Raw genomic sequence first — 144,179 nt, 5'->3', positions numbered from 1 at the left:
AATTAAAATTATTAAATTAACATTACTCCGTTAGCGACGGTCTACATCACATCTCACTATGACTTAGAAATAGGGTTGTGTATCTAATCCTAAATCTACAAAAAAATCTAATTAAAATGAAGTTAATCAGTGCATTTCAGAACTATAAAAAGTATTAAAAAATTCCTTAATCTTTTAATTAGCTTACTGTCAATTAAAATAGATAGAAATACATTGTATTGGCATATTTTTTAAATGAAGTTTTGGAATTCAAGCTGAATAATAAGCAAAATATAGGTATATAAACATTCAAGTTATTAACTTATAGCATATAAAATTGTTGTTTAATTTTTAAATAAGGTTGACCTTCATCTTACAAATATTCACTCATACTCATCACACACATTCATTCATATAATTTTGTTTTATTTTTAATTATATTAATGTACGCCAGCCCTACATGCGAATCTCAGTATCGGCTTCCAAGTGCATCAGTGCGTGAACAACTGCGCTTATCCGCTCTGCCGGCTGTCACGTGGAATTCGCGCCAAATATGGTAGCATTAGTAAATTGGTAACAAGGCAGGATTCTGATCCATGCCTCGGTTACTATTGTTGAGAAGGCCATGTGAACAAGCGTAACCCATATATCAGTCTCCGCATCGATATGATACTTTTATTTAACTTCCTACTCAACTAATGATCCACAACTTTATTCAGTACGTATATTATATTATTTAAGTCAATCAGTAGATAGGATTTTGTAATAAAAGGTTTTATATGTTTTAACAAAATACATATCTAAAGAAAAATCTCGCTAGAGAATTATAATCTATGTGTACTGGACACATAAAGTATAATATCTGCACCGATGGTATAGACATATTTTCTTTAAATATTATATTTAAATTTTACATTTTCGTTTATACTTTAAAATCTGGAGTAAGTATTTATTTCGAAGGTTCATATTGATTTTATTAATTTAAAATTACATATTTATTTCGGCTTTTTTGTGAAATTCACCCACAGTTCTTTGTAATTTTTATAAGCGAAGTTTTAGCAGTAATGGACTTCCAAAAAGTCGACTGACGATTCATGTTGATGTTGAAATTTTAACGCCTGAATACCACGCAGAAGACAATGTCGCGGATTAAACTAGCTCTCAATCAAAATCTTTGGCCGATAAACTAAAATTTTCGTCACAGTCGTTAATTGACTTGTCGGAGCCTATAGCAAGTACAATCGGAATATAACGCTAAATAAAAAATAATTCTTTTTTATTTTACCGAAATAATTAAACTTTTATAAATTTAACGCCTTTATATGTTAATTTATTATCACTAAGCCAGTGTTAATTGCAAATTTTAGAAATTTGAACATTTTTTCAGTTTCCGCGTCGTGATCACGACTGCCATCAAGAGTTCCCTAGAATATGGAAGCTGCTTTCGTGTTCTCAGTCTCAATGTATACTTTCTCTATTCATACATATTACTTTCACGTGCGAGTCTGTTGAGAACAGAGATTGTTCACAATATGGATGAATTATTTTGACGTTACATTGTTACAAAAAACAAGTCGGAAAATAGCCGACATAGATTCTAGGTTTACAAGATTGCTTAGAGAAAACATATGTCTACTTGCTTGACGATCTTTACGTTTTGACAATACCAGACGACACTTCTATATTCGAACTCTTAACATTGCATTACGAAATAAAAAGAAAGTTTTTATATACATTTTAGAAACCTATAGTTGAAGTGAATAAGGATATCCGATATTTGAACATTAATAATTTTTACAACCATTATTCGAAAAGTAAATAATATTAACTGATATGTTCTATCGATGAGAAAAGTATTCGGACAACAGCTTGCCGGATATAAATGTTAAAACATGACAACTAAAAACCGATTATACCGACTACGTAGTTTACATTTACACATTTGAAAATCGTGACTTTTGATTTAAAACGGCAAGATATCGACTCTTAATTGAATATACTATTCAAAAAATATTGGAATGATATAGAAGATTCCATATTAGTGTTGTACGAACTAACGATAATTAAATTAAATTAAATAATATTTTCTAATAATAATATTAAATAATTAACGATAATTATTCATTATTCAATTCAAAGAAATAATAAACGTAATAATAAAAATACTATAAAATCGGTCACGGTGTCAGTAATACTGCTTAATTACGGACACGCGACTTTAATTCGTCAATAATTCTTACAGTTATGTAGGTATGTACTGAAAAATAGTCTATAACATTATTAAACGCAATATATGTTGACCGGCCTGATGCCTAACTAGTTGAGACTTTCATACGTCATAATATTAGCGTACATTGTAAGCGCGCAATTTGCATATTCGCTTCACTACCTCTAAGAACTATTATAATATGCGAATTGCGCACCTACTCTTGACTAATTTCTGACTGGCCAAATGGAATCGCGCGCCTATCTACTAAACTTTCGTATTGTGCAGCTAGCTGTATTTTTAACTTTTAATTAAACAGAAAAGCAATGTAGTATGAATGTTTAGAATTTTTTGCGTATTCTATTAAAATATATTCAACATAGTATTATTTGACAGTCACTTAAAATGAAATGAACATATTTGACATAGTTTTAAATTATAAATTTGATTTAATTAACATAACCGTGCCGAGTTCAAGATGAAGTTTGGTATTTCGTGTTCAGAACGTAAAATATGAATACAGTGAAAGCGAGATATTTTCATTTCAATATATTTAAAACAAAATTCATAATGAGCAAATTTAAATAGAAACTGTATAATAAATCCAATATGAAGAACTGGTTTCAAAATATATTTTTTTTACCGGTACTTTATTCAAATAATTATTATTTTCTAATACACGCCAGAATGTCGAAAGTATACCTACATAAAAATCATCTTTGACACAGCGTGTTTTTCTCTTCCATTCATGTCTGTCACTATCTCTACTAATATTCCCAATAACGTACTCTTCTTGCACATATCCTTCTCTATACAGGCTGGAGCCTACGGAGCTAAAATTGTATAAAGGTTCAGTTTCGATGAAAATGCATTTAATGGTACCTGATCCTGTTTTTAAAGCTTGTTTCTAACAAAACTAAAACCCAAAACTCGTGTAATATTGCAATTATCGCTCCGGATTAAATGAACATACCATGATAATGTGTTACAGACACATCATTAGCGACTTTCAAACTTCCTCTTATTTTTTTTTACATTCGTATCTACTTTCATCAACAAATACATTCATCTCAAGAGTCTTTAGATATCTAAGATGAATGTATTTTTTTTTCATCCACCACAGTGGTCCAATCTAAAAGTTAATATAAAGTCTTATAGTCATTTTAAAGTCAAATAATTAGATAAATAAAAATATTCTGTATTTTTTTTAAATAACTCGAACGTACCAAGATACGTACGTTGCCTATACAATGATGTAACAAATGACGTGCAAAGGAATAAATTAACGCATAAAATTTGAACCTAACGACTTTCAGCGAAGGTCAACGCGACGACGACTCAGGAATTTTAAGACGTGATATTATATATTTACTTTAACATCACGTCATCTTTTATATTACTTAAATGACTTCACATACGTATGTATGATATTAAAAATTGATAACAGCTTGGTCTAATTATAGCTTGAAATAAAAGCGTGAAAATATTTTTTAGTAGTCTTGAAATTCCAACGTATTTCCATTAAAAATCATATATTTTTATTTTATGGCATAATATTTTATTCAACTAGGTAAAAAAATTCAAAATTCATGTTGATATAGACAATCAAATTATTTTACATGTAAGGATATTATATATTTTATATGAAAATAATTTAGAATTGTAATGGCCTTTTCTCTATAATGTTCAAAATGTTGTTTTTATATTGCGAATAAGTTATTTTCTTATGATTAATTATGTATGATTTGCTTATTTAGGATTATAGTTACTAATTGAAATAGTGACAAATAAGTTACTAGGAAATTAATGAACAGAGTTTAATAAGTTTTGCGAAAATACAACATGAGTATATCTAACATGTGGCAATATCCGCTAGCCAAATCAAAACCGTTGTGAGTTGAATTCAAATTAGTAACGGATATGAACTCGAGGCCAAAGACTCCGCGCCATTTTATAATATCAGACATCCTATGGCTAATCGTTTGGCACGCTCGCGACGATCTAAGCGATCGATAAATTTCTTATTATCTTGTCGTTATTTGAATCATCAAAGATTTTGACGTTGTTATTTTTTAAAAATAAAAGAGGAAAAGAGACATGTTATTCTGACAGAGAACTTGAAAGTAAATTTAGTTCGCAGTCAATGTTGAAACCGGTTTTGTAAAAGCTTTTGCTAAATTAGATGACCCAAGTCTTAAAGAATTCATACGGGCGGCGTGGGAGCATCAGCATACAATCATAATATTGTTAAAATTGAGTCAAGGACTAATATTATAATGTAAAGAAATGTTTATTTTATATATGTAACTGATAGTTTTTTTTTATTCAGAGTAAAAAAAAACGGGAAAGGTTAACAGCGCACAAATTATGATATGAAACAGAATTGAACAGAAAATATTGCATGATGTTAGATGAGGCCTGTGTCTAAATATACATTGAACCCAGATTTGATTTAGTGGCATTTCAAACAGCCATATAAGTTTATTTTTCTCATTAAACAAGTGATGTACACATGTATGTACGCAAGCCCACGTAACTCCAAATTAAAACATTTCAATTCAACTTAATTCTGAGTTTGTTTACATAAACGTTTAGTTGTAAGTTGCGAAATATCTAAGTGGGCAGTACACATTGTTTCTTTAAGTAGAATATTTTTTTAAGTATACTTTATTTTAAATCTGCTTAAAAACTGTGTTTGATCTTTTTCAAATTGTAAATGAAAATATTAAAATTAAAGTTAAGTTTATAAAACGTAGTAAATTGTAAAATATTAATTTATTTCTATCGTAACCTCATTTCAAGGCAAACGATAAAACCATGCACTTATAAGGATGTTTTCGCCAGCTCTTACGAGGATCGCCTTGACATTAATAGCGATAACGTTTCCTTCCTTCCGCCAGATGCATGCACCCTCGAACATATTTTGTTTATGCCCCAAAACAGTTGCGGAATTTTTTTAAAATTATAAAGACATTCAAAAAAAATATTGTCATTTTTTTATTTGATGTTGTAAGACAGACAAGTAACACCTGGTGGTAGGTATCTGTTCCTTCGCTTATGGACAATAGCACAATAATCATTCCTTATATGGTCTATACACCATCAACCAAGAACTCTCAGATATTCCCTCATTTTCTATAGTAGACTGGCCAATCATACCAAAAACCGGAATAGAACAATAATTTAAATATATGGTAGCAGATGACTTACGAGGAGATACTTAGTACTTCTTGAACTATTTGTGCAAATAAAATATTACCTTCATTTTAAATAACGTATGTTTAGTTTTATTATTATCCACCGCCGCATAACTATTTCAAAATATAAGAGGCATTGTTCAGAGAACTGAGGTACGATTTCTTATTTTATCTTCGACGATTAAATCAATTTGGCTGTTTAATTTGGTTATCTTTCCTTCAAAGATACACCAATCCCAAAGATCGATTAATGTAAAAACATTCAAAGCTATATATTTTATTCGTAATGTAAATAGCATATTTTGTTGTTAGCCGAATAACAGATAGAAAAACTTTAAAATGATCAAATAAACTAGCTTCAGCGTGTCTATTAAAAGAGGGCGGGTTATGAAATCAATGTGCAGATGTATTCTGATAATAACTATCGGCATTTCTCTTAATTGCGCTGTGGGAATGTAGGTTACCATTAACAAGGTGCGCCTTATATGGTGTTATTGAGAACATTCAACGCAATTGTTCTATTACGATTTCGCCTTAGAAAAGTCTTATTAAGGCTTAACGTGCTATCTGGATACAGGCAGACCAAGGTTTCTGTTATGTCTCCAAAAATGGCGGTGTGGCGATTCGACGCGCATGCGCGCTCGGTAGGCCTTTTAAGGTTTCTCGAGAGCCTTTTAGAGGGCTAGCTGCTACAAACCGACTCAGCGAAGGCAAACTTGAAATAGGGCGACGAATGATACATTTTACATTTTACTTTGTAATGGTAGTTGGTAGAACGAATGTCTAATGAACGTTATTTGAATATTAAATTATATAGCGGAAGAGTTACTCTTTGTATGCAAAACGTCTTAACATCGAGATGACGATAATATTTCTTCATTATTCGTTCTAGGCACAAGCGGCAATAAAACGAAAAAAAATGTATCACTATGTATATCATTTAGAATAAATCTTTGAGTAGGTGGTCTTCGATAACTCCATTATGAAGACAACTTTATGGTATTTCAATAAAGCCTAGGCTGCCACCATATTCGTGCAAGAAAACTTTGCCATCGGCTACCGTGAATTTGCATTTCCACATTACAACGCCTTATAGTGTATGGCGAAGGATAATGGGTAATAAAGTCTAAAATGTTATTTATTGCATTCGGTGTCCCGTTGAAGCACGGCCACGCAAACGAAGCTCATCGTGATGAAACCCGTTAATGTGAATGTTAATATGTGTCAAAAATGTGTGTAGCTCAATTAACATTGTATATTTTTATAAAATACTAAGTGTAGCCCGCGGCTTTGCTCGCGTTTTAGGGTTCCAGTCATAGAAAAATAGTAAATGTTCTTTCTTGGCGTTCAAGCTTGCTTCATTCCAAATTTCATCAAATTCGTTTCAGTGGCTTGGCCCTGAAAGTATCTGTAATAATTTTATTATTAATATTAATAAGATAAAATTAGAAAAAATAGGAAATAAATATATTATACAAAACCAAGGGTAATTTTCCTTTTTACGTTAAATATTTAGCTTTAAATTGTTATATTTTATTAGTTGACATATAGAAGAATCAAACCGTGAAATTAGCTCCAAATATTACCACAATTGCATAATTACAAACTTAGATTGCGTGAAACTGAACATAATAATAATAATAATATACATAACCTCAGTCCCGTACACGCGATGAAATTCAACAAACAAAAAATATACTGCATAGTAAGGCCTACCTACCGCCTACCATTTACTCTATACTGTAAATAGTATTTGGTTTGTTGTTATGGTTTATTTATTAAACATTATTCTCTGATAACTCTGATAATTTCGGATATACTTAATAATAAAAATGAAAATACAAGAACGCGTCATATTAAGAGGCGTTCTTTTTGTATAAGCCTTTTGTATCTAAACTAGCATTTAATTCAATTTAAATATTGACAGCTTTATCGACAGAATTGTATTCGCTTTTTCGTCTCTTGCAATCGCTTCTCATATTAAAAAAAATAAATAAAAATAGAAAGTAAATATTCAAATGGAAACATTTGCACGAATGCTTGCAATAGACACTAATATGTATCGTATAGAACGTAAATGATCAATGAACTTGCACGGGGATCGACGCAAGCGCGTGTCAAACTCGAGCAGTTGCCAGTTTGTCTTAACCTTGCGTGAGCGATATTAGTCATCCAATAATAACTGATACATATTGCGTTGTTTCAAATTTTGACGGACGAATTTCGTTCAAAACAAACAAATTTAAAACATAATGTAACTTTAACTACGTATTTCGATTTTTTTATATGGAAACAAAACACCAATACTTACTGTTAGTGTTCAGTTTTGTCCATTGGTCTATAAGTATTGATTGGTATTGTGAGAAGGCTTTCCTAACATTGCAATGTACCCTGTATTATTCCATTCAATGTGATCTACATTCTTATATACTTGCGTGATGTTTTGTAATAACAATCTCTAATACTATTGTGTAGAGAAAGAAGACATAGCCATGGTCAAATTATCATTTTCAATAGTGCTATGAACAAATCTGCAGCCGACCTTTGAGTGACAATTACTTACTCAGATTAAAAACAATGAGCCAAGTGCCGAACGTCAACGGGAAAATTACCGAAGGTGTAAAGAATCATGTAGGTCACTATAACCGGATACAATTTACTAAAAATGTGTCATAAGCGAACTGTCACTATAAGGAAAGTCATTATATCCGACTTTTTTACAAAGAATTTTATATGAGACCCAAACTTCATCGGGTAATTACGTCATTATAAATGGTTGGTCAATATAGGCGGAGTCATAATAAACGGATTCTACTGTATAATAGGTACTTCCAAAAAATTAGAGCGAAAAATGACTAAATTTTTCATCAAATTATTTGGCAGCCCCACGATTAATTCAAACAAACTAACTAGATAGGTACGATAGATATCATCTTTAATTTAAGCTTTAATTTCAGCGATTTTGTGAATACTAAACTTTACGGATTACACAAAATATTACTCAAATACAAAAGCATTTGCGCGATCTTGCAATTCCAAAGAAATATTTGTTAACCGTTAAATTTCGACACATGTTAATTTAAGTTACACATTTCAGAACCCTGGGGGGTCGCTGGCCTTTTACATGAGCTGGGTATCGACTGTCGTAATACATTCTGGAATCTGCCCGAGTTTATTGAACTTAGGTGATACGCTTAATCATCTCCTTCATTCAATAGTTCTGGCAATAGTAGTAGTCTAGACTAGAAATCAAACGCAAATAACCATAAACGAAAGTATCTTTTACTAGATAAGAATAAAGAATACCTGACAAGAAAGCAATAACTCCCTTTTAATGAAGTAGTAAGCAGATGTCTATAATGTATTTATTATATTAAACAATGTTTATGGTGCATTAATATGATTAATAAATACGACATTATAAAGTAAAGTCATAATAAAGTCGACATTTATATTTCGAAGTCGAAACATTTATTTAGGGAAATTAATATAAATTATTAATAATTGTATCATAATTATTAGTGGTCATGATAATAATTACATGAAATTCAGTTCTTCAAAATTACGCGTTTGTCCCGATAAATTAGATGTTTTTTTTTTAATTTCCCTCAAATATTTGAAAAGCACATTTTATTATTTATTAAAAATGTAATATATAACTCGCACTATTTAAATTCCGATAGGAAAACGATAATTTACATTAAATATATCTCGGTATTAAGCAATCCGTAAGCGCACACCACACCAACATTGATCATTATTATACTTTGGAGAATTACTTAGAATTAAGTACATATATCAAATAAAATCCTGAACATTATTTTTAGCAACTCATACATTCCTGAGAATCTTATCTTTAATCAATAAATATTTAAAGACTGACGTAACGATATAATTCTAATAACATATATGTAATATGAAGATAAAAGTTATGTTCGTTTGTTTTCCCAAAATTAACTAACTTTTTTAACTGTCTTTGTAACGGGCAACACAGATGCCACAAGACCGAGATCATGAGACAAATGGTTGAATAGGTTCAAATATTTTTTACAAAATCGTGAGCAAGGCCCGTTGAGGCGTGGACAGAAATCAATGTCAGCAACGACGCGAGGCTGCACCCGAAGGATGGTAAATCGCTAACAGAGAGAATATTTACCTGTAGCGAAGATTTTTAGAAATTGAATAAATTTAAGATTATACTTATCGTTATTCTTATTACAGTGAAAAATCATAAAAATCGTCAGTGTAGTTTTTAAAAAAATGCACCCTTCACTTCGTTGTTTGAAGTAAGATTAATCGACTCTATAGTATAAGTACATATTTTGTTTTTGATTAGATATGCTACGTCATTAAACCTTAATATTTATTATATAACATGTTAAATAAACAATTAAATACGTTTATCAAAAAGTTTCGAGTCCATGAGGTCATTTTGTGTTGACTTTAGCCTTTACTTTTCCTGTTTAAAACATAGTTTTAGTGTGTTGTGTTATTTTGAATGCGGATAGAATAACAATGTACCTACTTATTAAATATATTTTATAAAATCTCGAATGTACAAAACGACGGAATAACCAAATTCCTTCATTAAATCAACCAATCAACAAAACTGAAAATTAAATCTTACCACCATATTTCTCATATGAATGGAATCGATCAATTCGTGTAAGAATGTAAAAACTTCTAACGTCTGAATAAGTAATATACAGATATCTCAATTGCCACGCCTTGATAAAATGTATTGGCTCAGTTGTGATAACATTCCAGAATTATCGATGACATCTATGTACTAAATCACCAGTAACAGGTAATTGCGTATAATTAGTAAATTATAATTGATATCGTCTCATTACCTAATTGTGTAGTATGCTAAAAACACTCAAAAATGGATGCAATTTTTTAAATCATAGAATTCCAACTAATAATTTATTTATTATATATCATATATCAATGGCACGAAAACAACACAACATATTCCATAATTAGTATTGTTTTATTTAATTAGCCAGTGAATTAAACCAATTTTATTGGTCAATAAGTAATTACATTCTAAAGAGGTTGGTGATTATTATAAAACACGATTCTTATCTTATACATTTAAATCGTTTAATATTTAAAAAAAATATATATATTTAATTATAATAGAAAAGCCAATCAATGGAGAGTACATAGGTACTATATTAGCGTAGCAATTGGAAAACGAACTGTTTATTCATCGATTAGCTTTCTTTAAATAATACAATCATCATTATTCAACATAATTCACTGATTAATATAGAAGCTAATTTTAATAACAATTTAGATACCTACCTAAAGTATAGAGCCAACAAAGAATAAAAAAAAATTTAAACACTATACAACATGTTGTTTTGAATTTCATTTTATAAATGATTTTCTCTTTCTAATCTATTTTGAAATGTCATCAGACCAAAAAAAGATTCTAAAATTACATTATAAAATCTAGTTGCATTTTCCTTACTTTTTTTTATTTATTTAATTTGCTACGGTGGTGACGAGATGCTGTATTATCATCAGTACACAGTATAAAACAAAGTCGCTTACCACTGTCTATCCCTTTGTATGCTTAGATCTTTAAAATTTCAGAACAGGATTTTGATGCGTTTTTTTTTTTAATAGATAGATTGATTCAAGAGGAAGGTTTATATGTATAATACTTAATACATGCATATTATAATAGAGAAACACTGATCATTTTAAAAGTTTACACACATTATTTGCGCTTACGCTTGCGCAAACGCTGACTGAACACTACGAAAGATCAAAATAATGTATTACAGTATTGTACATCTTTAAAAGGTCTTCAAAAAAGTCCGCGATGATATATGTCTATCTTTTAGGGATAGCCCACAATAACCATTTTTTATCCTTTACTTTTACGAGAAATAATGGCTTATTTTCGATGCGATTTTAAGCAATACAGCATTTATCCTTATCCAATTAAGTATCATAAATACACTGTGAATTGAATATAGATCAATATGGCCCTTTGTATTACATACATACAGCATGTGATTTAAATGAATATTTTCGAAGATATTACAGATTTAAAACGCCGAGACATAGCGGTTTGTATTTTCTAATGACTGAAAAACTGTGAACGTAAGACATTCTTTAGCATAATTATTTAGTTTTACCATTGCACCTGTGCGAAGCCGGGGCGGGTCGCTAGTATACTGCAAAATACTATTTCTCCTAAATATTCTTGTCAAAACTAGGTCACCATAGTCGAGACCATCCGACTTTTTATTTTACCGAGTTATAATGATTGCTAGATGTTCTGATATTATACAGTAAGAAATGTTTCGTCTGTTTATTTCAATGTTAAGTTTTATATCATTATGGGCATAACATCTTGGTTTCAAGGTTGACAACACTTAACAATGTCATGTCATAGTCTTGGCAAATGCCCCTGGCACGCTGGCATACATTGTCTTTAGGCATATAGACTGAGTGGTTGCACTTAGTAAAGTGTTTTTCTTCCTGTTGTCATTTAAAGTTACATTTTTCTTTTTAATGTTGCTTAGATTTTTGCTTAGACTGACCTACATCGTACATATACCATTATTATTTAACTTAAATACTTTAAACTTTCTGGAAACGTTTACCAACATTATAAGGCAGGAAGGTATATCTTTAAAAATGTTATTCAAGGAAATACAGCTTTATGAATTCTCTTTATTTTAATGTTAACACAGATATCAGTGACGTGATTGGTACAACTCGAATCAAATTCAATCAATTGATTTTCGCCACAAGACCGAGTAGTGATTCACGCTTGTCAGAACACAAGTGACTCAACCTCTGGAAACAAAAAAAAATGTTTTTTAAATAAGTTTACCTTATGTTCCACGACTTAATATTATAAAAAAAGTATACATTAATTTCATAATGTAATGGAACCTAATTTTGCGATCTGTTTCGGGAAATATAATTAATAAATAAAGGATTAATTAATTAATTTATAGTCTGATAACTTTTATTTAAAGGTAACTTAAATGTTCAAATCTTACTGTATATACATATAAATCAATTAACAATTTGATCCAAATTAAACATGCTTTTCGGTTTATTATGTACATGGTAAATATCAATAATTATAATATCTGCAGCAGACTATCTGACAATTTACGAAGTAGCTTCGTTATAGTTGAAATTTAACTAATTTATTTTTAGCAATATTTGGGCAATTTTTAAATATATTTTTATATCCAGAAAAATGTACTTAAATTTTTAATTTATTTATAATTATTTATATAGTTATTGTATAATCTGCTAGTATAACACTATTAATATAGAACAATAAAGCCTTTCATTATGTCTGTAAATGGTTCAGATTTCAGCCTCACTATTTGAGATGGCTGGGATTCCGTAGGCGTTCGCTGGCAGCCAATATACATGAAGCGGTGCTGCTAGATTCAACTAGAATAGTCCGCCGTGCCGATTTCTCAACATGTCGCCCTGACCCCCAGCCGTCTGGTCTCTCCTGCCGGGGCGTAATCCTACGCCCCCTACAAATATTCATTTGTGTAGAATAACTATGTACTTTTTGTCTATTTAAGCAGGTTTATAACATTAAGTTCTTACTTTAATATGTATTAATTTTGTACCTGTAAAATTAAATCGTATACTTACCTATGCTGGTACTAGCAAATAAAGGTACAAACATATTATAAAGAACCAATCACTTACCGTACTAACATAACATGTGCACATTAAGACATTTTAATAATAATTTATCATTGCATATAAAATTTATAAACAATTAATTGCTCCAAACAACAAATATTTTCTATCCTAAAACCACAGTGTTAACAATAATCTTATACAAATAAATTACTCGTACATATTCAACGAGGAAAATAAAACGAAGTTATTCTTTAAATATATCAGAACTAAGCTATAAATAATGTTATATGCATATTATGTTTCATACTTATCGTTTCTATGAATTTCCGGAGGTAAAGGGATTATACATAAATGCGACGTCCACATTTATAGACTATTTGATGAATAAGTCTGATAATTTCCATTAAATTTATATTTTTAATCATTTATTAGTTATTTAGCTATAATCAAAATCAATAGTCTCTTTATTTAATTAAAATTTACATATTTTTTTCAAATCTAATAATTTCTCATGTCTCTTCTTTAGTTTTTAATATAGGTCGTGTCAGTATTTAAAAACCTAGTTTTTTATTATTAATAAAATATTACATGTATTATCTGTATTAAGTTAGGGACTGGGATGAGTCAGCTGAACGCGTGACGCACCGCTCGACTGCACGCTTGCACAGGGGTGCATGGGATCGATAGTCGCAGACGAGTGTTAACTATATGTATACTTTAATATAACATACCTAAACTATAACGTTATATAGCAATCGTGGGGTGGTTGTATTGATTTTGATTGCAGTCTCTCACTTGGTATTAAACATTAGGTACGTTGTTCGGTATTCCAGCTCGTATTCAATATACGCGCTTGTTTTTATACCTCCTTCTTACCTACAAGTACCAAATCATTAAGTTTATAAATAAAATTATTATTTTTTTGCAGTCAGACATAAGGTATTTTATTAGTATAGGAGTCAAACACTGCATTCTAGACTTAATAAACTACTAGTATGGTATCCTATATTTAACTTATATAAAGAGAAATAAAACTTATATAAAGACTGTTAGTATTATAAGTTTAGCCGTTCATTTCTATTATCTATCTATGCGAATTCGCTTTTATGGCTTCATGATAATCGACTTTAATTTAGTATCTATATAGTCGTCAAGTTACAAATAAAATAATAATAATAGATAAATGGCTATCAGTAAGTCATAATTATAATAGACTCTGTTTAAGGTTCAAAAACAGGAGGACATTATTATAAGCGTACTTCATTATTTTTCCTGGACTAACTCGCGACGATGCGCTTAAAGTATTTAAATAGTATTGAAGAATTTTAATGATGCGTAAAGCATACGTAAAAAAAATTATTAGTATACATTATTGTCTTGTATTTATAAAAACCCAATCATGTTTAAGAAATAAACTACAGTTCAGAGCAGAGAAAACATGTGAAGAATATTGATTGAAAGTTTTAAGTACTTAGCTAATAATTTTATTTAATTGATCAATTAATTAGGTTCAGTAACTTTAGATCGTATTTACTTAGGTAAAGTCTCATGGGGCTGGGCTCACCCCTTTCCCTGCTAGCTACGCCCATGCAGTAGTCTCGCTCATTCGAACACATTCTAACAAATTCGATATTAATATTCTTTCAATAAAAATACCACAAACTAAAATTTTAATTTAGAGTTTCAATTAATTTGATTCGATGAGTAATTATATACACTTTCACTTTTAATCACAAAGATATTTCGGGTTAACTCAATCAAGTTTGAAGATTGAAAACTGAAGTCCACGTAAAGTTTATTTAGTATTGAAAATTAAATAAACTGATGTAAGCTGTGTTTTTTATTCATAACAACAAATGAATTATTTTTTTAGTAGGTGTTAGTTCGTGGATATAAAGATTACTCGATCAGTGTATGCATTAAATATCCAATTCGATCACAGAAGAATTATGCTTATTATGAATTTGGTAATTATTTGGACGAAACTACTTTAAGCATGAGTAATACTTTAACTATTATCCTATTGTTAATGTCGTTAACAAAACAAATAACACTGGGCTTGTATCAGCTGTTAGTTTCATGACTCATCGTTTATTCCGCCTTGGGAAGGGGAAAATAAAATTCGTCGAACAAATATTTGTCATATTGATATTATAAACATGTCAAATTGTTCGTTTATTTTTCACGAATAATAATAAGTTTTAAATAACAAGCAAGTAAATAATAATGAAGTACCTATATGTAATGTACGTATCTCTAATCTAAGTAACTTCGTTGATCCAGTTGTTGAAGGAAATCTTCATAGTAGGATTAATATTAATTACTTTTAACTTAGAGCTAGAAGTTCCCTCGATGATTTCTCTAAGAAATTTTAATATTATAATACTTGTATCTCAGTACAATATTACAATATTATTTATATTTTCTTGTAGTAATATTTATTACAAAAAAAGTGTAACCAAAATAAAATCCAGAATAAAATTAAGCATTTTCTGTATATAAAAATAAAAATATACAGACTGCGCTGGTGAGGTCATTACATGTAATAAGATGAGTATAAATTCTAAGAACACCCGTACCTAAGACAGGTAATAGATAATAATGTCAATTCATAAATCAAATTTGAACTCCTTCAATTCATTCTGTTGATAAAAATTGGACAAAGAAAACTTCAAGACATATTCCAGCAAACGATATTTTGAGTTAATAAATTTTTAACTGTTAAAATATAATATTGAATGGGATCATTATCACGATTGCTATCCTCGGAATAATCTTGATACGAAATTTCACGTAATTTAAGTATACCAGAAGAAAGCGCGCATTCAATTATAATGTAATTTATCAGCCTCAAACCCGCTGATCAACTTTTTTTATGTAAATACTGCGTTTTAAGTTAACGAACAGATGAAACTTTCGAAAATTAAATAAATAAATATGAAAATATTTCAAAAACTGTGAGACTAAAATGAATAACAAGTGACTAATACAAATCTACAATAAAATATAGGTTAATATGCGTTGTCTGTAATTATATAAAAACGCCGACTCATAGAGAAAGTGCAGAGTTTCCGAGATCACGGTGAAATGCTTGAAACACCAATTAGTCTAAAGAACACGGTCATACATCACCTTTGCGGGTCTTGGACGTCGACTTGCATTATTTTTAAATACTTTGAATAGACTATCTAACTTTTTTTACATCGTCACCTCTATTTAGTCTTTACTAAATAGAGGTGACGATGTAAAAAAAGTTAGATAGTCTATTCAAAGTTACTAGATAAGATACTTTTATCAATGTACTCCAATAGCGACCACCGTGAACAGAGATGTATGACACTGTATGTGTTACTAAAAAAAATGGAATACATGGATAAACATATGGAAATACACTAGAATGCATGCTTACAAAAATTAAACACATTGTGAATGAATATTACGAGCACATGTCTAAACATGCACGAGTATCTAAAACGAAAAAAAGATTTTGTGTCATATACCAGTCTGGCCGGTATTGGCTGGGAAATCCTTTTATATTGGCAGGAAATATTATCCTACTATATACTATATATTTTTATATATTAACTGCATTATGACTAATGGTATATGGTATATGACCTTTTACATTATTATTATAATAATATAATAAATATAAATATTGTCGTGTTGTAGACAAGAAATACTTTTGTAAAATTATACAGATATTGAATATATACATAACAATAAATACACGATGCGACTTGGCCAAATACTTTATAAAATGCATACCTTAAACGAAGTTGCCTTAAAAATGAAATATTCCAAGAATTCATTGCAATATTTATTCTGTTTTCGTTTTTTAATAAAAAAATATTAAGTGCAAAAACGTATTATTAAAAGTATAGCACCTCGTCTCATTGCCTATAATGGTGACAGGAGGGCTGGTAAATTTGACGCTCCGAACTAAAATTGCTATTCGAAAGGGAACTGCTGCCAGTGTTTTACGATTCGATTATGATTTTATCTGTAACTAGGTTATATTTTTTATTTGTATATACTTAATGTAAAAAAATCTTATGTTACCAAAATAAAGTAAATCGATAAAAATGGTATTTAATAATAACGATTGTTTTATTTGGATAGGGCACTGGCATTCCTATTTCCTCCTCTTAGGGTTGCGCCCTATTTTTTCTATACCTAATTACGCCCATAGTAGGTAGCATCATCATATGGTACAAAAATACCAAGTAAAAAATTACTCAAATAATACCTTTCGACGAGTTATTATCTTAAAATTTACTTAACAATTTCATTCTAACTTTATCAGATAGTAATTCTACTATCAATATTAATCATAAATATGACCGTCGTAAACATTATACTTATAATAATATTTTATAGGTGTTAAATTTGTAAATAGATTTCAATAAGGATTTTGAAATAACGAGATTATTAAGAATATTTATACGAATGTTTGGTCTAATATTTTTTAATATAGCTTTATTAAATATATATATATTTATATAAGTACCTAGAATATATTATATATATAGTAGAATCTTAAAAATAATTTATAATAATAATTTTGACTAAAGACTTAAAAGTATATACAGCCAAAGATATAACGGCAAATTTGTTTAATTCTTAATTCATGTAAACGTTCAAAAATTTTGCTTCCAAATTACAAAAAAAGAGTTGAACGTAACCTAAGGTCATTCACTTCTATTGTTATGAGAAATAAGTTTATATAACAAATATTTTAGAGCATTTATTTTCTTAAAACTGTCATTTGCTAACTTGTGTAATGTTATGTTCTTGAAAACTACATCATTTTGCCGCTTGAACGATTGTAGTGCGGACATATTGTACGTGGAGTGGCTCTTGCGAGTTGCAAATATTATCAGCTTATCAGTGATAGTGTTATTACCATCACTTATCGCACTTTATCACATGTGGATTCACGTTACCATATAAGGTAACAAAAATTGTGATTGGTGGGTTATTATGCTACCGATAGCGTATGAACTCTGATAAGACGGTTTTATATAGTTAATGCTCTCAGCAACTGGCTTCATTTTTGTGAAGCAAGCTGGACGTAGCGGCTGTCGCATTTACTTATCCTCTGTACTTAATTTAAAAGTAAGTTTTATTATAATTTTCTTAAATTAATATTATTTAAATCTCGAATCTCGAGTGTTTTGTTATTTAAGGTGTGTTTTTAGTAAGAAAAAAATATGACGTGAAGTGTCGTTATTACTTACATAATTCTATTGCATAATTACGTAATCAACAAGTGAAGTGATAAATCTTAATAATTGGAAAAGTTAATAAACTGTGAACCGCTGTGAATATTTTTGATATATTTGCTTTGGACACTTAATTGAAGTATTTAATTTAGTATAATAATTATTAAATTCTAAATTTAATATATGTACAAAATGTACGTAGGTACAACAATTGTCAAAATAACAATGAAAGTATTACACATTGAATGTAGAACTAAATAGTGAAACTTAAATTTTTTTTTTTAAATAATTCGTTGACAAATTAAAAAAGTTTTATTTTTGTTTTCCAGACTAATTCACAATGTGCGACGAGGAAGTTGCCGCGCTGGTAGTGGACAATGGCTCCGGTATGTGCAAGGCCGGTTTCGCGGGAGACGATGCACCCCGTGCCGTCTTTCCCTCAATCGTGGGCCGCCCACGTCATCAAGGCGTGATGGTCGGTATGGGTCAGAAGGACTCGTACGTGGGTGACGAGGCCCAGAGCAAGAGAGGTATCCTCACACTCAAGTACCCCATCGAGCACGGTATCGTCACCAACTGGGACGATATGGAGAAGATCTGGCACCACACCTTCTACAATGAACTGCGTGTGGCGCCCGAGGAGCACCCAGTGCTGCTCACCGAAGCACCCCTCAACCCTAAGGCTAACAGGTGTGTTTCATCGTCGTCGAAATCATGTGTTATTTTTTTTCGAAATCACAGTCTTGTCACGTCACGTCGCCGGTCGCCATCGACGCCATGCTAATGCTCGCTCCTCTTTTGTTACAGAGAAAAGATGACACAGATCATGTTCGAGACCTTCAACACGCCCGCCATGTACGTCGCCATCCAGGCCGTGCTATCTCTGTACGCGTCCGGTCGTACCACCGGTATCGTGCTTGATTCTGGTGACGGTGTCTCGCACACGGTTCCCATCTACGAAGGATACGCGCTGCCGCACGCCATCCTGCGTCTGGACTTGGCCGGTAGGGATCTCACTGACTACCTCATGAAGATCCTCACCGAGCGTGGTTACTCTTTCACCACCACCGCTGAACGTGAAATCGTGCGTGACATCAAGGAGAAGCTCTGCTACGTCGCGCTCGACTTCGAGCAGGAGATGGCCACCGCTGCCTCCAGCAGCTCGCTTGAGAAGTCTTACGAACTTCCCGACGGTCAAGTCATCACCATCGGTAACGAAAGATTCCGTTGCCCAGAGGCTCTCTTCCAACCCTCATTCTTGGGTATGGAAGCTAATGGCATTCATGAAACTACATACAACTCGATCATGAAGTGCGATGTTGACATTCGTAAGGACTTGTACGCCAACACAGTATTGTCCGGAGGTACCACAATGTACCCTGGTATCGCCGACCGTATGCAGAAGGAAATCACCGCTCTTGCCCCATCCACGATGAAGATTAAAATCATCGCTCCCCCAGAAAGGAAATACTCCGTATGGATCGGTGGTTCCATCCTCGCGTCTCTGTCGACCTTCCAACAGATGTGGATCTCCAAACAGGAGTACGACGAATCCGGCCCCTCAATTGTGCACAGGAAGTGCTTCTAAGCGCCAATTAAGACTATTGCTAATACAATATGATGCCCTACACCGAGACCCCGAACGGACGGCTCAAATTACGCTTGTGATGTATGTTTTAAGTGCAGTATTTAAATAGGTTGTAAGGTGTCGTAATATGCATATTACGTAATTTTTTGACAAAGATTTTTAATTTATTTATTAAAAGTCACTAACATTTTTAAAAAAATAATAATTTATACCGGTATAAAAGTGCAGTTTTCTTTCTAATATTATCTATACCAAACGAGAAACCGTTGAAAATGATGATTTGACATAGATATTCAAAACGGTGTTTTAGTCTGGTCAGGCTATCAATTGTTTTAACATTAGTATGAAACCCATCCCTAACATAAAATTGCTTAACTGAATTAATGAGAAATATATATTAAAATAAAATTGAATAATTTCAAAATGCTAAAGAACCCATTTAGCTGTGTCAATAACCTTATAATATAACGGTCTGAATTTTATTTAGCTTATCTCAACAATATAGAACTGTAAAACTAAATTAGTAATTCATAATGCCTTAATCCGCTAATTATTTATAGGGAAGGAAAATAAACATACCGACTTTTCCTGGATTGTGGTTGTATCAAGCAAGATACATATTTATATAATAACAACTAATTAGGTTTGTTTGCGACGCATAAGTTTTCCCTATGGAAGAACTATTTTTGCTACATTGCGTGAATAAGGACGACTGACATATAAATGTTGTAATTCTATATTAGTAGTCTGAACAAATGCCTATTTTCTGTCAATAACATAAATTTATTAAAAAACTCAACACGTAGTTAATGTCCTATTGCTGAGTAAAAGGAAAGAGTTTGAAGCTTCCTCTACCATGCTACATCTATGGGGGAAAGAGGAAATCAAAGGGTCAGATTTAAAAAAAAAAATTAAATAATTTCATGGTTAACGTGAGTAAGGGTTCACTATTGAAATACGTATCGATAATAGAATAGTTATTACTCTGAGAATTCGACGTCCTCCGCGATATTTTGGTAGACTATTTTTAACTGACCTATAGATTACGGTGTGATCTATAATTATCCCGACACACGCCGTCTACGTTTCGTCTGTTCGTGTGACGTCATAGGTGCATTACCGTTATGACGATGTAGAATACTGGTCTTTAAGAAAGAAAGAACCATAGCTCTATATGTTTTTCTTTGGAACTAAATACGTTTAAAAAATAATCTTATTTTATATAAAATGCAAACGTGTCTGTGTAGTTATTGGTTATTATAATAGGTTGTAAGGTTGAACTGTGTTATATTTTATTGTTCCGCAACGGTGTTCTTTGTTAATGAATAACAGTATGCATTATTGTTTTCTGTGAAAATAAATGTTAACATTGTAGCTATCAACCTTATTTTTTTAATAAAGTTAAAAAGGTATATAGGTATGTATATAAGGTAAGTCTAATTTCCATACTAACTTTCACCACACATTTATCGCCTTTAGAGATATTTTATTAAAAACCCTTCCTTAGTGCTCACCAAATAAGGAACCATAAGAAATTCCTGTGCAATTTCACCCTGTTAGCTATCAACTGTTAGACCCAACGGCTTAGGGTGTGCCAGTCAGTGTTTATATTAAACATATTAAGTCTAATTAAAATATTTTTATAAATATTTATTTTATGAAGTAACATTATTGATGATTCCAATGATTGAAATTTAAAATGATTCATAAATATTTTTCGTAGGAACGTAAGTCACAACAAAGACCTCAATTTTTTTTACCTTTTTGTATTTCCGAATAGGTACGTTGCAAAGCGTATCTGCATGTAGATGCAAAATGGTAAATGATAACTCAATCACACGTTTTGACTCAAAGTATAAGAATTAAGAGTGTTCTTGAAATAACTAAAATAAGATAGTCACATGTTACATGCATGTTGTACGGAGTCGGCCGCTGCAGGCAAGGGTCAAGGGCGGCGCCTCGGATCGATGCGCCCCTAGTCTCGCGTCTGTCGCTTCGCCAGACGCCTGAGGAGGCTAGACAACGTTCGTTTAATAAACGAGATGTTGTTTCGCGTCTTTATACTTCATGAATTTAATAAATAATCCTATTATTCTCAAAAGCAACTGGAATATGTAAATAAGTATTCAATACACTTCTACAATTTAACTGTGTTATATGTACGTAGGTAGGTTCGAAATCGTAAAAATAAGTTACAGATAACTTTAAAATAATAATATAATATAATAATATAATAGGCAACTATCTAATGTTTGCACTTACAAACTTTGTTTAAAATGTACTAACCACAAATAGTAATTAAGTAATCAGTTACTAAGTAGGTAATTCTAATTATCTACTTAATTTGTAAGCATATTGAAACGGTTCCATTAAACCTATCAAAAAAAAATATTTGTACATCAATTAAACAGTAAATCAGTCTGTATGATCCTTTATCATGTTCATACATTTGACAAAAATCACATAAGTACTTAGTTCAGGTGGATAGAAAAATATTAATTTTAAACAATATTAATACTTTATTTTTACGTCAGTTAACATTGCTAAAATATAAAATCTGAGACTACATAGAGAGTAACATAAAAAAGGTCTGGAAAGTTTTTAAATCAGTATTCGTTGAGCATCGTATCCTGTGCAGGTTAATAAAAATGTATATTCATCTCATCGTGGGTTTGACAGATTATACAAAGAGAATGTCATATGAATGTTAAAACTAATCTGTTAACTCAGAACATCGATAAAAAGAACTTTTTTACAACTATTTCAATAGTAAATGTAATAATCAATCTTATTTGTATAGTTTTATGACATAATATTGTAGGAAAGGACCGTTGCATACAAGGTAAGGGTTTGTTATATTTTTAGAATGAAGGACAACTTGTGTGTCCGTGAACAAACGATGCGTTCATGGAAAAACATTGTGTTGATATCGATTTATTTCAAACTCCTTTCTAAAAACCTTACTTTTCGTCGATATATTATAAATAAGAAAATACCATAATAAGCACATTAGGTAGGTAATTGTATAAATCGAAAATTTTAATAGGTACCTAGTTAAATTGTCATAGGAATAATTCACCAACATAATTATTGTTGGTGATAATTTGCTTACAAGGAGGTACTTTTAATAAACAAGATATTTGAAATATCAAATATAGAAAAAAAAAAATCAAATATCTGTTTCAATTTATTGCATGTTGAAAAAAAGATGAATTCTGGGTAAGTTTCTTAGACAATGTATTTTATATGCGGTGGAAATAATTCGTCACAGTCTCAAAGCATGGAGAACACTATACACATTGCATATACATGATAATGAATCATTTCAATACAACACTATGTATTCCCTCCGAATAGTAAATACTTACAATACAATAGTATTCGTAATTTGTTATTCTTCTACCTTAACGCATATCCTTCGATGACTCATGTCAGTCATGAGATCCGTAAAACGATATAAATATTTACCTCAAGATTTCAAGTTATTCTTTGAAAATGACGATATATTCTTTAGTAAGAAGTGAATCACAAGCAATTAAAAGTACCCATGTAATTTTATCGTCTTTTTCAATAAGTAAGTAGACCTATATGAGTTGGGGCTAGAAAATTAATAATATTAAAAAAAACCTTTGTCATTTTTTTTTATTTTAATAAACTTTCATCATCACCAAAATATTGTCTGCAATTTGTCAAGTATCTACTTTCTGTGGAATTTATAATTAGTTCTTTAATGTAATCTTAGTAACATGTAAATTCGCAAAAAATCTTGTGGATATAATCTATAAATTTTACGGCGAAAGTCAAAAGAGAAAATAATTTTAGAGGGCAAAAATCCATGGCCTTGACCGTGCAGTTAGTACCCTCGGCTTAGGAAATGACTTCTGATAGCACCGAGGGCTGACTCAGCGTTATAGTACGCATGCGCAAATCAGCACGATTCTGACTCATCGACATAGTATATAATATATGTAGATAATTATAGTTTACCTACTAAAGGCTACTAAGATCAGAGGTTAGAAAATATGAATAACATCGTAGTTTATGTACCTACCATATATTATGTAGTCATTATCATCTGGGCAAAATACTGTCTACCAGTGACGTCATCCAAAAAGCTATATTTTTTAGATAATGTCTTTCAAATAAATTCCATTGTTTCATCTTAATTATTATTTAATTCCGTTTTATTTTTTATGTTCATACAATATTAAACTAACAATTATACTGTTAAGTATGTATATGTATACAGAAATTACTATTTTAATTGAGACTTTTAAATTTTTAATAATCACCAGTTCGTCAGTAATAATATAGTCACGTAGCGTTATTTACCACGGTTATTCTGAGATAAGTAATGAAATTAAAAAAATATTGCTAGAGAAATTATGAAAATGCAACAAATCTAAGAATTGAAAGATAATTTATGTCCAGTGGGATGCCTCCTATATGCACATGAACATTATACTCAACATCGAAGACTTATACTATATATTATATTCAATTCTCATACAATAGTCAAATTAAAATAAAAAACCAATAAAAAACCAATAAAAAACAAGCAAGCTTGTCATAAATAAATTACATACCTTTATTGAGAGTAACGGTTTTATTTTTAAACAAAATGGTAACCTACGTGTTTATTACATATTTATTGTCCTAGCTACTTACGGCTTATGCAGACTATATGATTGATAAATTTGTGTTACATTTGATCTTCACTCACGACGATATTAAATTGTTCATGCATATCATCTATCGACTATCTCATCATTATATTGTAATTGTGCAGCATCGGGTCTCAGGTATGCGGGAATAGTCACGTCACGTGATTACAATCAATGACAGATAAGGCATGCGTCGAGACGGATAAACCGACTCAAACAAATAAAACCTACAAATTTATCCTCGACTATACTCTAAACGTTCTTCATTATTTTGTCGGTTTACTTTGTCAGTAAACCAACGACGATATTCGTATTGAATGAATCGCTCTGTTACTAGACACAAACACTTTCAAAAATATTTATATGTGTGTGTGGAGCCCGCTGTGTACATACAGTGACCGTTGCGAGCGTTCACCAATCAGAATCCCATGCCCATATATGGTAAAACCGTCGGTTTGCTGCGAGAACTGAGGAGGTCGACAAGTGTATGTTTGCAGAAAAAGAATAATTCTAATTTTAATTTATGAATATCCACTTGACATCAGTAAGACAAACTGTCAGTAATTGATTTTTACTAGTTATTTTGTTAGCTGTCGAAATTGCAAATATAATTTTTTATTATAGTCTGTTCAGCAGTTTTTGTTTTATCGTCAAAAAACGCATATATTGTTACTTGTTTGTGAAGCAAATTAGCCTCCGCCAACATTAAGCCAGAGCCACCGACAGAAGTGATAGTTATTTCTCATAGATCGACGATTGTTATATTATTAATTCTACCACTATAATTTTACCACGGTAAGCGGTAAGTTCATAAAAGACTCAATGAATTATTCTTATAGATTTAATTTTTACCTAAAATTACTATCCAGTAATAATAACAGTAGTTAAAATGAGTTTCAAATTCAAAATTCCCATGCCATTTCTTTTTGTATATGGTACTAGGCGTACAGAACCCTGAATCATCGCGAAAGCGTTTATGTACAACATCTGTGCGTGTTGGATCGATGCCAATATTGATTATTATTATTTTTTTACTTTCGCTACTGCATTCGATGTAAGTACGCAGAATATGTATGTATGGAGTTAATCTAATTAGATATACTCGGGTCGTCTTATATTAAAGAATTCAAAGGCCAGTGTGAGAACCGTGAGATGTCGTTATCAAGTAGCTCGCTATCAACGCCGGTTCCGCGGCGTCGGACTGAGGGGCAGGGGGGACGCGCAGGCTCCCTGCAGCGCAATACCATATATGGTAACGAAAACTCAGGATTTCTGCGATTGGTGGAGAGCTAGCCGCGGTCGCGGGCTCGCGGGTAGGGGCGCCCCGATAACCGGCCTCATTTATATACTGCGGGTCCCTCGTCCGCCAACATTCCACGAAGTTTGCTCGAGTTGAGGTGTTGTGCAGCATAACCGAGGCTGTGCAATAGCGATATTAATTTATTTATTTAATAGGACTATTTAAATTAAAGTAAGTTCATCAGACGTGCATTAAAATTGTGTTTCGTGTGCATTATTAGTGTTTAGTGATAAATTTGTGCAATAATAGTGCGTGCGGTCACTGACACGGAGTCGGGCCGGTCGTATGACGCCGCCGATCGGTCGGGATACCGGGAACGCCGGTTGTGGTAGGGCGTGGTCAAAGCTTTGAAACGAAATTGTATTTAAAATACATTTATTTCAACATTAAAGAAATCTATTAAAGTTTTAATCCAACGCTCTACTTTTACCGACCCGTAAACGCCCGTCTCCGTGTCTCACCGCGTGAGTCGCCACGTCCCCGTAGCGTAGCTTCTCATTAGACAGTTCCTTATAAGGCGTCTTCGACTTCATCGCCCACTGTAGCGTGGGTGATTTCAACGGAATGCCATTTATGGAATTCAATAATAGCTATCGATTTTACCGCGTGTACTTATTACAATTCCAAGTCTACCTTATATTATTAAATCAATATTATGCAGTTTAGTTATAATTATGATTTTATTTTTCCAGACTAATTCACAATGTGCGACGAGGAAGTTGCCGCGCTGGTAGTGGACAATGGCTCCGGTATGTGCAAGGCCGGTTTCGCGGGAGACGATGCACCCCGTGCCGTCTTTCCCTCAATCGTGGGCCGCCCACGTCATCAAGGCGTGATGGTCGGTATGGGTCAGAAGGACTCGTACGTGGGTGACGAGGCCCAGAGCAAGAGAGGTATCCTCACACTCAAGTACCCCATCGAGCACGGTATCGTCACCAACTGGGACGATATGGAGAAGATCTGGCACCACACCTTCTACAATGAACTGCGTGTGGCGCCCGAGGAGCACCCAGTGCTGCTCACCGAAGCACCCCTCAACCCCAAGGCTAACAGGTGTGTTTCATCGTCGTCGAAATCATGTGTTATTTTTTTTCGAAATCACAGTCTTGTCACGTCACGTCGCCGGTCGCCATCGACGCCATGCTAATGCTCGCTCTTCTTTTGTTACAGAGAAAAGATGACACAGATCATGTTCGAGACCTTCAACACGCCCGCCATGTACGTCGCCATCCAGGCCGTGCTATCTCTGTACGCGTCCGGTCGTACCACCGGTATCGTGCTTGATTCTGGTGACGGTGTCTCGCACACGGTTCCCATCTACGAAGGATACGCGCTGCCGCACGCCATCCTGCGTCTGGACTTGGCCGGTAGGGATCTCACTGACTACCTCATGAAGATCCTCACCGAGCGTGGTTACTCTTTCACCACCACCGCTGAACGTGAAATCGTGCGTGACATCAAGGAGAAGCTCTGCTACGTCGCGCTCGACTTCGAGCAGGAGATGGCCACCGCCGCCTCCAGCAGCTCGCTCGAGAAGTCTTACGAACTTCCCGACGGTCAAGTCATCACCATCGGTAACGAAAGATTCCGTTGCCCAGAGGCTCTCTTCCAACCCTCATTCTTGGGTATGGAAGCATGTGGTATTCACGAGACCACGTACAACTCGATCATGAAGTGCGATGTTGACATCCGTAAGGACTTGTACGCCAACACAGTATTGTCCGGAGGTACCACAATGTACCCTGGTATCGCCGACCGTATGCAGAAGGAAATAACAGCATTAGCTCCCTCTACGATGAAAATCAAAATTATCGCTCCCCCGGAGAGGAAGTACTCCGTATGGATCGGTGGTTCCATTCTCGCGTCTCTATCGACCTTCCAACAGATGTGGATCTCGAAGCAGGAGTACGACGAGTCTGGTCCCTCGATCGTCCACAGGAAGTGCTTCTAAGCGCGCAATCGATGCGCAAAGCTGCCACCAGAAGCGGCCCGCGGCCCGGCCGGTCCCGCGGCCGGCTGCTCAACTCAGGCTTATAATCTCCGTTAATTTAATTGTACGTAAGATATTATATGTAATTAAATCGTAATAGTGACGGCAGGACGGAGCGCGGCGCCGCGGGCGCGCCTCGACCGCCGGCCTCGGTACTGCACTCGCCAAAGGATCTTTTGTAATCTCATGAATGATGATTGTATGTGCTGAAACGGATAAGACTACTTTCTTACTAGGTCATTTATAAATTATAAAATAACAAAAATACAAGAAAAAAATCTGAAAAATTAACTTGTCTTTCTTTTCATCTGTCCTTGACACGCTTTACACCAAAACAAACTTACAATCTGAGAGCAACGCTCGACATTGACTCTGTACGAAAATAGACATTGATCTCCCGCATAGTAAATAACGCATTCTAAAATAAAGAGCTAACGCAACTCCTGAGTTAAAATTAGACTTGCCAACGTAGCTATGTATATTAATGAAATTTTGTTATATTACTGTCGTACGAGTATCATGAAATAGTTTTGCCTACGGTACAAAGATTTTTGATTCAATTTTATACAAATAAATTTGCTAATGCGCACATTAATATTATATATAGGTTAATTACTTATTTTACCCAAGGTAACGTGCAGAGATCAAATGTATAACCTGGATGGAAAAAAACAGTAATTCTTATTAACTTAAGTAGAAAAAGTCTTTCCTGCGACCGTAGCCTACTCATGACAATTGTTTACGCTAAGGAAAATGATTGGGCCAATTAATTGAAATGATTTTGTACTGTATAATTTTTTCCGACACCATGCCCTTTTCCAATAAATCAATTTTCATTACAATTTATTTTAACGCAGCTTTTAACCATTGACTTGTGATATAAAATTCCAGCGTTGCTTTGTCAATTTTAGTTCTAATTTTTAAGTCGAAGGTTTGATATATTTTTATTGTCTTCATACAACACGCGATCCACGTTGAACCAATGCAGCTAGCCTTGCAACTTGCAAGCATTCCCGTCTCCCGGACATACGCATCCCGTGCTTGACACGATATGCTGTGGAGTCCTGAAATATAAACCGTTTGTATAAAACATGGTCTTAAATTTTAAGGTATTATTTATCTATAGGTTCTTCGTTTTTATCTATTAATATTAATATAACAATTCAAATCTTAAACGGATATGTCATCAGTTACAAACATAGAATTTCTAACTTGATTTTCTTTAGGCAGCGACCATTGAAAACTTTATATGCGTCATCCTATCTTTATAGTACACAATGCTTATTGAAAATGCTTCTTAAATGCCAGATATAAAGAGGCCTTATTTTATAGGTATGGAAGACTGCCTAAGGCAACCAAGAATTGTTTATAAATATAATAAATTGTATATAAGATTTGTAAATTTTTGAATGATTGTCGTTCATTCTGTTTTGTTAAAACTGATGTTAGTTAAAATATAGATAATTTTGTGTATAAAAATCGACATTACGTTTATAATTAACTTTAATATGACGACTATTTTCTATAAGGTTTTCTTTTTTTCAATGGACACAACGATATAGTATTCAGTGTAATTTAATTGATAGCATGTAACGACATTCACTTTATTTTAAATAATCGATACTTCGGAACTAACGCAACCGCAGCAAAAAAAAAACTACGAATGCGTTAATATCGGTTATATTTTATTTTAAACATAAATAAATAAATAAAACCTAACCTAACGCACATTTGCAGATTATTTTTTGGTGCGGTGGCGTTAATACCTATGTATCCATTTTTCTAACATTTTTTGCTCTGTATTTTGATTTCCAGTAGCATAGCATAGCATTAATTAAATTATTTGGATGAAGGCTGGATGAAAGTATAACAACAAAAAGTTTTTTTTTATTTTATTTCGAACATCACAAATATTTCGATATAATTAAAAGTAGTGTTACAGTTAAAATTCATGAATCATCAGTGTAAAATACAGTAAAGTTTAAAAGTAACAAGTAACATTGATCAATATGTTTTAGAAAAATATTGTGTATATAAATAAAACGATAAAATGTGTTGAGTTTAAACATTTACAATTTATAATTTAGTTTTAAATTGACACATATTTGAAGACATCAAGTTATCATTATGTAATCCATGAGCGCCGATATCAATGTGGTAAATAATATATAAATAAATAATTCAGGTTAAAACCAATCGTGATGAATACGAAGCTTCAAAAAAGAGTTAAAATTACTTTTTTAAACTCTTTAGAAATCCAATGATACAGAAAATATTAAAAAGTTAGTGGTAACTGATTAGTTAAAAAGAAATTCTACCCTAATAACTAAATGTAAATATATATATAAATAAGGTATATTCGTCGGTTAAAACATGATATTATATTAGTTTTTACTTGAGAAAGATTAGGACTAAGAATGTTAAAGATGCAATGGATTGGTATTCAATTTGCTAAAACAAACAGATATTTTAATCAAAAATTACAGGAATGTGAATAAGCGATTAGAAATGAGAAAAATGGCAACAGATTTGTGCAAAAGCAAGTCGGAACTAAATACTAAAAAAAAAAACAACTATATTTATATTCAAGATTTTCAAGTCAGCACTGACGTTGGGCTCATTTTTAAACTATGTTAGTTTGAGACAAACCGTTAAAAATTAAGTTGGCATAAAATTTACTAACGTCTAACTGGACTAGCTCCTTCATTACGACTAATTTAAATAATCCAAGGACCGACAAGCCTAACATACATAGTGACTAAAAATTATTTTGAATATATTTCAACAACAGTACTGTCAACAGTACATTTATTTAGTAAATTCATTAGTGATGTAAGTAAAAACTATTTCAAGCTAATATTCGGTGGAAACAGATAATTTAGCACATTTTTAAATCAGTCTATCTAAAAATAGTACAGACTTTTTAAATGTGTAAAAAAAATAGAAAGACATACTTGTAAATTGTGATGACTATGCAACTCGTATAATAGACTTATAGATCCTCGTAAAATGTTAAAACATTAAAAATATTACTTTTAAAAACCTAATTAAATCAATACTTAAAATATTAAAAACTACATACAAATATCAAATAAAGTACTCAGAACAACTAAGCGTATTTTATCGAGCGTTGTGCGGTGTTTAAACAGATTCAGAGATATAATCTAACAAGTTCTTGAGGTTTGTGCATCTGAAACGATCACAAATAAAAACATACAATGATATACACAACATACATTACCTACATTAAGCTTAAAATGTTCTCAGATCTTTATGATTCAATAGTTATCATTATAGAATTTAAAAACTGATTTGTATTCCCCGAATGATAAATCAAAATTAATCTTGATTTATCATTCCTTATGTATATTAAAGATTTATTTTAAAACTAAGTCTTTAATTACATAATAAATAGTTTATTTGATCAAAGTTAATAGCCGCCTTATATTTATAGTTATGAATGGCGTTTCATTGCACAAATCTCAACTTAATTTACTATTACATAAATATTATTATTATACGACAACACATTTGTACTTTAGACTTCTAATATTAACTGTTGTTTAAGGCCACGGTTATTAAACCTACGGAATATTATTTCGTTTCTGGACTTTTCATTATTCACGCACACTTAACACACAAGCACACTGGACTGTCACTATAAGTTTTCGCTAAGATTCACTATCTCTTATACTATCTTCTGTCGCTCTCCTTATATCGCTGAGTGGATTGCCGTGAACCCTGAATCTATAGACGCAGGTGTAGGTCGGGTTTCCGTGGTTGCTCTCGACCCGCAGTTCAATGATGTCGTAAGCTACGGGGTATTCGACTCCACCTATGTTCGTCGTCTTGGGATATTTTACTGGGAAGTACTGTATAGATGTGCCATTTGCATCGTACATATATTCCCCGAAAAGATGCGGGTCTGTGTCCATTTCTCCGTGCAGGCCCTGAAATATTTCCTACTTATTAGCCATACAATGTATTAGCATTTTGTAACAATGGAAATAATGTAATCAAGGAGACTCATCAGTCATTTTACAAAACTTTTAACTTACTATAATTAAATAGCATTGTATTCATTATCTTGTATAAAAATTTACAAACACTTTCCAGATAATTTTTCACAAGTTAAAAAATACAGACAATCCAATTACAAATACTTACGTATACGGAGAAATTTTTGGGCGCTGATTCGATTTTCCCTTCGACGGCTAGAAGTCTCGACATGTGCTCCAGCGAGAAACCGGTCACTTCAATGATTGCGTACGTCCGTATTACTAAAATAAATTTGGTAAATTGTAATTAGAGATATGTTTATTCAAATGCAGAAAATTACAAAAATATGTAATAATTTACAAATAACTATATATAATAAATATTAGGGGAGAATAAACTTGAAATGATATAGAAAAGAAGCGCGTGACCGACCCAGGTACCCGGGGAAGCCCTGGAAGGCCCAGCACTCGGCGGGCATGGCGCCGGGCGACAGCGCGTACCGCGGCGACGTGTACACCCACCACACCGGCAGGCCCAGGATCGAGTACTGCTTCGTCTTGATCTGGTACAGCTCCGTGCACTTCGTCGAGATCACTTGACCGCCTGGAAGGTTTCCGCATGCATTTAATCTACTCCGATCGTTCTCGTACACGGGAGATATCTTTGACCAGTATTAGAACCACTCGGATTTACAGTAGGCTATACCACAAACTGCCCGACCAGGCGTGCTTAAAGATTATGCAATTGCACACAATTGTGATACGCTACTACTTTAGTGACCATGAGTCGAGATGGCCCAGTGGTTAGAACGCGTGCATCTTAACCGATGATTTCGGGTTCAAACCCAGGCAGGCACCACTGAAATTTCATGTGCTTAATTTGTGTTTATAATTCATCTCGTGCTCGGCGGTGAAGGAAAACATCGTGAGGAAACCTGCATGTGTCTAATTTCAAACGAAATTCTGCCACATGTGTATTCCGCCAACCCGCATTGGAGCAGCGTGGTGGAATATGCTCGAAACCTTCTCCTCAAAGGAGAGGAGGCCTTTATCCCAGCAGTGGGACATTTACGGGCTGCTAATGCTACTACTTTAGTTTGTGTTCGTTTATATACCGTTATGAGCTCTATATACACTTCTAGGGTAGTAGTAGTATGTAAAATTATTGGAGGAATTGCCTGATATCGGTAAGTAATTTTGTTTGTAAATTGTTAAAATAATTTTATGATGTTCAAATATGGCTGTGGTGACGTCATCGTAGGTATAAAAAAGATGACACGCCTTGTACATACTTAATGGACATACGGTATTTAGCCTACTCTAAATCTGTGATTGGACATACATATTTATTAGTGATCACTTACCGGCAGATTCCAAAGCATAGTCAACTAATCCTGTCTTATCAGCGTCATAAACATCTAACATTCCAATAACCATTTTTTTTATTGCCTCGAAATCTACCTCAGTCTTAATCTCGACGGGATGTGACTGAACTTCCCTCACATATTCCTTGACCTTCTCCACGATAAGCTCCATTTGCCGGCGCTCGATAGACAGCAGATACTCTTGGACTATTCCACGTATATTGTCCTCATTAATTTCAGGTTTCCAAGAATTAATGAGTCGCTCGTGTATCTCTTGACTCATCGATTGCAACTGCTCGTTCGTGACATAGTTTTCATCGAAGTGTTGTTTGAGTTTGGCGGCGATCGCGTCGCTGTTGTCGCTACTACTTAGTATTGTAATGAGGTTTTGCTGCAAATGTCTAAATGAATATTGCTCGATCTGAGCTTCGAGGTTGTCCAACTTCGAAAGTTTTTGGTCGAAGAATTTCAGACGCGTGTCGACGTTGAGCGCCCAGTTCTCCAAGGCCGCCACGCGTTTCGTTAAATCCACATCTTGCTTTATCTCTGGAGGTTTGTAGGTGTCGGCGACGGCATTTTCTCTTGAGAAAATTTCAAAGTCAATCTTTCGGAAATTATCTTGGTAATTGTAATCTGAAAATAGAAAACATATTTAAACTTTTGTGCAGTGTTTCCCTGTCCTTCCCACATAATTAGGTACTGAGGGTTACAGATAAAAAATATTAAACAGGGAAGGACAGAGAATTAGTCTTAAACAAAAATAATATTCATAAAACTCACCTAAAAGTGTTGCGTCCTAATGCGAGCACTTTCAATAGGTGACGTTTAATTCTATCCTTCCCTGAATTTATTATAAATATTTATCTGCAGGGAAGAATTATGTGGGATCGGGTAAGGAAAAGACATAGTGCATACAAAAAATATATTGTAATCAAAAATATCCCAGTAATTATGTTACAATTACTATATTATAAATTAATTAATCTTAGAATTAATGTTATATTGTTTATTTCACCAAACCATTATTAATTTAAATTCTTAATACTAATTATAAATCGTGATGGATTTCTTGTGACTATATAAATTATACTGTCTATTGAATGTGAACTAGCAATGAATGTAGGAAATAAATTGAAAACTTTTAAGTAATAAAATATGTTTTTAATAAAGTCTGTGGTTAAATGTTCAAAATTAAAAAAATATAATTACTATTGTAACGACGATTTCGTTAAAAAAAAATCTGTTGTGTATTAAATAAGTTGCCAGTTCACAATCAAGTTATACTGAATTAAATATATTATTATATCCTAGAATATGATAAAAAAAATAACACATTATCCTTTTAAACTATAGAATGTTTGAATAAATAAATATTATTTGAGAATAAATTAAAATATTTTTTTAATTTTTCTTTAGTATGATTATTAAGCCTCAATATATGATCTGATCATAAGGTATTATTACACACTGAAAAAAGGTAAGACTAGCATTTTAGTTATAAATAATTTGAATATAAAATAAAGCAATAAAATTTCAATATATGGCAACACAATGTTTCTATTAGGTACATAATAACACTTAAAGCTTTTATAAAATGTAACTCATGTTTTTTTTTTAATTTATTTCTGTTTGAACAAAATATTTTTTCACATTTGTAACGCAAAATAAAAAAGGAGATAAAGGCGGTTTGTTTAAATAAAAAAATGAAGTAAGCTGAACATAAAACATTAAAGATCGTATTAACGTACTATTAAATAGAATTATAATTATTTGTACTTTAAATTATCATTGAAATGAATAACACATTAATTTCAAAAGTAATCAACTTAAAACTATAATTTAAGTACGCACGTCATAAAATATTAGAACGAAAGTTGTTCTCGTTTAAAAAATAGCTACTTCAGTTTTATAATCTCTAGGGGAATTAAAGCTTATTCAAATGTATAATTTCGTATACATTTCGCATGTCACTGGCCAAAACATTTCTAAACTATTTAAAAAAACCGCGATATTGTATCTGTGACGATAATTTCGACAATTCTTTTCTAACGTCTCCATTTTCTAAACGTGAACACTCATTGCAACCATGATAACATGACATGATAAAAAAAAATAATGTTCTTTTTTTAACCAAATTTGCAAGTAAAAAATTCGTATTTAGAACAAAAGCAAACTTTTTTTAAAATTTTGTATTAAATATATGATGTGTTTATGCAAATGACTTAAAAATAGTTTAGACAAGAGACTATCATTTGAATCATAGTAGTCGTAAGTAGGTACACTTATCTAACCCTATTAAAATTTAAAAATAAATCTCATTAAAGGAGATTTATCTTAAACCAAAATGCTATTAATTAATAAGATAATCTTATCTTTAAATTTAGACTGACAACTCAGAGATACCAGTTTAAGTCCGTCCGAATATCTTGTACTATTTGCAAATTTAGAAAACTGGATACACTGATAACAAATTTAAAACCGTGGACTCAAATCTTTTGTTTTAAAATTGACATCGTAGATCAATTAAATTAAAAAAAAGTGTCAAATCAGTAATTACTTGTATGGTAGGATTTGCAATATTATAGCGTGGGACTACATTTAATAATAGAACAATAAGCCGCGCTCACCAGCGCGAGGTCACGTGGTTAAGTGTTGACGTCATCAAGGGAGTAGCTCTCGCTTGTAATGTCATACAAAAAAGTTTTATACCTCTAATACATTTTTCATTTTCAAATTAACAATTTCTACTGTACATTTTTAGTCGAGGTCACAACATGTGCATAGGGTCAGCATTATCATGGCTACGTTAAATTATAAATAAAAAATCACTATCCAATAATTCCACGCCAGAAACGTCGCATCTCTTCCCAGCAGCTGTCAGCTACTACTACTATATAATCAGAAGCATCTGTCATTCTATTTTGTACAACAGCTTTGTATTCCCTGTACGTCTTCGTTACCACTGGCAGATTGCGGCTTACGTCTGGCAATGTTATATTTATGTCTGGGAACGTTATATTGAGACGTGGCAGCACTGACATATTCGGTAATGAAGGGAGGGTAATGTTCGTTAATTTAGCTGAGAACTCGGATAAATCTAAGTGGAAATCGGTAAAATTTGGTAATGCGAGATGATCGTAGTTTTCGTACGTGTAGTGCACTGAAAGAAATTTGAATTTAAAGTTTTTTTTTTCATTTTATTACCTAATAAATTATAAACAACATTCTTGTATATAATTTCAGCTTGTAATATTTAATAAAACTTACACTGTGGAGACCTAATATTAATATATAGAAACATTGACTCAGAATTTATATAATAGGTTGACATTCAGTTGAAATTTAAGGATATGTTTAGTTAATTTATTATACTTACAGCCATATCCGAATGTGGGCAGTATCAGTAACATCAGCCAGGGCCACCAGCGCCGCTTGGCGACAGCCTTCTCTCCATACCGCCCCTCAATCTTCACATTAGCAGAAGCTTGGTCTGACGATATCTTAGTAAGAAAAAAAGAGTTATATAAAATACATTGTGTATGAAAATTTCTTAACTTATCATTTAATTTTAGTGTCCGAACCTTCGGCTTCGGCAACTTTCGGCTTGGGCCAAAATTGGCCGGAAATCGACCTTCGATTGAACACTACTCAATTAACATAAATTACTTATTATGTTTTTTTTTTTTTTTATATTAAATTTAATTACATAATAATGTATGTCATACATGAGGTAAGTTTATTTTTACCTAATTAAAATTATATATAGAAGGTCATAAATAAAATGCAACATAGTATCAGTTTGTATGTAAGTCTATCTTGCACCACCTAACCAATTTCTGCTATAGTGTGCCTTTCAATTGGGTTGTCAGTAAGTAATGGCTAAATAGCTATAAAACTGCCTTTTTACTACACACTTATCAATGAAGTATAAAAAATCAAATATTTCTTTATTAAAAGTAACAATTAAAATAAATAAGGCGTTACTTTTACTTACAGTTTCAGTGATTGTAGTGACGGTAGTTGTAATAATGGTTGTGATTATTGTGTACATCCAAAGGAACGGTGCTGTGGCAACAGATGCTGCTCGTGATACAATACCACCTAAAAATTTTAATAATAAAATATGAATAATTTTTTTAATGATAATGTATATAATTGTAATCAACACTTTAAAATTCAATAATTAAAAAAATATGTGGTCGCTGCAGTTTTCCACACACATTCCACACTTTATTTTCAAAACATCGAGAGATTTATCAAAATTGGAATCATTAATAATTTTACTCTTTATTTATCTCCCTGGTAGAAACTGTTTAGTTTTCTTCAAGTAGTTGACAGACACGACGATATATTGTCAGTCTGTGAAGCCATTACTCGGAAAACCAATTTGAAACTTTAAATTGAAATATTAGTTGCTCCATCAGGCTTCAATAGTAGGTTCCTAGGTTCTTACTAAATTTTAAGGACCGCGCGTAAATTTTCTTAGCACAAAGATTTTATATAAACAAAACTTACTTCTCGCCGGCCTTCTCTCAGTATAGGGGTATCTGTGCGAGGGCCCCGCCACTTTCCGATATGCTTTGCTGGTGGCGGTGGTGACGGCGGTGACGACGGCGGCCAGCACGCGAGTGATCCACCACCGCTCGTCTGACTTCGTGTAGGCGCCATTGCGGAGGTATGACTCGTCGTCTGAACTGTCTACATTCTGGAAGGAAGAGATTTATATTTAAATAAATAAATCGACAGTTGGAAATGACTTTAATAATTATTAATATCTACTCATAAGCTTTATGTGATTAATATAGTTTCAACTATTTCATTTGTTTTACTCTTTCGGAATATCTTAACTTGGTGGTAGGGTTTTATGCCAACCAATCTGGGTTGGTACCACCCATTCAAAATATATTTTACCACCAAGCAGCAATACTTAGTATTATTGTGTTCCTGTTTGAAGGGTCATTGAATCAGTGTAACTATAGCTACAAGGGACATAAAATCTTAGCTCCCAAGGTTAGGTTAATATTTCTTACAGTGCTAATGTCTATGGGCGGTGGTGATCAGTTACCACCATATGGCCCATTTGCCCGTCCGCCAACCTTTTACATAAAAAAAAACCTTTATGTAAGCATCGACCAGCTATACCTTCACATAAACAATACCATTATTAACAATACAAAAAGTTCAGTAAGTATTACAAATTATAATTTATTATTGATATTAAATGTCGCATGACGATGCCTAAGGTAGGCGAAGTTACTTTTGATTAGTAATAATATGAAAATAATGTATTCGTAAATAAATTACTTACAGTGAACCTCTTTCGAAGTGTACTGGTCTTCCAAACTGAGGTGGCCGGTATGTCCGGCTCATCGACGGTGTTCGGTCCCTGTATGCGGAACTGCGACAGCGACCGCCTCGACATGTTCGGCACCGCGACCTGACCCGGAGCCAGCTCCACTCGGTCGCGGGACAGCGGCGAATATGTGTAGTCCGTTTTAGGGTATTTGCTGGAAAAGAGATTACAAAATCACTATCTCGTTTTAAACTGCTACACTATTATACATTTTATTCGATTTTTATATTAACATAGTTTAACATGATTAACTATGAGTAATAGATAGATTTAAAAAAATCACCATTGTCTTTCTTCCCCATTATTATGAATTACAGAATTGTAGTAATAATAGTAGTAGTAATAGCATACACATGTGATTCAAAAAAATAAAAAAACTACTGAAAATATACTATTTGGCCGTCCCTATATGTACCTAGGCGGATGTTCAAACAAGCTACCTGATGGTAAGTGGTTATGCCCATAAACATTGGCGCCATAAGAAATTTTAAACCATCTCGGATTCCCAAATGCGCCACTACTCTTTAAAACTTAGATGTTACCGACCATTCAAACCGGAATACAACATTACTAATATTGCTGTTTAGAGATTATATCTGATTTTGTGATTGGTACCTAACCAGGAGGATGGTCATTTATTCAAAAAAATTAAGTTTGCTGACTATTTTACTTCCTTGGAAAATGTCTCACTACTGGGCAAAGGGCTCTCCCTATTGGGAAGGTTTGCGGATTAATGAAGTCATATAGCATAGCAATTTATTGCGTTAAAAAACAAATGAAACACGTGAAAATTCCGCGGTGCTTGAATTTGAATCTGAAATTTCGGTTGCGATTAACGTGTTCTAAGATTTGGCATATCTTGATTCTACCTCTTTTTCTATTTATTTAAAATATACAAAAATGTGCAGTGTTCTGTTTTAACTCGTGTATTTAACAGACAGATGCCCCATTCTTGCACATCTCATTTTTGATCTTCTCTTGCCTTATGACTATCCGCGTCTATAGTTAGAACTTTTCTTGTAACATGACATTTATAATGTAGCCAGCATTACATACTAACTACTTACATTAAAAAATATTTATAAAATAAAATGGGTTTTCTCCTTAAATATATAACTTGTCTTAAAAATTATATCTTAACAATATACTAATAAAAACCACAGGATTTGCGAAAGTTTTGAAAATAATCTTAATATTTTTGGTAAATATGGATTATGTCTTGCTTTGATTTTATATAATGTACTGTATATTATTTTTGATTAAGTTTTACTTAAAATTTAAATGTACTGTATTTAAAACCAAACCCACCTCACTTTAGTAAAAAAAGAAACACATTGACAAAAATAATTCTGATCAAAGAAGTATCAACGAAGTACCTGATGATCGTATTCATGATTAACGCAACACCACGCTTAAAATAAACACAACAATATTAAGTAAAGAATATCATCTTTATACAAACTTGAAATCAAACTCCGAAACTGAAATGCAACAATCGTTTGACATTTGCTGCGCAAACGCAAATATAGAACTGAACTTATTTCCAACGCTGTACGTTTGGGCTACGTTTTGGTGCTTTCGTTTTAATTTCAACCAATTGGAACTTAGCGGTTAGAACACTTTAGTGAATAGTCATTGTTTATATTTATTGATTTCGTTTAAGTTGACATTGAAATGATTCATTAAATGCTGCACAATTTATACATTTAATTTATCTATTACTAGCGATACGCCCCGGCTTCGCATGGCAAAGAAAATGAGATTAGCACGAAAATATTAAGTAGGTGCATATTCTTTATATCGTTTATATATTTATCAGTAGAAATAGGAAATATTCAATATTTTATTCGTGAAACAAAGATCAAAATTTATCCAAAAAGATATAGATTTGGATAATTTAACTGTCACGGTCGACAATTTATTGCTACAGACTACAGTCACTTCTTTTCAGCGACATCATTTTGACACGGTTATATCTCCTAAAGTATTCATGCGTGTGTTATCGTGTAGACAGTTTTAATGTATATTAAATGCTCAAGGTAACTAACATATTTACCCGAATAAGAATTAATAATGCATTGCTGAAAATGCCTTATATATAAAATAATTTAGATTTTTTTACTGATATGTAGATAGATATATCGGACTTTTCCGTAGATATTTTCAAGACCTACAATTCATGTACATATCTAAGGTAAACTTAATAATAGTACCTAAGGTTTCGGCAGCGCCAGCCATGTAAGAGTACAAGATTTTTTTTGTATAAAACGCTCGTTTATCGCTTTTCCAATTAGTGAAAACCACATCAAAATCCGTTGAATGGTTTAGAATAAGTTAGCGCAAATACAGACTGAAACCGAAAGTGACTCAGTCTTAAAATGTTTATTTAAAAAATAGATACATAGGCAAAATACCTTACTAACTTCACTGTCTCGTCCTCTTCTGTTCTAGACAGATGAAAAAAGCTAGCAATAAAAACATTTGGAAGAAACGTACGAAAACAAAATTTATATTTCCATATCCATATAGCCTTAACGCAAATTTTCAATAACAATTATGGAACATAATATCATCTCACTTGACGAATACTATCGTACAAAACAGAAATCGAGCTACAATTATCCGATTGTTCGAAAACTTACCCTAAAACAAAAACCTCTTCGATCGTTTCAACATTTACGACTTTGATTACATTATCCATAATTAAAAATAAATAAAATACTATAGAAATTAAAACAGTATAACGTCAAACGGCATATTATTTGTTAATTAATTATTGTGGAAATAACTACAATTGACGTGTCGGAATTAAGTTTACTATATTATTCGAATACCCTCACTAATATTTACTTGAAATTTAACATAAAAATTTAAGTAGTATTTTAGTATTTTTTTTTAATTTTATTTAATAATATGTTATAAATATTAAATAGTACATGTATCCTTTTTTTGTTTTGAAATTTGTTCCAAAAAAAGTATACCTTTTTTTGGTTGAACGAATGTTTTGTGTTATCGCCAGGATAAAGTGAAAATAAAAAATAAAAACCTTTAAATTTAGAATATTACAAAGAATAATAATTTATATTATATTTTAGTTGTGATTATTTAGAATTAAATATTCTTAGTAGATTAATATTTAAGACGGTTTTATTATCTGTATGCAGTTTAAATGTCACGCGTAAAAATGGCATAATAATCAACACGGACCGTGACCAGAATTATTATAATTATTAATACAGACTACAGTTAAGTTTATTGAACTTGGGTTCCCATTCGTCCGTGTTTTCTCAGACTTTTCCTAGTTTCGTCCGGGCGGAATTATATATCACGCAGGTGTTTTTGGACCTATATTAGACTATAAAATTCATTGTGCATCTGCTCTTATACAGAATAAATATACATACTTAGTTGTGAAATTCATAAAAAACTAATTAAAACATTTTAAAATATAAGATAAGACAAATCGGTAACTAATTGGACATTAACTCTATAAATAAAAAAATCACCTTCAAAAAACACCCAGTAGCTAAAAATAATTGGTTACATTTACTTACGATTCGTACAATAAATCTAAATTATTTTACAATTCCAATTCCGATACCGATTCTATGTTACATACGATCAACTAATTATAATAAATTATATTTCAAGACATTATGGATTTAGAGTTTGTATGTTGCATATATTGTTGCTTTTTATAACATTGGACGGCCAACGGGCGACGTGTTGGTAAGTGGTCAACACTGTCCAAAGACATTGGCGCCTCTTTAGATATTTCAACCAACTCTTACATCGCCAATGCACCACCAACTATAGGAACTAAGATGTTTTGCCATTAGTGCCTGTAGTTACAGTGTTCTATAAAAATCCCTCTCCTTTTTCTCGTGGAAGTATAACAGACACCTACATTTTATATTTGCATTATTTCAAACGTGGGAGAGATAAACAGACCTCAGACTTACATATTCCATGTGATTTGCTAATAGATGTGCTATGCACTACAAACAGTTCCATAACGTTATTTATAATACAAATATACAACAGTTTTTACTTCTGCCTAGAATAAAATGCGACATAAATATATATATTAATTATACATAAATATATACGACGATAAATTAAAAAAAAATACATTACCGTTAAAGGTTTAGTAGAATTGACCCCCAGGGTATAATAATCTAAATGTTTATAAAACCCTGCAAGATCAGGGCGGCTCGTATCTATTCTCAGTACAAGCCATATATCGTGAGCGTCTTAATTAAATTCACTTTCATTCTTTATGTTTTTATGTCGCACGACACTGACATATCATTACTTAAATAAGCTAAAGGCCGTTTACGCATCATTGAGATAACATCAGAAATTCTGAACTAAAACGTCTTAAGATAAATAAAAACCGCAAAATATTTCTTTAATTTATTTTTTGTTTTAAATTTAAATTTGGAACAGTCATTTCGAAAACTCACAGAAGGAACTAATTGATTGGAATAATTATTTTGAATTTGGAACAAGTATTTTTTTATTACAAGTACGAATCGAACTTTACCTTAGAATTGTTGTTATTTAATGAAACATGTATGGCAGATGTTTAATTATAATTGGTGCGCTTGCATCTGCAAAAACTAGTTGTGCAGTCTTGCAATTTTTTATGTCTCAAAGTCATCCATCCAGGAGGAAAACTAAGGCCGACAGGCGACCTCGTAAACGGTTCATATGTTCGATGTACAAGGTCAACATTAAATGCACTACAATAGGGCAATACAAATTATCTCTATAAGCCTATCACTAAAGTATGGACTCACTATAAATAGAAAACCAACTTTTTAAGTAAAAAGTTGTTTTTTAATAATCAAATTTTCGTTTAATATGTAAATATATCGGTAAAATAAGTCGTTAGGCAGCCAGAATATTTTTTATATGTAGGTATTATATAATATATATTATCTGAATATGGATGTAAACTGAAATATAAAATCGAATCGATCTGTTGTCTTGCTCTATTGATTTATGCAAGGCATACAAATTCGAATGTTGAGGTTTTAAGGAATGAAATGGTTTGCTGCGTATCGATATTTAACGCTAATTTAGTGCCAATATTTAAGTATAGGTGTGGAATTAAATGAAAATGAATCTGGTAATTTCTGCGTCAATTAACAATGGAGATGGCGCCGAGCGTACTAAATTAAGTTAAAAAACCTTCATCTCAAAGCATTGACTCTTCTACACCTTGTACTAATTTACACGCTTACACGCTCATTGGTATAAAAAAGCAGTTGCAAAGAAAAAAATAAGTATTATAAATTACCTTCCAATACTTAGAACCATGGTATGTATGCGTTTGTGTGTGTAATGTATACAAATACACCAAACTAATGTGTGACTGGATTTTATATTTATCACTGTTAATTTTACTAATTAAATAAATTAAATATCATTTCAACTCACTTCCAATACTCCCCGGCCATCTTATAAAGTCGGTAGGGCAGATGTTCGGTGGTTGGCTCGCGGTCCAGGAGCGCGCTCGTGTCGGCCAGGGCTTGTTCCGCGAACGAGCTGTCCGTGGAACACGCGCTGTACGCTGGACTGCTGAAGCGAGTCGACCTACGAAATAATCAGACATATTCTTAAGTAAGTAAGTTGTTAATTGAATTGTAATATAGTTTGCAACCTGGACAAGGAATATGCAAAGATAATAGATAATTACAGTTACCCATCGTGCGATGACGAGTGTTACTTGTTAAATGCGCCTTAAGTCTTTTCCTGTACCCCTGACATCATGGATACAAAATTTCAAAATCAATTGACTAGTTAAGACGTGAAAGCGTAACAAAGAAACTCACTTTCTCATACTAATATTAAGTCTTCATGATAAGGTATGTTTGTTTCGATGTTGGTCATCGAATCACGCCAGATTAGATTAATAAACACCTGAACTGCAGAAACGGTTACTTTGATAAACTCGGTAAAGCAATCTATTGATTTTTTACTTGAATGAACAAGGCATCGTTAAAAATATTTCGAAATCAAGTTGAACTTTCTTTCCATAAGAAACAGCCTGTAAATAACCCACAGTTGGACTAAGGTCTCCATTACTTTTAGGATAAGGTTTGGGCGCTTAGTCCTCCGATTATGTTGTTATCCGAGGAATACAGGTTTCCTCACGAACGTTTTTCTTAACAACAAATTAATCACATGAAAGATAAGCGGCGCTTGAACCTCGAGTGAGATTAACTTCTAACCACTGCATAACATAATGAATAATTACAATTTATGTAATTACCAATATTCCTATTAAACCCTCAAATTAAGGTTTTGTGCTCGAAGTGGGGACGACAATAGCCAAAGCGAACTGTGACTTTTTACAAAGGCAGCTCGTAAGCCATTGTGCTATTGACGTTTATTATTTTAATAAATTGCGTTTAAAAATTGCGCCGAACCAGAATAAATGAGGTGAGAAAAGGAAGGACATACCTAAGGCAACATTTATAGTAGGGAGACAGTGCACGTGTGATACGCCGAGTGCAATATAACTTGGACGAACGCCAGATCGTACTCTAACGTGGCTAACCTTACGCTAAATTAAACAACGTTCAAGATTATCTGAAGGTTTAATCGCGTAGGTTTGTACGAGGAAGTGATAACGATATTATTGTGTTCGTATTTGGTAATGTATGCTAACTATATTTAGTGAGCACATATGGTCCAGTGGTTTAAATACCCGGATCGTAACCAAAGTTTGCGGATTCAAATCCGAATAAGCGCCATTAACTTATCATGTGATGTAATTGTATTTTTAATTTATTGCACGCTTAATGGTGAAAACTTCCGAGCGAAACCACCAACCAACGTTGGGGCAGCATAGTGGAATAAACTCTTTTCCAAAAGAGAATCCCTTTGCCTAGTACAATTTACACGACATATGTATATACATTGGCACAGCGGCCGACATTTTTTCCTACGATGGAAAGGTTTTACAAAACGCTTATTAAAAATAAAATTATTTTTTTATATATGTACATATATGCCGAAGCATATTAACATATTTTAAGTGTCAAAACCCGTCCTTAGCTCTTAAAATACTAAATTATCCTGCTATTATTATTACCATAACGGTTAGCAGCCGGTCTACAACCGTTTTTGTTTAAATATTTGTACAGTCAGCTGCACAAGTTTGGTAAACATCTGCCGTATCGAAATTTCGTTAGTGAAATTCGTCATTATAAGTCTTGTTAAATGTTTCTGCGTCAGGTTGATAAAGTAATGATAATAATCTATCTATACATATTAATTAATTTTAAATATCAACGGAGATCTAATTATGGATCAAACAATAAAAGGATATACATTCATTATACATTATTTAAGTCTTTTTTTATTTTAAATAATAACACATTTATGATGTATGGTTTTCTAAGCAATTAACTTATTTATTATTAGAAATTGCCTGTAAATGTCCTACCGCTGGGTTAAGGCCGCGTCTCTTTCGAGGAGAAGGATTTGAGCTTATTCCTTATGATTTTGAGATTTGACCGCGGAATTTGAACCCGCAATCATCGGTTAAGATGCACGTACTCTAACCACTGGGTAATCTCGGCTTTAATTATTATAACCTACTTGGTAATAAACAATTTTATCATGATATTAAAAAAAATCGATTACTCAACTAAGTTTATAATATGCGGCCATAAAATAAATATAAACAAGTAGATCGCACCTGTCCTGCGTCACGTTACGCGATGTGTGTATGGGGCTGAGCGTAACGTCGGCGAGCGTGCTGTATCGTTGAGAGCTCGTCGACACGCGCTCATACTGGCTGTTGATCTCGTTCTAGATTAAATAAAAAAAAAATCGAAAAATTAAATTGTGATAGTTATGAAATAAGTAAAATTTAAACGTGGTATTAAAAAATCGTACCTACTAAGACATGTACGCCATTTTAATTTTGAAAATAAAAAAAAACATGTAGGTAGTCTCTATTTCTTATAAAACTTAATTTAAAAAGTTAAATTTCACAAAAAACGGATCGAGTCATCCAACGACTCCAACTCCCATGATGTCATCCTTAACAGCTACAATAGCAGTTTGTGTGAAGTTATTTCTTGCAGCGCTAATCGAAACGCAATCTAACAACGTAGTTGAGTCATACCTACTTGTTCGAGTACTTACGACGTAAAATTGTAAGATCGAAGCCAGACATTTGCGCCGATATTCAAGCGACACTTTACTTTAATTTTTTACTGAACGGACACAAAAAAAAAGGTTAAAGAGTGCTTTATTGGCGATAGTAATAATGAATTACAAATTGTAATGAGAAAATTATATTTTTTACCAATTTAAATTAATATTTCACTTATAAGGCTCCATCTCAAATCCATATAATCAATTACAAGCCTCACTTGGTGGTAGGCCTTTGTACAAGCCCGCCTGGATAGATACGACACCCTCAAAAGATAATCATCTGCCCAAACAGCAACGCTTAATTATGTTTTGTTCCTGTTTGAAGGGTGACTCAATCAGTGCAACTACGGGCACAAGGGACATAACATCTTACTTTTGACCATCAGTTAGCCCATTTGCCTGTCTTATATAATAAAAAATCAAAGCAATACATTTTAGATATGTAATGTCCTGGAAATATTTTTATTAATCTGTTATAAATACTATTATTTAATTTATTAGATTTAGATATTTTTATCTTTTATGGTTGTTATTATGTTGCAATGTAAGTGTGGCACCGGCATTACATTTGTCAATTATACTTCCCGTCTCATAGTTTCTGTATTCAATAATAATAGTAGTCGTTGGTTAATTTTAAATGCACATGATATTCTTACATTAACCATAACTCTATAACTAAGATAATTAAAAGCAATTATGCTCTTAATAGTTTAGATCTTCCGTGTAAGTGCATTAGTATGGATCAATAAAATTTCTCGACTGATATCTTAATTTAGTAAACACTTAATCAAATAAGCTGATACTGAGATCACTGAGAGGGATATATACATACTTATGTAAATTACTGGACATGGCTTCGCCCGCATAAAAACAATAAAAAATATATCGTAAAACATTTACAGCGCTGTTTCAAAAATAAATAGGACTTTATTTATTTATTTTGATTGAAATAAAAATACAGTTTAAATAGAAGAAAATCAAAATGATTTAATCTTCAAAGTATATTGAACTATATAATTCATAAGCAATTACGTAAGTGTGAATTATAATAAAATTCTAAATAAATAAAATATACTGCAATAATATTACCAAGTAAAATATGTAAATATGGAATAAATTGCGGGGACAAGTTTGCTGAAAGTCCCAAAAGAGTATTTACACTCGATACCTAGGCAACATTCCTTTATATCAAGTAGAGGGGTGTCAATGACCCGTGTTGGTAACTGGCGATTCACGCCGCAGTGTCAGTTTCATTATTTAAGATAACGCGATATAATAAAAGTTTCGAAAGAGAACATTTCACAGTAATTTACAAGATTAAGAACGAATTTATTGTCATAATCTCGATTTTAATCAATGTAAATTTAGTTTAATTTCGTTGTGTATTAAAATATATAAAAGTTGTTTTATTTATAAAATAGATTTCGCGAAAGATCTCGTTTAAACAGATAACATTTTCAGTGGGAATTTTACAGATACTTTTAATTCTATAACTATTGATTGTTTTAAAAATATGTTTATAAAATAATTAACTTTTAACCGGGTAATCAGACTAACTGCCAATAAATAACAAGTTGCAAGGTTTATCTTTATAAAACTGACCTTGTCCGATCGTTTCATCTTGGTACACTTCTCGGAAAACAAACATAGTAACGATTGAGCGGACTGCGCGTTTTCACTCATCACCATAGAAACTATAATTACACGTACCTACCTCACATGGTCGAATCCTCGGTAGTCTAAATAAAATAACGAAAACTAGGTCAAGATTGAAATCGAAATGTTTTAAATTAGGTATCCATATCACGAACTACAATTTGTATACGAAATTACAAACTCTTTGGACGACTGTTAGGGCGCAGATGGACGGAATAATAATGTCCAAATGTGTTGAGCGGGCTATTTAAAAATAACCGACGCGGGAGTTCGGTTTTAGTTATATTTGGATTTATTAAGTACTTCTCAAATTAAAAAAAAAATTACAAGAATCGTATTCTCATTGAATATTAAAACAAAATACATATTAGTAATTTAGTATGTACTACTAAAATACAGGTGGTTTAAGATTGATATTAATTTAAAAAAAAGTAAATTTACAGCCTGTTAATGACCCGTAGCACAGAAAAGGTTTTATCTAAGCTCGAAAAGATTATTTATAGGAATACTAGAGCCCGTTCTAACTTCGTCCGGGTGAAATTAGAATTCTATAAGAATTTTATTTTATTTCCGATCGCAGCGACACCTACCGTGACCAATAAAAAATCATTCAAACACACTAAAAAGTTCATCAAAATCAGTCCAACCATTTAGGGGCTGATATACATACAAATAATACAAAAAATTAATAAAGATAATAATGATGTAGGTACGGTACGTTGTGTACTGGTATAAAAATAGATTTAATTTATTTTTTATCCATTTAATGTTTTCACCTGAAGGGTTACCATGTCTAATTGATGGATGAGGATATAGCTGTGGACTATTTGGTAGTTTTAATAAATTCCACAAATCTGATATTCATAGAAGATCAGACGTGTGGCCACCCCAATATAAACTGATTTCTTGGCAATTGACTAATGGGCATGAGGGAGGAACCATACACAACAGTTTAAGTACGTAACGAAGCATTTATTATTTCATTTTATCTCTTTTAACGCGTAGGCGATTAGAAGGAAACTACGGACGTCCGCAATTTATTTATAAATTAAAACGGAAATCGCAATAAGTTTGCGTTAAGAAACATTTACAGTATAGCGTTACCTACCTAGTATTTATTTGGGTTACAGGCAATCATATTATACGCAATATTAACGAATACAAATATGATCTAATTATTTGTTATTTTGAAATTAATACAATTGATATTACATTAGTTGTAAAAATAATTGTTGTGTTTTACATATATACGCGAGATAAGATTAGTGTTTTAAATTAGTACAGATGTAATAGTCTTTCTTAAAATATTATTTTAATTCTGACCTAATTGTATTAATACTTAAATAGGTTCATGAATTTCATATTCTAAAGTAGAATTTATATAGTCGTCTACCGAGGGATGTTTATCCCTAGAAAGGTACACTTTCACATAACTATTAACTATTTGCACTAGTTTATTAAATTTTTTTTCTTTATACGAAATAAATGTAACAAAGAGACTACAAAGACACTATTAAAACTTAAATTGGTAAAAACAATTTTAAATGATTTATCCATTAATAAACTTTTTATTTATATATATTTATGCATGATTGCAATTTTACTATTTTTATGAATAATTTGGACTATCCTTGTTAATAGCTAAATATATAAAGTATCAAAATAAATGATCTAGTGACAAATATCAATACACTAGATTTTTAACTTGCACTCATGTGTAACATGAGAAAGGGAAGCGCTTATTAAGAGTGGCCAGCGTGGGTGGGTAGTCTGTGTAGACCAATGATTGTTATTTATGGTACATTATAATTGTTATTCAATTAAGACAAACGTTACTTTAAAAAGAACCGAGTTGAACGAACTTGTACGTACGTATATTTGCTTTACGTAGGTATGTATATACATATATGGAAATCGTTGGATCTGTACTCATTTGGAGCGTCAAGTTTCGTGGTACCTTTAACGTGTAAATATTAGTTTTAACGTACGATGAATCGTTTATGTATTAAACAGTTTAATCCCGCCAAACCAGACTCAGATTATGCGGACATCGGAACGGGATAAATTGACGATTGATTTACGATACATTATTTCGTATTGAAAAAAGGTTAAGCTGAAGGAAAACTTTGATTATGCTAAAAACGCTTTATAATATAAACTAATTTGAACATTGAACTCTATTTTTAAGCTGGATGCTTCCCAGGTCACCTGAATTCAGTCCGGCTTATTTCGAATTTGTTTGGAACTTAACGTGATTGAAAACGACTCGTCTGGACTTGTGGCCGTTGAGCGTTGATTCACTTTAGACACATTTTTGTGTTATTGTAAGAGTTGTTGTCAAGGTTTACTTATAAGCCGCTAATCCACAGCGACGTACGGCTATACACGTGCACGTAATACGCAAGGCTACTTTAACTTGTACTATATGTTTATATTTAAAAAATGTAGTCTATACAACAGAGATCTAGAGAATATTTATGATGAAATGGTTCAAAATTTTTTATAAGAGTTGCGATAAAAATAAAAAAAAAACAGTCTGCCATCGTTAGCTATCGATTTGAGTGATTTAATAGCAACCAAAAATCCTTCATTCATATGAATGAAGTCCGTAATCAATATTGATTACGGAATTCATCGTTAAACAAATCCAGTAATTTATACGTATTCACTCACGAAGGCGCAACCTTCCACGTTAAATTATCGGTTAATAAAATAAACTTCACTTTAAAATTTTATCTAATTTGTATTGTTTTGCTCTCTCTACTCTTATTCGTCTCACGCACACTTAGACGTCTTTTACGCACGAGCGTCACACACTCATCCTAAAGCACGACGATAATAATTAGTGAAAAGATCTATACAAGAATGAAATACATAGTTAAATTAAATTATCACAAAGAAATTTATTAAAAATCTTCAAGGAGATAGAATCGTTACAACTTCCTATTTCGATTAGCATCAAATTTTTCAAAAAGAATGATTGAAAAAAAAATGTGGAGTAAATTTTTTAATCATTTTGATAGCCCTGTATTGCATACCAAACTAATTTTATATGTATTTATACATTTGTGATGCATTCCGTAACATATACGTCGTGTCATATGCGAGCATGCGGTACGCCTTTGACCTTGAATTGATTGTAGCTGAGATAGCACGTAACGGTATCTCTTAGCTTAGTTCAATGATTAGAATAAAAATTGCAAAACAAGTTTTTTTTACGTTTATATCATATATATGCGCAAATTTGCTACTTAATGGTAAGGGATCACCACCAGATTCTTAACATATAATGCAATAATCTAAGTTAGTACTAAGAAATATTAACAATTCCTATTTTTTTTCACCGTCAATGCGTTTTCAAATTTCACAACTTTATGTCCTTTGAATCTCTAATTAAGTAAGTCAGAAGCCTTACAATTATGAACATGTCTCGGCCAATTATAAAATATAATAATAATTACATTATTTACAGTATTCTTTCTTCTTACAATACTTACAGCATTGAAAAATTTGCAACAAAAGTCTAGACAAATTTGAAAGTTAATTGGCAAATTTACTTTCATCGGTTATTCTCAGGGTAAGTTAGTAGGTTATTCTAGGGTAGGTGGGTGAGGGTAGTTTCTTTGCCGAAGTTAGTTTCAGTAGTTTTTACTTACGTAAGTGTGATGCTATTTTATTCTATACTAGATGTTCCTGCGACTTCGTGCGCGTTGTTTGAATTTAAGTTATTTGGTTATTGTAGGGTGATTTTATTTTTATTTTTAAAATAAAAGTAGCCTAAGTTACTCGAAATCGGTTCAGCCGTTCCAGAGATTAGCCGGAACAAACAGACAGACAAAAATTGTAAAAAAAATATTTTAGTATATGTACTGTGTATACATACATATACATTTAGTAAAAAATGGGTTTTTTAATATTACAAACAGACACTACAATTTTATTATATGTATAGATTGAGTAAAGAGATTTGAGTGAGAATACGGTATAATATATATGTACTTACTGAATTTATTTAAACGATGTTTGTACAGTATCTTCCGGGAAGGACAAGGATTAGTAATTATTAATAATAGCATAAATAATTAATAATAGGGTAAAATCCAGCAATAAATCTACAGCTAACAAAAGAACGAACAAACATGTTCACATCATCACATATGGAGTTTGTAAATTACACGAAACGATGATTATTAATTCAAAGTAATGATTTTCTGGACTTTACTGTTATGAATGTATATTTGTACACATACATACATTTTTTTTTGGAACGAAGTTCTTTTGCGCGATTTACAGTCTACTGTAATCGTCACTTAAGGAAAAAGCGTTACGACCTGCCCCCCCGTCCAGGCGCTCCGTCCTTCTCTTTCTTTTCTTCATTATGTACGGCTTAATTTTGGTATTGTTATGGCATTCTTGATTATTTACATGGGATTTGATATAACAATAATATTTCTTGTCATTTAATAATTCTCAAAAGTTGTTAATTCATTTCATTGTTTCTACAATTTAATACATAGTATATTGCGAAAGCCACTTCGTTCCAACGAGGTGTTCCACGACACCTCTTATTTTTTATTTTCTGTCAAACTAAGGCAAAAAAACTAATAACTTTTTTGATTATTCTTAATTTAAAAAATATCTTACCTGATATATTTCTTTTCTATTTCCTCTCAGCCTGTCTAAGCTCTCCTCTGAGGAGTAGTCGGAGGTTTTGATGAGCTTCTCCGATTGCCGAGTGAAGTTTCGAGTGCGGTACGCGGGAGGCGAATCCTCTTTTAATTCCTGTACCGATTCTATGGGCTTTGTTTCCGTTTGTCTGAAAGAATTTTCGAAATCAATAAAATTTCGAAATACAAGTAAAGAGAGTGGGACATTTGTTGTTTCTAACACAATAGTAATTATCACAAGTGCCATAAACACAAATTTGAGTTTCAAAACATTTATTGACATGTGAAAATAATTTGAAAGCTTTTATTTACACTACCAACTTCCATCAATTTTAAATAAAGTGATCTTTTATTGTAAACTTCTTAAAAATAATCAAGGAATTCATAATAATTATACAGTATGTTGCATCTACACTAATATTATAATTGGAAAAGTAACTCTGTCTGTTACATCTTCTAGCTAAAACTGCTGAACTGATATTGATGAAATTTGGTATTGAGATAGTTAAGAGTCCCAAGGAAGAACATGCAATATTTTTTTAATATACCACTCGAGGGGGCAAAACGTGGGTGGCTGCTTGAGTGCTTTGAAAATTTCACACAAGCATGTTCAGCTAGTTTATAGATATATATTATTAAAATAAAAATATCGTTTACTAATGTACCTACATACATAGCAAAATTTTATTAAGCATATTTTTTTTAAATATATTGAATAACCGATTCACTTTCCAGTTATAGTTAGGTGACATCGTACTTATGAAACAGTGTTTAGCATCACATTAGCCAAGGTTGTGGTATTGTGGCATCAAATTTTTATGTTAAGGTCACCATAAAACCATGGTTGACCTCACAGTAAGTCTACTATGACGTCATAGCTCACACCAAACATGTTCTTTACTTTGGTAGGCCTCTAAAAGTAGCTTAAATTACAACATTTTTTTGACAAACATTTGTCTGAGTAAAGATAAGTGTCTGGCTTCATAATAAAAAAAATAAAATACAATTATGCATAACTTATGGTGTCAATTTTAAAAATGAATGAATGATTTTTTTTATCACATAATTATCATTAAAATCCAGTCTAGAGACTTATAATATGAATGATAGCAAATGTAACTGCAAATGCAGACATTGATATTAATAAGTTAAAGATTGTTTAATTTAAAATATACACCATAAAATTCTTATTCTCATTTAAGATTACATTAAATAAAATACATTTATAAATAAATATATATATATATAGGACAATCGACACATACTTCTCCTAATTCGTAATATATTATAATTTCAATAAATATGTTTTTTATAGTTGTATTGTTTTTATATTAAACCTTTTTTTTGTATGTAGAATGTAGATTTTATGATGGAGGTATATGTATGCATGATATGTTCACAATCTTATCAGTGTTATCACATAATTTTACATAGATATTGATAAATAAATAGCATTAAGTATAGTCAAAAATAAAAATTACACCATTTCGTATTATTTATAATCAAACATCTTAATAAATTTAATATTTTTATGAGACTAAGTTATTATCAATCATATATATATTTATATGATATTTAAAATAATAAATACATATTAATTAAATTGCAATATAAACAAATATTTTTTAATTTGTTGTTTTTATATTTGTTTACAGCGTTAGAACTCGGCAACTTACTTGATCGGCGTACTTCGTTTTATAGGAGTCTTTCTTCCAGATTTATGGTGTTTGTGTTCTTCACCCTCTGCACAACTCTCACGGTCGCAGCTGGAACGTAAAAAGGGTGTTTTCGACCGGGACCTTGACCTCAATCCGCTAACTGTCGGGTTCTCCATTATAAGAATTTATTTACACTATGAAAATTAAAACACCATCACTTCCGCATGTTTAAGCACTTAATTGAACCTAGCACTCTGTGGTCAGCACACTATTCGAAACGTAAATTAAAAACGGACTAGTACAAAATGATTATTGCACAAGAAATCTATTTCTGTGGCTTCGAGCAATGCCGCCAAAATGTATCGTTACGTCTTGCTTCACTCACTTTGAATGATAACCTAATCAGGGAATAGTAATGCTTTCAATTTTTTTATGTAGTTAATGACGTTCACGTAAAACCATTGTACAGTTCCATGTACATACGAAAAGTTAATATAATGATTAAAGTAATTCTGTAACGTCTCTTTTGCTAAACATAAACTATGATGACGTCATTATCAAAAAGACGTTACAACCATACTGGTGTTACTATCAATTAATTATGAAATATAAAAGTAAAACATAATTCCTTTAAAAATTAAACTACATAATCTTAAATGACAGAATTTTGAAAATGCCTTATTAAAAATAATTGTAGTTTTTCAAACTTACTTTTTTAATTATATTTTAGTTTTTCTTTTTAATTATTCTTCAATATGATGATGCATCAAGATGGTATGTTGCTATACTTTTGCCTATACTATGTTGATATAATTTTCTATATTTAATCTATAGTCAAATGTCAATGTCATTTCTTAGTATTCATTTGACAATTACATATTTTAAAAAGTTGGCGGCGCATATAAGTACTATAAACTTTTTATAAATACACTAATATTAAAATTTTACTGCGATTATTTATGTTAAATAATGGAAGCGAAAACGATTTTCAGCAAAATAATAAAACTTGGACAAAATAACAGTGAACGTGAAGAATTATATAAATTTTGCAAATTAAAACTCGAACAGGTTGAATCATGTATTAATTTACGACTCAAGCTTGAAGTGCGATGATAATAAATATATGTGTTTTTCATTATTGTGCTGATATATTGAATTTTGTTTTAATTAGGTGACTGATGAAATTCCTCGTAGAATACTACTTAATGATGGAGCTAACTTGTTGGATTGTATTTTCAATGGCTTACCAGACAATACATCCAAAATTAAAGTTAAGGTAGTTTTAACTATTTGTATATCCGATAATTTGTTACAATACAGGTTAAATTAATAATATAATTCAAAAAAATCACAATATTTTAGGTAATTGATATAGTACTAAAAACAATGAGAAAAGAATCAACGTCTCTTACTCACTGTGGTGATGTGATAAGCAGACTGTGCTTAGAATTGCCAAGATTGCCATTAGAACACTTAGTAAGATGGAGCAGTGATAGTGTTCAATCTATAGTAGATGACAGTGATGTTAATATGATGTAAGTGCCATTTTGTAGCTTTATATTTATAATAGATAGATATCCATTGCCCTATGGGCCACTAGGCTTGGGAGCAATGTAGTTATGACCCTTTGCCCTGCAATAACACTTGCTCTTTCACATCAAACTGGAACAGAAATATGTACTATATAACACAATGTCTTATCACTTAAAATATATATTTAAAATAAACCTTATCAAAAGAAAGAAACTTTTGTAGTTGGATATTTGTATGCTGTAACTTTAGTTTTATAAGTTGTCAAAAATATCTAATCTATATTATATTAGTATCACATCCCATTTTGCAATAATAATAAAGAAAATGTGTACTTAAAATATTATGTAGGTATATTTTTTTATTTGTTCATTTATGTATGTCATAATAAGATAAGAAGTATGAATAATAACATTACTGTAAAACATATTATCAAATTTAACTGCTTTGGTCAAAAATTGTAATGTTACAGACATGTATATGACAAATCAAGCAGTATTTTTTTATTTTGTTATCTTCCAAATGTTTAATTAATCTTTATTGAATGCCCAAGTCCCATAATTGTCTGAATACAAAATAATAGTGAATTGGATAATATACAAATAATAAAAAAAAAATCTTCTATAAAAGTAAGAACATTTTCAAGAATACAAAATAATAGTGAATTGAATAAATATACAAATAATATAAAAAAATTCTTCTATAAAAGTAAGAACATTTTCCCATTTTGAATTTGATTATTCAATTAAATTATTTTATATATTACAGTTGGAGAGACATATTACCAGAGTGCCTTAATGCTATTTTGTTACACGACAATGTCAAATATTGTGGTTCTGAATTGTCAGGAGTTGAATTTAAAGTGCAGAGTGTGCACACATTGTGTCAATGCCGATGGAATGAGAAGCAGTTGGTGCAGTTGACAGCTATGTTTAAGTGAGTATAAAAGAAATTAGTGCAATTATGGGGTCAATCTACATACTAAAGTTTGCTTGGAAAAACTCATCTTTTTAGCCAGAAGGTAAAGCATTATATACTAACAAAAGTTTAGTATAATATTTCTGAAAGTATCAATGTCTATCAGTGGCAGTAACTCACCATCAGGTGGCCCATTTGCAAGTTTGCCTGCCCAACTATTTAAATAATAAAAATAAATAAATGTGGAAGTAACTATTATAATTCTGGCTGTTGGCCCATTGCCTGCTTTTAAATTCTTGCTCGTTCTTTAGTAATTATTAAGTCCAGTAATTTGTATTATGTTAATAAGGGTTGTTGGTAAATAAATTTGTATTGCTTACACTTGATTGTTTTGTATTAGTAACTATAAAATTATATATAGTATATAATTATATATAGTATAAATTATATATAGTAAATTTTAACCTAGGGTGTAGTTGTAAAAAATATACTTTCTATAATGTGTTTTTTTTCTTTTTTCAGAGATATTCAACTGTTGCGCACTGATCACAGACAAGTTGTAAACAAGATTTGTTCATACATGGTCGATATATCACCTGATGCCCTGCCTCCACTTGTCCACCAATTGCTCAAGTAAATGTGATATGCACTCAAGTTTGAAATTAAATATAAAATTTATGTTTTATCAAGTATTTACATGTCTGTTTAATACAGAATACAAAATATTTACCTAAATTATAGATTTCAGACTTTAAAAACTTTATAGATGATAATGCAATAAAATTAACAATTAATTAAAATTTTGGCTTGTTCCTGTTCATCTGAGGACACCAGGTAGATTAGTACTGGAGAGCTATGTTATGTCTACTCTCTCTATACTTATACCATTGCTTCCAAAATAAAGGCATTCAGCAATCTATGTGTATTTGTATTTTTTTTTTCAGGTTATGCAAGTTATATAATGTTGAAATTGTTCTCGCTCACTTGAGTCATTACTTTAATGTAAGACTATACAGCAAGCTGGAGCCTCCGCCTCAAGACTCAGAGTCAACCACAATGGATGTTGATGATATAGGTATATAACATCACTAAATATTTTCATAAACAATTCGAATGTTTACATGTGTAATATTTTAAAACCAAATAGGTACATATGTACTCATATAGTCAATTCAGAGTGAAAGGAATTTAATTCATATTTAATTCAAAATATAGTAAATAGTTATTTAGCTGTCTGTAAGTGAGAAATACATTGGTTTTGATTAAATTAAGAAATATTTATGAGTGCAATATTTGCTTCATATGATTATGATAAGCACATACATTAAATATATATTATGTAAGTATGTATTTTGTTTTATTTATTATTTTCTTTTCCTCAGTTCAACACAGCCCCGCGGAGATGAGTAGATGTTTGTCTACATGCCTGTACCATATATCACAAGGAGCGGCGGAACCAGAACTCATTCGCAAGCATATAAAACAGTGGCCTAAAACCCAACTGTTAAGAACACCATTCCTCATTGACCTTTCCCTCGCTATCTCGGATAAGGGTGCGGATTTCAAATCAGTTTGTTTGGATGTAAGTATGATTATTATAATGAGCCGCTAACTATCAGCATAGGATGGAACTTTGTCAAAGTAAATCGAAAATTGTGGTTCTCCAGCAAAGGAATGTTACCAAAAAAGGTTCTTACCATAATTGTCCGGCTCTGGCAAAACTTTAGGGGAGTTGTGATTGTAGCCGATTATGTAGGTAGTTATGTATATTTGTGTGCTTGCATGTGTGGTAGTATTGTTTCAGTACTGGATGGAGCTCTATGCAACTTTATTTAACTGCAAGAAAAATGTCATGTGATTGACTTTCCTAAATTTTACCTTCTCTTTCAACTCTTTTTTATGATAATGATTATAACAGTCGTAAAACTAGAAATCAATACAATAACAATAACAAGTGACAATTCGTCCTATCGTCCTGCGCGTTTGCTGACGCTACCTTTAGCAGCCGGACTGTGCGTGTCTCAGTTCCAAAGGGTTGCATTCCATTCTGATCGCGCGCGGATTCTATATAATGCCATTTTCGTAGTTTTTATAATAATTTGTGTTTGAATAACATTTGAAGGTAATAAAGTCGGCGATAGAGTTTCGTATATTAGACGAGCTGAAAAGCAAAGAGTCTGCGTGGGTTCGCTCTGTGTTGCCGCCGGACGTAGATATTGTTAGCGTGCTCAAAGTCCTCACTACTGAGAGGTAAGATAATTTATCGTTCATATTGAATTATACTGATGATGTTGGTCTGATTTCAGCCACGGCGACTAGACTAATCTCAAGCGAGACTAGCCAACTATGTATGACATATTTAAGTGCACTTTCCGAGGAATGGGAGTGTACACATATCTTACTTCTAGATTCCGGGCTGTTACCGAGAATTTTTCAATAGAAAAACCAAATAACTTTTCGGCCCGACCAGCCTAAAACCTGGCCACTAGACTGTAGTGACTAGTGTCTGACGAAGCAGTCAGTTATACTACTAAGGTTTGATGAATGATAATATGGCGTGGGTTGCCTATAAAAAAATATTTTTTATAGTGGATTATTTAGACTAAAATTTCTTTAGACCTAAATTTTAGCTTGTCATTCGCTCATAAAATATCATTAGAATTTTTGTATTCCTATATATTGGTTTGAAAGGTGAGTGAGCCAGTGACGATGTGAGGGTTGACTATTTTGTTACAGCACCGATGTTTGTGTCTGCCTCCCTATTTTAAATGACCAAAAACAATGTGTTCTTCCAGCGCTAATCACCGGCAATTAACGGTGGTGGGTCTCATAAACCTCGCCTTCTGTTTGCTCTCCGTATCCCGAATAAAGCCCACGGCCCAAGCGTGCTGGTCACACGGAAAGCTGATTCTGGTGCGGCTGTGCAAAGCTCAGCCCGAGACCGCCGGACACATCCTCAGTCAACTAGCTGATAAAATTTTCGGAGACTACAGCCAACATCAGTACACCGGTACGGCTCCATGAAAAACGTATACTGTATTTTTAGATCATAATTTCATCAAATATCGAGCGAAGAAACTCACTCGATTAATAGTAAGCCGCTAATACGCGGGCATAGCGATAGTCAGCGGCACGGATGTAATGAAGTGGCTTGCAGACTGCCTGTACGTGCTGTGCAAGCTGTCGCCGGCGGCCGTGGAGCGCAGCGCGCAGCTGGCGGGCGCGCTGGAGAGCTGCGCGCCGGCGGGCGAGCGCGTGTACGGCGCCGTGCGGCCGCTGCTGCCCTACAGCGCGCGCGTGCGCGACACGCTCGTCATGGTCTGCCGCAAGGGGCTCTACTCGCGGTGCGGCTCCGACTCCGTGTCATTACATTACATTACTATTCGCTGCAGTCGCAGACAAACAAACCGAACGGCTCTAAGCATATTTTATATCGGTTTCGATTACGGTTACAGATAGATTTTTATCTCGGATATCCGATAGTTTGGGTAACTGACCTCGATGACATTCTTGGTATGTAGTATAATCCTATATAAACATGCACGTATATGTTTGAATTAATATCTATCCGAGCGGGAGCGACGATCGACCAATATACTGTTATTTTTTTTATGCATTAACTGATGAAAATGTTAAGTGATAGAACCCAAAGAGTAATAAGATTTAAATTTCTGATTTATAAATGTTCTGTAAGAAAGTAAATATACGATGAATGAATTAATAAATAAATATTGATCGAAAATTACACGACACGTGGTCGTGAAACTTAACCGACGATTACGAATTAAAATCTGGGACAAGCACTTCTGAATCATCTCTGTCATGTGTTAATTTCATTTTTATTTATCTCGTGCTCGGCGTAGAAAGAGAACATCGTGAGGAAACCTGCACGTGGCGGACGAGACTCCCCTAACCGGTATGGGAGCAGCGGTGGAGTCAACTCCAAACCTCCTCAAAAGGGAGACCAAGCCTGTACCCAGTAGTGAGACATTAATAAGCTGTTTCTTTACTTCATCAATTATCATGTTTATATGAAAATTATTTATTCAGTAAGTACGATCCGTCAGTGTCCGCTACTGACCAAGGTATCCTTCCAAATAAAACATTCCATTTTAACAACAACGTTCTACCACAGGGACTCCAGCTACCGCTGCTTAGCCCTCTTTGGGTTTTTGACGGTGTTAAAATATATGAAGTTATCAAAAGAACTCTCATCGAGTCAAAGCGGCGCCAGCGATCAGTTCAGCGCGCACTCCTACCTCACGCAGCTCACCGTGGACATGCACGCTACGAGCCAGGGCGCTGCGTAAGTTTACAGATATCCGCCGTAATCGACTTCTCACTATGTCGCCATTGTCTGTAGCCATTGACTTAGGAGTGAAACGAATAAACAACTTTGATATTTATTTGACGCGATGTCATTGGTTGAGATCGTGAAAAATCTATGATATTTATTATGGATTCTCGAAAAGATTGTCTCTGTTATGATTATTGATGAAGTTATTATCGGAACTTTGAAAGTAAAACTGAAGAATATTCTTTATTATAATATTATGATATTGTAGTTAAATGGAATATTGGTGTATTATAAAGATTTATTTAATCAAGAACTGAACTGTAGTGCATAATATAATGTAACAGTGCTTATAGTAAATCTCATGTTAATCTGCGTCACCATGTTTAGTAAGTCGTCAGCCGTATAGTAAGCTTATACGGCTGCAGATCCAAAGTTCGAATCAAGAGTGTGGAATACAAACTATTGTATTTTTCTGACAAGAAATTCTCATTATCCTCTAGACTTTACCTCTAGACTAGATGTTGTTGACGTTGAACCCTTTTTCTTAATCCGAGCCTTTTATTAATGGGCTTCTCGGATTATCGATCGGACATATACCATAAGGTACCATAGCTAACAAGTAAAAAAATGCTAGACTGTCAACAAAAGACAGTACCTATATCACGATGAATAGTCACGGCGAGAAACCTTATTTATAATAAAAACAAAACAAATCATATGGAAACGTTCATTTTAATATGATATTTAAATATAACTCCCACTCTGCCAAAAAAAATTGGCTACAAAAACTCAGTGTTCATGTTTTGTGTACAGTACATTACCTTCCTTTATCAAACAGGATAACGTCTCGAGTTCGCAACGAAACGATATGTTTGGAGGTGCTTTCGATTCTACGTCGTTGTCTCGTGCAAGATGCTGCTGTCAAACAATTATTGTACACTGGTAAGATTTTTTAAAATATAATTGAGTGTTTTCAGCACAGTAAAATCAACTTAATATGTGGTTGATAAACTTCATAGTTTTACCATATTAAGATCGAGTAAATATTATCTTAACAGATGGGAATGCAGTATATCTTTTTAATTGCAATTTCACGTGTTGGTTATTATAATTTGTATCTTGAAGCGATGTGAATAAGGTCTAAATTTCAAACTCCATGTTTTTATAATAAAAAGATTATAACAAAATAAATTTCATTTATGGATACATTAAAAAATAGGATCGATGACTATTGCATGTAATGGATCTATTACTATGACCCACGAGTGCGCTAAATTATACACGTTAAAATAAACTAAACAAATATAATCAAATTTGTATGTTTTTGCTGTCTCTACTCTTACGTCGCACGCACACTGAGATTACTTGTAAGCAAAGCGTCACTCATGCCCTTTAAATTTAACGTGTAGTATGTTCATAATAATATCATACAGTTTACTCTTTCTGTAGTGACTTGCTCTTATCCCAATTTGAATACAACAATCCTAATTATTCTCTTCACGAACAAGTCCTGTGTTATCGGCACTTAGGATAACTTAACATCTTTACTAATATAATAAATTCGAAAGTATTGTTAAGGTATCTCGGCCAAACATTAGTTTGAACCGATTTTGATAAAATTTTGTATGAAGCAAGCTTTTTATACCTAACACCTGACAACCATCCCCTAAATCGCGAGCGAAGCCCCGGTCGACAGTAGGCTAATCAGTATACATATGTTTTGAGTTTAAAAATGGTTACTTAAAAATTATTAATTTATTCAAAAATCCATAAATAAAAATGATTTTTTTAAACGTTTGTCACATCACATAAAACGCATCTGATTGGTCCGGTTTATGATAACGTTACTTGCTTGTTAATCTCGTTTGCCTACTGTATGTGGATTATATGTGCCACAGATTACAATACAGGCAAGTGACGTCACCAACCCCATTGCAGCGCCAGTAGCGTTTTCGCGCGCTATTTAAATATGGAATTTTTAATTTGATATAGATCAGCAAAAATGTACTAGAATTAAAAAAAAAAACACCTTTTACTGGGTTTCTTAACCTCTACTTAATAATATAAGATGGATTTAAAAAACCAGTCAAATAGCCTATTAGTATGAAACAATGAAAAATATTTAAATCGACAATTCAATAATGCAAAAAAATAAATATTAATCCAATATATAAATTACGATCATTATTTTATAATTGTTATTATTAAAACATTAAATACATTCAGTAGCATTTGAACTTGTGTTTTAGAGATGTACGACTGTACAAAAGACAAGCCAGCTCTACACGAGACGATCTTGGAACTGTTCTATGATCACTTGAATAAGTATTTACCCGATGATGATGATGAAACCTCCGTGTTACTCTTCGACAAGTGTGTACAATTATCAAGCATCGGTGCTACTCTAACAGTAAGTTTTGTTATATACATCATTTGCTTGTATCCTAAGGCTACAGATTATTTACAGAAGTTCCTGGGTTCGAATTCCGGGTTGGCTGATAAAGAGTTGTTGTCTAAATAATAATAATATTTAATAATTTTAGGATCCCATCGGTCGGCTGTTGTACGTGATAGCGCAGTTCTTACAAGTGGAAGAGGATGAGTCGGAAGACGTCCTCGGTAGTCAGAGCGAAAACGGCGCTACCTTCCTCAGGAGAAAACTTATGGATATTATGGAAAAACTGTGCAAGAGCGATCTCTCGGCTGTGATACAAATGGTTTGTGCCTATTTATTGTTATAATTTTTTTAAATAGTTCGTTGGTATTTCCTATAGCTTGTCTTTAAGTATTATATTGCAATGGAGTAAGATCGGAACGATCAAAATTCTGACTAATTCAAGCATATTTTTATTGTGTTTGTACTTTCGGCAATATAAGTTCATAAAACTGCTTCTATTGACTGGTGAACTTCATGTTAAAAGTTATCAAATCAGCCGGAAATTTGATCGGTACGATCTCACTTTGATACCGATGTTATCTCAAACTGAGTACAGTTTAAACTTTATTATTTGTATTTTTATTTTGCAAGCTAATATTACTATTTTAAATTTTAAGGAAATGGAGGTTACACGAGTACTTTTATAAATAAGCGATAGCGAAGCGTATTTATGCGTTACATGTTAATTTAATTAGTTTTTTTTTTTATTGTGTCACGTGGAAGCACGTGAATACTTGCATTACATTAGCATTAGCAGCCTGTAAAGTTTCCCATTGCTGGGCTAAAGGCCTCCTCTCCCTTTGAGGAGAAGGTTTGGAGCATATTCCACCACGCTCCTCCAATGCGGGTTGGCGGAATACACATGTGGCAGAATTTCGTTGAAATTATAATATAATTTCGTGAATACTTGAATAACATTAATTTATATATTTTTTTAAGGACGACACAGGTCTAAATGATCTGACACCAGAGTCCAAAGCAAAAAATATAAAAGTACAACAGACGTTGCAGTGCTATGAAGCGCTCATTGCGCATCGCATCATGCAATGGAACCCTCAGAACTCTAACGCCAACTCCGTGCATCACTTGTATAAGGCTTACAATCAGCTGTTGGATAATTCTAAGGTATATTAAAACGTTATTCATCTATACTTATGTCATAAAGAGGCGAAACTTGTTTGTTTGTATCTAGGAGGTAATATTAGGAAGTTATGGACCAATACTATTTTTTTTTAAGATATTTTAACTATACGTTATCTTTATTAATAAATTGCACATGTGCGAACCCGAGGCGGAGCGCTAGTTCTATAAAAATTCAGGAAATGCATAAGTATACATTATGTTTATTTATTAAATTAAAATGATGAATGATGAAAACTACACTGGCTTAACAGAAAATAAATACTTTCAAGTATTTCAGGGATCTCCGAAAACAGGTAAAAAGAGTAAATCATTAAACGAAACTAAGGAAACGGTGAAATCACAAAAGACCCAAAAGTCACAAAAATCACAGAAGGAGAAAGGTAAATCACCGAAGAAGGTGTCCAATGCGGTCAAAGACCGAGCCGGACCCTTTAAGCCCCTCCCGTGCCTGTGGGACTTGCAACTGTGCATGCGAGTATTGGACCTCCTGTACGGGTGAGATACGTTTTTAATTGACTCGAAACGATCAATACGGTGCCTTCTTTAACGGCTAGGTGCAAGCGAGCACAATCAGAACGATGATCACTCATATATGAAATAAAAAAAGGAAAAAATTGGCCAACAATAAAAACGTGATCACCCGTGTTCCAGCGAGAACGTCCCGTGGTCGTCAGTGGAGCAGCGCAACCACATCCGCGCGCGCAGCGACTTCCACGCGTTCGCGCTGCGCGGCGCGCAGACGGCGCTGGGGGGGGCCGCGCCGCGCGCCGCCCGCGCGCCCGCCCTGCGCGCCGCCGCGCTGCTGCACGCGCGCGTGCTCTGCCGGTGAACGATACCACTATTCAAAATATATAAAGCATAAAACTTCTCCACAGATTCACTGTTCTAAAGCAACCGTCTGTTGGCCAGACATTGGCTAAAATTGGCGCGTGGTTTGTCTAAAAACTAAATAATTATTGTTTCATTAAAGTGGTTGGGTATTTTATTATTTAAATTAAAACACAGCATCTACTTAACAAAAACATGATGTTCCGTCCGATATATATATTTTTCGATAGTTATTTTTATAGTTTTTGAACATAACCTCGTTCAGTTCGTTCGAACATCGTGGCACATTAGCACGTTGGCGCAAAGTGATCTAAATTGAAATAAGACCTCATTTTGATTACATTTGATTGATTATCTAGTGATATTGTTGATCGAAGTGATTGATGTCCAAAATATGGAATAACAACTTTCAGTTCCTCCTCTCTCCTCTTCTCAAGTAATAAACATTTTCAAATGCATGTTCTATGCGATTAATATCAGCCAAGCAATCGTGTCTCTAAGTAAAGAATCATCAAGAGAACTACTTTTCTACATCGATCACTATTACAGATCTTATTGGTAGGTACATATTATTAGAAAAACAAGGACAACTATGATTCTCCCACAATTTTATTAAATCAATATTAGTGCAAGATAATTTCAGAGTAGGCCCATAACAATCTATTATATTTAATTATATTTACAGATTTCAGGATATGTGCGATTTCGATGAGCACACAACACTAGCTTGTCTAGAACTCTACAAGACGTGCCTGAGCCTGTTACTATCGCCGGCATTCTCTTTGAAGTTAGATGACGTCATGTCTGGTATAAGTAAGTGCATTTATCATAATTAAAAAATACCTTAATTATAATATAGTTTATTTTTATTTTTATAATAGATAGGTAGATTATCAAAAGGATAATTTGACTGGTACTGTCAGAAATGCATCCGTCCCTTAAAAAGTCTAAAAGAATATTTTTCAGAATTTTACAGGGATGTACTAAATTGTCACTATGGGCACTTAATAGTGAGAATTCCCAAAATAAATTAATAATAATTGCTTGTCAAAGCAAAGCGATTTCTTTAATTTTAATTTTTGCCAACACTATGGCTTCCATTATGCCAATGAGACCGAATATAACTGTTTTTTGTTATTGTTGCCAATTATAAACGACCAAATTGATTGTACAAGTGCTTGTTGTGTTTTTAGAACAAATATGGAATCATCATACCAAATTATTGTTGATGTTATTTCAGTTGGCAATAACGACAAACCAGCTACAGCTTGCCTTGCGGAGATTCTTGAAAGTTTACATTCAGCGCTGACATACATAGAAACAGAGGCAGCCGAAGAAGATTTGGATATGGTCAGAAAGAAGATACTTACGACTCTCGTTCAGATCTCTATCTTACTTTTGGAGGTACCGATTGTACCTTGCAATCAGTTAACTGGGGTGAGTGTTGTAAAAAAACTCAAATGTTTGTATGTAAATGAGCCGAGATGGCCCAGTGGTTAGAACGCGTGCATCTTAACCGATGATTTCGGGTTCAAACCCAGGCAGGCATCACTGAATTTTCATGTGCTTGATTTGTGTTTATAATTCATCTCGTGCTCGGCGGTGAAGGAAAACATCGTGAGGAAACTTGCATGTGTCTAATTTCAACGAAATTCTGCCACATGTGTATTGTGTGTATACACACAATACACATGTGCCAGCAGTAGGAAAAATTAACAGGCTGCTAATAATTTTCTATTGGAGCAATTTCAAGCTTGTTGCACATATCGAACACGGAGAGGAATGATAGAGCTTTGTTATGTCGGAAAATTTAAATTGTGATTCATACTCATTTTTAATCATAAAGACTTCATTTTAATTATACGTCACAATCCACTTTATAATGTCACCGAAAAATTGTATAAGTTTCTCAAAAATCTAGACAAATTGTAAATTGTGCAAAAATCGTGTCAAGTAGTATCTATAGATTTCCAACTGCGGAGGTGATGGAGGTGTGTGCTAAATTCAGAGAAACTCACAATTCCATTCCATATTCACATAATCCAATGAGACGGTATATATATAAACATTGTTTGCGTAATCTGAGGCTCATGGCGATGATATTGTATAGTTTCATTAAACGTCTATGGATCCGACGTCGCAGGAAGCATACTCGTAGAGTTAGTGAAACCTTATCGCGGTACGGCAGGCGACGCTGAAGCTGGAGGAGCTGGCGCGGCGCAGCAGGCAGGCGGAGGCGCTGGCGCTGGCGGGCGCGCTGCTGGCCGCGCAGCCGGAGCCCGCGCTGCTCTCCGACTTGCTGCTCAAGCTCAGCGTCGAGCTGGGCCTCATCGACGTGAGTGCGCAGTCTCCTGCTGGTTTCCTATTTTTGTATAATGCTCTTCCAAAACGATGTGATACAATTTTACTTCGTGTTTATACAGTTCGATAATCGTTAAGAGGTTTATAATCATGATTATGTTTCCAAGTGTAATACATAATAATCGGTAAAATTTAATAATACATATCGGTTTTTTAGATAAACTTATATTAAAGTATTTTTGTAATTTCTTCTTTTTATTCATCAATCAATATCACTTCGGTTACTGGTCTAGACTAAGGTTGTTTACATATTTTTCCTGTTATTTCTCAAATATTATAATATACCTAGAATATAGAACCCTATCACATTTTATCCACGTGTTGGACGCAGTTTTTTTCTTGGTGACGTTTTTGAACAAATTGTACGAAAACAGAGCTCATTACTTCTTTGGTACGACAGGAAGAAGACAGTTCAGCTGGCCAAGAAACGAGCAATTTCCCAACGATAGACTCCCGCTCCGGTCATATGGTTCTGGGTCAAGTATGCGTTCACCTGAGCAATCGATTTAAAACCACTGAACATTTGCTCAGCAGAGCAAGAGATCTCACAGCCGCGCTGAGCATTGCTGTTCACTCGCACCAGCAGCGGATAGATCGAGGTGAGGATATATTAATTTACTTTGTATACATCTGTTTTTTCAACCTGCAGCTCACGACCCCCCATCGCGTTAACGGCAGGCGAAAAAGGCATTTACGCTCAATAGAGTTTTTAATTCTGATTATTTCTTTAAGCATATAACTTACAGCTAATATTTAAGACATAAAACTATTTACGGCACAGTTCTTCTTTTAAATTATAAGAGAAATTCAGCATTTTCTATTGATACTGATCGATGATTATAATCGTAATGTGTTTATTCTGTCGTTAGAACTGCAAGAGCTGTACAAGTCAATTGTAATCCAACTGTGCCAACTGACGACGTGGACGACCGAGACAGCCAAGTTACGGTGTTGCATCGGCGGCGGGAGCGACAAAGTGTTGAACATTTGCATGCGCCTGTATTCGCTGCTGGCGACTTTCATCAAGCAGCTGGACCCAACCATGGTGCAGTCCTTGAGGTTTGCATCATTATGAAATAAATTCACCCAGTAACACGTGTCGTGTAACAATAAAATATCTGTATAACGTTTTACGTTGTACTTAATTCGACCTTGAATGTTGGCTTCGAGGTCAATGAAATTTCCACTTTAAAAATGTGGTTTAGGTGTCATGATATAGGTGAGCGTGTTCCGTTCGCTCTGAGGTCGAAATATATCGCAAGTGCAGAGAGAAATGTCATGTTTAATCGTGATATACATATGTGATGTGTACGGTCACATTGTATTCACACAGACATTCAAGAAATTTACCTGGATAAAATTACGCGGATACAGTCGCGAGGTACTGATTAAAACATACGATTTAATTTTATATTACAGATTAGAAAGACTGCTTAAGTTTTCCGGTAAGAAGCTGTCTGCAGTCACTGACGGTCTTATCACATACTTGGAGTCGTCGCAGCAACAGCGGAATGCTAGCAAAGTGTTGAGAGACACCAAGCTGATTCCGCGACTTGTACTGGAGGCAGAACAGTTCAGCAAACACGTCATCCTTCTAGGAACGAAGGCTAATGTACGTATACGCAAACGGCTAAAACCCAAAATTAATACTATGAAAATATATTTTAATTCCTTTCCTTTGGCTTGTGTCGCATTGGATCGCAGCGTGATGCAATAAGGCACAACTTTTCCTCAATAGAGGGGGAAGCTTTTACGATGCAGTGGGACATTTACAGGCAGATACTTTATTTTTTTTCCTTTTTAGGGATAGGTGAAGGTCGAATTACTAGCATTCATTTATATTTTATTGAACGAACGTCATCCAACTTGAAAGCTTACCTCAAGATTTTTAACTTTTTTTATATCGAGTAACTAATATGATAAAATGGAAACAAAATTTATATTATTTTTATTTAAAGTTTACAAGATGAATATATGCATAACCGACACAAGTAGCATTATCGCTTTTCTCCTTTCGTTTATTTACATATAATTTTAGATGAGGTTTGTTTTCACTTTTCAGTTGAACTTTCACCAATATTTATCCTTGGGGACGGCGAGAGATTTCAAAATCAAAGCGCCTTTGCTGCAAAGTGTTATCAATACAGTCGACCAATCGAAGGAAGTTGAAGTGGATGGTAATTTAATTATATAATTTTGTACTATACTTATTATGTTGGGATAATGTTACAAACGAGTAGAGAATGACAAATAACTGTATCCACTAGCTGTTTATTTCGAGATGGCCGTCGTCAGTCGCTACATAATGACGTCATATGCACAAGTACTAGTACTGATATATAAAATGTATTTGTTCACTGTAACTAATATATATAAAATATTTTGCATTATATGTTAACAAGTTTCATTGTATAGTAACTCATTTTCGCATATATGATATTAGTGTGGAATAATATATTCCCTCTCTTATTTTATTTCTCTTTAAATATGTAACAAAATATCAACTAAGATAGACAATAGCGAAAAATAGAGGCATTTTTTATTTAATATATATAAAAGTGTACATTTTGAAATAAACGACAACGACTCTACTAAGCGGATCTGACTCGAGGGAAGCGCTACGGGAGGTAAAGGCCCTAAAGGCCATCTCGAATTGAACGGCTAGTAAAAAAATACTTGAATGTAAAAGGAATTCAACAACTAACCGTCACTATAACAGTTAAACGACCTCCGTGGTCGAGTAGTGTGTACACCGGTTTTCATGGGTTCGATTCCCGGCTATGTAGATGTAGAAAAAGTTCATTAGTTTTCTATGTTGTCTTGGGTCTGGGTGTTTGTGGTACCGTCGTAACTTCTGATTTCCATAACACACGTGCTTTAGCTACTTACATTGGGATCAGAGTAATGTATGTATGTGATGTTGTCCAATATTTATATTATTTATAAACGATCACAATCACTTTCAATATTATAGATGTTAAAATGCATGCAAACTTTTCTAAAAAAAATAAGTTAAATTTGTTAAGTATTATTTACATTAAAGCTTTATGTGTACACAAACAAACATAGCTAAAGTATAAATTTAATAGCTACTCTACATATCATGATTGTGTGGGATGGTGGCAAGGATGCATTATGCATTAAGGTTGAGTCGCAATTCCGATGATTTGGGCGAAAAGTGAACCAGCCCTTCTGTGAACCAGTGGAGGGGAGGCAATAAGAATTGGTGTTATAAGTTTAATAAAAAAAGATAAAAAATTATGTATTTAATTATGTAATATAATAAATGCAGTTAAGAATTGGTAAATATTTTTTTATTTCAGAGTGTGATAATATCAATGATGCAGCAACAGAAATTTTAACACCTTTGGTAAGCGATGAAGAACATACCAGCGGTGATGAACATAATAACAGTGATGAAGAACCACCGAAAAACAAACGCAAACGGGTTTAATCATGTTTTTTTTTTGTACAAATAAGCTAATATTTTTTTATATTTTTTTTGTTTATAAAATAAAAACAATAATTACTGTCGCCGTTTTTTTTTTTTAATTATAGGACATCAAATTGAGCTATTTGTTATATGAAAGAAAAGAGTGATAATTTTATATTTAATGAATACTTGACTATATATTTATATATATGTTTTACACATAATTTAACATTAAAAAAAAGATTATTAGGTAAAGGCGAAACGGTTCAGTAATTTTTTCTCCTGATTTTCATCCTATTTCTTTTGTAGTTATTGAACCAATAAAAAAAATAAAATTAAACAAAAAAAAATAATACCATGAAAGAACATTTATTACAATACCGTAGAATGAAACTAAGCATTTCGCCATACCGACATTTTTATTTTATTATGTCAATGTAAAAACTTTTTCAAAATCATGACGAGGTAGGACCTTTTTACTAATTAAAAAAAAATTGTAGAAAATTATTTCAAAAAAATTTAAAAGAAGGCGTTCTAGAAGCTTTCTTTTTTGATCGATAAAATCCAAGAGTCAATCAAAACTAAAACTCCAAACGTTCAACAACCAAATCAACACAAACACAAAGTGAAATAAAAATAAGATTTATTCTCGTTGTAATATTAAAATAAAACCAAGATGCCTTGCTGCTACCCCGGCTGCAATCCCTGCTACTACTCGTGCTGCGGGCCTTGTTACTCTTGCTGCTCGCCTTGCTCCGGCTGCTATTACCGCTGCTGTTAATTCAGTCGAAGCAATGCAATGTTCAACGTACTACGAAGCGTGCCGACAATATGAATTCATATAAAATTAATATATTCAAATGGATGTTATGGAGCATGTCTTGAAGCAAATGGCGAGTTGTGGTTTGATGTCGCTCCGTCCAGAGAGCCAAGCTCCTCTATTGAGTGTGGATGTTGCAGCGATGATGACGTGGAGCTAGTCTCCGTCCTACTACCGACTCTCAGGAGCTCGGGGAGTCGTTCGCAGTTTTGCTTAGTTGCTCATAACTAGTAATGGATTGTATGAATTTGTGTGTTGCGTAGTCTAGAAGCATTGGATATCCGATCTTTAAACTTGTGTCAACTTTTTTTACATTGATATTAAGAAAATATAATATTGTTTAAAATGTTTGCCTTTTATTTATGGAATTTTAGAGATTTTAAGATGCGTGTGATCGATTGCTGATCAATTTGGTAACTTCATATACTTGGCCCGCCTGTAACCTTCAATATCATAAGGGTTACCGACGTCTTCCTCCGGTCTTCTTCGGTGCAGCGAGTCAACGGAGTCACGTGTCAAGGGTTCTGGCTGACAATTTCTAGTTGCCAGTATTAGATTATAGTAGTAGATATTGTCTAGTAACCAGTATTTTGTAACATGCAGCTTTAAATGCATCATACCTTAATGTTTAACGGCCTTTTTTAAGATTACATTTAGATCCTGAGAACTTAGCATTTCTAAGGGCTAGTACACATAAATTAATACCACAAATAATGCAACCTTTATGTGGTTCTTGATCACAATTCCTAAGAACACATCCAATACCGGCTGACTACCGTTAAGATATGAGCACCTGAACCAGCGCTTTGCCGTACGAAATCGTATCGCGGCAATTCGCTGAGATGCGTCGTCGCATCGCAGTGTAACTACAGGCACACGGGGCATAAAATCTTAGCTTTCAAGGTTGGTGGTGCGTTTGTCAGGAATGGTTATTATTTAGAGCGCTGTCTGGGCGGTGGTAATCAATTAAGTGGTTTATTTGCCAATTTAAAAAAATATAACATAAATATGGCTCACACATTCAAAGGTAATATAATAAAAGAAATTAAGATACTAAAGAAATAAATAATTCATTATTTAAAAATACATTCAAAATGTAAATTTCGCCCCCAAACATCACGCCACAATGATGTCATTACGACTTTATATAATATAACAAATACTTTAATTTTTTTCATTTTCAAATATTATTAGAAAATAAGCCAATATGATGAGGTATCATAGCGATCACATTGTGTCCTTAGGCCTCTAAGGACACAATGTGATCGCTACTAAACACAACCGCTGGTTTTTAAAGGATATTCCGGTGTGCTGGGGTTCATCAGGCGTTATAGGCATGGCGGTAGCCAGGTATTCATTTAGGGGCAGGGAGGTTTCGGTTCTGGTAGAGCAACAATTTTATTTTAAAAATGAGGTATAAAATAATTTTATTTTTTTATTTATTGTTGACTAATTAAAAAAATACATTATTTTACATAAATACAAATTTAAATTTAAAGAATTGACGATGTAGATAATAAGTTCGTCAAGATAAATTCTCTTCAAGGCAAATCTAGTAGTCGTAACTGTTCACTAAACTACTACTACGTTAGTTGTCCAGAGCTTTAGTGGTAGTCGTTTAGTAGGCCATTGAGCAGTAACCATTTTTTACCACTTCACTCGCCACACTATAAACCACTTGAATTCCCAATGTATAACGTCACGGAGAATAAGGCTGTAAAATTAGACTGCGCTATTCAGGTCACAGGTGCTGGCTCTAAACTTCTGTGGCATCAGTAATTATAACTTTTAGCTGTGCTATTAACTGTGCTATTAGCTAGCCCATCACTGACTTATGAGTAGCAAAACGTTTTTTAATTGAGTAATAATATGGTCAGTAACCGAAATAAATGTAATATTCCTCGGGAGTGTCAGCAGCTACGTTACTTTGGTGTTGTTGGCGCCTCACTCTCTGTGGGGAACACGTAACTATTAATTTGTTTTGCTTGATTCTCACTATACTTGATTGTTTGTTTGTTCGTTAAGTATCTTCACTTATAATTGTGCCACAGCAGTTGTAATAATTGCGTACCGTCAACCTGATCACATTGCAAGATTATATCTTTGTAAATAATTACAAATATTGAGCATTATTGAAAAAAATCATTAATCTAATTGTTGGCTATGTTCGCCCACCTATACCTATACCAAAAAAGAAACACGAGGTATCGCAGTGCGGGAAGTTTCAGATTAAGATGAAAACAGATACTTTGGTCTTAGTCAAAAAGCGATAACTTTTCACTAGTTCGACTAGCGTTTGAACATAGGACCTCCGGATCTGCAGCGTAAATTATTTGTCACTAAACCCTTATATTCATGTTGTCAATGTCACATTCATTTCCAATATATCACGTTCAAGTGAGTTTCTAGTTTTAAAGAATAGTTCTGCAGCAATATATCATATCGATATTTAGCGGTAGATTCATTTATAACTAATATATTATCCGGATTTATAAAATATTTTTAAATCCAAAAATACCTGGACTAGACAGACGGACATTATAACTTAATAATAAATTTACTTGTTATATGAAATAATATTATAACATTAAAAATAAAATAATGCATCAGGGTCACAAATGTAATGTGAAGTAATTAACTTTACATTGATATTTAAAAAGAACATAGATACGTCTAATAATTGTAATTTTACATAATATAATTGAATTTGTAACCGCGTAAAGGTGTAGTAGTGTATTGTAAGCGATACTCTGCGACGTTCTTCTTTGTTTTCCACATAGTAAGTATTATTATCTAAAATTTATTTGAAATATTGCCTAGAAAAATAGCTTTTTATAATTTATATTTAGATTATAATATATTTTATTTGTCGATGTTTGTGACTAATAGTTACTAACGTTCAAACAAGAGGGTAGGTTCTAATCAAAATTATGTAGATGATGTTAATAACATATGTAGATCATATCCTGTCGCAGGTTTTTAAATATTATTTAATTTCTAATAAAGCTGACTGGTATAAGTTATTAAAACGAATAATTCGTTGTATCGTATATTTTCTAAGAATTATTTTATACTAGCAAACCATCCCGGCTTTGCACGAGTCAACGCTGATATTAAATATACTACAGAATGTCTTTATGCACAATGTATTTAAGATACTACTTGGATAAGGATGTATTGCTTTAAATCTATTCGTAAATAAGCCAATTATTTCTCGTAAAAAGTAAGGAATTAAAAATGGTTATTGTGGTATAATAATATAATGTTTATCCCTAAGAGATGGACATATACCATCGCGGACTTTTTTGTAGACCCTTTTAAAGTGTACAATACTGTATGTAGTACATTACTTTGATCTATCTCGTATGGTCCAGCCAGCGTTTGCAATGTAAGCACAAAAAAAAAATATAAACGTTCCTCTTGAATCACTCTATCTATTAATCGCATCTTCAAAATCCGTTGAGTAGTTCTAAGCATACAAAGGGACAGATAGACAGCGGTAAGTGATTTGTTTTATACTATTTAGTGATATTTTAATATAGCCTTTTTCAATTAAAGAAGATTAAAGATTAAAAAGCAGTTTGCTAATAGCTCTTATATATGTATAGCAAAGAGGGTAATTTTAATTGTTGCCGTTTACCTATTTTATTAACACAACGAACCAGTTACGGTTTGGTTTAAGTTGTATCGGAATAGAATAGGGAACGTATCGTAATCGTTAAAAATAAGTAGAGCCTCCCCCTTTTCGATTAACATATTTTTTTTTTTCAATACAATAGTATAGCAACAAATTATCAACAATTTAATTTTACTTTCAAATTATCGATAGCGATTAATTTCATTAATATTCAAAACGCCATTTTTACGTAATTCATAATTAACACCATAGTTCGTCATTTTTATGATTAGAAATGTGGTAGTTTTAAGGGTTTGACATGGAACTTATCGCTTGACGGGAAAAAGGGCAAAGCCCAAGAATATTTTCAAATACTCAGACGCTCAAATGACTGACTCTAGGTCAAGGTAAACAGAAATGTGAATTTGATATTTTATTTTTATTTCAGAAATGGATTCTGCGGTTGTTTTTGAAAATGCTGTACGTATACAACAGGCTCTGAGCGTTATCGGGACTCTCATGCTCACCGCTTACCTCTTCCCCAGGCAGGCCACCGTCGAAGGTTATACACATTATGCAATTAATAATGTTCATGAAAATGCATAATAATTTATAAAGATCTACGTCTGTCATACCAAGATCGCCGATCGCAATGTTAATTTTAAACACAATTATTGTAATGTATTTGTAGTTAGTACTGCGGCTTTGTAGATAGTGCTTACACGGAGGCCTCCTACTAATCTAAATGAAAACTTCATTAAAACTAGGACCAACCTACAAAATTCCGTGTAATACCAACCAAGTAATGAATCGGCTTGCAGGATGAGCCAGTGAAATTACGGGCATAAGGGCATAACATCTTATTTCCAAAGGTAAAGACATCGACTATGTGAGGATTGGTTTATATTTTTACATTGACAAAGTCTATGGACGATGTTTACTATCAGATAGCCATTTGAGAGTCTGCTGTATGCCAATACATTTTAAATTAAAAAATCGCCTCGTATATATACTTAAAGGACAAATTAGACATGGTTTGCATTTACAACAACTTTTATCGATTTCTTTATTTTATAAAACCTATCTTGCAAAATGTATGCCTATTTAAAGAATGCCTGCGTTGCAAAGGTTCAAATTCAGGTAAGTATAATTCATATTCAACGTGCTTAATTTTTGTAAAGAATACATCTCATTGCGGGAAAAGAAAACATCGTCGTTAAATGGCCAAGAGTCGTTCGTATGTCAGATAAAAGAACTGCCATTTGATATCCAAACATAATTCTTAACAGGTACTGTTTTTTTTAATTTGTACAGATTTTGAAGAATACGACTTCATAATAGTTGGTGGAGGATCGGCAGGGAGCGTGATAGCCGATAGGCTATCTGAGTGCTCTCAGTTCAAGGTGTTGGTGATAGAGGCAGGTGGTGATCCACCTATGGAATCACTGGTAAGATACTCTTTACAAAATTATTTTTACAAAACTAAAAGTCAACTAATACTAAAAGAACCACCATATAATATATATTCTTTTCCTTTAAACTGTTTGGCATTTTTATTTAATAGAAAATCTGCGACAGCAATTATCATGCAGAATAAGATGTCTTTTTAATTTTGGTCGCAGTGGCCTTTCTTATGTCTACGTTCGATAATAATACGATGGTAATCCGATACAATCGGAAAGAGTGCAGGACTTTTTCGGAGGCACAAGAATGATTACACGCCAACTTCTACACTCCAAGCTGATGCTGATAATTTTGTAATCTCTGCAATTTTATAATTAGCCATTAGCCCAACGAGGCAGAAGGTATCATTATTAAGAAATGAACGAATTATGGCATTTTACGTTCGATATCAAGCACATTTCTTAATAATAATAAATAAAGCTTTTAAATTAAAAAAAAAATATGCGAGTCGTACAATAGTTGCATATGATGTGTAACATAACTAAGGTGAGATGTCAAATGCAACATTAACATTATAAATTCTCGGAAAATGGGTTGGTACCATTGACGGAAAACTCTAGATCGGACGCGCTCATTGGTCAAATCAAATAGCGCAAGATTTGTGGGCTTTCTGTTACACAGTTCACTTAAAAATAGTGCTTTAAATTGAATAAAAATAATACCTAGTCTAAGCGGTTTATCACAGATAATTATCTATGGCACAAAGCTCTTTCGTAAGTGTGTAATGAACGTGGACTCTCAGATATCTTGTGCTGTATCTGAGTGTACGTAGTTGGCGTTACCGTTGAGAATGGTAGGCAAATTATTATAACTTAGCTGCTGCCATATAGTCTGCATCTGGTTCTCTACTTTTGAATTACGTTTTCTTCTGTGTTTGTGTGTGTAAACTTAAAATGTTTACTGTGTTCCTCACTATTCATTTCTGTTTATCTCGGTAACGATCTCTGGACAACAACCATGTATTAAAGTGGTACTAAGTTACATAGTTTTTTATGCAAACTTCTATCTATTTACAGGTACCGGTGCTATATCCATATCTCTCAAATTCGCAGTATGATTGGAATATAACTTCAGTTATTGAGCCAAATGCGGGTAATGGTCGAAAAACCAAAGAATTTAATCTAGTATGTGCTCGTGTCTTGGGTGGAGGCAGTAGTATTAACTATATGATGTACGTGCGCGGTTGTCCTGGAGATTACTATCCCTGGGCTAGACTGAGCAACGATAGTAATTGGGCTTATGCTAATAACTTACCATACTTTATAAAAAGCGAAAGGATGGTTAGCGAGGAAATTTTACAGTCCCCCTACAGATTGTACCATGGTACGAAAGGTTTTTTAGGTATAACTAGGGAAAACAGGCCAGAAACGAAAAAATATTTACAGGCGTTCGAAGAATTAGGTTATGATATACTTTTTGACGTCAATGGGAAACAAAGTCTGGGATATACATTGCAACTTAATACTATAGCTGAAGGAATACGTCAGACAACTGCTTATACAAATCTAGGAGCAAATAAACATAGGAATAATCTTTATGTGTTAAAGCGTACTGTAGTTACTCAAATTTTATTCGATGAAAACAATAATGCTATCGGCGTAAAAGCCCTTACACAGGATAGTAAAAGTATAACGCTTAAAGCTAAACGTGAAGTTATTGTATCATCTGGCTCTATTAATACTCCTAAATTACTCATGTTGTCAGGCATTGGTCCAAAAGAACACCTAGAATCGCATAATATAAAAGTAATGAGTGCTTTGCCTGTTGGCCTTAACTATCAAGACCATTGGTTACTTCAACTATCGTTTAAAATGGAAAAAAGTGAATTGCCTGCCAACCCAATTAAATCATATCAAACTCCATTTCCAGTTGTAACTGGGTATGTGAAACTTAATAAAACGAAATCATGCGCCGAATATCAGACCGTTAATACAATTGTACCAAATGACCCCGAAGGTCCCCCTCTATCGTGCACCTTTAATTTTAGATATAAAGATAATATTTGTCAAAATTTGTACGAAGCAAGTAAAGGTAGAAACACAATGGAAACCGCATTGATTTTATTACATCCTAAATCAAGAGGCCAAATAACACTACGTTCATCAAATCCATTGGATCCACCAAATGTTTTTACTGGTATATTTTCCGATAAAAGAGACTTGGAAGATTACACCAGCTACGTTGAAGATTTTGTTAAAGTAGTAAACACGACTTATTTCAAGAGTGTCCAATCTGAAATTATTGATTTAAAATTACCTGAATGCACAGATTGGACGTTTGGTAGTAGAGAGTATTGGAGGTGTTATGTACAAACAATGGCGACGACATCGCTACACTTCATTGGCACCGCATCCTTGGGGTCCGTAGTCGATAGTAAGCTACGTGTTTTAAATGTAAATCGATTGCGTGTGGCTGATGCGAGTGTTATGCCATCACAGACTAGCGGTAATCCGAACGCGGTTGTGATAATGATCGCTGAAAAGTTGGCCGATTTTGTAAAACAAGAACACGGCCTACATGGTCAGTGTTCTTAGTTCCAACTTTTTACATTGTTTGTCGGTTCAAATTTTACAAAAGTTGTTGTATGTATGTACATAACCATTTTATTATAGTGTGTCAATTGTAAGTCGAGAATATGTACACCTCTACTAAATTTATTTTAAATAAATAGTCTTATTATTTTCCCCTTTGAAACTGTTTCATTTTATGTACGAGTTATTGGTTTGTCTATTCATAATTATTTTGGAGTGTATTATAAAAGTTATTCTATTATATGATTTTAACTGGCTCATCCTTCAAACCGGAATACAACAACACTGAGTATTGTTTAGCGATAGAATACGTGATGTGTGGTGCATAGAGCCATACTACCAAGTATAGCTATTATAAATGAATGAACGAAGAAAATTACAATTGCTATGTAAATTGTAAATTTCTTCTGTATTAAATTTTGGAGTGAGGCTAGGATACATTATTTTTACTTTTCATAAACATGGTACCTATATTATTCATTTTTATTATATATAACAATTATTATCAATATAACTTGGTAATAATTGTTATATATTTTTATTTTTTTTAAGATTAAATATAATATTAGAAAATGAATTGATACATTATTTTTTTATGTAAATATAAAATATATCTTGGTAGAACTTGCAAGTTTGCAATAAAGTTTTTCTTTTTTACTGTTACTTATTTGTTAACTAATCAACGAAATAAGGAAACAAAAGATAATTTTTGCGACATTTTTAATGCGGAAATCTGAGTACAGTAAAATATTCTTGAACATTGAGAGTATAAAAAGACTTGCATATACAACCACAGCAAGAGCAAAATATATAAAATATTTTTGAAATATTGTTTTGAACAAAGTTCAGTTTATTAAATGACGTATACAATACGTAGAATACATTTGGTTAGCTAAATTTAGGAACAAGCCGGACCACAGCAAGAGCGGCAGAGACCACTGATACAACCTCCTATACAACCGTGTCCGCAACTGTAATAGGAGCCAGCTACTCCACCACGGGCTCTGAAAAGCATATGTAGTTAGCAGTTATTAAACAAGTAAATCGTTTTTATTATTATAAACCAAGAATTTAGTCGGACATCACAACATACACGCACCGGGGGGGTCACGACCTCCTTTACTAAAGAATGTTATGATATCGGATAATGTGAATTTGTGTAAATTTATTTGCCAATAAGCAGCGCCTACAAGGATTCTGTATTGTGGATGCTTACGAACCCATGAATGCAGCCAAGTTCTCCGCACGGACCCCTGCAGTTTGCACCAATTGCATGCACACAACAGGCTGCTGTACCTGAATCCATACGTGATGCATGAGGCCCACACGGCCCTGGCATTGGACCTTGGCAGCCGAGACAGCAATTTCTTACTGGCATACTCGAATAATTCTGGAAATTAAATCCTCGTTTGGCTAACAGATGCCATACAATTAAATAAATTATGAAGTTGTATAATAAGTCTTACTCGTTAGTTTTAAAAAAATTTTTTTGAGAAAAAAGTTATTTTCCTCGTTTTCCTGTTGCCTAAATTATTTTTGGTTATACATACTGACATTTATTATTTTTTACAGCAGAACATTTATATTTTATTCCAAAAAGTTTTAATGTCTATTTAAAACAGAATAATATGTAAACGTCATTGCTATTTCATTAATTTTATATTCTGTCACCTCATTTCAAATTATGTGTTTTTATAATGATTAAAATTATTTGACGAAAAAATTAGAAAATTTCAAACATATATTTTGAACGGAAAATTTTAAGTATTTATTTTTGAAGTTTATTTATTTAATTGTTTTTTTATACAATGCCTTGCTCTTGTGGTGTGCCGTGCTTCGGACAAGTTGCTGGGGGCTCTTACCCGGCTCCATTTTGTGGACCTTGCTACGGAGTGTGCGTTGGACCCTGTGGAAGGCCATTCGGAACATATAGCTGGCGCTTTAGGCCTAATTGCTGTTAACAAATATTTACTGAATTGTTGGTCATTTGCTTTGTAAATAAAAATAATTTTGTATATAATTACTGATATTTTAATGTACCTACCATATGGTACCATATTATTATTATATGAACTTAAAAATTTCTATGATAAATTTTTGTTTGTATCATTAAGACATGTTTAGGTTTTGTGGACTAGAATCATCGTAAGTATAAAATTAAAATGTTTTGTTAGCATTTTCTGCAACTCTATCAATGATTTACAAAATTTTATTAACAATTTTAAAACGCAGTGATTCCATTCTCTTTGATGGGTTTCTCGACAAATTATATATCTTCTAATCTAAATAGTTTTACAAATATTAGGGTTTTTTTTTAATTTGAAATATTTTCTTGTGTTAATTCAGAAATATACATACTAATTTCGCCTTTTAATATTATAATTTATAATAGACTGCAATCGTCAAACAATAACTGTAATCTAAAGTTTATTTCTATCCATGGTTCTAAAAGTGGATACAGGCGTTTTAATTTTCATTAAATGTAATGGTCTTGCTTGACGAAATTGAAATGAAATCATTACACTGCGCAACATTTTGCAAGATTTTGAAATAATAAATTTATCTCGCTCAATGTGACGCTTCGTCTGATGATTCTACTGCAGGCGAAGACTACGTTACCCACCATAAACGCATTCAAATAAATGTTGGGTTTGATAGAATTTTGTAGTCATTTAACAGAAACAAACTTACTTTAGATTACTAAATCATACTGTAAAGCCTTTTTTGTCTTAAGTATGAAGGGTTAATCTTTTAACCATTTGTGCACGCTTGTACGTTTTATATACCTGGCTTTCTTCGACAAATTATGAATACAATAATAGTAAGTTTTTGTATTACAGTATGCGGATGATTCTCTTATTTACATATATCTTAGAACACAGTGGTTTACTTTAGACACAAAGGAATGTGTTTGAAATTAAGATATTAGAATATTTTTATAGGCTCAATTGCGTTGAGGCTTTAGATATCGTTACTGATTCTACGTCAGATCCAGTGAGAGTCGTGTAAAAAATGATGCAAGACATTTATACGAAAATGATTTAGGTCTTGTGCACTAAGTCTGATTTCTGTGAGAAATAAAACTAAAAAGGTAAAACATAGTTGTAACTGCAATCATGAAAATATGTTTATAATTACAATATGTATAATAGGTATGTGTTTTAATAATTCCAATGGTGTGTAAATAAGAAAGAAAATCATTTCAAGACTTTTATTAAACATGCACAATTCACATTCACGTTCTCTTAGATTTAACAGAACAACCCACCACTTACATCCTGAGAAATAAGACTATGCACATTGCTTAGCAACTAGGGCACGGACCGCAAGGCGAAGGGCATGGACCACATGGTCCACAGGGAGGACAAGGGCCGCACGGTCCACACGGACCAGGTCCACATGGTCCACACGGAGAGCAAGGCCCGCATGGCGAGCATGGTCCACAAGGAGAGCAGCCACCGCAAGATTTCGGACATGGGCCACAACCACCGCAAAAATTTGGGCCACAGCATGGTTTGCAGAATCCTGGGCATGGAGAACACGGAGACGCGCAGGGGGGACGGCACGGGCCACAAGGACCGCATGGGCCACATGAACCACACGGGCCACATGAACCACATGGGCCGCAAGGGCCACAAGGGCCACATGGGCCACATGAACCGCACGGGCCACAAGGGCCACAACTAGGAAAACAAGAGCCAAATGGACTGCAACAAGCCATTTTGTACTTTGTATATGTTGTTGTAAATTTATTTAAAAAGTTTTGATTTTTTTTTGACACAGTTCACTAGAATTTATTTTTATATAATATTTTTTTATGACTTGTGCATTTTATGTAAAAAATTATAATAAACTAATCATATTCATCTTCCAAAACGTTGACTGTTCGAAATTGAAAATTATTATTTTTTAATAAAATCATATTCGACAGGTATGTTTCAGCTGGCAGCATCTAAGACTGACTGGTAGACATAAAGAATACCTTCTTCATATAAAAATATTAGTCACAATATTCTTTTCTTTATTAGATATTCTACGAATTGGTATAAATGGGTTTTATTCTTCAATAGAATGCCATTATTTAAACTATACGCGTTGACAAATATGATATAGTATTTTTGAAGGGTGTGTAAATACAGTCCCAAGGAAAAAAAATCTTAGTTTAAAAGGAAGGTGAAGGTGACGCATTGAGGATGCAAGGGATGTTTTACAGTTCATACAGGGCTAATATGTTGCCCGATCAACTGCTTTAACTTAGTGGGGAAGGATGAGGAACGGTAAGGAATGTAAAGGGTAAGACTTTCATGGGATCGAAAGGGCTTTATGTGAGTCGTACTGAGGATCGTAAACTGCTTTTTAAGATAGATACTTGTAGGTAGGGCATTTATTTATTTATTTATATACTTTATTGCACAACAAATGAGTACATAATAGAATACAAAAATATTTGGTGCGCAAAAGGAGGTCTTATCGCTTATAGAGATCTTTCAGAGACAACCTTTGGTGATCGCAGCTTAGAACGAAAACAGGTAAGTGCCGATATAGACAGAGAGAGGAGATAATAACTACACATAACTACATCCCAATTACACACACACAATAATAAAATATATATCATATAATTATATGGCGGATTATAACTTAATTGAAGCAATCGATAGGAGTAGCGACTGTGCTAGTGTAACTTAAGCAGGAGTAACCACAAAGTTCTTTAACCTTATAATGGATTCCAAGGCAACACATACCTTCCTACTAACTCCATTTACTAGTGTTAATCAAGAGAATTCAAAACAATAACAAGATTATTTTTTGTTTCGCAGATTTGTATCGTACGTAATACCGTCGAAAATAATATTGATGGATGTGGTTTCCAGTAAAACCGCGATATAAGCCTCTGACTATCTGAAAATATATTTGAGCTATTTCATAGCATTCGAGATTAATTAACATTCCCAGGAATCAATCGAGTCGATACATATCATATATTTTAGATCTATTTAATAGGTATTTATATAGTTTTAATTAATATAAAAAACTATCGGGGCGGACCGTAAGATAAGAGGGCCCTGGCCTAACACTACTTAGGGGCCCACCGAAGACATATCTGAACGTAGACTTGAAACCATACGACCTGTTTAATTTAATAAAGTTATGGATTATTTAGCATTATTGTATATTTTTGACTTTGACTTGACTTTGCTGGAGCCCCCTTAAATCCACGGGGCCCTGGGCTGAAGCCCAAAAAGCCGTATGGTAGATCCGGCCCTGAAAATTATTCCCCTAATATATTTTCAATATATTGTATACGTTACCGATATACATGATCATAGTTATGTAAGCTGTAAATACGAATACGTAAGTGTAGTGTAATATTACAATAAGATCATCACCATAAGAGCGACAGTTATTGATAGGTACTGACACACCAGTACCTACTTATATAATACACGTTTTACTTGGCGGCAAAATAATTTAGGATTTTACAAATGTTTCTGTTAGTCATTTTCCAGCAATTAAATGTGATATATTCTAGCTAGTAATATGATCTCATACTTGCCTCCCTCTGTATCAGGTAATCGTATTGTAATTTCTTATAAAATATTTGCAATTAGATGTAATGGAATAATATGTTTATGTCATGTATTATTTCTTAGAAATTAAGAAGATTATGATAGAGACGGCAAAGGATTTTTTCCCTACTTTAAATATTGTTTACAATTTTTATTTCCTTTACAAAGTAGAATATCAATCTATCTTTTTTTATGCAAATTAATCAATTCTGTTAAAAAGTTTATACAACAAAATAAAAAAGCAATATTCTGAAAACTAGTATAGTAGCTTCCATTAGAAGTATCATGTCATGTAATTTTCTACAAAGTAACATCTAGTGGCTACTTCTGACAAGTTTCTAAAATGTTTCATCAACAAAACTACATTAGTCGTTCGCTTAATTAACCAAAGGAAATAGATAGCGATTAGAATAAACTCGTTATTGACGAATAAAATCGTAACGGATGCATAAGTTTATAGCGACATGTTTTAAAATACCTCGGTGGGTGCATGTCTAACCTAATAAAGTGTAGCGGAAATAGTAGACGTTGTTACGTTAAATTGTATATTCCGTGTAATCCGACATCATATCACATTAACGATCCCGATCGGGATTTTTTAAAACATTGCGTGTATATTTTACATCGTGTAATTAATCCTTTTTTATTTCAAAGTTTTTGCAAGAGCCGGTAACGAGGTTAAGCAACACATTTTTTACCATTTCGGTATCGGTATTCTAGCAAAACGACTGCCGTTTTTGTGTATAGTATTTTATGAGAATTATGCTAATTACTTGCACGGACATTTAATTATTGTGTAGTTGCTTAGTACCCAGTTTGTTTCACGTTTACCAAGAAATCAAATCACATTAATTGTTTGTAATGAAGAAATAATTTAAATTGTTAGGTTGCTACTTTTGAATCGCATTTATTTGTTTCTTATACAAATTAATATATAAGTATGTATACATTTAAGGGTGGATAAGTAGTGTAATTTTTTTATAAAAAAAAGTTTTTTAATAAAAATAATTACGAATAATAGTTTATACCTTTAATGTCTAAATCGTTATTGTTTCTTGATGCTATTATTTAAACAACAAGCTTAGTACCAATAAATAGATTTAAAATATTCCCTACAAATCTCCAAATTGAATTGTCGATGGAAAATCTGCAAAAGTATCGATATTATAGCACTGCAATTATAAAATTCCGCGAACCGAACGTTTGTATTCCCGGTAAGCCTAGTTGGTAACTCTATGGAGGATAAATACTTGGAAATATAATTTTAATAACACTCTAACTTCAGTGTAAATTGCACTGAGGCGTTAACTCGCGTCATGTCACATCTTAATGTTAGAAGGAAATTAATTATTATTTGATTGTATTTATATTTCCTTATATTATTTTTGTTACTTATTTTGATAACTATACAACTCAACTGTTCTCGGAAAAAAAATTAACGTTACATAATTAAATAGAAGTCGAAAAATTACTTATTAAACTTATAAATAGAGATATTGTTAATAGCACCGATTCGGGTTTTTTAAGTAGTGTATTCCAATGGTAGAAGATGATTTACATACGATTTGCCAAAGCTCAGCTATGTTGTACATCACAACAAGTCAAAACAAAAAAAAACTTATCTGGTTAGAAATCTTTATTTCTCATTAAGAATAGTTTTTCATGAGAAAACGCAATAAATAAAACGTTCACTAATTGCGATTACGTACAAGTTACATTCAAATTTTAATACATGACATGTGGGAAATTAAAAAAAATAATATCGATAGTTTCAAACAGATTAACGAAACTATGCATAAGGAAGCAGGCACAGTAAAGCGGTCTTGGAAGTGGCGAAGACTATATAATATATATAATAACATAATTTTTTGTTGATTGATTTTTTTATGAAAGATATCGGTAGGCGGACGAGCAAATGGGCCAACTGATGGTAAGTGGTCACCACCGCCCATGGACAATGGCGTTGTAAGAAATAATATCCATTCCTTACATCACGAACGCGCCACCAAACTTGGGAACTAAGATGTTACGTCCCCTGTAGATGTTACGTCCCCTGTGCCTGTAGTAACACTGGCTCACTTACCCTTCAAACCGGAACACAACAATACTGAATACTGCTGTTTGGTGGTAGAATATCTGATGAGTGGGTGGTACCTACCCAGACGGGCTTGCACAAAGCCCTACCACAAAGTGTTGTGATTGTTTTTGATTCTTTTAAATCATAATAATATTATCTAATTAAGGAACCGTGAGCTGTTTGAAGCTTTATTTCTACTTCAAATCTATTTTGATTTTATTGATATAGGTATTTATTATGTTTTTAATCATATCATATTTATTTTAATTTGTGTCATGATTTAAAATTGCGGTAAATTGATCAGTAATTGAAAGGAACTAAGCTGACCGATTTCGGCTGTGGTGTCCATTCTTATGGAAGTCTAACCTAATGCGACCAGCGATGGACATGTTTATTGAGGAGTAGTTTGCGCAAATGCTTGAATATGGCTTTACCCTCATAATCTAATGGGAACCTTATGGAAATCGTATAGTATTTGTCATAGAAAGTCTAAGCGCAAGGCGAACAGCTTCCAAAATCCACTGAGAAGCCTGGGGCTCGGGTTCATGCTAGTCATTGTATAAGCCAACGAGTTAACTCTATCATAGAAAAAAATATATAAGTACATACTTACATATATACAAAGTACTGTATCGAATAAACTGTCTTGTATTGTTTTATAATTTTGAACTTTGTAGTATTTAATATTCATAACGCTATTCAAATATATCGGAGTAGTCGCACGTGCCTGTCAAAGACACGGTGCAAGGTGCGTTGGCGGAAGCGTTCATTTTAGCGACGTCACGTTTCAATCAGATAACAACAGGAACTACAGGAAGTGAAGCAATGCTATAATAAATAACGAATTATTCATAAAAACATTAAATTTTAATAATAATAAAATATATAATCTTATAGGTATGGAATTATTATTATTATTTATGATATCGGGCAAAATGTACAGAAATCTATGAAGTATATGAAACTGAGCGGCCAGTATTAATCCAAGCAATCATTACACAGTATAAAACAAACTCGCTTTTACCGCTGTCTGTATGCTTAGACCTTTAAAACTACACAACGGGTTTCGCTGCGTTTTATTATTAATTTTTAATAGATAGATTGATTAAAGAGTAATGTTTATATGTATAGTACATGTACAAAATAGTAGAGAAACACTGATAATTTTAGAGGTTTTGAAGTGATGTCGTAAATAAACAATTTTTTTGCGATTTCATTGCAAACGCTGGCTGAACCCTACGAGATAGATTAAAATAATGTACTACAGTATTGTACACCTTAAAAGGGTTTTCAAAAAAGTCCGCGATGCTACAAGTCTATCTCTTAGGGATAACCCACAATAACAATTTTTTATCCTTTACTTTTTACCAAAAATAATGGTTTATTTTCGAAGCGATTTTTAATTCTAATCCAATTAAGTACCTTAAATACATTATAAATTTAATATAGATCAATATGGCCCTGTACAGCATGTAATTTAAATGATTATTTTCGAAGGTATTACAGATTTAAAACGGAGGGACAAAGCAGTTTGCATTGTCAATGACTGAAAAAATGTGTAAGACATTCTGTAGTATATTTAGCATCAGCATTGCACCCGTGTGTTGCCAGGGCGGGTCACTAGTTATATATAAAAAGCCTAATGTTATAGAAGATGCACATTGATCCAACTACTATCTACGGAAATGGTTCGATCCGGTCGGAAAGAGCTTGATCTTCAATAACTAGAGCCGCCTTAGGTTCATTAAACTGGAAGAAGCTGGTACCTACTGGTACTCTTACCTAGGGGCGAAAGCAGTACTCCATGTGGAGCCAAGTTTTAATTGAGCACGTGTCCACAGCAGCATTTTCAAGGGAATGCCATTTTGTCCACTCGACTTATGTCCAAGAAAAGAAGTTACGAACGGCATTTTGTCGATATTTGTCGATATCCTTATATAGTATTTTACTCCGTATATAGTATTTTATTTCACAGTAAGTAAACGTACATTGCACAAACGATATATCCAAATTTTGGAAAACATCGCTCAAAATATTCATGTCGCGATTTAATTGAGTTGACGCTGTGAAAATTGAGTTAAGTTTTTTTAAATTTTTTTTTTTGTAAATGTGTTTAATTTAAATTTAATTGGAATACGTCGTGTTTTGATTACATGGCAATATTATTCATATCCTGTTGCTTAATAGTGTTACTTGATAAGTCCATCATGTATTAGAAAAAAGTTTATTTTATTAATCTTTATATATTTGATCATAAGTAATTAACCACTTAAAATATAATTACATAATTAATGTTGTTTATAACATTGATTGGTTTAATTGACATAAACCTTGTATATCTTATGCAAAGAGCTATTATTGTTAATTTATCAAATCGAAATTCTGAGAATGCTCTCAAATATAAAAGTGTTCGGTTGTAATGGTCTTTAATTCCGAAGTCTTGTTATCATTTAGTTTTAACGATGAAATGTATCAGTTAATGTGTACGGCTCAAGTTTGACCGGAATTCGAGGAAATGTAGCCTACATTTTGCGATTTACCTAACAATATGAACAATACCTTGACCTTTTATATCTTTCGCCGTAACTTATGCGCATAGGTTTGGCACTGCAGGGGTAGCGATTTCATAGAATCCCGTGGAGCGAAGAGTCGGCGCGTTCACGAAGGCTTATAAATATTGGGTATAGTTTGTATATCTATTTCAGGCGTTCGCGTTAGTTTTGGTATTGTTCAAACTGTCATCCACTTTTTCTATTTTTGATGTTGATGATATTTGACACCAATTTTACTGGTATCTATACTAATATGATAAATGCAAAATAACTATGTCTGTCTGTCTGTTGTTCTGCCACCGCCAAACAAATGAATCTGATAAAATTTGTTACGAAGCAAGCTGGAACCACAAGGAAGAGCATAGTTTTTATGCATAACGCTTGACAACCCACATCTAAAACGCGAGCGAAGCCGCGGTCGACAACAAGTTTCTATATAAATATGTGATCGTAAGCACAAACTATTTTGACTTGCTATTTTATAAGATTTAATTTATAGTTACCTATTCGGAATGTAGATTCTGGCGAGAGGACTCGGCGAACAACTCGGTAATTAATTACTCTTTTCCACAGATTAAATTACATGGGTATGCTAATTAAATTATTATTCATCCTATACGACAAGTAACGAATACCAACATCAAGCTTTTTTATCATTTATGTAATCTTTATTCGAGTAATATTATCAATGTGTTTTTAACATAAAATTAAAATGTATTAATCGACAACACTAAAATTATCTAAAGGACTGGAAATTGAACACCTTGTCCAAGTAAATATTATAAGGTTATAAGGTTACAAGGATAGTAAAGTAAAGTTATAAATTTATATTTGGTTACATAGATGAAAATAAGCTTTTGTTAAATAATATAGCGAAATTATTAGTTCATTTACACGCATTATGTCTCTTGCTAATTAACGGTTAGTTTATTATTATATATTTGCAAATACAAAAAAATACTGTAATTATTATAACGAGTACTATAAAATCGAATAGTGTATAGTATATTATTTGAATGCCTCGTTCTGCCAAGTGTAAGGTTTTATATGGTACCACCTGGTGCATGCATGATGACATGCATGTCATCAGGATGGTCGAGTGTAAGGTTTTTTTTAAATAATTATCCTAAATTTAAAGTAGCTTTACCGGGTAAATGATTGTTTTTATCAATTGGGCACACTGGTGGCCTCTCGGTGGGGCGGGGCATCAAAATAAGATGGCGGTTGGTTACCAAGTGCTGGAAGCGATATTTTAAAAGTTATCGAATTGTATTTCAAGAAATATAGTCCTTGTCAGCTAAATATTTGCGTTTAACTTATAACCTACGTCGACACGTTCAGTGACATAAAGGGGATTTATTTTTACAATATGAATTGACACAGTCATCAGTGTAGACGGATTACTTATTTTGACAAGACTCTTTTAACTTAGTTTTTACACATAACATTGTATCTAAATAAACTGTGATACTACTATAAAAGATGACATTGCAAATAAAATAGTCTAGACTATATTTAACTTTTATATTGAAGAAAAACATTAAAGAAAAACCATTATTATTTCCGGCTAGAAAAGTTAAAATACCTGGCTTTTCTCTACTACGCATGTATTAATCTTGAATCACTCTGTTTATGAAAACTGAATAAAAATCTGTTGCACAGCTTAAAAGATCAATGTGTTTAGACGGAAGGAAGCGACTTAGTTTTATACTTTGTAGATATTATGAAAATATACCAAATATAATGTTAAATACACTAATAGATAATTAAATACTTTTAAATAGTAGTAGACGTTTCTATATTATAATAAGTCTTTTTATAACCATTCTAATTAGATGCATCGTTATAAATTTGAATTTCATTCGACTAACGCAGCCACAACTACAGTCCAAATACATGAGCTCTGATTTGATATTCAAATTGAGGCTGCAGTGAAAACATGAATCAATAAATAAGCTACAGTCATTAGGCGCGTAATTGAATATCACATGCTTTAAGGACTGCGTTATTCGCTAATTGCGCTCTTTGCATTTCCTATGATTTCTATAAAATGGTTATGATTTCGTTTTATACGCAATTAAATCCCATTATGGTTAATGTAGTAATATTTATCATATAAGGATAATCTATAACATGTTTTATGTTTAAATAAAATAATTAAATTGGGCTTAATGGAGTTACGCAACAGATTCGTTTTAAATAATAAAAAAAAAACAATAATACCGTTTTATAATTTAATAACATCTCAAATAAACATGCTACGAATTGTTCTTCTTAACATTCTTAGACAATCCAAAGGGTTGCTGACACTAAGAATCTCCGTAGTTTTAATGGTAGTTAAAACATGGACCAACGGGTGAACAACAGCTACCTTGAACGCAGGGCATGCAGTATCTTGTCATAGGATAATCACATCCTCCAGGGCATCTAGCAAAGGTTCCGATATTGAAGTCGCGGTAGCAACCATATTGATACGGCATCTCCTATACGTAGTTTTGAATAATAAATCGTTTGTTTAAATTTTTATAAGCACGCCTAATTTTTTTATTTGTATATTTTCTAATAAGATAGACTTGATTGACAATTTTCTTTAAAAAAAAAAACAAGACAATATGTCTCTGATTAAAGGTTTTATATACTTATATATTTGTTCGAATACAGACATAAAAATATCAAATAAAATTATAAGCGGTATGGCATTCGTAGGCAGAATATTAGCGCAATTGAATTCCAAAGAGGTTGCCTAATTTTACATTAATAAAATAATGCTACATTATTTTGTATTTAGAACCACGTATGGGACATTATAATTATTATCAAATATTCATAATTAAACCTATGATTTTAGTATGTGTGAAGTTTTAATGCTGGCCACATACAAGTTGAATAATATAATTTGACAATATACAGAGTATTTCTAAATTTTATTCAAAGACTTTAGTAATCAGCTCATATTTTACAGTGAATGTTTTAATATTTGGTTCGAACCATGCCTGTTTACTACGGAGGCTTCGTCGGCGGACCTCAAGGCGGAGGCTACTGCCTATATTCGTTTCAACCATGTAACCCAACTACTGGGGGGTGTGGGCCATGCGGACAACTGCCAGGGCCCTGCTGCAATCTCTCTTGTTGAACAGGTACATTTCAGAATATTTGTAAATTAAAGATGATTGACTCATAAATGACTGACTTATAAATGTCCTAAGGGCAAGTCCTGATTACCTAACCGAAGATTTAAATCTTGAGGTAGTTGAGATGTTACAGATAAAAGTAAAAAAAACTTTTAACTTGGGCTTTATTTTTTATTTACTAATTAGTAATCTTTAGTATTGATTCGATGAAATTCTATTAATATTCATAAATTTCAAACCTAAATTAATTTACAATATTGGTAATATTCGAAACAAACGTAACGAGATTAAATTACATTTTAAATAATGCAATATTGGAATATAGTAGGTAAATATAATGTACTTGGTTGTAGGGCTTTGCGCAAGCCCGTCTGGGTAGGTACCACCCACTCATCAGATATTCCACCGCCAAACAGCAGTACTCAGTATTATTGTATTCCGGTTTGAAGGGTGAGTGAGCCAGTGTACAGGTACAAGGGACATAACATCTTAGTTCCCAAAGTTTTTGGTGCATTCGTGATGTAAGAAATTTTTAATATTTCTTTCAGCGCCATTGTCTTTGGGCGGTGATGACCATTTACCATCAGTTTGCCCATTTGATCGTCTGCTTACATATAATACTAAAAAAAGAGGTTGTTTCCCCTAGATTGGGCGATAAAAATGAAAGAGCCGAAATAGCTCAAAAAACAAAGCGTCACTGAATTTTGATGTGCTTAATTTCTGTTTATAATTCATCTCGTGCTCAGCGGTGAAGGAAACATCCAACCAATCTTGAAAGAGGAAAGGTTATTCGTGTCCATTTATCTAAACGCGTCACCATTTACTCAATATTTTATCTATTTTTAAAGGCAACTTAATATAATTAAAGAAATTAATGTTACCAAAGTTTGTTGAAGTGTGACTTAGTTTAAGTAAAGTTTACTCGAATTGTTTCCTTTTCAGTTTCCGCCATCTTGTGATGTTATCGACGTAGAAAATTTTAACACTGTTGTTTCGTTTGCGGTATTACTCGTCTTGATCGGAGCTGTTATTTTTGGTTATTATGGCTTTTTCATACCTTTTGGACTGTGAAATAAACTCATATATTATATCAAAGTGTCTTTGATTTCTTCTAGTTTATTATTTGGTAAATCATAAAAATGACTTCGTAAAAAAATCATGATATTAATTCTAACCAGCTACAAATAACTATTACATTATTTTATTATCATAGGTAGGCGGACGGGCAAACAGCCCACCACTTATCAAAAGTGGTCACCACTCCCCATGCCCATTGGTGCTGTAAAAAATATTAACGCTGGGAACTAAGATGTTATGTCCTTGTTACACTGCCTCACTTACCAAACAATATTAAACATTGCTGTTTGGTGATAGAATACCTGATGAGTGGGTGGTACCAACCAGCCGGGCTTGTACAAAGCGCTACAACCAAGTACTTGCTCAACTTTTAACGATAACGGAATTTAATAATACAATTGAATCGTGCTTTAACAAATTGCAAGTGGAAAAATGTTTGCTATTGCGTTCATATTTTGTTATGAATTGTATATTATAGGATAGCATGTGCAGTTGAAAGGCGGGTAAATTGCAGTGTTTCCGGCGCGCTTCCATGAACAAGAACGCTACGCATTCACCGTACTAATTCAGCGGTGAATAACATTTTGATTTCTGTGAAAATTGTTATTAATTTTTGCTTTACTTGTGATATAAGGTTTTAATAGTACGGTACATTAGTTATATTTACTAAACGTATTTAGTTTTTTGGCATTTATGTAAAAGACACTTTTTTTAAATATGGGCCACCTGATTGTAAAAGGTCACAACCGCCCATATACATGAACACCTTAAATTTTTAGATATTCCAAGCGCCACCAATCTTGGGAACTAAGTAATTATATCCCTTGTGCACAAAGTATTGCTGCTTAGCGGTAAATATAATATGATGAATGGGTGGTACCTACCCAGATGGGCTTGCGCAAAGCAAGACCACCAAGTAAAAATCTATTGGTACATTTTAAAATCGACTCGTGTGCCGTCACAACAACCGGTATGGCGCTGTTCTATGTCGTCTGCCGTTTCGACGGCGCTTTCTACTCGTCTAAGTGTTGGTAGCGCGTGTTTTTTTTTTGACGTGACGGCCATTACACACTACCCGACGCACAAAACAATACTTGTTATATATTATTAATAATTTTCCTTAATAATTATCTTTTAAGGCGCCGCTATTTATATAATGAATTATTTATACGAAGATTTTGAGGAAAAGATCGGGTAAACATTTCACCGAAAAGGTGTTAAACTTCTGTCTCACAACAGTCACATCCGTCGGTCCTTCCCACGACAAATTGTAGGAAGTGCGTTCCAAATAACCAAATTGACTGTCACAACGCTTCTACGAATTTTCAAATCGCTCATCTACTAGGGTGAGCGCTGGGTCGGAACTTTATGTGGAAGTCGAAGCAGAAGGTAGACTCGAAAGTCTTTTCACTGTCTTTATTGTAGGTAACTTTATAATACTAAGTATTATATATGTATATATGTAAATCTAGTGTGTTTTTCTTGTCTTAATTTTTTAATATAATTCTTTGAATAAATTTTAAATTCATTCAAGATTTGACCAATGCAAATTAACAAACATTTAAGTTAATTAATAGCGCTTGTAAAAATAATTAAACAATATATATAGAATAAAAGCTGGCATATATTTCAGTTATGAAAAGTTTTTTATTTAAAATACTTTAATATATTTTTTATTGGTACGCCAATTGTTCCGCAAATTCTTTCAAATATTTCACCGACTGAAAGGTCTGATCGGAAAGGCTGTGCATCTTCATGTAATCTGTAGATGAAAAGCGAAAGTGCGACCTTTCGGTTTGATTTACCAACTTTTATAAATAGTTTAATAAGTATTATTAAATTTGTATAATAAGGAAACGGATATAACATATAAGATAAACAATAAAAAAAAAATTTACTCGGTTTACAAATTACAATTGGCGATGAAAGGTCAGATAAATAATATTTATGACCTAAAACTTAATTTAATTTAATTTTGGCATAACATTATACATCTTCATAAGCAACGTACATAGTGGTGGGGGAAGGGGTGGCCACAGCCCTTCACACATAGTATATAATCCAAAATCATTATTAAAATATACAGAATTTTTACTTTTTAACAATGGCACTTTGGCAATATATGGACTTTTAGACGCCCGCAGAGCGATTGTGGCATTTAGTAGTTTAAAAAATACTGTTATTATTATGTCATACCTTAATTAACTCGACGGTATATGCGCTCCCTAACGATGTGAAAGTCTGATCCTGATCCGTATTTGTTGTCTTTAGTTGTATTAGCAATTGTTTACAAAAACTTTAATAACTACACCAAAATAATCTATTCTTATGAAAAACTATGACATAGAGTGAAAATAAATTTCTATTGACACCATGTATTTGACATTCCATGTGAGGCTTGCTCTAGAATGAAATCCTGGCTCATCCAATATCTAGAAATGGAGTCGATTTAAAATTTTTTGAAGAATATAAAATCAACGAACGAGAATTTTAATTTTAACAAATTTTGTTGAAAATTCGGTCACGCTTTTGTTGCCGGTGACTATGCAAATTAGTAAACTATTTTTATTTTTTTTATAAATAAAAGAAATAAAAACTGTTTTTAAAAAGCTTACTATGCTGAGTACAAATCAATTATTACTTCTAACACCTATATACGTATATTTATGTGTTAAAACTTATCTCTCCTCTTAAAATTAGATTTGCCACATTTTAATTTTTTTGAACATGCAATATGCAAACTTCGTGGTAGCTACTGTTTCATTTTATAACAAGGAAGTCTAATCTCGGAACAGGACACATCATTGTGCTATTGTTTATGGCAGCCATTTCCCCAGTTCTGACCTCGTGACCATCTTCCGCTGACCTTCGATGCGAAGCTGACGTTCTCTGACGTCACAACCCTCGGAAATAGCTCGCGAACTTTGTGACTAACGTAAAAATTAAAACGAGTCTGTTGTAATGTTTCATTCATTATTCAGCGTATGAGGGATAATTTTAGCAGCTTGGCAATAGAAACGACTTATGATGTAATATATATGTTATTCTCATTTAATCTTCAGTCAATGAAATCTTTAAATACATCAAATCAGTCTAACATATCGCGATATTTTTTTGTAACTGTATAATTATTCTGTAAGAATAATATCGATAGCCATCGCAGAACAAGAACGTGAAAAGTCAAAATGCGACATTGATATCAAATTTATCAAAATGCCGTATAACCGTAACTCGGTTTTCAATAATTCTTGAGTTCAATACAAAGAACAAATAAAATCGTTACGGAATCGCGCTACTGATTATAAAAATTACAAAATAATGCCCAAATTAACATACCTACATTATTTAATTGGTGGAAAAGAGATACTAATGAGTTTGTTGCTTTTTGGAAGATTCCATGTAACTACTCCATTCCGATTCGATTGTACTCGTAGCTTTACATTTAATTGAATTGTCTCAAAAAATCTCGTAAATGACGATTCAAAAGCGCTTGTAAGAAACGAATAAAATAAAAATAATCAAGGTAGGACAAATTTAGTATCGCGATTATTTATTTCTGTATAATCAAAGTTATCTTTATCTCCTTTTTCTACGTGGTACGTCTACCGTGGAATCCTTTAATCAGTCTAGAAATATTAGTAATAAAACGAAAGTCGTAAAAACTAGAATCTAAAGTATTTGCGAAAATCAGAGCTAATGTAAAGTTTCTTTAGTTTCGGTTTAGTAGAAAGAAAACAATATTCGTTACATAAATAACGTACTTAATAAAAATAAAATCAAATCATAGCCATCGTAACACTCAATGATATATTGAAATTTGAAAAAGTACATAACATTCACAAATTGTAACATGATTACATTTTTTATAATCATTTAGGATAGAAAAATACAAAGATACTCATATATGTACTAGTGATAATGAAGTTTGGTTAAAGCTAGTATCTATGTGATTATTTATACTGCTTCGAATTATTTTAGAGTATATATACGTAATATTTACTGTGTAATATTTGCCCAGACTTGTTTACTGTTTAGGTACTAAAATTTAAGATTTCCAGCAAACGATAAACAACTTCGTAGATATAAAAATCAGTTACATAACTAATAAGAAAACACATAATATTTGTATAATGAAGGCGTCACGGTCCTTAGTTTAAAAGTTTTGTTCATAAAATAATTTATTTGAAAAATTCGAATAAGTTTTAATTATTTTATTACTTGCCTACGATTTCAAAACAGAATGGTATTTATCATTTGAATAATACTTTACTGTTACGGAAAACAGATATAGGCACGTGATACCTATGTATCTATAAAATTACTACTATTTTAAAGCCCCTAAATATTCCACGGAAATAATAGCACTATAAAATAGATTTATCTTTGGCGTAATTTAAACATGACACGTGAATAATTATTACGGAGTGAGAACAAATTATCGTTTATTATTCTAATGACGAGTCATCTTAACATGACCGCATTATACGTGCGTAAATAGAAATGCAAATGTATTTTAGTTTATAATTTCTGCGCATTAGCCATAGCTTTCCTTGCGTTTTAATTATAATTCATATTGTACGCCAATGAATCACCAAAGCGTTGGAATAGTTACGCAAAACGAAATACGCGTAATTGCGTCGCGAACGTCGCGCGGCGCCGGCGCGCACTCGTGATCAAAATAAAAGATAATTACATTTCTTAGAATAGTTGTGTTTACAAACTAAACACGTATATATATATGTAAATAAATTATGTCCACTCAATAAAAATGAAATGCGCATTGTTGTTGTTTTCTTAGTTTTAATTAATTAGCGGAACTTGGTTTCGAACCAAGGCTAGGAGAACTGCGATGATGATGAAAGTCTCACTGCCTGTTGACATTGCCAGTTGGCAGACTTTGTAATATCGATTAATCTTAAAATCAATTAACAATTAATCGAAAAAGTCGATAAGTTTATATTCAACCATGTCATTTTAATATTTAATATTTACAACATTATATTTGTTGTGTAACCTCAGTTCATATAATTATATTGCTTTGAGAACTGTTATTATATTTCTTCCTAGAATCGAGACAGTCACCATATAAATTTTAAAACGTAAAACTAACTTTCTTAAAATTATATTCTCTCATCAACATCAATTTAAATATGTATTGTGTATTTTAAACATAAATTGATTGCTTTATTTTTTTAATTTGATTTCGAAATAAATGTACAATGAATTTTCCGCAATGTAGCTCTTAAGCTTAAAATTGGAAAGCGTAAATTATACAAATGAATAATCACATTATATTGAAATTCTTCTCAATTACTATTTAAAAGTTGAAATACGTGGATACAATATAAAACTTTAACATTGTAAAAGCTATTCTATAAAAATAGGAAACGTATAAGTCTTTGTTAACCGTTTCATGTACCGTGGCAACGAGATCAAGATTAAATTTTTTTTAGTTATACATTAAGGCTACGATATACGTGAAATGCCTTACATTTAAATTACTTTTTTCTCGGTACTTGTTACCGGAAAAACTTAACAAAACTATGAATCTATATCATATACAATATTACTTCTTCTCGTTTGAAATAAATAAAAAACTAGAAGTAACAGACATAAGTATGCAAAGTACACTCTGAATTTGTTTTTAGCTTTTTTTTCGTAAGTTATCGGTCACAACTATTCTTATCTATATTTTAATACTAAGTAATAATAAAGTAAGGGAACATTCGGCTTATTTTTGCATATTTTTTTAACGATATTTACGTCACTTTCTCGCCCTCGACCTGCGTGTCGTTTGTTATTCTGAAACATAGTACATCCATCTTTCTTACCCATGTCCAAATAATAATACTTATATGGGTATACCAAATATAGAGGTCAATCTTTTGGAGAAATTGTTTTTATTTTATTGTTTTACATGAGTGTCGGATAGAAGAACGATTAATCAGTAGTGAGGTAGGCGATACGTATTTGATACTGTATATCGAGCAGAAAACAGTGACATAATCTGATCATTTTAATTTTTATTCAGTGCAGTACAGTAGAATGTTACAAGTGAATAATTTTTCCTTTACTAATTTCTCATACTCCTAAAGTTTACTCATAAGGTTAGTTTCCTTACATAATGATGACGAAGAAGCTGATCTTTCTCAAGGCGACTGTGCGGGGCATTATGAAATGGTTAATTCGACATTACCGAAAAAAAATCAAGCCCAAGATCCAGTTCCAAACCCCAGGCTCCTACTGATTTGTCTAATGTATATACGTTATTAAAACACTTAAAAGAGTCTTGGCCTTAAAATATCTAAATATTTTTACAACGATAATGTGTCTCCGCAAAACCGCAAGTCGCGGCCGAAAATAATATGTTGAGTTCTTAGCCTTATAGTGAAATAAATCAAGCAAATAATTCGATAATCGCCTGTTTTTTCCCGTTCATTGCTCGCAAGCTTTTCACGGAAACTCGTTATTAGTTTCAGCGTAATTGTAAATATTTTATTATTCAATTTGAATGATTATATTTGTCGAAGCCTACTTTACGAGCGCGTTCAGTGGCGATAGCTATAGCGATAGATTTAATATAATGTGTATTGCAATTAATTAAAATATACGTAATCCTCTTTTGTGGAAATATATTTGTTAGGAGTGAGTACTTGAATATTCGCATAAATTTTCCTAATTAAACACAGAATATAAATTTGGGTAGAGTTTTACTAATGATTAGTATGAAATTTATTTTTGTTCTCGAAATCATATTGTGTATGAATATATATTTGTTTTAAATTAATTTGTTTATTGTTGTATAGTATTTCTATAAGAAATATATTTATATTATCAGAAATTAAGTAGTCTTATATTTTCATACAAAATGATTAACTTTAACTTATGAAAAAGGTAGAGGCTACTAGCGAAAATTGCTGAACGAAAGGTTCACATTGAAAAATATTTTATTTATTGTATTGGAAAAATATCAATTTTAAATTATTACCAATACCCAACGAAACTCCACCAAAACAAAACATACATCAACTAATCAACCTTGGTGATAAAAACCTACCGCCTTCTTGTATATGAACGCAAATGCCAGTTTTATTAACATACAAAGTTAACGTCTTCATCGTATCGCTTTGTAAAAACATTAATAAGTTACAGCTTAAAGCCGGTCTCATCATATTGATATGTCTACGTACTATACGCAACACATTGCATCAAGGAGAATCGTGTAAGAAATGTATCGTTGTTACCACATTTATTTTATATTTATATATGTGTAGGTGATTGACGATATTGTATTTGTAGGTGAATGAGAAATAATTGATCATTTTAATGCAATAAATAGTGTCAATTACCATTTTTTATGATATAGTTGAGCTTACGTGTGAGCCGAGATGGCCCAGTGGTTAGAACGCGTGCATCTTAACCGATGATTGCGGGTTAAAACCCAGGCAAGCACCACTGAATTTTCATGTGCTTAATTTGTGTTTATAATTCATCTCGTGCTCGGCGGTGAAGGTAAACATCGTGTCACATGTGAATCCATCAACCCTCATTGGAGCAGCGTGGTGGAATATGCCTCAAACCCTCTCCTCAAAGAGAGAGGAGGTCATAGCGCAGCAGTAGGAAATTTACAGGCTGTTAATGTAAAAATGAGCGGACGAACAAATGTCTGATGGTAAGGGGTCAACTCCGTCTGTAGTCATTGGTACTGTAAGATAAAATTATCATTCCTTACATCATAAATGCGCCACTAACCTTGGGAACTAGGTGTTATATCCATTGTACCTGTAATTACTCAAATTCACTCTCTTCAAACCGGAACATAACAATATTAAATATTGCTGTTTGGAGGTAAAATTTCTCATGAGCTACGTATAATAGTAAATATGGTAAATACCATATAATTTTCTATGTCCATCAATTTATACTTTCGAGCTAGACAGACAGACAAATCTGCTGTTTTTTGATTATTTTGAAAGCTAATAAGCAATAATATTATATATATAATTATATACCCTACAGATTTGTATATACGTATTTTCTATTAGTACCTATAGTAATGCGACTTTTAGTTTAGTTAGACAGCAATGGTGGCCAAAGTGACTGAACCGCGACCCAGCTAACATAGTAAAACATAGTATAAATTTGGGACTCATCTCTTGGTTTTCATGAAAAAGGAACAAAAAAATGAGAAATATGCATTTGTTTTCTATTTTTATGTTATTATATATTTAGCATCGACTTTATTTCAAGTTACTTTTAATCGTGATTAGTTTCATACGTTATTTCAGTATTTTAATATTAATCAGCCAAAAATGTCACGCATGTCATGTACTGAAACGAAGAAGGATTTTCGTAACATAGCTGCTTAATGAAAATAGGCTAGGCGCGCGTTGTGCTGTCACTACTAAGAAGGCAATGTTTCTCGCAAGTCAGCGCAGTATTGTGCGATATTCCGCGAACCCTTCGGCTTTCTATAAACGGATTACTATGAATTGGCATCTTAGTTAACCGTTCGAATTTCCGAATAACTTTCCTGACTTGTTTTGTTATTCTGGAAAATACACATCGTTATGTGAAATGTCATATTTAATTGTATTTTCTAAGTAAAGGAGAAAATAAGAATAAGCAATAAGGCCTCCACTAAAAAAGGATTTTTGGAAATATAAACTTTTATAGCTGAATAAGGAAAAACCTTTAGGTGAATTTTCCCCGATCAAAGTCAGAGCAAGTAGCTAGCTATTTCACCTATTAATATCAGTATTTAACAGAGTGATTTAACCGCCTGTAAGAACTGAGAATACAGTTAAAATTATATTGTCATCCGATCTCATTTTGTACCGCCTTTAGAAATTCGTTGGATTAAATAACATTAGATTGTTCCGTACTCGTGTGTATTTTATTTTCAATTAGCCTTGTTTGATATTTTTTTTCGCTGGAAATATTCTCTTACACGTTTCCCTCACGTTAAGTATATATATATATACATATACTCTCCGTATGTGGTTGAGTCACCGGAGGCACTCTCCTCACGCTCCCGCTCCGCGGCCTCCTTCTGCGACATTACACTTTAGCAGAAAGAGTACATCTCTTTCCAGCACGTTCGGCCTAGCATGGCGTTGGCGGTTATCACGCTCGGCAACGAGAGATGTCCGCCGACTATCGCCACCAGGGAATGCTTCTTGGTCCCGCAAGCGGCACACTGCAACAGCGTATGACGCACCGTATTCAAAGGCGCGACATAGTCGTGGCGTCATCTTCCGTCTCACTATCTGGTGCAGTTCCTTACCGAAGCAACCATGTCCGGGAAGCACCCGTATCAGCCTGAATATGAGTGCGCCGTGATTCCGTTCCACCCATTGACTCAAGTGGGGGTGGATGGCCTCCACTGTCGCCAGTCGTTCTGATGGGGACTCCAGGTCCTCCTTCCATCTACGAATCAAGCCTCGTTGGTCAAGAATCCTGACTCTTCCTACCTCGACCGAAACCGTGTTTCATTATTTTTACTTTTTTTTAATTATTATCCTTCTCTTTGAATATACTATACGATGTTTTTAATACATCACTGGTATTGATATCTTATGCAAATTTTATAATGTTAGCGTGTCCGTTATGAACAGATTTTGTGGTCTAATTTCATATAGCTGTCGGCAAACCAATTGTCTTATTTCAAATTTAATAGAATTCCTTTATTAATTTTATTGCTCTGACCTTTACGAGAGATCGCTGGTAGTCTAAGTTTTATACGGCGATCAAATTCCATTAGTCGTCATTTGGAATTAACACAGTAAATATTATGGCAAAAGGACTCAAATTGTTGTTTTTTCTTGGAATATTTATACGGAATTGAATTGTTGTTTATTTTCAAGTTTAGAAATTATAATTAGTTTTTTTTCGCACCATACCTGTAAAAGTTCGAACTGACTGACAACCAACACAGCATAAACGGAACCAATAACGCATATTAATTCGATCGGACGGTAAGTTCGAGCGGATAAATTCAAACGTAATTAGGTTCAAAGCCTAAAAATTTATTCTCAGAGTCATTAAATATTGTTGAAAACTAAATAAAATAAACTTGTAAATTTGATAACGTGATATTGTTATACTCTTACATTCTTCAAACTCTCCTGGCGATAATGATGTCTTTGTCATTATTTTTAGCGTACGTAAATTAGTAAATATACTTAGTCGTATCTTGCCTGTACACAGATGTGACGTATGTATTTATACGTGAATCGTTTTGTTTATTCAACTCATTCAAAAAGTCAATCTTTTCAGCAAATAAATATGGTCTTACCTCTACGTTTTTGCGGTTGGATAAATGTGACGCGCTGATACGTCAATCATCAACATCGTACAAGTGACTCGTTCAAAGTGTTATTCTCACGTAAACTATCTTGTCAATGATTTTTTTTATTTAATTTAGCCAGTAGGTTACGGTTCTTAATATTCTGGAAAAACTACGATCGAATCCGAATTCACTTTCGTTTTCGTATTCACTTCGGCACTTCTGTAAATTACAATTTTTGGTATTCTTTAACAGATATGTGTAAACTGAGTTACATAATAAATCACTTCGAATCTCACTCGAATTTCCCTTGAATGTCCTTTTAATGATTTAATTACTGTAGTCAATTATGCATTCGCTTTCTGATATTTCACGATCGTGTGAGTTTAGAGTTTATTCTTATAGAATAGCTATATTGACTCGGAGTCGCCGTTGGATCCAGTAAATCATCATACCACCCAGTTCAGAAGCAAACTATACCGTCTGTTTGTTTTGGATGTAAAACCAATTTTATTGATTTGCCCTTAAAAATAGCATGGATTTATATAGATTTTGGAACGGAAATTTTACTTGGGTTTTCCCAGAGCGTCTTTTCCGAGTAGTTTAGTAAGATAGTATGAAAAAACACCACCATGGAGGTAGCACTGGTGTTTACATATAAATTCTCTATTTATTTAACATCAATGCATATATTGATAGATTTAAATCAACTTTACTGTTATTAGTAGATATTTATTTATGTGGTTCCCGAACAGTCGTACATATTAAACATCTAAAACTCACTTTACATTAAATTAAAACTAACTATGTACAACAGATTATATATAAAATCAAATTAAAAAAAAAGAAAACAAATATGTATTTAAATAAAAATAACAAACAAAAAAGAGGTCACTTATTATATTTTAAACGTAACTAAATTATTAAGGTAAGGAAACAACATTAACACTATAAAATAAATCACATGTTTTAATGAATGATGAGAGCCTAAACACACAACTAATGTCCAGTGTTGCTGTATTTTTACACAATGATTATACTCCCGACATTCGTGATATCGGATCATTTTGTCTAAGTTTAGTTTAAGATACATTATGAATATATATTTTATTATCAAGTATATTAGATAATAAAATTAATTGTAAACAGATAAATATTACAGTACATCCCCGATTAAACGGGGATGGGGGATTGTTATCGGGACCGAAAGTCCACTGATAACTGAAACAAAGCTTAATCCGAATTAAGCGTGACGACTTTTTATTTTACCACATGGTTAATGAATATAACATACTACTCGTTATGTATAAAGCTGTCTGTTCTCTTTCCGATACTATAATAGAGATTTTTAATAATTAGTTTAGATTGTCTTTGGTTTATCCTTTGGTTCTCTTTTATCACAGGAATAATTTTTTTAAATGTAAGAAGTCTGATGTCAGTTAGCTGGTTGAAATAGTGAAGTAAGATTCCAATCGCAGGATTCCCCAGATAACATGATTGAAAAAAAAACGAGCTAAAACTGTTTCATTTGTTGTATCCCACCTGAATTGTAAACCTGAATCTTAACTTATTTTTATGAGTAACGACAGTAGACAGATAGATGGGATCATTACGAATGGAGACATTGCTATTATCTTTATTCGACATTGCAGTTCTGTAAAGAGTTTATTGTAACATACTTTTTTAATGCATTTTTGTACCGCCAAAATATTTGCTACTTTACATGTACCTACTATACAAGAATTTAAGAAAAAAATACTGGATTTTTCATGCATCATGTCTAACCAATTAAAATAATTGTCCATTGGAGCAGAAGGAATTATAATAAAGGTAAAAATATAATATAGTGAACGAGGCCATAGATATGAGCCCCACATGGGTACTGTCTTTATTCCGTCACTCTCACAATCCGATGAGACCGGAATCTGACACGACCGAAGAGCTCAGGCACGCATCAATGGCTTCAGATGCTTTCCCGAGATACGAGTATAACATTTCCAACATCCTAATTCGATATTATTAGTGAGAAGTTCTGGATAGTGTTGCTCAATATGCTCATATTTATACTACTCTGTCCTGTAAAGACGTCGGGATATTTAGCCTTGTAATGTAGCCTCTAGACAAAACATACATAAACAATAAAACTGGTAGAGCTTTGAGCACGTGGATACCATCCACTAACCAGTTATACTACAGAACAGTAATAAATCACATAATAGTCTTCATCCTCGTTGATGCCTTGGTTTGGTTCTAGGTGTGTATTGGAAACTCTAAGATACATCTCTTAGATGCCAGTGTCTGAGAGCAAAGATGATTTCTTCAGGGCAACGGCTGCAGAGACCCATTTTTTTGTCTGCCACCCTAAAATAGTTAAGGAAATATAAATTAAATTTTTTTTTTTTTTAGCATTAGCAGCCAGTAAATGTCCCACTGCTGGGATAAAGGCCTCCTCTCCCTTTGAGGAGAAGGTTTGGAGCATATTCCACCACGCTGCTCCAATGCGGGTTGGCGGAATACACATGTGGCAGAATTTCGTTGAAATTAGACACATGCAGGTTTCCTCACGATGTTTTCCTTCACCGCCTAGCACGAAATGAATTATAAACACAAATTAAGCACATGAAATTTCAGTGGTGCCTGCCTGTGTTTGAACCCGAAATCATCGGTTAAGATGCACGCGTTCTAGCCACTGGGCCATCTCGGATCAAATTAAAAATATTCACTTCAAACTAAGAAATAAACTATCACGTAATATCATTATAATTGTGTATTAATTCCTTAACCAACGGGAAAACAGATTCAAGGAAGATCCTTCAATTTAATTACAACGATTAACAATATATCAACATCATTCGTTACACAATGAATCAACACGGGAAGGAAACAATGACGGAAGACAGTATAATGTTTCAAATTACCTAAAACAGCTCGATAAATTTAGTGGGAAACTCCTTTTTCAAATTACCTTATACGTTGCGGATATGTCGAGTAATGGTCGGTGATTTATTTTATATCTCTTCCTTATTGTTATGACAGTTGGTATTATACAATATTTTAATGGGTTTCCTTTATTTCGTGATTTCACTTCACATGTTTATTTCTAACAATTGTCGAGTGTTCAGATACTTGTTTCTCTTTTATCCAGGATGTAGACCTATTTATTTGTAGGTATTATAATAAAATCTCGGTTTGATAATATTTTACTTTAATAAAGACTGATAGATAAGAAATGCACCTGTAGGAAATATTAAACATTACTTACAATCAATGATTTGCCACCGTTGGAAAGTAAGTCCCCTGAATAACTACACTGGTACATTTACCCTTCCAAACGCAACACGTTGTTAAACATCGATGTTTAGGAAAACTAATTCTGAGTAATCCAATTTACTCCCGTAATTGTTGCATATTTCGGATGGAATTCGACCATATTCTACATCCGCAGCGGATATGAGTCTGGAATATTTTTAAGGATACCTTTTAGAAATAGTGTTCATGACCAGCGGTGGGATATCTCTTTTCTGTATAAAGCATCTAGACTAAGAATAAAAAAACGTTTCTTCAGGACAAACGTACATTAGAAACATAAAAAATAAAAACAAAAGTAAATTAAACATTATTTAGTTAATATTAATTAGTTAACTAATAAAACAATATTTTTTTTTTAAATAACATTTTTTTATAAATAAATACTGAAACACAATTATGTGTCCCGAAAAGGTGAACCATTCAGCTTTTATGTTTGGTTAGAACACAACGCTGATTTTCAATAGTACCCTTTGTGGCTGTGCGAGCCGTGACAAAGTGTATACATATATATACATATACATCTGTATTGTGTTAAACGAACTCATAACTCTATTTACATTAATTTCAAAACGTGACTACAAAAATATGTGTGTAATATCTTTGAAAGCTAATTAATAACAATAATATATTTTCTTATGTAATACGACTAGTCAAAAATACCCAGTTGTCTGCATATATGGGTATTTCACGTTTCTTATATTACCATCTCGTTTCCCCGGCGATTTGTATTAAAACTAAATACGTAGTGATGTAATTCTAAGGGAAAACCTTGAATAGCTTTGATTTCTTGCATAACCAGTGTGGCTATTACGAGAGCGGATATTGTGTTGATTGATGACATTATTGTCATTACGGAAAGAAATCCCCAAAAATTTTTGTAAAAATGGCAATATTTAAGTTTTTAAACAATATTTATTTTGTTTTAAATAGAAAAATGAATAAATGGTAGTGTTTTTAATCGTAATTCGACTTTCTTCACTGTAGCTACAATGGTATAGTTCCTCTCGAAAGATAGAAGTTTTATTTCCTAAAATAATTTGTATCATTTTATAACACAGACTATGTAATTATGACATCATCGATGTTAATTTTATAATAATATTATTTATAAAATCTAAGTTATATTTTTTTAATTCACAACATCATGAAATTTTACTTTATTATTGGATACTTCGGACATAATAGATTGATAATCGATGCCTTATATGCCAATAAATATTAACTGTGGTATTTAATGGAAGGCATCGATTAACAAAATGTCACTCTATGTGTTAGGAACCATCGTGTTGATGAGCTGATAGAGACATTTATTCAATAATAGCGTTTGTTGTCACTAAATCAGACACTACTTAAATCATTTAGAAGAGACAACGAAAAATAAGACCAGTGATATTGCGCTTCTAGCAATATTTGAATTTTAATAAATACTTATTTTTAGCACGCAAAACGATACAATAACTTGCATAATGGTATATCCAAGAAATACATCTTCTATTACGTAGAAAGGCGAAAAATACAACAGGGTTTTGCAATTTCATGTATCTTGTTATAATTAAGAGAAAGTTTATGTTATTTGTATTAACATAAGGCTCCGCCGCAGCGGCCTAGATGCTGTGTGTCTGTGGGCGTCAAAGGGTGCAACAGTGAAGATTGTGCAACGGCAGCGAGCCCATTAGCAACAACGCTGATGATATTTTGGGAACCTATAATTAGGTAGTCTCTGCAAATACACCATAAAATTACACCCACTAAGCAACTGATGAAACGATAGGTGGAGGGTGGCACTAAGCCCTAAAGTTTAAGAATACTCAAAGGACATTTCGAAAATTAGCCTCACTTAAACGTTTTCCACTAAAATTAAGATGTTTATACGTCAATTAGGGACTTAGCAAACGAGCCAAACATTTCTGTTATAAATTCAACGAAATATTTCTCAAAAACATCGGATATTTATATGAAATTGCTTTTCAAATAATACAAACACAGGAAAAGTTAATTCTGTTTGTTCTCTATTAGCATTCGAATATACATGTATGTACGTGAATATCCTTGCCGATTTCTTCGAAGTTAACATATCTAGGTTTTATTAGTAATTTGTTTGTTATTCAGATGTAGTTGCTGAAATAATTATTTGCTATTTCTCAAATCTGTGTATAGAATTTGAAATGTTGTGTTCATTTAATTAAGGCCTATTTTCATTTGTTTTATATTTCATTTAAGTATTTTGTCTTAATATCACTATATTGATAGTCATAGAACTTGTGAAATAAAGTTCGGTGAAATAGGACATGACGTTTTACTAAAGCGTCAAGTAGTTTGTCGTCACGGCATTTCAGTTATAAAAAACTACCTGAACCTGAGGCTTTACTCACATAAACCCTTCCCCTCGAAAGGTGAATAAAAAATGTAGCCTGTGTCCTGCCCCGGGACTCAATCTATTCTATGAAATTTAAACTAAATCGATTCAGTGGTTTCAGCGTGAAGAGGTAACAAACAGAGTTATTTTCGCATTTATTATTTTAGTATAGATTGGTAGTGTAACTTATGATATATTCAAAAGTATTCCTTTGTAGCAAGCAATAACACCGTTGTATGAAAGACATATCGATGAAAATTATACTTGCAAATTATACTTGTAATGTTGAAAGCTTCTTATATCTACCAAAGACCCATTTTATCGTATAACTGGACAAGTCAACATTTCTTAGTAATTCATTGTTGATATTTGATGTACCAAGAAATCCACAAAGTAATAATCTGCTATATTGACAAAATAAAAGCAAATCAATATGTTGTTTCGGGAAAGTCTTCGTGGAAAAAGCGATCCGTTATAATGAAACATATATGTATATACTGTGTACACAATTCGGACTAAAGCCTTGAATACGGATTTATTTGGGCCGTCGTTTGAAGTATATTATGAGGAATACTTTCATCGGCTTATCGAAGGCGAGCAGCATTGTTCAAAGCCAGAGTCTAGCTTGACTATTTTGCGTAATTTTTGGACCACTTTTAAATTTCTCGAATTTTTATCAACAAAACAAAACATATTCATTAAACAAGAGTGGAGGAAGGAATAACAATTTAAAATGTGTGACTCGGCAAAGATACAAAATAACAAAGTTCGCATTGAATGTTGTAATCGCCTACCTAACTCAAATGAATGTTTAAAATGTGCTGCTTGTAAGAAAAAATATCACTACGTATGTATCGCAACAACAAACGTTCAATATAAAGAATTCACAGCTGACTTCAAGACCTCCTGGCTTTGTCCGGCGTGCAATCGTCCAAAAGCGGGCTTAGATAATTCAAACACACCTGTTCGCCCAGTATCCAACCACTACAATGACATACTGGAATCGTCGTCTAATGTGACATTGAGAAATAAACAAAAATTATCGCCAGCCACACCACCAGATGGCAGTTCCAACTTCATAACATTGGCTGACGTACGCTTGGTTATTAGAGAAGAACTAATGATATTGTTGGATACCTTTAAGGCTAACATAACGTCACATTACATTAGCAGCCCGTAAATGTCCCACTGCTGGGATAAAGGCCTCCCTCCCTTTGAGGAGAAGGTTTGGAGCTTATTCCACCACGCTGCTCCAATGCGGGTTGGCGGAATACACATGTGGCAGAATTTCGTTGAAATTAGACACATGCAGGTTTCCTCACGATGTTTTCCTTCACCGCCGAGCACGAGATGAATTATAAACACAAATTAAGCACATGAAATTTCAGTGGTGCCTGCCTGGGTTTGAACCCGAAATCATCGGTTAAGATGCATTAATAACCTTGGTTAAGATGCATTAATAAACTGCTTATTTCTGTTAATTTAGAGGTCACATATGAACTCTAAATTAACAGAAATAAGCAGTCAACTTTCTCAAGTCACTGAATCGATAACTTTTATGGAACAAGAATATGAAGATGTAAAAAAAGAAATGCAACAGAAAATAGAAACAATTAATGCTCTTGAATCTGAAAATAAGATAATGCGTACCAATATTCAAGAATTAAACTCAAGAATCTCACAAATAGAACAACAATCGCGAGCAAGTAATATTGAGATACAATGTCTTCCTGAGCACAAACGTGAAAACCTTCTAACTGTAGTCAAGCAAATTGCAGTCACAATTAATTATAATCTCAAAGACACTGATGTTCATCTTTGCACTAGAGTTGCTAAAATACAAAAAAAGTAATACCCGACCACGATCAGTTATAGTAAAATTCAGCTGCCCCAGGATACGAGACGAGTTTCTTGCAGCCACAATAACATTTAATAAGAAAAATATTAATATAAGTGATAAGTTGAATACTAGTCATGTGGGATTGGGTTGCGAAAAGAAGCCAATATACATTGTTGAACATCTTTCATCAACCCAGAAAGCTCTTTACGCAGCATGCAGAATAAAAGCAAAAGAACTAAAATACAGGTTTGTGTGGGTCAAAGGAGGGAAGATATTCATGCGTAAAAGTGAATCATCGGAATATAAATTAATTAAAAATATGGACTCATTAAGTACCCTAGATTAAGTTATTCGTGTTCGATTTCAATAGTGCATGTTGATAGTGTTTTTTTTTTACCTTTAAAATTCACGGCTATAAATTGTTACTACCAAAATGTACGTGGCCTAAAATCTTTCACTGATGAGGTAAGACAACAAATATTAGTTAATAATTTTCAGATAATAGTTTTGACTGAAACTTGGATGAATAACGATGTTTTCGATGCCGAAATCTTTGATGATAGGTACATTGTATATAGGCGTGACCGTGATACATCTGCATTAGCAAAACACAAAAAAGCGGGTGGTGGTGTTGTCATTGCCGTTTCGAATCAGCTTAATTCTCATCGCAACCCTGATTGGGAAAGTGATTGCGAGGACTTATGGGTGACAATTGAAATGAAAACTAAGAGTGGTGTTTTTCGGATACATATATGCGGTGTTTATTTATTTCCTCCTATAAATACAGTACTTGTTGAAAACTTAATTGAAAATACAAACAAAGTGTTAGAAAGGAATACTGATTTGGCTCTTATATTAGGAGATTTTAACATGAGTGGTATTTGTTGGTCAAACATAAATGGTAGTTTCTATTTAGAACCGGGTAACTATAGCAATTGTTCAATGAAAGGTGCCTTTATAGACTTTCTGTCCCTAAATAATCTAAAACAATTTAACAATATCTTGAACTGTAACAACAAAATCTTAGATTTAGTTCTATGCAATAATGAAATTATAACTGTTACCAAGAATCACAACCCGATTAGAAATGTTGACAAATTTCATCCTCCTCTGGATATAACTATTTCAATTCCATTAACCATTAAATCAGAAATAATCTCCAGAAACAAGTATAAGTTTTATAAAGCTGACTATAATATGATCGTCGAAGAACTTAATCGTGTCTCTTGGGTTGATAAGTTTAGTAATTGTCAAAACGTCAATGAAATGGTTAAATTTTTTTATATGATAATTAGAGAAGTGATTACAAAACACGTACCTATGAATACAAATAGAAACAAATCATATCCTGTGTGGTTTTCTCCCCAACTTATTAAACTATTGAAATTAAAACATAAATATCATACAAAAGTTAAAATATATTCAAATCCATCTAGACACGCGGTAGCGTGTCAGCCAAGTTCTAGTAACAGAACTGGCGTGCAGCACCGTGTGTAATATTACACGAACCATTTGGAGCCACTTTTGACCTCCTCATAACTCAAAAACTATTTGACATAAATGTGTCAAATTTGGCTCATATATTGAGACTCGCGAGATACATATGTGTTCCAAATTTCATAAACGTATCTCAAATGGTTATTTAGATATTAACGTCTAAAAATCGTCATTTTTATCACTGACTGACCTATAGATCAAAACTATATCCTACTTCCAGGTGACCTAGAAAGTTGAAATTTGGCATGTAGGTAGATAATTAGGCCAATATAAAGGAAAAAATCTGAAACTGGTAATTTTTTATCATTTTATTATAATTTTTCATTTTATTGGGTCTATAGGAACACTTATATACTTAGTTCCTTTAATAACTGTAATAAAAAAATTATGTAAGAACCAGCAATCAAAACTTATGACAGCCGGTCTTAATGTGGATTTTAAGGTCTTCACGTGAATATATAACAAGTTGAATACCACCCTTAAGTTTTTTAAATCCAAATATTTCCGTTTTATTATTACTTATTAGTATAGCTGACTTTGGTATTTATTACGTTATTAACTAGCATTTAGCGCACATCAATGGTGCAAAATCTATATATATACTTTAAAAAATAATAATAATAGGCATTTCGGTACACGGCGCGCGACGTGACGCCGAAGCAGCGGGATAGAAGCGTTGTGATTAAACCTTTACGCGGACGTGTCTGAGCGAGTGGCAACCGCGCTCATAAGAATTATTTCAATACCTTCCGATGGAAACTGCCTAGTCTATTCGACTGCATATTTTTTGTTTGAGTATACTAGTATACAACAATAAAATAGGTTTCGTGAGACTGTAGTAGAGTAGAGATATATCGTAACAGGAATGATTTAAGTTTGTACTCTAGCGCTACAAACGGGGATCCTTATTGCTTGGAAGAACAGTATCGAGCGAGCATGCTGATGTCAGCAAAGGACTGGTGAATGGGTCCAATGAAAAAATAGAGAAAGTACATTGAGGACGTCGACAACAGCAATAGCGCACGTAAAATAACAATTCAATTTAAACATAATTTAATTTGCGAACTAGAAGCCAAACCAAGTTACAGATATTAAGTAATGTACATTTATGTTCAAAGGAAACAATTCTCTATTTGCTTAGCATATTCTACTACTATATACAAATCACAAGGCCTTCGCCTTGACGGTGCTCTTTTCGACATAGGCTCCTCTATATTAAGTAAAGAGCAGGCTTACGTTGGCCTCTTTAGAGTTAAAAACTTAGATGGAGTACATCTTATCAATTTAGGTCCAAGTCAAATCAAGACACAAGAGAGCTCTATTGCAGAGTACAACCGTCTGCGCACATTATACCACCCCTACTTGGGCAAATTAAGTATAAACAGAAAACGCGTAAAAAATATCCGGACACTGAATGGGCAATTCACTCGAACATTTAAGAGGTACCTACAAGAAAAATAAGAACGTATAAAAAAAAGACAATTATACCCCGTAAACATAAGAAAATAGAATAGCTTAACAAAAACCATTTGGTATTCATTTTGTTATTAATAAGTACCTACTAATAATTTATATACAAAAAGTAGTGATATCCCATCAAAAACATAAATGTAAAAATGAGAGCCAAGTTAAATATTATGATATATACCTTGGTTGTTGTCTTCAACGACAAAAGAAGTGAGATCTAAATTTGTGCCAAGTTAAATAGTCCTTTCTGAAATTTATTTATAACTACATAAAATATCATTTCTTCTTATAACTTGGGGTAATATATTGTTGCCTAAGGTCTGACTTGGCTAGTTCTTATATGTTTATAAACACAAATTGTAGTTTGTGTTTAGAATAACAAATTATAACTCAGAACATCTAAGAAGAATGGAGGACAGCTCAGTATTGCTTAGTTAGTATTAACGTACATTAAGAGCTGCGATGGTCCAGTCACTAGAAAACATAAATCTTAACCAGATATTGCGAGTTCATATCCAGACAAGTACCATTGAATATTTGCGTGCTTAATTTGTGTTTATAATTCATTTGTAACAGGCTTAGAACTTACGAAGGCTATAATATAATTTGTATATGAGAACTAGCCAAGTCAGACCTTAGGCAACAATATATTACCCCAAGTTATAAGAAGAAATGATATTTTATGTAGTTATAAATAAATTTCAGAAAGGACTATTTAACTTGGCACAAATTTAGATCTCACTTCTTTTGTCGTTGAAGACAACAACCAAGGTATATATCATAATATTTAACTTGGCTCTCATTTTTACATTTATGTTTTTGATGGGATTAGATATTCTAGAGTTCCAATACCTGCGTAAAGACTGCGACAAATTAATTTCTAATTGTTATCAAAATTATATCAATACAATTGAATTCGAAATAGGTAAACACCCAAAATACTTCTGGACACATTTAAAAAACATTCGTAAATCTAACAGTACGTATCCACCTGTCATGAATCTCGGAGATGATAAGGCCAACACAGCTGAAACCATTTGCAATCTGTTTGTTAAGCATTTTTCTTCCGTATATGAAGTCGACAACTCAACTAGTACTGATTCTATAGACATTCGCAGCACTCACAATGAAATTCAACACTTCGAATTTACTCGTGAAGAGGTGTATAAAAGATTAAAAAGACTCGACCAAAGTAAGGGAGCTGGACCTGATGACATTCCCCCTATATTCTTAACCAAATGTGCTGAACAGATTTCCATACCACTTACGATTATTTACAACAAATCGTTAAGAGATGGGTGCTTTCCTGACATGTGGAAATTATGCAGAATTGTCCCAATCTATAAATCAGGTAAGAGACACCTAATAAATAACTATCGTCCCATCTCAATAATATCTACGATGGCAAAAGTTTTCGAGTCTATTGTGTATCCTTATATTTATAATCATGTTAAATTTTCTCTAAGCGAAAAACAACATGGATTTATGGTGAAACGGTCTACGAGTACGAATTTGCTAATTTATGTAACAGATATTGTCGAAAATGTTGATCATGGCCATCAGGTGGATGCTATCTATACAGATTTTTCTAAAGCTTTCGATAAAATAAACCACACTTTACTATTACAAAAACTCTTAGCATATGGAATATCAAATCCATTACTAAATTGGTGCAAATCATATCTGTTAGGACGATCTTCTATTGTGGTACTCGATGGATATCAATCTGACCCTTTTGCTAATTATTCTGGTGTCCCTCAGGGATCGAACTTGGGTCCTTTATTTTTTAACATTTTCATAAACGACATAGTGAACATATCCAATAATAGTGGTATGAGTCTGTTTGCGGATGACTTAAAATTGATGCGAGTCATAAAGGATGTAAGGGATCAACATCTTTTACAGGAAGATCTCAATAGGTTAACTAAATGGTGTAGGACGAACAAAATGTATCTCAATGTCGAGAAATGTGTCCATATAAAATTTACACGCAAAAAAAATATTTTTCCGTCCAAATATTTCATCAATGGAAGAGTATTATCCGAAACTAATAATATTAGAGATCTCGGTGTCATCATGGACAGTCGTCTTAGTTTTATTCCCCACATTGATCGTAGCCTGGAACTAGCGAACAGATCTCTTGGTTTTGTTATGCGCAGCACTAAAGGATTCAAGAATACTGCAACAATTTTTTAGATCTTTATTAGTCTTGTCCGTGGTAAACTGGAATACTGTAATATTATTTGGTCACCTTATAAAAAACTCCATACCTCAAGGATTGAAAATATTCAAAAACGTTTCTTGAGGCAAATATCATATAAGTTTAAACTAAAATTTAAGAATTATAATGACAGCTTAAAGTACTTTAAAATATTTAGTCTTGAAATGAGAAGGAAAACCCTATGTTTAATGTTTCTTTTTAAACTTTTAAACAACAAAATTGACTGTCCAAATCTCTTAAATAGATTTCTATTTCGAGTTCCATCAAAAATACCACGATATCCTTGCAAACTATTTCAAGTTGCAACATACAGGACTCAGTTAGGTAAAAATTCACCAATTCCCAGAATGGCGACATTATATAATCAAATCGCTAAAGAAATTAATAATTTGGACATATGTCATGATAAACAGGTACAGTTTAGACAAAAAATTTTGACCTACTTTTCAAATCATGAATGCATGCACTATTAAAATTAAGTTAAACTTGGATCTCAAATTAAAGACTCTTTCTATAAATATGCATATATACTATATTTTCCTTAAAGTATATGTATATTTATAAATTTAGGTATAGATTTATTTCCTAGTTAATTTAAAATTTAAATTTAAGCCACATTTAATGTAATAATCAAAATAATATAATAATCAAAATATAGTGTTTAATTTCGTGGTAATTGTATAGATATTATAATATTATCAAATGTTAATGTTTAATTATTATGTAATGTAATTGTTTTATTGAATAATGTAAGAGATTTATTGTATTTTTAATCATTATTGTTTCTTAATTTAATTTTTGATACACTACAATATGTTTTGCATGATGTGATAACCTATAATTAAAAGGACATTAGTCATTTTTATTATATAGTCTTTATAACATAACGCATGTAATAATGTTTACTTTTGTTGGTTATCCAAATAAATAAATAAATAATTTAAAGTTTCTTAATGACTTTATCATCACATTCGAGATATAGTTAATAAAGAAAAGGAGGTCTCAATGACATATGCTATATTATGGAATATTGCAATTTACACTAAAGCTTTGACCTCGCTAGACATCAGAAGGAAATTAGAAGAGCATTTTGGGTGGAATGCGCCACCGAAAACCTAGTTATTGTGTGAAATAAAAGCTAGACTGTATAAAAATGTTTGTTAAACTTTAATTTAGAAGAATTTTGGAATGATTGCTTTTTGGATTGGGTATTTTTAAACGTTAAATTTAAGTTTTATTTATGCTAAGCTCCATTCAAGGTCGTATATTTCATAAGACTACACGAAATAATGGACAGCCAAAATTTACATCCGCGCTAAGAGTAAGCGTGAGGAAATGAGCAACGTGTTGGTACAGGCGAGAAGGCACAACCGCACCACGCCTCAACACACCGCCTAATAAATTACGTCTAAAATGAAATTGAATATTGACGGTAGAATATCTGACGAGGGACTTGGATAAAATTCAACCACCAAGTAAGAATTTTATTTATTTAATCGTATTAAAAAAAACATTACAATATGCATGTAATGTAACTTATAAAATCATGTACATAACCATCTTTTATACTAACCGGAATAAAAATAGTAAGTTTCTGTATCGTATATATCATGTATGCAACATATACTCACGTAGCTGTACATTTTACATTGTACAGAACACGGTAAATATTCCCAAAACACTGAAAGCTGAAGTTTACAGAGTCGCGCTGCCAATTAAAGCCATACTACACGAGTGAACACTCTTAATTGACAATTATTTTCCAATGTTATTTCTTCCTTTGAAAATGTTATTTGTTATATTTTTCAAATTAAAATATTATTAACATAGAAGCATTATACTTTATTATTTATTGTCAAAATTCTTAGACACCTCGGACCTCAGAACTGTTAAATCGAAAACGATTTAAATCGTTTCAATAGACATTTTATCACATAACATCAATAAAAAGGTTTTGGTGTTGCGTTATTGGAGTTTACACGATTCGATTTTAGCCAACCGACTTCTACATCGAAAAGGATTTCAATTGAATAGACTTTATATATCAACTACAGTCACCGATTCAATAGAATTCGTTATAAATATTTTGTTTAGTAGCAAATGGAACTTTAGTCGTCTGAATATCATGACAAAGGAGATGTTCCAAGTTTGTATGGAGCTCTGGACATGTCCATGAGCACATAATTAAAGGTTACAAAAAAATTAATAAAACTTAGATTTTACGTTATTTTTAATGAATTACACGTTGTTTCCATGTACATTACATTTTTCGCGATTGTATATAGCAATTTTATTAGTATGTCAATAAATGGCGTTTATTATATTGTCAAAATATCTAATTGACAAGTTTAAATAATTATGTAGTGTTATTATTTTGAAGTCATTAACCTAAAAATGTAAATGTTCCTAATTTTTAATATCAATATATAGTAATGATTTACATCAGATGGACACTATTATATTACTTATATTTTATAAGTGATATAATAGATATTTATAGTTGTATTATTTTATTACAAACGATGAATAATTTTTCCGAACGTTTCGTAAACATGGCGTGTCAAATTGCCATATAATATTTTTTTATAAATAATCTAATATTTTTGTACGGCGTTATTTCGAAAGATAAAAAATGGTTGTTATATTTAAGGACTTAGTATGATTTTTTAGCATTGATTTATATGGTGCTCATTGACATGTCCAAATTTGGAACATCTCCTTTTATATGATAGAACAGGAATCTATAATTACATATTCACACTATGAAATGACTGAAATATATCATATAGGGATAAACATTTTATCGTAATACAGTTATTTCAAGTAAGTACGCACACAAATGACAATCAATCTTTTACGTAGTTTCGTTTTACCGCGATCAAGATATTTTGTGTGTTTCGAGCAAAAACTAAACGCTCTGTTTCCTGTTTCTTACTGACAATAACAGGAAAATCTAGTTTCAAAAACATTGAATGGAACAATTCCCATCATGACACCGTCACGTTCCGCGACTGGTCATTCACTAAACCACGCGTTCATTGGTTAGATTAGATCTTTAAAACGTCTCTAAATGTAAAAAGACTTCCCGCGAAATTCCGGTATTTTTATCTTATCTTGTTTTAAATAAATCTACCTATTTCTGAGTAAAACGTAAATAGATATATCGTTAAATTGTTAGTTTTTATATATAATTAGAGTCTGGCATATCTAGCAGTTCTTAGAGATACGATATCTTACCAGAATGATTCTAGAATAAGTCGATAAACACAGTGTAATCACAGGCACAAGGGACATAACATCTTAGTTCCCAAGGTTGGTGGCGCATAGGTGATGTAAGGAATGGATAATATTTCTTACAGCCCCTTCGTTTATGGGCGGTGGTGATCACATACCATCAGGTGGCCTATATGCTCGTCCGCCAATCAATGCCATAAAAAAAAAACATTAATCTTCTACGTTTCTTTTTGATTGCTTACTGAATTTCGAAATAATTACAAAAGAGCACGCAACTTTTGTAAGAAATAAGATTTTTATTTAAATCGATTACTGGTATGTGTATTTTTTTACGAACGTCATTTATAAAAAAAATAACTTTGTAGGAAGTAATGTTGTACAAAATTTTGCTTTTATAATTTATTAACCGATATAAATGCACCTCGTTGATTTAGTGGCAAACTCACAAGTCTCGAAGATTATGAGTTCAAATAAAAGGAATAAACGCCCTCTCTAGATGCTATAAATTTTGGTAGCAGATGTGGTTTCTCAAAACATAATTATTTTAATCAAATACTGAGAAGAACATTCAGAAAAACTATACAATAAAGGTATGATAATTAAATACAATTAAATTAATATTTATTTTTTATCATGTATATAATCTTTGAGTAGATTAGAGTATAGTAGATTTGAGTTTTATCAATGTTTTTGGATTAGGATTTAATTAAATAACAAATCTCAAAGTATTTGCTTTTTTGGGTAGATGGGTTACGGTGTTACAGGTTTTTCATTACAGATAGTTTTTATCACCAAAATTGAGACATTGTAAGGATCAAAATAATAAATCGGAATAATAACTTTAAACTTACAGATTATAGAAATTTGCCAGCGATTAGCTTTGGCATTCAATTTAATTAAAATCCTTTGATCAGGTACACCCTCATTTTATTTTTTATGTGTAACTACTATTCCATCGATTTCTTAGTAGAGCTTTGTACGAGCCGGGGTAGGTACCATTCATTCATCAGATATTCTAAGGCCAAAAACAATTCTTAGTATTGTTGTGTTCCGGCGGCCAGTGTCACTACTGGCACAGATGTCGTAAAATCTTAGTTCCCAAGGTTTGGTTAGGGTTTCACATTGATGATTAATATTATTTACATTGCCAATGTCTATGCGCGGTGGTGACCACTTACCTGTCGGACTACTGATATCATAAGAAAATGAACCCTTATTAGAATAGCTATAAAGAACTAACATATACTTAACAAAGGTAAGTAATTGTAGGATTGCTGTCTTTTAAAGCTTATATGCATACATTAATGCATCTACTCTTATTAATTCCAACGTAACCCATTTATTTTACTTTCGAATAACCTTGAATTAATATTTGAATAATAGGTGTATGTTAGAAATGATATAAAATTTAACCGTGTTAAAATACATCTGAAACTGGAACAACGGCAGTTTTTCTAGAATAATAATATTAAATGATTCTACAGAAATGACATAAAAGTTGTCAAATAAGATTTGATTATAAATAGTTTTATGAGACAAAAGCGCGAGCAAATCTTTTTTCATAACTAACATGCAATTGGGCTAGATATTATTATCACATTCACCCATAATTGTACAAAATCAGTAACATTTAATATCCAGATATAAAAGTTTTGCTAATTGAAAACAATCAAGACATAATTTGACTTAAAATTTGTACATGGTGGGTGGTAGAGATTTGTGTAAGTCCATCCTTGTGGGTACCACCCATTCATCAGATATTCTATCGCCAAACAGAAATACCGGTTGAAGGATGAATGACAGGCACATATGACATAACATCTCAACATCGGCTTTCAAGGATTTATAAGGAATATTTCATAGTAGCGACCCACCCCGGATACCATCGCGGATTTTTTTGTAGACATTTTTAAGGTGTACAATTCTGTAGTACATTATTTTGTTCTATCTCGTAGGGTTCAGCGTTTACAATGTAAGCGCAAAAAAATGTGTTTATTTATGACATCACATTAGAAATCTCCGTGTTTCATTACTATTTTGTGCATGTATTATGCATATAAACCTTCCTCTTGAATCATATATCTATAAAAAAAATTGTCACAGCTTAACATTATGTAACAACCACTTACCACTTACCATACGCCAGTCCTCCTAACTAAGTATAACATAAAAAACTGTTATAGATAGAGTTATGTTTCATCAAATTTATAAATCAATATCTAAATCAAATTTAGATTTAAACCTCGTTTTAAAAATGATAAATCAAATGAGTTATTTAGGAGTTGGACTAGTAGTGAACTAAAAGATTTTGCAAGCACTTAAATTGATTATAAAATTATTTCAAATATAAAATATTGATATAAGGATATAGATAGAATATATTAGATGAATATTTTCTGAAAAACAAACGACCAACACGAGGTAGAATTATAATGAAAAGTATGATGGATGGTAGACCAGATGTAGTGTTCAGGTGTATGTGTTTTGTTTATGAGGTGTATACAATAGGGACTTGATTTGATTTGATAGTGCTATTTGATTAATGTGATCGATCGTTTAGAAACCGAATTTAAAGCATTTAATGTGATTTTTAATAGATATCTTTAATGTTTTGAAATGTAATGAGACATTTCAATTTATAATTTTATTTTACCTGTGAAACTATATTCCTTTTTACATTTATAAATGAGCGAGGTACGATGTTGCGATGAATTCAAAGCCACGTGTAAAAGCAAATTTTAAGTCTGACAGAAAAGGCTTGCATAAGAGCAAAATTATCAAATAATTTATTCCAAAGAATATGTGTGTACAAATAAATGAGAAGATGTTTTTTTTTTTTGGAATTACCAAATGTAAAAAACTATTAATCCAAAATGAATAATACTACATATACATATATTATTTTACAAACAGCTGAGCATCGCTTTTCACCCGCTTTAAATTTAGTCTATTGACGTGACAAGCGTAAATTTTGAAAATGGAATATCGCTGTCATAAAATTGACGAATACCAAATAACATGACACCGACAACTGAATTTCTCAACGCAAACAATAAGCGCCCGGATAGTTTACATGACAGTTCGGGGAACGCGTCGATGTGGCTGTGTGGTTAAATGATATCGATTCTAATGATAACCTTCTATGAACAGCACGGGGAATGAACGCGCTCAATGTCACATCGGGACATCCTTGGGTTATTTTCCGTAACGATTGAGGATATATATCTCATACGACTGATTGGAACTTAATTTTATACAAATAAGATTATTAGAGATGTCGAGACGCAAGATGTCACATTTTGATTAGCTTATACAGTTTAAGCCATTTCAAATAAAATAAAAATATATCCTTATACATTATAAGGCTTGTTTTGTTTTGTGTATTATGTACACAGAAAAGACAATACCTTATACATTATAAGCTATCTTAAATAAATAACAACATTCTGTAAATGAAATCTTGACAAATAAAAAGATATAAAAGCGATGTCCTCTTAAAATCAGTAGGTTGAGGATTAATTCACGCTGCTCCAGCGCGGGTGGATGTCTAAGAATTTCTTCCGAAACTGAAAATGTTTTTATTCAACACACGTATATAAGTCATGAATCTAAAAAAGCTTCTTTTCAATTATAATTTTGTCTAACTTATTAATAGAGGAGCCGATTCATTCATTCAACCTATTCTAGGCAGAAAAAAGCCAGTTAATGTCAAATGGTCACTCCTACACGGGGACGTGGGTGTTGTAGAGGTCATTAGTCATTCCTTACACATCAATGACCTTACAACGCGATATAAAATCATGAGATTTGAGTTGGTAAATAATTGTACCACTACAACTATAGAATAATTACTAGTGTACAATACAATTGTAGTACTTGTGTAAATAAGGAGACAAGGACAGTAAAGATCCAATGGTATGCGCATCGGAAACATACCGAGCGGTAACTTATTGTATTTATCTTGTCCTACAAGCAGTAGTAGTAACAGTACTTACTACTAGTCTTAGTCTACTTCCTCCTAAAACATTTTAAAAGGAAAAGTTGTCTGAAAGCTGTTTATTGATACTTCAACAAAAACATATTATAGTAACGTACTCCATTTTATATTTCATCGGATTTTATATTCGATTACAGATTTCGGTTATTTATTTATTTTATTTCATTAGTCGTCGATATCGATGTTGAATATTAAACGAGTTACCCTCGAACTGTATGGCCTATTTTCTCACGAATCACGTTTAATGAAATAAAATTAAATGACATATGTATAACTTTAAATATACTATCGTACAATATCATGATAAATAAATGTAATGAATAAATACTTAGAATTATTTTATCTCAGATCAATCAATTTAAATATCGATAAACTTTATCAATAGCATTGTTACTATGAGTTCAGTTCAATCTCTTTAAAGTTCCCAGAAGGGCTATCGATAAGGAAACTTTATAAGGAAAAATTTAACCCGTGATCTCTCTGTCATCGTTCTGGGAACGCAAGGAGTTTAATAGGATGAATGTGGAATGAGTTGAATTTCAATCCAATGATTACCGTATCAAGATTAACTGGAAAGATGACATGACATGACATAATGCAATTATCAACGATATCATATAGAACATGACTTCGTAGATTCTCTTAATGATTTAAAGTTAGTGTGGGATTTATTGTATTACATTGTTTAACTATTCTTGTCTGTATTATTACTTCCTAATTATTTGAATTAGATATTGGTAAAAACTTGATTGATTTATGTGTTATTTTTCGGTGTTTTTTTAATATTTCTGTTCTATTGTATTGTTTGTTTCACAAAATGAAAGGTAAATTTAAAACATCAATTTTCCGATTCCGCAAAGTCAATAAATCCTCCCAAGCTAATCCTTACAAGGTATTCGTATCTATTTAAAATTCTTCAGATATTTTTACTTTTACTTATTATTAAATTTATGTGGAGCTTATCACACATTACGATAATATTTAAGCGAAGGTTCATTATCTTCCGTACGATACAAATTTAATTTAATTTTTTAAAAGAGATTCTTGCCGGTTCTCAATTGTTTCTATATTTTGGACTGGTCGTAGTACCAGCCGAATGAAACTGAACGTAGCCTACTTGAATAAAGTGTGCTTTTGTTTGAAAGTGATCGCTATTAAATTGCGCCTTCACAGCAAAAAAATCTTGATAACTTTGTTGTTGTCAACTTGCGTTGGTGAGAAAAGTTTCTGTAATTACATAAGCTGTCTTTAATAATTGTAACAAAAATGTGGTAACTTCCTAAAGAATTTCATAAAGAAATTGACAATTATTTCACACAAAACGTAAATAACCTATTTACAAATTGATTTACTTATTTTCAAATAATCTAAAGTAATCATTCTGATTCAATCAAAAGCTAATAAATGAAAACATTAAAATTGAGCTCAATCAACTTTTTTCTCATTTTATTTAGAGTTCGCATTTCACGGCTTTTTTTATTTGACCTCGATCGTATAAACAGAAAATTTGATACTGAGACTTAAAATTCTCGAAATTCGTAATACACTTAAGATTCATCGTAAAAGTTATTCAGTAAACAACCATAAAACGGAACTATTTAAACTTGATATAAATAAACCTGTCAAGATAAATATTGATGGGCAATACAATAACCTACACGATGCCCTTGAACGATATGGCACAACCCATTCTCTGAAATTACCACATACTAAGCTAATGAGTCAATGACCTCATATTCTCAAGCAGTAGAAAACATAGTAATTATATCGCATAGCGATAAAACATTGCACGATAGCTTTACTACTAAATTATTACATACTAATCGCATTCTCGGAATTTTTATCTTTCATTCTTAGAATATGATAACAGCTGCTTATAACAAATGGGGTTATGGGTTTCCGTGAATTCATTATCAGTACAATGCGGAACGGTGAAAGATTTCAACTGTTAAATTACATTTTGGTTCATTTAAGAGTATCAGAGCCAGTCCGTGGCCATTGTTCGTGGAAGTGAGGTAGAGTATTGTATATCCCACATTTAATATCGGCTATTGAAAAGATGCGTGTCATCATCTTCGGAAGGTTTAATTGTTATCAATTTCATGTCCATCATGTTCTTATATCTTATATATATACGAGGGACGTAAATGTCAGACTAAAAGATGCTTAACATATTATGGCGTAGTGTCAATAAAATGTTGTATCATGAATTTTTTTATGATATCGATATGTTTTTATTATCTCGTATAAGAATTTTGTAGCGACAGTATTTGCACATCTGCTGGCGAGCCGCAAAGACGTTATTTGATATTTTGCGTTAGTTATTTCATTTATAAAAGTTGTCCTTATAAAAAATAAATGTTACAGTCGTTTTTGTGCTTAAACTAATATGCTATATTTTTACCGTTATTTTTTATAAAGGAATTGGTATAGAAATTTAATTGTTTTGTCGTTAATAAGTAACCAAAAACTGAAAAATTACTTGTACAAATAAAGAGAAGATTTATGGCGCTGTTTTTACATCTTTTATATATTACCTATATATGTATTTAAATACAAAAACATAATAAAGTATTATTACTGTTACAAAACTACAAGTTCTTGATGTTTTGACAGAAATTTTGCTTAGACCAAATATTTAGATTGGACATATTCATTGATATATTAACCTAATTGTTGAATTTGTTTTCAAATGATCTATTACATACTTGTCTCAAGCTATGAGACAAATGTTTTAAATATATATATAAATAAAAGAAAAAATCTACATGTCCCACTCTTGAGCAAAATCCTTATTTCCTCTTGAGAAGCTGTGGAGATTATTCTACAACGCTTCAATGGGGTTTGGTGTATACGTATGTTGCGGAATTTAATCCTAAATGTGCAGGTTTCCTTTACCGCCAAGATGAATTACTAACACAATTCAGCACATTAACAGAAATCAATGGTTACGATGATGCGGGCTGATGTCGTCACTGCGTTGAAACCATAACATCTGGGGTGATATGTATCTTATTCCTGTACACTCTCACACTTATGTAACTGATAAGCATGGTGGAATCAATCTAAATATGTCTGCAAAACGTTCCGCCAGATCTGGTATCCGTCATTTCTCTAGGTCAAATTACATAAATACGCGTTATTAATTTGTCTTGAATTGAGGGAATTAATATGATATTACATTAATAGAATAACATATCATGAATCTGTAATAGTCGATAATTAAAATCACGATTTAAAATGATACAATTTAAGGAGAAACCGAATTCCGCTCGTGGTATTCAATAAACTCATAAATAGCTCGCGCACCTCGCCGTAATGGCGAATTTTTATTCGTATAACTGTTAGCTTCGGCGAAGCACATATTCGAATGTGTGTAATTAGTGTTTACCGACAGACGGCCCGCGTCTTTACCGCGAACCGTAATTAACGGCCGTTGCTATACTCAGAAAAATGATGCTACATTACACAAAAACGACTCTACATTACAACTTGTTTTGTACCTGTAAATTTCCTTTTATGATCTCGTTTACAATTACTTATAATTGTTTTCTTACGAATTACTTAAGAAGTTGTGATGTTTGCCCGCCTGCAATGTAATTTATCTTAAAATAGATACGGTGGAATTTTATCGGCAAATTGAGAAACGTCTCTATAAAAACATAATAAAATGTTATTGATACTTACAATTTTGTAATAATAATACAATTTAAAGATAACAACATTGGTTTGAGTATAATAATTAAGATTATATAATTAAAAAGAATATAAAATTGAAAGTTAATTAAAATACATGAGCGCTTGTCATGTCAAACTTTTTCTTAAATTGTAATAATATCAAATGTTTCATATCCAACTGGTAATAGGGAAAGAGCGCTAATCGTTTATACATTGGACAAATACTGATCGAAGATAACATTTTTAAATATAAGTATATAGCTTACTCACGTATTCGGCAAGAAATAGAAGGGAAATTAGTTAAATGTATGTGTGTGTGTAAAAGAAATGCACACATAAAAAGTTATCCGTATCAATCTAAAAACAATTATTTAAGTGAACACGCTGCTATTTCTATTTATGGCATGTTGCATTAAGTCACCAATTTAAGTGATAATTCTTTACAACATACAATGTATTCTGTTTATTTTGTACGACCACGCATATGGCGATACTGATTCTATTTAAACTTTATAATGGTATCCTATACTTGACAAATGTTTAAAAGAAGTAATTATATGATTTTTTTTTCATATGATAATGTTCTTCAGACCTATTTCAGTTAAGATATATGGGTCCGTATGTTCGCAAACAAAATTGCATTATAACAATAATGTGATGGGATGAAATCCGTCTCGACCGGAAAGAGCCCGGACCGAAGTTCACTTGGTGAGAGGGCTTTGTGCATGCCCGTCTGTACAGATACCACCCACTCAACACATTTTCTACCGCCAAACAACAATACTTAGAACTTAGTGTACTGGTTTGAAGGGTGAGCCAGTGTAACTACAGACACAAGGGACATAATATCATATTTCCCAAAATTGATGGCATTGTTGTTGTATTGGCGACCATTCCTAATGCTCAAAATTTCTTACAGTGCCAAAGTATATGGACACTAGTGACCACACCATTCATTTGCTCATGCGCACATTTTATACAAAACAGTACAGGTGCGCGAAAATCATGAGATGTACTATGTTATGAATTTTTGTGTCTTTAACTGCACTAGCTTAGCAAATCTTCAAACCCAGAAAACTCTAATACGATGTTTAAATTAACGGCGTTTACGCAACTGATGAATGGGCTACCACTTAAACGTACGTAACATAAACGGCCTGCCTTTGTGCAATAAAACGAACTGAAATGGAGATATATTTTCAATCAATCTAAGGATATGACCACCGTTGCAAATTAGCTGCCGCTGAATTTGTTATGTGAGATCACGAACTTACAGGCGTTTTTCAGAGCTTCTCGATAGAACTGCATGCGCTGTTAATTCGCATCATAATATAAAGTTTGCAAGTTTTTTGTAAATGATAGTTGTGATTGAATCTGCAATCTCGGTTAAGATTCAGTAGTTCTTACAAGTGAACCATCTCGGCTAATGAGTAGGTACTCGCGGTAAGTCAGGACTAATCGAGTAAGCTTCGTAATAAACCCTTTTTAAATGGAACAGACTAATGCACTCGTCAATGTTATAAATGATGAAAATTAAAGCTAACTAACTAATATAAGTAGAGGTTTCGATACTATAAATAACATATAATTATACCGATACGTGCTGTCGTGTTACACAGCTGGTCAGCGTCGAGATAATTTAGTTAATGTGCTTTTAATCGGCATATAATTACTTGCTATTGGGGACAAGTTGCGGGAAAAGCGGTAATTATTACCCAGAATTTTTATAATGATACTGAGTTTTTATAAACAATGCATTGTTAGATAGGTAAAGAGGATTCGATTTTGATACAAGTTAATAGGAAAATAACAGCCATGCACGTAGGCAGGGGCGTGTGCGGACAAGGCTCTACTCGAATGAAATCTTCTAGGAATACCAACCAAAATTATCGATCGATTGAAGTATCATCTAAATAAATAAAACTCTTCAACAATATCGTTCTCGATTTTTCCGGTCTCTCTCAGACTGGCTTTGCTAATGGTAACAGCTCATAAATGATCCACTGATGGATAAAGGCAGCAATTCCTATTACGGAAAAGGTTTTGGAAATTATGTCATGACTGTTTTTTATAAAGGTGGGTGGCTAAACAAGCAGAATTTCATCATACACGTGGAAGTTTCCCCGCGATCTTTTCCTTAACCGTCGCACGAGACGAATAAAATTATAACGACGAACAAAGCACATAAAAACTGTGTGATTCTTGGTTGGATTTGAACTCGCTATCTTCAATTAAGTTCCATTAAGTTCGTGTACGGGGCCATCAAATTCAGATAGATCTCTCTAATATAAATTGTATGCAGATTTTGTCTTGCATGAAATAAAATTGTGCTTGATGAGTTTGTTTTTCAAAGCAATTTCAGGGATGGCGTCGGTTTCAAAGCGGGTTTTCTCCAACTAAAATAGATTTATAGCGTATTAAGTCTCTTTCAGTGACGCAGAGTTTTGTTTGTGGAAACTAGGTACTTTATATCTATACCCTCGTCTAGACTTCAACAAAAGACGATAGAGAAAGATATCTCAGGCAGACTCTTATTTATTTACTCTTATAAAATTATTTTAGTATAGATTTTGATTCAGATATAATATTAATAATATTATTATCTGTATAGATATTAATTACATAAGGAAATAAAATGTTACATAATAATTTCTTATTGAAATAACTGAAAATTTATTTATGCAAATTATAAAGGTTTTTATTTTATTAAATATCTGTTTAATTATTTTAATGTAATTTTTGTTTAAATGGCTGAGTATAATATAATCAACTTATCTCAAGTGTGTGTGTGTGTGTGTGTGTCGAACAGGATATCAGCTTTTAAAGTCTGCCAATCACGGTGATGATTCTGATGGTGATCGATGATAATGAACAATTATCACCAAGTAGTTAGGTAAATTTTTTATTTAATATTGTATTGTACATCAATATTGTACAGATACAAAATGACGAAATAAAACAAACATATACTATCTTTCCGTTATTCCGTTGAGTACAAATAAAATTTAATAAAATACTACTGATTGTATTGTTGTGATTGTATTGGGCAGCAAAACTATGTCCAAAATTTCAGTTCAAACGGTTGGTTGAAAAAGGTTTAAAATTACAAATGAAATGTATCAATTTCAATAAAAGCTTTAAAAAGAGCAACTATTTTCATTTTTATTATACAACATTAAAAATAAACTACACTCAAACATGGATCTATTTCTGATTAGAAATGAGGATAAAAAATTAGAAAATGATTCTACATTATTTACGGACGTATTCTTATTTGTAGTTGCGTCGTTTTGTTGAAACGATCAGGAAAGTGGCTTTTTTGTATCACGTGACCTTGATTTTTTATCATTACCTAGTTTTTGTTAAAAATTGTCCGCAATTTCTTTTTAACTGTGAGAGTCTGTTTGAGGATTGAAGTTTCTGTATTTCAATTTATAAGGCTTTTTTACATTATTATCTGTAGAGCAAAAAACTCAAAACACACGCCAGAATATTTAAGGTATAATATAGGAATAAGGCATCAAAATAGCGTATCTCTATGTCACTTTTCAACATTAGGTACACGAGTGAGGTCTGAGATAAAAGGTCAAAGTGAGATCTAACACCGCTGTTCTCTTATTTTAAATATCTCTTTTAATAATAATTTGATAGCATCATATTTGTCAATAATACTGCTAGGACCTTGTATGAGTAAAACCAACACTTTTCTAAAACAAACTCAACCGCCTCGTCGCCTCTCGTAAACAGGACACTTGACTAAATTTTTTACCCAGTGAATCTAAATTCCGATTCAACAGGAGAATACTGCTAACAAGCAGCCAGTTGCCACCTTTCTACGTCGTCACGAATTGTACAGTAACTATTTTAATTATGATTTATATACACTTATGTAAATCATTATAAAGTATATAAAATATTGTAATATTATATTTTGATTGAAGTATTTTAATCTTAACCGAACAATACGTGATCAAATCGGAGCAATCATCACTTTTTTCTGTGCCTTATTTTGTTTATAATAATTTATATCTGCAATGAAAGATAACATCAACGAGAAACCTGGATGCGTCGGATGAATCCACCAATTCCATTGGAACAGCGAAATAGAATAAGCCAAACTTCCTCAAGAGGGATGGAGGCCTTTTACCAGTAGTAGAACAGTTACAGGATGTTAAATGATCATGGAAGAACTCGACTGGATGCATGACAAGAAGATTAGGGAGCAAAATTAAAAGGCCTATGTCTAGATTCAGGTGAGATACGTTTATTAAGCCTATTGCCTATTATAAAAAGTATTTGTCTTAAGCAAGATTCATTGATTTTATTATGAGCAGACTGAGCTACGTAATAAATATCGAAACTAATAATATCGATAAATAATAATTTCCTACTGAACTAATTTTAGCGAAGGCGGCCAATCTCAAAGACTGGCCAACTTCGTAGAATATATTACAGGGCAAGTGAGTGTGCAAACAAACGGCAGAAGCAATACTCCGTTATTTACAATCTTTTTGGAACGTTAAACTGTTTTTTTCTTCCTGTAAAAACGCTAATGGGACTCTTCGGCGGTTTCCATTCTCCAAAACAACCGTGACCGGGACTTAGCTGGATAAATGGGAAGGTAACGTTTTAATAAGGCTAGCCCTAGATCAAGGATAAATAACATCGAAAATACGTACATATTCAATTTTACGAGGTCTAAATTGGCATTATTAATTGGACCTATGTCTCCAAAATTAGTCGTAACTTGGTCAAAAATTTAACAGTATGCAAACTTTATACTCATATACCTAAATCATTATCTTACGTATGAGATTAGGACAAGATATGTTTTTTGTCAATTAACAAATTCTTGGTAATGTGTGCAATAAAGTTGAGTGATTCTGTGAATTGCAACAAACAACTTACAGCGAACAGATGTCAATCTAGGAAACGTTACTAAATTATGTTCAATTAAAAAGGTTTAATGATGATAATAGTAATTGGAATAATTATTTTTTTAATGAAACCGAGGAAAATTTATTGAAACATTATCGCTAGTTCATTGAATTTACCATGTCTATAAACCTATTCTAATAACAGGATGAATAAAAACAAATAATCGCATTGGAACAATACAATAAACGCAATAGAAATTTCTAAAACAGAAAACATCCCAATTCCGACGAGTTATATTTAATGTAATTATAATACGATACAATTTAAATGTAGCATCGACAAAAAATAAAAAACAATCAGTCGTCAATTCGGCGAATTTATTTGGTTATACGACATTACAAATTATATAACGTTTGCGTAAAGATTATTTTAAAATAAGAAATTAATAAAGATTGATGATTTTAAAAACGCACTTAACTCGGTTGGGATCTATTTTACGAATTCTGCCGATGCTACATTAAAATTAAATAAAATGGTAAGTTGTATGTATATTTATATAATATTATATTTTATACATAGGTATTGTACTATACCTATGTATAAAATATAGTAAAATACAAGTATAATTCTTGTATATCGACATATTATGTATATTTGTAAACAAATAAATAAACCTTTGTTGCCCCAACAAACTTCTAAATTCAGCTCTACACAAGTTATTAAATAAATATTTTAAAAATTTTGTCTCAATTTTTACATCTAAAGTCGTTTATTTATATTAGTTTAAAAATAAAACAAAATGGAAAGTGTACATTCATTCGGAATAACTTCGACACGTGTATCCATAATTGGCGTTGGAAAGTATCCAGGTGATTCAGGTCACGGTCCTAGCAGTAGGTATAATTCTTCGTAATGAAAGGAGCAACAGGCGGTTATATTGACTGATCACATTATTAACTTAGAATTAGCATTATATTTATGTGTTTAAAAGCTAATTATTTTTTTTAGAGAAAACTAAAAGCAAACTTTATTTATAAATGTTATCTTTTTAATTATGATTAAGAAAGTATAAGCTACTACTACTCTACTCTCAACTCTAATATCAATGTGGTAAGGCGAAAGTGCAAATTAGCTCGGCATATTGATCACCACAATAGACATTGGTTTTGTAAGAAATATTAACCATTCCGTACATCGCCAATGCGCCGCTAACCTTGGAAGCTAAGATAAGCTAAGTTATGAGCTACAGTACTGCAGTCACATAGGTTCACTCACCCAACTATCATCTGGAACACAACAATACCAAAATCGCGTTCATGGCTCGCACAATGTCTTAGCTCTACGTAAAAAAATCATAGATTTACGCTACGCTACGTATTAATGTTATTTTATGAATTTTCATACGTAATTGAATTACGTACGAACTGACGTAAAATGACGCTGGGTTAATTAATGACAAAACCCGGTTAAAATTCGTCATACTCTGCTGACTTACGTTAAATATTTTCCTTCGCCGTTAAGCACGCGATGAATATTAAACACAATATAGCCCATGAAAACTCAATGGTTCCTTTCTGAACTTGAACCGGCAACCCTCGGTTAAATCCAGGGGTTTTATCGACTGAACTATCTCAGATCCATTCGATCATAATAAAAACCTCATGCTATTTGCTTTGTAATTTAAATTTGTTTCAATTAAAAAATCACAATTTCAAGATGCGAGACTCAGTGTGAAAATTAAAAAAGAAGTTATTAATATTTTATTGCGGATCTTAATTATATCTACGAAGTGAAGATCGCTGATCGCGATTTATCTGTAATACATCGCATGCAGTAGAATGACGGTGAGAAACAAAAAGTGGAGTACACAGGCAAAATTCGTAGAAAAGCTAAAAAAAAATATCATTAGCTATCTAATCCATTACCACGCTGCTTGCGAGACCGGGCCAAGATAATTTATAATAACAGTTCGCATTTCCAAGAAGCCCACCCGTTTAAATTGCACATCTGAATACATCAGTTTTATCGAGCAAAGACTGAAAAGATTCGGCACTTGTAAACAAATGTAACTTTTCTCTGAAGAATTCCGTTTATCTTTAGACTCGTCTGCGTGCGAATTCCGCTCAGGAACTTCGAATCGTTGCTCTTAAAATTAATGTGCATAAAATGTTCGTCCGGGCAAAGCTTTGTTATTTTATTATCGCAGCTCACGAAACTAAAACAATATATACTTATATTTAAAGAATAAAGGGCACCTAACTTTGGTTATTCCGGATTTACACTTAAACTTCTGACACGATTTAAATAAAGTTTTATGATAGATAATTAACATGGTATGATTGTGTTTTATATAAAATATTGGTAACACTTAAACGGTTCCTTATGAGGAACCTACCTGCGAAATTTCAAGTTTGTAGGTGTTATAGTTTCTAAGATGTCGTGATTTGTCAGTGAGTATACTCGCTTTTATGTATATCGATTATTCATCTTCATCATATCCTTGTTAAGCTGTTGCTTAATATTTATTTATTCTACGTATCATTGCGCACACTGGTATTAGCGAACAAAAAAAATATAAATAATATTATATACATTTTTATTTAATATATTTGTTCTTTATTATTTAAATATAATTTATCTTTTAATTAAATGATACTAATACAAATTTATTATGCACATGTTCTGAAGAAGGTGGCGGGACGTGTATCGATGCGAAAGCGGAAAACCGGGAACTTTACCTCGAGAGAGCCCTATGTCCAGCACTGAATGACAATTGGCTGAAGATGTTATTATGCGCGAACGGGCTCAACGGATTCTAATAAAATGTGTTAGAAAAGGTTATTTAATTATTCATAATAAAAAAAAAACCGAGCGAAGCGGGCGCATTAACTATTACCATGTTAAATATTAATTCATTAATGTAAAATGTACTTTACTTTTTCGAAGAAAGCACCTTGAAAAGTATTTAATAATCATATGCCTACATATTAATATTGTGAAGATTCGTGTTAGTGAATAAGTTTTAGAATTAGAAATGTTAATTTCGCTAAGGTACCAAAACAAAAATACATATACTTAGTTACTTATACTTATGATATTAATGAAACTTGATATGTTAATAATTTATACACTCAAGAACACAAGAAAACAGTCCAGGCAACAACTACATAGATAAGTAGTGATATATTTTGATATACTTACTGATACATCAAATATTTATGAAATTTTTAAAAAATAAACGAGGGGTTTGTCTTGTTTCTTTCGCTTTTTATTATATATTAAATAACAGATACAAATAAAATAAAATTGTTATTGAAAATCCCATCTTTACGTGAGGATTTCTACCACTTCAATTTGCATAAAAGAACTTCCTTCCAACAACCTTATTAACCGAATTATTATTATAATTTTCGCCGAGAACAAATATTACATGTGTGTGTCTAGATTTCTATATCGTGGGTTCACGAAGTGTCAAATTATTTATTTAATTTTGTGAGCAAAAAACGTATTAAACTTAGTAACAAATAAAATATTAAAAGCAGACAGAGCTCGTAGGCGATAATTAGTTAAAATAAAAACCGGACGATGTCATCAACGGAAATAAGCTAATGAAAAAAAAATAACACATAAATAATTCAAGGAAACCAATAATAATATCACATAACATTTCTCGTAAAACAATTGTATGCTGTACCTAGAATTCTAAACAAACAATAGCAATTTTCCTAACACAAACTACACTAAATGATTCAGCATTTAAAACTATATCTATATAAAAATATATATTTTTTTTCCGATGTAAGTCCATCGTAGTTTGTGCCGCTTTGTGCTTGTACCGAGAATTTCAATCGTTAATACTATTAACGTTTTCTATTTAAACTGAAAGCAGAAATAAAATATACATAAATATTGTATCCATTGTTTATACAATATTAGTTGTAAATAGTTTGAGCAACGATGGCATATTATGACTTTATGTGAAATATAATTGAGCTTCGTCCTAGCAACGAATGAAGCGTTATTTCACAGTTGGAGGAAAATAGTTTATTTTGTCGATATCTGTATATTTTTACTTTTTACTCCATAAGTTTAAATGATTTTACTAAAAAGAGATTAGATATATTATTTGATAAACAACGTATCTCCAAAGTCGCCTGCATTCGTTGATTGTTATGTAAGGTATTAAAAACTGAAAATGTTATGTAATGAAGTTGTAATTAATAAAAAACTAAAATTCTTAGTCCTTCTTGTATAAACCACATTCTTGTAAAATCCTCAAACACTCTTGTACAATCATCGTTTTCAAACTTACATGATTTAACTAAACTTCAAATTATCGTGATTTTTATTATACAATATTTGGACTTTTACTTTACCATAAGGAAAACGGGCCCCCGAAAAGCCTCTATAATATTCGCTTTTATTGAATCGTTTTCTATTTTAAATTGATATAGCCTAACAAAAACATTAAGAGAGTGAATAAGTTTTTTTTTTCTAATGGCTGTCAATTCTGAGCGGTAATATTATAAATCTGATCAAGTGCGGGTCTGGTTTTATATTTTTATTAGTTATCGTGTATCTGGTTTATATTTCTTACAGCACCAATTTCTATGGACAGTTATGTCTACTTACCATCAGTTGGTCCATTTATCCGTCTACAAACATCATAAAAAAACATATGGTAAAAAAATATATAATTATTTGATACAACGTGATTTTCTTGCACCTTTAAATATTAAGTCCATGTTTTGTATTCTCGACTAAGGATTATCTTTAGAATATGATTAAAACTGTAGTAGTACATACGGTACCATCACTATACATTTAATACATATCTATAACAATATAAATAATCTTGATTAAAATCGTGACGAACATTTGGTAAACATGAGAAGTAAAGATAAAGTGGTAACACCAAGTTTCCAACTACGCAAAGTCAATATAATCTTCCTGGAACCGCCTATTTATTTCTTAAGTCAATGCCTATATTTGATATGTATATTAAATTTAAATCTCATTTTAAAAAATGTTAACAGTATACATATTATTACATGGCAAATTGTTACGAGATTATATGGATAATAAATAGAAAAAAAATCATGTTTTTATTTAGCTTTTCATTTAGGATATACAAATTTAATTGTTTATTGAATGTTTATGGTTCATAAAAAGGTTAATTCTTAGTTATTTGTCGGTTCATCGTAGAAGCATCTAAATCAGAATCGACGGTAGCTTCAAATTTAATAAATCTTCTAAATTAACGATCCAATATATGGTTCCAAATTCGAAAAACTTAACGAATTATTTTAAAACCGAAATTTGTTGCATTAGTATTTGCAGAAATACCTGGACATCTTATTTACAAAGTATTATATTTTAAGCCCTACTAAAAACATAGACATATACAGAGAGTAAATTTAATGTAATACATTAAAAATCGCATCAGGACCAAAAATATTTATTTTTTTATAAGTGAAAGGAACCGAGCCCACTTTGGTTACGTAACATGGCGCCAAAGAACAAGTATTAGGCAACATGACCAACAGCTCTCTACTTTATTATTATCGAAATATGGCTGTGTACACAACACACGTGTAAACCATCTGTCGCTGAGACTGGTAACTACATAAATGTTTAGTGGACGATAAATTGTGGACTTTATAATTTATCACTTTGGTCCACTTAACTGATAATAATACTTTTATTTCAAAATGTATGTCATTTAAAATATTTATATTGTATCACATGGATGGATTATACCAATATAAGCTGAGGAAAACAGATATTTAGAAACTACATTTTATGCGATTTTTTATCAATAACGAGAATTAAAAAAATAATATGCTATAATAAATTGAACTTTTCAGATGACGATCTAGGTCCACTTTTTTTCACAACTGTACACCAAGTATGGAGGCATATTCGGAGAAGTGAGGCGCATGTCACACGCGTCGTTCGACGAAGATTATTATCTCCTATTGATCATTGTGAAGCTATTTGTTATTGGTTATTGTCCTGGAGATGAACCCATTGTTGATTCGAATCTATTGTGCAATTTAATTATAATTGTAATTACTCAATCGCGACGTGTTTTGTCTTCGCTGTATTAAAATAAGTTTCCTACAATAAAAATATATTACATCGTTTCGACTTTATAGTTATACTCAGGACCGGATTAACCATATCGTGGCCTCTACTCGGAAGTCCTTTACTCTTTTCTAACTGCCTAAAATATATTTTTTCTAGTACAATGCAATCTTATTCATAATTACGATGTTTTTTGTAGTGTGTTACGAAGGTATTCAATTACATTGTTCAAATAGGAGAAATAATTGGTTTCAAATATTTCCTAATTTTGGTCTGCCCCTAGGCAGTAGCCTACATTAATTAATGAATAAAACGATCCTGGTTATACTAACGATATTTCGTTTGTGTGCATACATAATATACAAATGTATTTCTGTGACTATTATGTGTCTTTTCATTTTGTGATTGAAAATACGTTGAACAAAGGTATGACTAAGCCGATTTCCGTTGAAACGTATCATCAAATCATTTTGTAAAACTTCGATTGAAATGGATAGTCCATTAAACTAAGATTCAACCTTAGATTTCTAAGAAATCTATTTTTGAATGTTTTCTATATTTGAAATACATGTTTTTTTAAGTGTGGCCAATCTGCTAGTAGTTTAATACGGTAGCGTTTTATTTTAAAATTCCGTTTAATTTTTTTTTTTAGCAAAACAATTTTCATTTATGAAAACTGACCTTACCTTACCTACCAGATACCTATCTCCTTCGATCATCTTATACATATCTGAATTTTACCATCAAAGAAATAAAAAAATATATTTTCATTTTTTATGTAAGGTCTTTGACTGTTGTTTGTTGAATCATTATATCTTAGTGATACTGTGTAATGAAAATCCTATTTAAAAAATAGACAAGGTAGAGGCAGACAAATAAATATGTTTGAAGTGAAGGTAACCCTGTTAGATACAAACACGTAAAATCTAATATTATTCAGCTATAATCAATATATATGTCAATTCAGAAGCGTTAGGAATTACTTTAGTTGCAAACTTTCAGTGAAATTCTCACGAATCGTTCCAAACATGAAAGCTCACATTAGCCACACGCTGCTCGTTAAGTTAGACAACAATGTTATGTATATCCTACTCGTATATCCAATGTAATCATTATTTACACAACAAGTTTATTTACTATAGCTATATAAATTTGTATAAACGCAAGAACTTCACACAACAGTTTTCACACAAGTTTCAGGTTATGGAAAGGTGTTTGATTCTATGAAATTCGGCAATTTATAAGAGATTTGCACAAATGAAAAAATATATTATACAAGTCCGTAACTTGCGGATATGTTATCATTTGTAGACTAATAGATATGTATGATGTTCCAGTCGATGTATGATGTTAACAATGAACAGTCCGAACATTTCAAACAAGCAGATTCCCTGACATTACACTTATTAATATTGGGTAGAGACTAGTACCGACAGACTGATATAGGTCAAATATGATAGAATAAGAATCTTAGTGATTTCAATCCCGTCATCCACTAATGATTTTTTATAATCTATCTAATTAACGGTAGCGATATTCATTGCGACATTTTAGAAATTCTGACGTAAGTGTATTTACAAACCCTCACTACAGCAGAATGATGGAATGTAGCACAAATTATACAAATTAATTGGTTAATTTATACATTTATCGAAATCTATTAATTAATTGGTTTTATTAAGTATAGTACGACACAATTTAAATGTAGCATGGAAATTAAAAAAAAAGAATTAATCGTCAATTTGGCGAATGTATTTGGTTAAACGGCATCACAAATTATTACGTTTGTATAAAGATCATTTTCGCATAACAAATAGATAAAGATTGATGATTTTGAAGACGCACGCAATTTGGATGTGATCTGTTTTACGAATTTTGCCGATGCTACATCTAAATTGTGTCGTACTATACTGGGTTTTCTGGGATGTATGGCACGCAAAAATGACACTTTTGTATCAATATTATATTTTTATAACTAGCCGTTGTATTAGTGTGAAATACATGGTAATCTGATTATGACTTCACCTACAAATCAACTCCTACACTAGTACATTTGTTGCAAGTGTAGGTTTCGTTCGAAATTGAATTGAATAAGATTACTGATTCAGTTCAGTCCTTTTTAAGTATTTTCGTCCTTCTTATTAATTGCAGAATTTGAATGACAAAGCCAAATTGTATTTACGAAAATAACTCCGCAACCGGATTTTCCTCAATGGGACGGATGCTAAAAATCTAAACATATGCGAGGGTGTTATGATTTAAATAAAGATAAAAAAATTGTAGTTTTAAACACGTAATTAAAACAAGAACATAGGAAACACTTCTATTTGTTCGTTTTTTTTTTAAATATTTGATAAATATTTGATTTGACGAATTTAATAGTATTTATTGAAGGCAAATTTATTTTATATTAAATTTATTATTCAATGCTCGTTCAATTCGATAAGGGCTTCGCGTAGATCGAAAGTTAACTTTAAATATTTTTTTAAAATGATACTAAAATGATAAATGATATTAAATGCACAATGCATTTAAGATACTTAATTAGATAAGGATTAATGATGTATTGCTTAAAATCGCTTCGAAAATAAGCCATTATTTCTCGTAAAGGATAAAAAATCGTCACAACAGCAGTCGTTGTTGAGTTAACAGTTTAGAAAGTAAAAAATTCTATTCTAAAATTTGTTTTTTTTCGTTTTATACATAAAAAGTTAAATAATTATCAAACCTGTTGACCAGGTTAATATCTCCTATGTTATTTTTTTAAAACAAAAATATCGATTAAATCTATTTTGATTTCGTGGCTCACTCGATTATAAACATGTTAGAATCGATTACCGATTTTTGAGGAAATTCAGTTTGATAATAGACATATCTTCAATTTATAAAGCTGGTTACGAATTTAATTATTTAAATTGAATCAAATCTACCTTAGCTCTATCAAATATTTTTGTGATATATAATGAATATGTTTCTTTTGGCATTTGGCAATCCCATGTGAAACCCTGGTGAATCCTCAAAATATATTTATCAAGATAGAAATATATTTTTTATACATTCCAATAATTGCAATTTTATATAATAACATATTAAAAATTTATAACTTACATAAAGAGTATTGTGCAGCTGAAGTATGATACAAGATTTGTCCTACACACAACAAAAGACTCGTTCGCTCGTGTAAGCCTACAACTACACATATATTTCTCAACAATAGTTGTCCCAAAGAGCCTTTATCTCCGAGCTTTTATCCAAGCGTATTGTTCCTTAATATTGTTGTCACGTTTGAAGAATAACACGTGCAAGAGACGATTGTTGGTGTCACCTGTACTCTGAGCGAAACTAAAAGAAAAACTGAGAAATTTATTAAATATAACATTTTTCTGAAAAATATTTAAAATAACATCGAATACCGAATAGTTAAATATAATTTTTGCACCTGTTATATAGTATTTAGAAGTAGCATACATTAAATGCCATTAAAAAAAAATTCTAACAATCAATTTGTTGACAATGGAGTAAACGAAAATAATGTTATTTGTCGGTAAATACGTGCTGGTTACAGCATTAAGTAAAATATCTATCTATGGACACAATTAGTTTAAAACAAACATAAATAAATCTACATAGTTATATCATTGATTTTCAAGTGAATGGCCATATCTAAACTAATATTATGTGAAAGTAACTCTGTTTGTCTGACACGGCTAAACGACTGAATCGAATTTTATGAAAGATAGGAAGTAAGCTTGAAGGAGGTATCTAAATAGGTTACTTTTTACAAGCAGAAGCCTGGGAGCCGCGGGACAAAACTAGTAAAGCATATATGATTCGATGCCTAGAAGAAAGATTTGACTGGAGTTCCTTCGACATTCAATGTTTTCTTTTAGTTGTAACTTTGATCAGTTCTATTTCCGTCGAAGTCACAATCATAATCATAGCACATAAAATATATATATATTTCTCATTTTATTTTATATATATGACTTCCTGCAAGAAAATCGGCATTTTAATATTCACCCACGTAAATAAATCTTGTAAAGTGCGTGACCGAATCGCATTTACATAGGTTCTTCGAGTTAGAAATAGGACAGCGATTTATAAGTCTACGAGTAAACCTATAACAGATAAATCAAATTTTATACGCTTAGATACTTATGTTGCTGTTTTATTTAAAGTAATTCAAGAACAATTTATTTTTTTATACTTATTATAATATTCATTAATTAAAAGGTCCGATATTTTTCTTTGACTGATCTAATCATTTTTTTACAAAAAAATTATAATCTTAAATACGTTTCGTTTTTTGTTATCAATTTTATTTATAGTGTTCAGTTCTGAAAATGTTAATTTTCTTTAATAGGGCGAAAACGATACCTTGAGCAAGTAAGGGTTAAATATTAACTGAATCGATATAAAGCATTACTTTCGTTAGACATTTTTATTGCATTTAATAAGGAGCTTGTTTTATAAAGTGTCTTTATAGGTTTCTTGAACTTGATACTTTTGTATTAATTTGAACTTGGTTTGCACTCAAATGCTGGGTAAATTACGAACACTTACTATTATAGAATATAAAGTTTTTCAATAGTAGCTGTTGTTTCTAGACAGCAGGAAACGGCAAAGAAAATATTCGATGAACAGATTTTACAGAAGGGTAATTAGGCTTTCGATCAAGGGAGCATTAACCGCTTTTTAAATAAAAATAAACAAGTAACCAAGAACAGATCTTTTTAAAATTTCAATGTAAATATTAAGCATTTTTGTACTATGTACCTATATCACTTTCACTAATTGCAGTTGTTAAGAAATTAAACATAAAAAAGACGCGGCTTTTAATTTATTAATCCTTTATTTAATATAGGATCCATA

At 32.4% G+C, this 144,179-nt stretch overlaps 5 protein-coding genes and 1 long non-coding RNA gene across 6 annotated transcripts; 5 read left to right on the top strand and 1 right to left on the bottom strand.

The window, feature by feature from the left end:
• The first annotated feature begins 18,005 nt into the window (after positions 1 to 18,005).
• Positions 18,006 to 20,055, top strand: LOC125065663 (actin, cytoplasmic A3a). Its single transcript, XM_047673420.1, has 3 exons — positions 18,006 to 18,147; positions 18,584 to 18,944; positions 19,062 to 20,055. The coding sequence occupies exons 2-3, from the start codon at positions 18,595 to 18,597 to the stop codon at positions 19,840 to 19,842; spliced, it is 1,131 nt and encodes a 376-aa protein (XP_047529376.1). The 5' UTR covers positions 18,006 to 18,147; positions 18,584 to 18,594; the 3' UTR covers positions 19,843 to 20,055.
• Positions 20,056 to 25,845: 5,790 nt separating this feature from the next.
• LOC125065607 (actin-5C) lies at positions 25,846 to 28,087 on the top strand. Its single transcript, XM_047673320.1, has 3 exons — positions 25,846 to 25,977; positions 26,499 to 26,859; positions 26,977 to 28,087. The coding sequence occupies exons 2-3, from the start codon at positions 26,510 to 26,512 to the stop codon at positions 27,755 to 27,757; spliced, it is 1,131 nt and encodes a 376-aa protein (XP_047529276.1). The 5' UTR covers positions 25,846 to 25,977; positions 26,499 to 26,509; the 3' UTR covers positions 27,758 to 28,087.
• A 1,660-nt stretch (positions 28,088 to 29,747) lies between these two features.
• LOC125066069 (klaroid protein-like) lies at positions 29,748 to 55,229 on the bottom strand. Its single transcript, XM_047673976.1, has 12 exons — positions 54,689 to 55,229; positions 52,990 to 53,161; positions 46,226 to 46,338; positions 43,957 to 44,112; positions 38,467 to 38,665; positions 37,674 to 37,863; positions 37,153 to 37,259; positions 36,535 to 36,658; positions 33,159 to 33,791; positions 32,228 to 32,398; positions 31,964 to 32,076; positions 29,748 to 31,746 (listed from the first exon to the last, which is right to left on the bottom strand). The coding sequence occupies exons 1-12, from the start codon at positions 54,844 to 54,846 to the stop codon at positions 31,468 to 31,470; spliced, it is 2,415 nt and encodes an 804-aa protein (XP_047529932.1). The 5' UTR covers positions 54,847 to 55,229; the 3' UTR covers positions 29,748 to 31,467.
• Positions 55,230 to 55,580: 351 nt separating this feature from the next.
• Positions 55,581 to 71,645, top strand: LOC125066068 (Fanconi anemia group I protein). Its single transcript, XM_047673975.1, has 25 exons — positions 55,581 to 55,738; positions 55,842 to 55,946; positions 56,033 to 56,205; positions 56,969 to 57,136; positions 57,641 to 57,751; positions 58,063 to 58,193; positions 58,501 to 58,700; positions 59,241 to 59,368; positions 59,914 to 60,128; positions 60,276 to 60,462; positions 61,254 to 61,424; positions 62,254 to 62,357; positions 63,665 to 63,825; positions 63,959 to 64,132; positions 64,792 to 64,977; positions 65,273 to 65,490; positions 65,647 to 65,820; positions 66,509 to 66,636; positions 67,064 to 67,260; positions 68,012 to 68,158; positions 68,585 to 68,783; positions 69,054 to 69,243; positions 69,604 to 69,796; positions 70,247 to 70,361; positions 71,508 to 71,645. The coding sequence occupies exons 1-25, from the start codon at positions 55,640 to 55,642 to the stop codon at positions 71,636 to 71,638; spliced, it is 4,005 nt and encodes a 1,334-aa protein (XP_047529931.1). The 5' UTR covers positions 55,581 to 55,639; the 3' UTR covers positions 71,639 to 71,645.
• A 4,858-nt stretch (positions 71,646 to 76,503) lies between these two features.
• LOC125065927 (ecdysone oxidase-like) lies at positions 76,504 to 80,051 on the top strand. The gene is made up of 3 exons (XM_047673787.1): positions 76,504 to 76,615; positions 77,368 to 77,501; positions 78,534 to 80,051. The coding sequence occupies exons 1-3, from the start codon at positions 76,504 to 76,506 to the stop codon at positions 80,049 to 80,051; spliced, it is 1,764 nt and encodes a 587-aa protein (XP_047529743.1).
• Positions 80,052 to 93,108: 13,057 nt separating this feature from the next.
• Positions 93,109 to 94,473, top strand: LOC125065689. The gene is made up of 2 exons (XR_007119637.1): positions 93,109 to 93,384; positions 94,321 to 94,473. It is a non-coding gene; the product is annotated as an uncharacterized LOC125065689 (long non-coding RNA).
• Positions 94,474 to 144,179: the final 49,706 nt, after the last annotated feature.

The sequence above is a fragment of the Vanessa atalanta genome, chromosome 8 (assembly GCF_905147765.1).
Source record: "Vanessa atalanta chromosome 8, ilVanAtal1.2, whole genome shotgun sequence".
In the NCBI taxonomy this organism is placed as follows: domain Eukaryota; kingdom Metazoa; phylum Arthropoda; class Insecta; order Lepidoptera; family Nymphalidae; genus Vanessa; species Vanessa atalanta.
This window is presented reverse-complemented; position numbering and strand designations above follow the sequence as displayed.

Excerpts from the sequence above, each read along its gene's own strand:
- LOC125066069 (XM_047673976.1), bottom strand. The coding sequence starts at position 54,846 with ATGGAGAACCCGACAGTTAGCGGATTGAGGTCAAGGTCCCGGTCGAAA. Across the intron at positions 38,666-43,956 it reads ATGGCCGGGGAGTATTGGAA|CAAATACCCTAAAACGGACT; the intron begins GTGAGTTGAAAT and ends TCTCTTTTCCAG. Across the intron at positions 36,659-37,152 it reads TCACTACAATCACTGAAACT|ATATCGTCAGACCAAGCTTC; the intron begins GTAAGTAAAAGT and ends TTTCTTACTAAG.
- LOC125065927 (XM_047673787.1), top strand. The coding sequence starts at position 76,504 with ATGGATTCTGCGGTTGTTTTTGAAAATGCTGTACGTATACAACAGGCT. Across the intron at positions 76,616-77,367 it reads CAGGCAGGCCACCGTCGAAG|ATTTTGAAGAATACGACTTC; the intron begins GTTATACACATT and ends TAATTTGTACAG. Across the intron at positions 77,502-78,533 it reads ATCCACCTATGGAATCACTG|GTACCGGTGCTATATCCATA; the intron begins GTAAGATACTCT and ends ATCTATTTACAG.
- LOC125065607 (XM_047673320.1), top strand. The coding sequence starts at position 26,510 with ATGTGCGACGAGGAAGTTGCCGCGCTGGTAGTGGACAATGGCTCCGGT. Across the intron at positions 26,860-26,976 it reads CTCAACCCCAAGGCTAACAG|AGAAAAGATGACACAGATCA; the intron begins GTGTGTTTCATC and ends CTTTTGTTACAG.
- LOC125065663 (XM_047673420.1), top strand. The coding sequence starts at position 18,595 with ATGTGCGACGAGGAAGTTGCCGCGCTGGTAGTGGACAATGGCTCCGGT. Across the intron at positions 18,945-19,061 it reads CTCAACCCTAAGGCTAACAG|AGAAAAGATGACACAGATCA; the intron begins GTGTGTTTCATC and ends CTTTTGTTACAG.
- LOC125066068 (XM_047673975.1), top strand. The coding sequence starts at position 55,640 with ATGGAAGCGAAAACGATTTTCAGCAAAATAATAAAACTTGGACAAAAT. Across the intron at positions 55,947-56,032 it reads CATCCAAAATTAAAGTTAAG|GTAATTGATATAGTACTAAA; the intron begins GTAGTTTTAACT and ends ACAATATTTTAG. Across the intron at positions 65,491-65,646 it reads GTATTGGACCTCCTGTACGG|CGAGAACGTCCCGTGGTCGT; the intron begins GTGAGATACGTT and ends CCCGTGTTCCAG.